Source organism: Camelus bactrianus, chromosome 10, assembly GCF_048773025.1.
Source record: "Camelus bactrianus isolate YW-2024 breed Bactrian camel chromosome 10, ASM4877302v1, whole genome shotgun sequence".
Lineage (NCBI taxonomy): Eukaryota > Metazoa > Chordata > Mammalia > Artiodactyla > Camelidae > Camelus > Camelus bactrianus.
In genome coordinates, this window is record NC_133548.1 from 4,498,046 (window position 1) to 4,619,941 (window position 121,896).

Here is a 121,896-nt window from a genome sequence, read left to right on the forward strand (position 1 = left end):
TGTTGAAATCTGTTGTTTGTCTGAAAATATCTTAAATTTTGCTTTCACTTTGGAGGATAATTTGCTAATTACGGAATTCTAGGCTGGCACGTTTTCCTTTTGGTGTATAAAATGTCATTCCATGTCTTCCGGCTTTCATCATTTCTACTGAAAATAGCATGTCTATGAAAGACATGCCTTTTTCTCAAGTGCTTTTAGATTTTCTCTTTCGTTCTGGTAGCCTTACTGTGACACTGCTAGCTGTGGTTCTTTTTGAGTTTATTCTCCTTGGGCATAAGCAGAATTTCTTCAATCTGTAATGTTTACTGGTTAGTTTTGGAAAATTCTTGGTGTCTCTTCAACCACATTTTCTCCTCACCTTTCCGGGACACCAAATACACGTGCTGTATTTTCACTGTAACCTATGAATCTTTCAGCTGCTGTTCTGTATTTTCCATCTGTTTCCTCTTCTATTTGTCTGAATGTTTTCTACAAACCTATCACAATAAGTTCACAATAATAAGTTCACAAATCTTATCTTCTGTTTTGTCCAATCTGCCTTAAAATTCATTTATTAGGGTCTTAATTCCAATTACTGTATATTTCAGTTTTAGAATTTTCATTTGAACTTTTTTTTTGTAATAGATTCCAGTTCTTTGGTAAAAATTCTCCAATTGTTCATCTATTGTCGAGTGTATTAATCCGATTTTAAAATCTAAAATCTCTAGTATCTGGATCAACTCATCAATTTCAGTTTTCAGTCAGTTGGCAGCTTTGTCTCCTGACACGTCTCAGAAATGTTCATTGAATGCCCACGCTGTATATGAAAAATAGAAGCAGCTTTGGGGGGCACAGTTTTCCTTGAGCGGGACCTGTTTCTTCCGGCGTGTAGGGCTGGTCTTTCTCTGATGTCTCACTCCTAGGGTGCGGGCCTTCAGTGGTTTTGACAGGGACCGGAGTCCCTTCTCCCTGGGAGTCCCTGAACGCCAACTTCTGCCTCCCCAAAACGAACATATCTAGACTCTCCTTGGCCTCTGCTGTTTCCTCCTTGGCTTTTTGGCATCTCTCTCTACACAGCTTAGGACTCATCAAAGGCCTTACTTAAGAGGACGAGCAGTGAACGCCAGGCTCACTTCTTTATAATCCGCTTTCCTCCAGGGTCTTGTCCCGTTAGCCTTGGTTACTCCCAAGTCTTCCCAGCCCTATAAGGTTGCTGAAAGCTCTGAGCCTCTGCTTTCTGCTGGGCCTCATCTTACTTAATTAGCAAAAAGCCACAAGGGGAAAGGTGGCATTGATTATCAGGTTTATTTCAATGCATTTCTCCTTTGAGTACTTACAGCCTTGCAAGCTCTCCAGCGCCTTCAAACAGTTGCTCTTAAAACTTGATGATGCTGTTGGCAGGATAATCTGATAAAACCACTCAGAGCTGGAAACATAAGTCCCTTTCCTTGCTTTTGTAATTATATTTGGCTGCTATAACTTTTAGTCTGATGCACAGTCTCTTAACCCTGCACAGTGTCTAACTGTAAATTCTGCTTTGTCTGATACTGTCATGCTTTCTTTTTGTTTGCTTTCTTATTTTTCTCTTCATTTATTTTCAGCCTTTCTCGTTTTTATGACTTTCTTACAAACAACAAATTGCTGGGTTTTATTTTGAACTCCAGTCTGACCACGCCTTTGAAAGAAAATCCAGATTTAGGGTAGCAACTTACATCCTTTCTTATTTCTTTGTCGGTGGGGGGTGCGGTGGGAGTGGATTAGGGCAATCAATAGCTCAAGTTCAGAAATAAATGAGAATTAACACTTGGGAGACATGTGGAGAAAACCTAGTTAGAAAGTCTAAGCTGAGATGTGTGGCCAAACGGGCTTGCTAACGCCTCACTCCTGATTTAGACGAGGGCATACCTAACCACCGGCAGAGCTGGACAACCGCGGGCCCCGTCCAGCGGGCCAGGCAGACTGCAGATAGGTACAGACCAGAACATACTCCTCGGTAGACCAGCAAATGCAAGAAAGAGTGCAGAAGGCATTGAACACAAACGCAGACCCTCTCCAAATTAATCAGATAAATCATTGTGACGTCGCCTACGAGTTGAGAGATGAGGTAGAGAGAGGCCAAGAGTGCTAACTCTTGCACTGAGATTCCACAGAAAAGCCTGAGGCCAACAATCACCCTTACTATTTTTTATCTGTTTGGGAGGAGGTAGAGGTAATTAGGTTTATTTAACAGAGGTGCTGGGGATCGACCCCAGGACCCCGTGCATGCCAAGTACACGCTCTACCCCCAAGCTCTACCCTCCTCCCCGCCAGTCACCCCTAATATTACTCAACGGTCCATCCTCTTAAACCACTGGACTTAACAGTGGGCGTGGCTGTGCCTGAGGGAGGCTGCGGCCTCCCTGGACAGTTCTGCTCCCACCTCAGGCCCTCCCTCAACCTGCCCCTTCATGCTTCTTCCTGGGAGGAGGCTGGCTGGAGTCTCCGAGAAGGCAATGTACAGGGCCCCCTCCTAACCTTCTAAAAGCACCTCTCTGGGAAATAAGACACAGCAAACAAATGGATTCAAAACACTAATTTTATTGGTGAACCATTTTTTTAGCTGGTTTTTAAATTTAACTCAAGTTGATCTACAATACTGTTTTAGTTTCAGGCAGACAGCTTCAGATTCTTTTTCATTACAGGTTATTGCAGGATACTGAATACAGTTCCCTGCACTACACAGTGAAGCCTTGTTGTTTACCTATTTTATATACAGTGGTGTGTGTCTGTTAATCCCATATTTCTGATTTATCCCTTCCTTTCCTCTTTCCCCTTTGGTAACCATCAGTTTGTTTTCTATGTCTGTGAGTCTGTTTATAAATAAGTCTGTTTTTTTTTTTTTAAAGATTCCACATATAAGTGATACATGTCTGTCTTTTGTCTGTCTGGCTTACTTCACTTGGTATGATCATCCCTTGGTCCATCCATGTTGCTACAAATGTCATTATTTCATTTTTTATGGCTGAATAATATTTCATAGTGTATACACATATATGTATGTTTATGTGTACATCCCCCCCCAACAGCTTCTTTATCCAGTCATCTGTCAAGGGACACTTAAGTTGCTTCCATGTCTTGGCTACTGTGAATAGTGCTGCTGTGAACATTGGGGTGCATGTGTCTTTTTGAATTAGAGTCTTTGTATTTTCTGGATATATGCCCAGGAGTGGGATTGCTGGATCATATGGTAACTCTAAGCAATTTTTAGTTTTTAAGTTTTAAGTTTTTTAAGGAAATTCTACACTGTTTTCTGTGGTGGCTGCACCAAATTACATTTCGTCCAACACTGTAGGAGGGTTCCCTTCTCTCCACACCCTCTCCTTTTTGTGGACTTTTTAATGATGGCCAGTGTGAGGTGATACCGAAGCTCTGATTTGCAGTTCTCTGATAATCAGTGATACTGAGCATCTTTTCACATGCCTGTTGGCCACCTGTGTGTAATGAACCTTTCCTGAAGGACACGGTTTGGATGTTTCCTAATACTTGACACCTGGTCACAGGGCGCACCAGACCTCTCCCCTCACAAGGACAAAAAGCCTGTTGTACGGAAAGGGCAATCCAAACGGATTACAGAAAACACGAAACCAGGCAAGCCCAAGGCCCTGCTCGCAGACCCATCAGCAGCGGGCCTCTCTTCTGCTGGGGAGAGCCTGACTACTGTGTGACACGGGCATGTGTTCTCCCCAGTGTGACTGTTCTTCTCCTTTATCTTAAAAAAAAAAAAAGTATAATAAAATGCATAGGTTTGAAGTGCAGAGTTCAGTGAGTTTTGACAAATATCCACACTTACGTAACCAAGATCATAGATCAGATGCAGATTTCCATTTTCCAACTAACCCTTCCTCTCCCCCTTCAGGAGCAACATCCTGATTTTCAGCCCCGTAAATCAGTCTGGCTAGTTGTAAAGTTTTGTGCAGACACACAGTACGTACTCTGCTGTGTCTTGCTCCTTTCGCTTAATGCGTTTTTGAGATTCACACAATACGTGGCATTTATGACAGCTCACGCCTGTCTTCAGCTGGGTGATACTCCAGGGCATTAGCATGCCACCATCTGCTCCCCCATTTTTCTGTTGGTGGACATGTTTTTGATCTTTTGTTTGTATGAACAGTGGCAATAAACACCCTGGTATGTGCTTTGTGGACTAGGTTGAGTTCTGGTGGCTCCACATTCTCAGCAGTATTTGACATATTGTTGGTCTTAATGGGAAATGGCAGCTTGTTGTCATTTGCATTCCCTAGTGACTAATGACTTTAAGCAGCTTCTCAGGTCTTACTGGCCACTCATGCACCTTCTCTCTGATGGTCTGTTCAAGCCTCTTGTCCTTTTGTTAAACTGGGCTTTTCATCTCTTCTCATTTGCATTTGTCCATCTTCTAGTTACGAGCCCTCTGTCAGGACACAGATTACTTATCTCCTGGCAGCCCATGGTCTACCTGTTCGTTCTGAAGAGGAGAAAAAATTTACTTTTGGTGGAAGCTTAATTTCTTTTCTCTTGTGATTTGTGCTTTGTATTCTAGGAAATCTTTGCCTGTTCCAAAGCTGATCAGACATTTTTGTTTTTTTTTCTAGAAGCTTGTCTCGATGTGCATGTTTAGACCTACCGTCTATTTTGGATTCACTTTCGTATATGGTGTTTCGTAGGAGTCAAGGCTTCTTTCTTTCCCAACAGATATCCAGTTACTGGTTGGAAAGACTCTCCTTTCCCATGTGACTGCTTAGTAATGTTGCTGAAAATCAACTGACTGTACCTGTGGGTCCACTTTTGGATTCTATTCCATTTCATCGATCTATTTCAGAGGTTGGCACTTTTTCTGTAAGGGCCAGAGAGTAAAGATTTTGGGGTTTGCAGGCCACATGGCCTCTGTTGCAATTACTCAACTCTGCCAACGTATCATGACAGCAGCCAGGGGGTCGGGTCCAGTATCAAGTAGGGGCGTCCCCACCAGTCACTCAGAAGTCCCCGCTCCTGTAAGCTTACCCGCTATAACTCTCATGTGTATCGGTCTGTTTTGACAGTTTTGTACACTCTCGGTCTTTGTCTACTGCTCTGCCCGTAACATTTTTATGGTCCTACTGGCTATCAAACACTGAGTCTCTACTCACTGTTCCACTTTAATATCAAGTTGTCAAACTCTTGAGGAAAAAAATACCAGATTTGATTGGGCATGCACCCTAATAGTAACAGCTAAGATTAATTGAGTATTTACATAGTCGAGCACTGTTCTGTTACATATTTAGATGTGTTACACTTAATCGTCACAGCTCCGTCACTTGCTGGCTGGGCATCCTCAGACGGAACGCCTTACTTCTGTGTCCCCCTTACGCACGTGTACAATGGGGATAGCCATCTGTCTCATAAACCTGCTGCGAAGAAAAGGTAGAACGGTGCCTGGCATGTAACAAGAACGCAGTTTCAGGTTACGAAGTAGAGGACTGTACAGGAGAAACAAAAATACCCAGCGCCTTAAGTAAGGCAGCATCAGACACTGTCAGCGGTGTGGCCCTTGCTTTTAAAGTATGCAGAACCTACTAAGGGTGACACACGCAAAGGCCACACTGACCACGCCGTCTGCGTGTCATGCCAGGAAGTAATGCTGACTGTGCAGACGGCAGGGCAAAGGAAGCCAGCACGCGCTGAACGCTGAGATCGGGCAGCTGTAAAGGCGTCAGCAAGGACAGGGACGGGACCCAGAGAGAAGAAACGAAATCAAAGGGAAGAATGAACAGCGGCCATGGAACAATCCAAACAATGCCACTCCTGGCCTCTGTCACCATGGTGTAAGAGCAGCAGACAATGTACAAACGGATGGACGTAGCTCTGTCCCCGTGAAGCCACCTGCAAACTCAGGTGGCAGGCCAGAGCTGGCACATGGGATGGAGTTGACCCCAAAGCAGAAACTGTTAAACCCCCATGGAGTGAAGGCGCTTGAGTTTCCAGTAGGTACAACTGTGAACACAACTGCAGCCTCGAAGCCAGGATTTAGAGACACCAGCAGGTGACACTGGGGGGCTGAGAAGGGAGTCAAGAGCTTCTACCTGCACTAAGTCCACGGACTTGCTGTCGTTCTCTCCACCTGATGGAGAAAGCAGCTGAGACAAAGGGGGAAGTCGCTGTCCTGCATGGGTGGGGTGGCCTGTGAGCCAGCACTGGCCCCAGGCCCCGGAGCCCACATCCCTGACCGCCATGCCCAGTGTCTAGAGGTGTATGCACAGATGAGCACGGAGGTGCTGGGATGACCACCGGGGACCCATTGTTTATGCAGACAGACAGGAGGATGGAGAACGAGCAGCTGTGACACAGCACCACGCTCTGGACATTTATGGACCGCCTGAGAAGGGTCACCACCAAAGGTATCGGCAGGGTTGGAAGCCAAAAAACCCGGGCTGGGGCGGTGTTACAGACGGGGAAGACAACACAGCCGAGGACAGATACACTACGGAGACATGGGCTCGCTGAGCCCCCCCCCCCCCTGCAGACGGCAGGCTGGACGCGGCGGCTCAGCCTTGATCGCGCGGGCCCGGACTCGGGCCCGGAGCAGGGGAGTGGGGAGAGCGGGGGTCGGGAAGCCTGAACCATGAAACACTCATTCCAGCCCCCACACCCTGGTCTGGTTACTAAAGCCCAATCAAGGTACAAGAGAAGATTTCTAGAAACAAAGAATCAGGCTTTATTTTTGCGGTTGTTATTTTTAATACAGGTGTTGTATTGTAGACATGTTAGTCTTGCAGTTCAGAATGGCCAACCCACAGAAATGAAAGTCGAAATTCAATGAGAGTGCGTTCGCTCCCGCTCCCTGGCCGGCACCCTCCACCCCCAACAGACTTTGTTCTGCCCACCCCGCGTCCTCTCCCCGCCCCGCAAGACAAGCAACGCAGAACACTACCCCAAAGGAAAGCCCCAAATGCCCTTCTGTCAGCAGTGGGTGGGATGAGACAAGACACTGGGTTTACCTTGGGTAGGATGGAGACGCAGCCGAATCCAAGCTGCCGGGGGCAGTGTGCGCGCCCCCGGAGCAAGCTGCTGGCCACCAGAGCCCTCAGCCCGGCGAGACGAGAGCGCACCAGCCATCAGCAGTCCCCGAGGTCCCGGGCCACATGCGGGCAGCACCCTTGAGACGAACGCAGGGAGCCCTGTCCTCCGGCAGCGTGAGGATCCGGGGAGAACGCTCGAAGACAGTCTCTTCTGAGAGGAGCTCACGACAGAAAGGGTTCCTGAGGAGGCGCGCGGAGGCCAAGGTCAGCGCCCCTGCCGTGTGTCCCAGGGCGCGCTGCCGGCTCCACGGTACTCGAGGGCTAGGTCTGCCTCGCTGAGAGCGTCTACGCCGCTTACAGTGGGGAAGTAAGTGAGAGATAAGGCATCAGACATTTGATTTTTTTATTTCCATATGCAATGTAATGTTTAGGCACGCTGCTTGGGATGCTATTTCTAAAAAAATTGTTGGCCATTTTTCAGAATATCCTTTTGGTTTTAAATACTGGTCAGGAAAAACAAATGATGTAAAAATACGTGAATAATTTTCTATTACAGAAATGAAAAACTGATTTGCATCTAAAAGTGCAAGAGGTGAAGTAATTTAACCCTTTCACCAGACAATATGGCAATATACAATATATTGCTTCAGCTGTTTGAGAAGGCTGTGATGTATTTTTATATTGACATAGAAAATTATAAATTACATTGAATTAGTATCCATAATCACTATATATGTACACAAACCAGCTCTAAAAAAAAATACACTGGTTTAGGATTTACGAGTGAAAACCTCACAAGGAACAGTAAAACAACGAACATGCTCAGGTGCCGGGGGCTGATTTCTAGTTTAGAAATACTAGCCTGTAGAATGGACGCACTCCAACTCCATTAGCAGCACGAGCATTTCTCAACTGCCTTGCCTAATATGATTTTAGGTGTGTTAAGTATGCAGATCGCTCTGAAATGTTCATTGGTGATGCCTGTTAACAAGGTAAATTTTGGTGAATGGGTTAAAAGGCAGATGGACAACCAAAACAAAACGAAAAACAAAAACAAAAAAAACAAAAAACCCAAACCACAAGCCATGTACACTCCAAATAGTCTAGTGTTTCACCTGTAGGAATAATCATTTCAAGCAAACAAGACTTCAACAGAACATATGGCTTTACAATAACATCAATTTATCAACTAAGTTGTAGCAATAAATACTTAATCTCTACCAATAGACTTACATTTTTTGATCCGTTTTAAACAATACAGAAAACAGTTACCAATCAAAAACTGGTTATAAAAAGAACACCAAATATTTCTTATTCAAAATCACTTTTGTAAGTTAGAACAACCAAAATAACACTTAGAGGGCATTTCAATCCTACAACTCCTCGCCAACCTGAAAGAAAAATGAATTCAGAATTTTGTACAAGGTGAAAAAATGTATGAAAACTGCCTAGTACTTTGGTCACACTAATAATTGTCAAATAGTTATGTTTCAAATACAATAGATCTGTGTATTCACTTTTATAAAACTATTCTTACAGCCATTTTAACTATAGTATTACTACTATTATTACATGGGTGGCAAGATCTTATTTCACAGGCTACCCATTATTTAGAACAATACAATATAAACATACGCAAAAACTCTTGGTATTCGTCAATGTGCAATATTTTTACACTTCTGAGTTTCTCTGTACAATGTCTTAGAATCTAGAATATAAAGGTTGCTGGTCCTGATCACTCGCAGAGTGAGCGCAGCGTGGCGGCCCGGCGGGCTGCAGACGAGGCCCCGGAGCCCCATTGGTGACAGCCTGCGGTCCTCGGTCAGCAGCAGCGGAGCTCACTCATCATACGGGGCCATTCACCGCCGCGTCGCCGGGCACGCTTGGCTGGTCAGTCCTGCGGAGCGAGAGACGGACACCTGAGGCACTTAGAGCAGAAACGCAGGGCAGAAAACAGAAGGCGGACACAGACAGCTTGGGTCACGGAGGCATTCGGCAAGGGCGGCCAAAGCCGGTGCTGCAGGGCCTCCCCGCCTCGGCCCTCGGAAGCACAGAACGGACTGGTCGGTGGTTTTACACGGCTGCTCCCCCAGCCTTCAGGAGCTACTCGCTCATCCCTCCTTCCAAGCAGCTTTTTATCTGTTCCACTGATTGGAATCCACATAAAATTTCACTTGAAAAATAGGATTCTGCTACTGAGGGAGGGAAAAAAAAGGAAACAAAAGAAAAGTTTGTAAAAAGGACCAACTTTGAGAACAAAGGCGTGCACATGAATAAATGTGCTCCCGGGAAGCAGACGTCAGGTGAACCTGGGAGCAGGAGGGGCAGGGACGCTATACGAACAAAGTGGTGACAGGATACCCAGGACCCTCCTGCCAAAACAGCCACCTAAACATACGATATTCTTGACGGTGTTACCAGAATGGTTATAAAGTAGACTTGGGGAAGGATGCTTAGAGCTGAAACTGGGAAGCACAAGCACTTCTCAATCAGCACTCAGAACTCACAAACCGGATACTTCTGGTACTGCTAACCTAACAGAACCACGAGGTCAGCTACACACACAACGAGCCCTACTCACACTCGATGGTGTCTCAATACACCAGGGACACCGGCCCTGGAGTTCTGGAACCAGACACAGCTGGGTACACATCCTGCCTTCACCATGGACAAGCTGTGTGACCGTAAGTAAAGTTCCTAACCTCTCTCAGTTGAGTTTTCTCCCCTGTGAAAGGGGGACAACACTCCTCCCCACCAGCATTAGTAAGCAATGATTATGTGCAAAGTGCCTCCTTAGCACACTGTGGGCACAGAGATTGGACCATACTTGATTAGCAGTGAAAAATAAAATTCTGTGGCAACAAAAATCTTTTAAGTGCAATAGTGCTCATCTGTCAAGCCGAAGGACCATGATACCTGGCTGCGGTGGGAACCGTGTGGCTAAGACTACATGCAGGAAGTCCCAGACAGCTACCTTAACCTTCAGCCTTGCTACAAACTACTCTTAGAAAGCAAACGTGACACACTGGAAACTCACCTTTATCCCCGCTGCCCCAACAGCGGCCCAAACGCCAGCCTGCTCAGAGGCCTTCCCCACTGCCCTGTCTGAGCCGGGACTCCGACTCCTTCACCCAGGCACGTTGATCCCTCCCGGCCCCATGCTGCCCGTGTGTCTCCTGTGCTACCGCTATCACCAGGCCCGAACCAGCGGCTGCCACATCCGAATGTGTGCTGCTGGAGGAAGGGCAGGTAGGCAAATGAGTGGTCACGAGGGTGCCCCTCTCCTTCCACTGACTGCCCCCAACTTGTCCCTCCAGATCCTAGTCCTACAGGTAGGGGGAGGCAGATGTTTCTGTGCAGGGAGAAGAGCGAGTGGGCTCCCCTGAGGCAGACAGTCCCGCATTCCAGACAGCCACGTAACTGCACCCACAGGCCTGTATCCCTTCTGTCACAGACACCCGGAACAGGCTCCCGAAGCAACTACTCCCAAGTGGGGGGACTGTCTTCCAGGCAGCTTTCGGTATAAAGGGCATTTACATACGAGGGAGACGGTGCAACTGATTAGGAATTAGACCTATAAAAGGTCTTTAAAAAAACACACACTGAAGACCTGAGGCAAAGAAAGCGACTTGTCCAAACCCTCAGAAGCCCTGCTGGGGCTGGACGCCCAACAATTGGAGTGTCACACCGTCTCTTCCTCCCCAAGCCTCCCCACGTACACCAAGTAGTTCTTATAATTAATTTGTTTTATATACACACACAATTTTTATTGGCAAAGGCAAACCCCTCGTTCTGGCTGTAATTTCCACGAAAAACAAAAGCAGGGTCTGCTCCTCCATGAACACAGAGGTTACTGACTGGTGGACAGACAGTGCCCCCTGCTGGCTCCACTGGCTTCAGTACCCCTAAAGGCCTAGATCTGGGGGGGTCTGGTGAGGGGGAAGTACAACTTCTCTGAAATGGTTTTGAAGGTTATTTTATTCCTTATAGAAGGAATGCACAAGCTTGGATATACTTAATCAAACTAGTTAATACTGGGTAGTGCGGAGCAAAGGTCCCTGTGGCCCAAGGGCAAATCCTCAAGGTCTGGAGCAACTGGGGGCTGAGGCTCTGGCTGGGCCTATCCCTTCAGACCACCAGCTCAGTCTCAGCAGGTGACTAGAGAGACACCACATTTCAAATATCTTGGCTCTGGTGGTGGGATTTCGACACTTCACCCAGACAAGACAACAGATACTTTTTGAACAAACCCAAAGGGGGAATCACCTGAGTTAAGAGCATTTTGCTACCTGTATGAAAAGGTCGTCAGGACAGTGCTCTCCCCGTGTCACATGGACACACCCGTGGGACAGTGGGCACCGGGACTTGCTTGTGCCTGGCAGCTGGGTGACTTCATGGGAACTCGATCGTGGAGGGGCTCAATGTCAGCCTCAACTAAGTGCCTCATCAAGTAGACAGGGGGACGGCTAAGGGGAGACATGCCAGCCAGAGAGCCCCTTCCATTCCCAATAATCTCTCAAAGAGTCGGCGACATTATCCAATCTCCAAAAACCAGCTTTCAGCTTCTGGAGTAGGAGACGAATTATGCTTAATTGCTCAGTTCAGTCACTCCGATTATCACAGGGAACTGAGAAAACACTCCTGTGCAGGAAAGTCACGAGCGCTTGAGAACAACTGTAATGACCCCCTCCTCCCTCCCAGCCCCCATCCAGGCCAACTTCCCTTCCAGCTCCCCAGAGACAAAAGCCAAAGCCAGAGCAGAGCCTAGACAGGATCTGAGAAGTGGGCAGTTACCTCTGCTCCGGACTACTGCTGGGGGGCCGAGGGACCGCAGACTTCGCCTCTGCCGTCTCAGGGCTCTCCTCCACATCTTTACAAGCAGCATCTTGAGAGGTAGACAGTTTTCCTTCCTCACTGCAGGAAAGAGGATGGCAGGCAGCATTAGACGCCCTAGGTAGCAGTGCCAGGGAGAGGATGAGGGCACATGCAGGTGGCTCTGGAAGTCATGGCGGCCATGGACCCAAGCCCTGGGGCCGAGCATGCTCAGGTGAGGGATCACAGGGACCACGGACACAACTGGGCGATCATGGAAGGGCAGGACCACACACAAGGGACGATGCAACGCGGCTGGTGTCTGGTAAAGAGCGGTCCACATCGCTGTACATACCGATAGGATTCCAATACTCTGAAGCCAAGTGTGCAAAACAGAAAAAGAAATGTACAAGAGTTTCAGAATACTCCTATAAATGGGGTATTTTGGGGAATAACATGTCCATGACTGCACATAAGCAAAACTGCAGACTCGGTGAAGGTGTCAAATGAACCTGTTTGAAGGAACGAGTCTTCAGTTAGAGCAACCTGCTTTCAGGGCCAAGCCCACCATCTGAAGTCAGCTGGACAGACCCGAGCAGCCTGCTGGCCGGCACCACCTGAGCAAGATGCCGCGCGGCCTGAGCCGGGATGAACTTCCCAAGTGGCCCCCCGACAACGCCATGAAGGAAAAGAGAGCCAACCACAGCGGCCAAAAGAGATAAAAACCAATCCTGAGGGGTCAAAGGCCAGGGAAATAAAACATGAAAGGATGCTTTTTCCCCTTAAGCGGGCTCTTGGGAGGAAAGACAAACAGCAAATGCTCTCAACTGTCTGTGGGCTGGAAACTTAAAAGATTTCTGCCTGTTCTGTCTGGATTTCCCATTCTGACACAATTCAAGATGGCATTAAATTGAGCTTAAGGGCAGCCAGAGATTCCCTTCTGGATGGTCCATCGTTCTTAGCGTTGGGTCCCAGATTTGCTTACAGAAAACCTCACTTCAAGATGACTTCTCGGCAGCTTTCAGATGGGTCTGGGCAATTTATAAGGAAGAAAAGGAACTGAAGTCTAGTTCATGACTTTATCCCCTTTCTCTGCTCCCTGCCGGCCAGAGCAACTATCCTGATGTGTCTGACATGTTATTACTTTCACTCTTGTGAAATGAACAGTCAATGCATATGTGTGTGTTTGGAGACACACAATGAGCCCTCGAATCACACACCTCACTGTACTTATCGCTGTGACAGCAGTTTGGAAGAGCAATTGTTCCTGCCAACCTGGCACACACCCTGTGCGGGTGCACCTCCCAACTCCAGCCTCCCACGGTGACCAGCACCAAACTGTCTCTCCCCCACACCTCTGGCACAACGCTGCAACCACCTCCCCTGCCCGCGGCCCCAGTGGGCCTGCCCGGGCACTTCCCAGGGCTCTGCACCTCAGAGTGGAAAATGCTGGTCATCTTTCCCTGTCATTCTCCAGAACAACTGCCCCGCTAGCAGGGCAACACGGTTCCTGTGGCCCCACCAACACTCAGCATCACCCACCTTTCCAGTTCTCACTAGTCTAGCAAGAGGTGCCTGATAACAAGTGAGTCCTGAGTATCTCTTCTTAGATTTCTGGGTTTGGGTTTTTTGTTTGTCTATTTTGTTTTGTTTTTGCCCTTTTGGGTTTCCTAGTCTGTAAACGGCTTGTTGATATTTTTTGCCCATTTTGTGATTTGGGTTTTCTATCTTTTCCTTATTGGTTTGACTATTAAATGCTAATTTTCTTTTTATTGATTTAGAACTATGAGCGTTCCCCCCCTCAATTTGCCATCTGCCTCTTAATTCTGTCTACAGTACTTTATCAACCAGAAATTCTTAACTTTGTCGTAATCCAATTCTGTTCTTTGCATGAGGTTTATGCTTTTGGAGGCTTGTTGTTGTTTTGTTTTTGTTTTGGAAAAAAGTCCTTCTTTACCCATGGGTCAGAAAGATACACTGCACTGTCTTCTATCTACCATGAGACTTTGGCCACATCACTTAACTCCAGTGCTTAATTTTCCTCTTCTGGAAAGTGGGATTATAACCGTGCTACTCATCCTATAGGATGCTTGAGAGAAAGACACGAGGGGACACATGTGAGACAAGTGGTACCGCAGCCGGCACACAGCAGGCACTGCACACGTGCTCTTGCCTTCACAGTCGGGCTCCAGTCCATCTGGATGGCTCGTCTCCTCTGTTCCCCTGGACAGGGCCAACCTCCTGCCCCAGCACCTGCTAAGCCACCGGTCTTGTGACCGAGCTCTTTCCCATCACACCAGCCCCTTTATCTGTGCTTTAATTATTCTGACGCTGTAGCCTGACCAGTACCTGCCAGGGCAGCCTGTTACTAATCTTCCTATGGTACTCTAGGCAATTGGGGAAACTTTTTATTCCACATGAACTTTAGAGCATGTTTATCAAACGTCTTTTAAAAGTCCTACTGAATGAACTTTAGGACACAATTTGCAAGGTGAAAAGCCTTTGTGATTCTGTTAGTTTGCTAGTGGATATTTCAGTCTTCGGATGAACAGTATCACCAATGAAAAGAGTACAGATCAGCTCTAGGCTTATGTGAAATAAATAAATACAGTAAAAATGCCCTGAAAAAAGAAATCCAACTGAAATTGTGACTGGGACTACATTAAACTTAAAGATTAACTTGGTGACGGCGACTGTCTCTGCAGCACTGAGCTGGCACGTCGCTCAGTGTGCTGGCCTGCCCTTGTGCACAGCTTCTTCTGTGGCTGCTGTAATTACCACTTCCAAGTTTTCTCTATAGATATCTGGGTTAAGATATTTCCTAAATAACTTACAATTTGAAATATTATGTGACTGGTACTTCTCCTTTTATTATATATACACCCTAGTTGTTTATTACTGAAGTAGAGAAAAGCTACTGATTTTTAAAACTGCTCTCTTACCTGGTAGCTTTGCTGAATTCTTATTAGTTACAAGTCTGCTTCTGACCTGGTTGCAGTTGATCATTATTAACTCCAAATCACTCCCCGTCTCATCATTACCTAAACCTCTTTTTCTTTCCTACTAACATTGCCCAGAACTGCCTGCAAGTGGCAATGACAATGGGCAGCCTTATTCGTTCCTTACATTAAAGTGAACGCATCTAAAATTTCTTCATCAGGTATAATTTTTGCTGTAGTATTCCAGTATTTAACTTTTACCAAGTTAAGTAAACTCACTTCTCTTCCTGCTTTGCTCAGAGTTTTAATCATATATAGGTATAAAAATTTTTCACAAGTTTCAAAAATATCAAATGATTTCCTTCATTCTATTAATATTTGGTGAATTATACTGATAGATTTTTCTGACTGAACCATCCTTGCAGTCCAGCGATAAACTCTAGCTGAACATTATGAATTATTTTTAGTAAGCCTTTGGGTTCATAGCAAATATTTTATACAGGATTTTTGCATTTAGTTTGCTTGTAAGTGACATGAGCTGATCATTTTCTGTAATTATACTTACCTGGTTTTGCAATTAAGATTTCACTGCCTCATAAAAAGATCCAGGCAGTTTTTGTACTTTTTCCATTTTCTGTAACAACCTAAGATAGGAGTTAGTAGATTACTGTGCACGGAATAGCACCGAATCATCACTGTCACTAACACACCAGCTGACTTGAGAGGCTGGCCTGCTCTGGAGCTAGCCTGCTCCTTACTTTCCTCCACAGACAGCAACTTGTTTGTGTCCTTTGTCCATTAAAAAAATTATTAAATTGTTGTCTCTTTCTTATTGGCATTAGGCTCTTCCTATGCTCTGCTACAGCGTGTTCCTTTGCTGGTTATGGCTCGTCTTTCCATCTCACAGCATCTTTTGGAACACTAGAAACTACATAAAGCCAAATTTACCAGTCTTTTCCTTAATGGTTTGGCTTTTTTATGGTTGAGAAATCCTTTACCACAACATTAAAGACCCTCTCTCATGCTGCCTTCTGAAAGCTGTAGCTTTGCCTTCCATACTTATGTTAAGACAGAGATTTAATTTTATTTTTCTCTAATATGGATAATCACTATTAGTCCAGTCTTCCCTCCTCAAATTATGTCATCCTAACATGTATCAAGCTCGTGTGACTGTAGGGGCCTGTGTGTATAACTCTGTGCCAAGGCCACACACATCACCTCAGTAATAAGCCTTGATACCTAATATGGTGAAGACCCCCTCACTTTCCTCTTTGAAGTGACCTAGGCTGTTCTTGGTTTTCCTTGATCTTCTCTGTGAGTATCAGAATCAACATCTCCCCTTCATAAAAAAAAAAAACAACAACAACTCCATCAGGATTTTGTGGAGAAGTATGTTCATTTTATAGGTTAATTTGTTAAGAAATGCCAAAGATATCATCCCATTAGCAAACATGGCATATCTCCCTATTTATTTAGGCCTTTGTTGTATCTTTCAGCCTGCGTTACAGACAAGGTTTTTAACATTTTAATTTTAAAAAGGGAGAGGCCTACCCTAGGACATCTTGTGTTGATTTATAAGACACAACTGTTTTGTGGTTGTATCCAGTAAACTTGCCAGACTTTTTTAGTAATTCTAATATTTGCCTATAGATTCAATTGGGAGTTTTTTATGTAGAAAATCATAATCTACAAACAATAACCATTTTATTTCTTTCAAATCTTTATACTTTAAATTTACTTTTATTTTCTGCTACATTTGCTAAATCTGGGTCATGTCTTTGAAGGGACTATTTCCAATGCTTCAGTGCTGAATAAAGTCTGCTGCAGATTTTTAGTAGACACTTCAGTTTCAGGTAGCTACTTTCTATTCTTGGGATGCTAAACAGTTATGAACAGCTTTATTTTTTTGTCAAATGCTTTCTGTCTGTCTACTGAAGGTCCAAATGGCTTTCATCCCTTTACCTATGAATTACTTTCAATAATCTTTACAATGTTACAACATCCCTACATTCATGTCAAACATCTTTGGTCATGACTTAAAAACACACTGCTGGATTTGGTTTGCTCACTTTTATCTTTAAAGTGTTCTGCATATACACCTATACATGAGATATTAACCTACAATTAATTTTTCTTTCATGCTTTGCTTGTTTTTGGTTCATAAGTTGGGAACCATTATTTCTCATGATCTGAAAGGGTCTAATATAAGATGGAGACCGAAGTTCAAAGCACTGATTTAGTTGCAGTCTGTAGGTTCTGATAGAATTTTTTCATTATTCCTTCAGTTTTAAGTTTTAAATTTTCATTATGATTCCTTTTTTGATACCCATGAACTTAGAAGTGAGGTTAATTTCCAAATACGTTTTTTAAGCTATCACTTTGCTACTGAATTCTACTGGTTGCATTATGCCTGGAGAAAATGATCTGTAAACACTGAACCTCTGGTTTAGATGCACCAGGCTATGTGGCCTGTATACAATGCAATTCCTATTATGGCTAGAGGCCTGTCAATTTTTTATACTTATGTATTTTGAATCTGTAAGATTAAACTACAGTCTTCTGAACATTATAAAAGAGGAGGAGCACGCAAACTTAGGGATCAAAATTCCATCTCTTCATTAAGATTTAATGAATTAATGAAGATATCAGAAAGATGTCAGGCTAATGTCTGAACCCACATTTGAAGCAAATTAAAGACGTTAGTATTTGCAGCCTCTCGCCCACCACCCTCCCAACAACCAGAAGCTCCAGGATGACTGAGCCCCTAGTTACCTTTTGAAGACCGCAGTTTCTGTCTTGGCATCCACAGTGAGGCTGAGCGTTTCCTTCATGCCGCCATTCATCACTGTCTCAGTTACCTTGTCCGTGCTTTCAGCATCCTCCTCTCCGTCAGAGCTGGCTTCCATGGCCACACTGCCTGGCGCTGAAAAGCACACACAGCTGATGGTCACGTATACCAAACCAAACAAGAACGGTTACCCCTGTCCTGTGCAGACCCATCCACCCAGCGTTACCTCCACTGCTTGAAGAAGAAAAGTGAGATGGCCCACCTATTGCTCCCGGGCTGACTGACGGGCACAGGGACCCAGGGCAGAGAAGCTGCCTGGGTGCCCCTGTCTCCCCAGCTGCCCACAAGCCCACCACCTTCCTCCCAGCCCACCTTCCTGTTCCTAATGCTCTCTGGCTCCAGCACGGGACAGAGGCGGCGGCTGCACATTGCAGCCTCCAGCCACCACAGTCCATGTACTGTTCATGGTTCATCCGTGTACTGTTCTCAGTCATCCTTTTCCTATCACTTGTGCCCCTTGGGTCCCATTCTTTTCTCTTTTTTCAAGTTACCTTTTCGTGGTTCCCTGTGGATTATGTCTTTGTTCTATAAGAGGGGTATACTGGTTATAAGCTTTGGCTCTGAAGTCAGATTCCCTAAATTCAAACCCAGCCTGACCACTTACTAGTCTCAGAGCCCTGGGACAAGGTGCCCCACTTGTGCCTGGGTTTTCTTTTCCACAAAATGGGGTGACTGAACCTATGGAGACCTGCTGAGGGACAGATCAGGTCATCCAGAGAGAATGTTTAGAAGAGTGACATACAAACTACTAGTTACTGGGTTCTTTTCTCTGCCCCTTGGTTCTTGTGCCCTCTAGCTGCATCATTTCTTCTTTTAAAGACTCGCTTCTTTGTTCCCTCCACACTACCAACACCCCCTTCTCCACTCCACTCACCTCCCGCAGCCCTAATCATCAGGTTGGAAAATGGTTCAGGGCCTATGCAAGGAACAATGTGCATATTTTAAGTAACAAGACAGCCACTGGGTACCCCTGCCCATTTCATCTGTTCATAAAGGAGAGAAGCACAGAAACAACCACACAGCCTGAAACGTGCCCAGATACACAGACGTGCTCCAACAAAGCAGACTCTGAGGGACAGAAGAGCTGGGTGCAGGCTGGGCTTGGCATGCACGTGGCTAATTCTGGTTTTATTCACCCTGGGGACTGCAAAGACCATCTTTCCTCTTCTGTACACTGAGAGGACTGAATGATAACTTTGATACCTAACCCCTTCTAGACTCAACATGGTGTAGTTCTGGACTAAATACACAATTCCTTTTCATCAGTTGCCTGTGGACATCAGACCCATCATCTTATTTTCCTGGGTCCTTTGAGCCTGAGAGTCAAGTCTAGTTTTACAAACCTGCTATGAGGCCAAAGACAACTTTTCAGATCTAGAAAACTAAGCAAAAGTTAAAGTCTGAACAACTACCAAATGACCGGTCCATAGGCCAGGCACCCTGGTGGTCTCTGCACCCACCTTCTGGCTGGACTGCCAGTGCAGCGACACTGGGAGTCAGAGGGTCCATCGGTTCAGTGCTGGTTTCCATCTCCACTGGAGAATTACTCCTTAAAGAATCTTTTGTACTTTTAGAAAAGAGAAAATTCAGATATTAGCAGTGGGAAATAGCCGTCGGTTACCATTAGTCACAAAAAACCTCTGAAAATGAGTTCCGATTCCACTGGGGAGACATCAGCAGTTGGTTAAATATCCAACGACACGCAGATCTAAGAACTGAGATCAGCCTGGCGCTGGTAATGAGTGTGGTAATCTCTAAATATTTTGCTAAACCAGCAGGGCAGTAACACAGAGACTTCCTAGAAATTTCTAGACAGTTTCAAATGCTCCCAGCCCCTCGAGCGCACCGTGACCGCCAGGCTCCTGGGGCTGGGACGGCAGTGCACCTACTGCACAGCATCAACCGTGTCTACTGTGCCATCTTCAACAAGAATCCTCAGTACCTCGAGCCAAACTGCCCACAGGGCCTGGCCCTCTTAATGCCACTTCATGAGAAAGCAGCCTGTGCACAGGGGTTTGTAAAGGGAAGGCAGCTGCTTCAACAACTCTCAGCCAGAGAGAGGTGGAAACGTGACTGTCCGCTCCCGGAGCAGAGGCAGTGAAATGATTCGTAGTGTTTTGGAGGCGCTTCCCACCAGTCTCACCTTCACCTCTGAGCGAGAGGTTACTGCCACTATTAGAGCTGCTACGAAGCAACATGGGTTTTAGCCGAGTATACTCTCTGGTTCATGTACAACGGTAACCATTAACGCGTAATAGTTTGTCTTTTTATCTTTTCCATCAACAGTGATTGTTTAAAAAGTCACTTGTTAGAACAAGAAAGCAACAAAATCTTTCAGATGGAGTGGTAGAGACTAATTTTTTCAGTAGACAAAATAAAGCAACGTTAAGCAAATCAAACTAAGCCTAACAAGACATGAAATCCATGGTTAATACTCAAATGCTAACAATGTTATTCTGGAAAATTATGAAATGACAGGTTGCTGTCACCGAGAATAACACAAGGATCAAGACTGACAGCCACAGCTGTCATAACCCTTAATTTACAGCACTAGACTAGCTACAAGCTTATATTATCTATTAAATTCAAGATGCATCCTGCATTTTTCTGTAATACTCCACACAGAGGTGCCTGTCAGGAATTACTTGGCTTCACCTCGTTCCCAATCCTGTCCTGACAGCTGGGTGAGACCAGACAAGCTCTGAAGACACCACCTTCATCAGCATTCTGCTGATCACCTTCCTGGGCTGTATCCTCCCAGCCTACTGTGTTAGCAGTCTCTCCCTTTCCTGGCTCACCCTGGATCAAAGGAAGGAGGAGGACAACTGCTCTTCTTGCAACTCCCAGCTGTGTTGGTATCTCTGCCATGTTGATTTTCAATCCTGTTCAATGCACTACATTCAACTTGGAAAAAACTCAAGGTGACAAGCGGTGTCAACAGTACACAGATATCCTCCCCAATTCTCGTGTGGAAAGGTTAGAAAGCTAGCATGTGTGCTCACCTCAGGGAAGATGTGAACTCTGAAAAGGAAGCCCAGCCTGTCTCCTTGGTTGGCATCGGCTCCTCTGTGCTCCAGACGTCGGACCCCACAGAGTCTAGGGGAGCACCGTGGGTTGTCTCCATGGGGACATCAAAGTTGGCTGACCAGTTGGGTGCTACAAAGAGGAGAGGAATTCCACTTTGAGAATACTTCGGTAGTTCAATGTCACACAAGCATTCTCACACACTGCTGGGAGGAATGGACGTGGCACCATCACTTGGAAGGCAATTCGATAGCATCTGTCCTATTATCTCCTGATCCTTTAGCAATTCCTTTTTTTATGATTTTTTTTTTAACAGAGGTATCACACAAGAATACAAAGCCACACATAATAGAACATGCTAATATTGACTTCTTAATTCTGACAAAGGTCCCAAGGTTGTATTAACACTGGGAGGAAGACGGAAGAAGGGTACACAGCCACTCCCTGTACAAGCTTTGCGACTTTCCTGTCAATCTAAAATTGTTCCAAAATAAAAGGTTTATTAATTTTTTAAAGTATGCTGGCTAGTCAACTGCAATAAACTGGAAACAACTTTGATGCCTCCCACTCCACATCTGCCCCATTTCCTATGCACATGCTCCCTGGCCTCCCGCAGCCTACTGCAGTTATTAGCACAAGCAGCAAGCTTCCTGCGACTAATAAGAAATACACATTTGGTCCCTGCTTCCCCCCTCAACTCCTTGGAATCTTTGAAGTGACAAGGTTTTTCATATGCTAATGAGATGATTGGTGGCTGGGGGCTCCTGGGCAGTCTCAGCATGGGGGTGGTGGGGGGCAGCAACCAAGTGACTAGAGGGTTGGAACTTTCCACCCCACCCTACCACCCCTCCCCCAAACCTTCTGGAAGGACAGAGGAGCTGGAAGTAGAGATGACTTCACCAACCCTGCCTGCTTAGTGAGGCCCCCATAAGATCCCAAACTGCAGAGCCGCAGAGCCTCGGGCCCGATGAACAGAATGCGGCACATCACAAACTTCACAGGGACAAAGCCCCTGTGCTCAGGACCCTTCTGGGCCATGTCCTATTTATCTCTTCATCTGGCTATTCATTTGTGTCCTTTAAAGTATTGTTTGTAATAAATTGGTAACAGTAAGTAAAATGCTTCTCTGAATTCTATGAGCAGTTCTAGCAGATAATCCAACCCAAAGAGGTCGTGGGAACTCCCAATTTGTAGCCAGCTGGTCAGAAGTACCAGAGGCCCCGGCCTGTGGCTGGCACCTGAAGGGGTCGCAGGGGCTGGGGAGGGGAATGGGAGTGCTGTTTAATGGTACAGCTTCAGCTTTGCAAGATAGAAAAAGTTGTAGAGGATCTACTGCACGTGAGTACAGCCACACCACTGAACTGTACGCGCGCACGCACACACACACACACACAGACCCCAGAATACTGCTCAGCCTGGAGAAAGAGTAACACCCTGTGGGTGCCACACCACAGAGATGCTCTAGCGGCAAAGGTACAACTTACGCTCATTCAAGTCCACCTCCATTTTATCCTCTGTGTTGGCACTGCTAGACTCGAACAAGTCTTGTTTTGCTCCATCTTCTTCTTCTGAGTCTGTACTTTCCTCACTGTCTGTACTCCCCGAGCTAAGAAGAAAAGGACCAAAATACTTGGTGCTGCATATCAGCCACCAGCTAAATCCAAAAAATTTTTGAGGTCATCTAACAACAAAAACATTACACTGGCCCACATCTGCCTGTCACTGTTAAGACTTCATGCTGCCTAATCCTACCTAAGGCATCAGCTGCTCTGCCGTGTGGGCTCTGCTGAAAGACGCAGATAGCAGTCTGAAAACCTGCCTCCCAGTGGGTGTGCGCAGGTATCCTATGGTGGTGTCACTGCATTTCCCTCTCGACCAAGGACACTGAGCTTCCTTTTAAGTGCTTTTTTGCCACCCACCTCTCTTCTTTTCTCAAGTGTCTTTCCATATCTTTAGCCTAGTTTAAAAACTGAGTTACCTTTTTTCTTATAACCACAGTTTTGAGAGTTCTCTATATACTCTACATAGAAGTCCTTTATCAGATACACGATTTGCAAAGTTTTCTTAGTGTGTGCCTGTCCTTTCATTCTCTTAATATTAAATGTCCTTTGAAGAACAGAAGTGTTTAATTTTGATCAAGTTTAACATATATAATTATATAATTTAATGTATAGTGCTTTCAGTGTTGTATCTTAGAAATCTTTGCCTAATTCAAGGTCACAGACTTTCTAGTACAAGTTTTCTAGTTTCATGTTTTACATTTAGGTCTAAGATCCATTTTGAGTTAATGTGTATACATGGCAAGAGGTATGGACTAAGTTCATTTTTACACATATAGGCGACCAACTATGCCAGCACTAATTTTTCAAAAGACTATACTTCCTCCAGTGAACTTCCTTTGCACCACCACCATAAATCAGATGTCTGTATGTGTGGGCCTGTTTCTGGGCTCTTTATTCTGTCCCCCTAATCTATTTCCTGTTGTAATTACTCTATCTTGAAATCAGGTAATGTTAATACTCTGATATTTTTCTTTAAGAAAGTAGTTTTGGGTATTCTAGGTCCTTTGCACTTTCATATGAATTTAAAAATCAACTTGTTAACAGCTATCAAAAAAACCTGCTATGATTTTGCTTGGGATTGCACTGAACCTAGATCAATGTGGGGAGGACTGGCATCTCAACAATACTGCCTTCCAGCTTACAAACATTTATTCAGACTTGACTTCTCTCGGCTGTTCTACAACTTTCACTCAGTAGGCCTTGCAATCTTTTGTTAGATTTATCCCTACATGTTTAATATTCTGATGCTACTATGAATAGTGCTGTTTAATAATATCAATACCACTGTCAGCTGCAGTATGTAGAAATGTGATACTGATCCATGACTGCCATCTTGCAAGCCCACTGAATTGTTCCAGCCATCTTTTTGTAGATTCCAACAGCTTTCTACATAGACAGTCATACTGTCTATGAAGAAAGTTAATACTACTTTTCGTTTCCAATCTAGATACCATTTATTTTTTTCTTCACTCCAGCACAATACTGAAAAGCAGTGGTGAGAGCAGATATCCTTGTTTTGTCTCTGATCTTAGAGGGAAATTATTCAGTCTTTTACCATTAAGTATGATGCTAACTGTAGGTTTACTGCAGCTTTAAGCTGGCTGAAGAAATATCTCCAGTTTGCCAGGCATTCTTATCAGGAATAGCTGTTGGACATGCTTACCGACTGATTTTCAAATGTTAAAACAACTCTGCACTGCTGGAATAAACCTTGCACGGTCACGATGCACTACTGTTGCATTTATCTGCTAAGTATTTTGACAGGCGCTTTTGCATCTATGTTCATGAGAATAATAGGTCACCTTTGTTATAATGTCACGTCATGTCATGCCAGTCCTTGACATCAGGTTACAATAAAGTGGCTTCATAGAATGAGATGGGCACTATTTCCTCTCTTCAGTTTTCTGAAAGCTTCTGTAATTTCTTCCTGAAATGTTTGGTAGAATTCATCAGAGAAGCCTTCTAGGCCTTGAGTTTTTGTGTGTGTGGAGAGGGGGGAGTTTTAAACCAAAAATTTAACTTCTTCAATAGATACAGTACTATTCAGGTTATCTTTTTTTGCTTGAGGTTTGGTAGTATGTATCTTTCAAAACTCATCTAAGTTGTCAGACTTATTGGCAGAGTCACTCCTAATATTTCTTATTACCCTTTTAGTCTCTGCAGAATCTGTAGTGACGTCGCCTCGTTCTTGGTCTTAGGCATTCGTATCTTCTCCTTTTCCCTCGATCATCCCATCTAGAGGTGTTCTGATCTTACTAATCCTCTCAGAGACCAATGTTTGATCACGACTCACTGATTACAATGATTTTCTGTACTGCTTTTTTTTTGTTTGTTTTTCATTCTAGTTTATTAAAGTGGTAGCTGAGGCCACTGATTTTTTTTTTTTAATGTAAGCAGTTAGTGCTAGAAATAATTCTTCAAGCACTGTTTCAGCTGCACCCTCCAAATTCTGATATACCGTGCTTTCATTTTCTTTCAATTCAAAATACTGTGTCATTTCTTCTTTGATTTCTTCTTTAACTCATTATCATTTAGCTCCACAGATTGAGAGTTTTTCTAGAGGTCTGTTATTGATTTCTCATTTAATTCCACCAGGATCAGAGAACATACTTTATATGACTTGAAATCTTTTTACTGAGACTTGCTTTATGGCCCCAACATGGTCTTTCTTGGTAAATATTTCACGTACACCTGAAAAGAACACGAACTCCGCCGTGAGGCTGGGTGGAGTGCTTTATAAACGCCCAGCAGGCTGACAGTATTTACATTTTCTGTATTTTTATTGCCTGTTGTTTTATCAATTATGGGACAGGAGTGTTAAAATACCTGATTATAATTATGAATTTGCCTACTTCTCTTCACAGTTCTAACGGTTTTGGCTCTGTGTATTTTGAAGCCCTATTATTAGGTAGGTAGGCATTTAGAATTGTTACTATGTCCTCCTAGTGATCCCTTTATGATCTTTTCTTTGGCCCTTTCTTTTGAAATTCATTTTAATATTAATATAGACCCCTCCAACTTTTCTTTTAACCTGTTTAAATCTTTTACACTTAGATTTTAAAATATTTAAAAAAATAAAATTTAAGTTTTTAAATAATTTAAATTATTTCCCACAGGCAGCATAAGTCACATCTTACTTTTATGCAATCTGACAAGCTCTGTATTTTAACTGGGGTTTTTGGATAGAGTGAATTTTAAAAATCAGGGGACAAAAAAACCCAAACAAATAATGGACTGATCCCAATGGGTATCAACTGCCATGACTCCATCTCCCCAAGTTAAATGAACTTTCAGAAACGACTTTTCCCCTCCCCAGGGAAACCTTCAGTCTTCTGTAAGACACAGTGCATAAACTCAGCTGCTGCTGTTATTACTGGTAAGGGGGCGTTTATTCCAAGCACTACACAACTACATTCCTCAGCATCACTTCCCATTCAGAAGAGGCTGTGTCACAGCGTTTCCTGAACTACGTCTCAACACGGACAGCATTTTCAAGCAGACTCCCGTGACTTGCTCATACTCCTGTCACACTGCAGACAAGAGCAGTTTCACCAACTCGTGTCAATTAACAAGGGCATTTCTGGTCATGACGAAAGCACTGATCTCCAGGCCACGTATCTGCGTCTGGAGAGGACACAGTGCATGCCTCCTAATGACCACGTGCTTCTGCAGTGGCTGGGTCACTGCCAGAACGAACTGCCTCTCACCTTGACCGTCTCTGGGATTCTGGTGTAAATGCAATGTGCTTTTCCTCCCAGATATCCTCCTCATCAGAGCCGCCATCATCAAACTGCTGTATTCTTTCTTTACAACATGCTTCAAACAAGGCAATATTTCCCTAAATAAAAACAAGAGAGAAAGAGCGAAACAAACTTAAAAATCAAGTCATTTTCTCTAAAAATTACCAATGTAAATTACATTATTCCATTTCCTCACTACGTATACCAAAATAAAATGTAAGCATCTAATGTCAACTTCTGTGTAAGTGACAACAAAAAGTTCCCTCCAAAAGACTGGCTTCAAAACTAGCATACAAGAAACTGCGACTGGCTATGTATAACTCGCCTTCATCTAGTGAAAGCACCATTTGAAATCTAGGAGCCTCCCTGCCCACCCACCTGAGATGCAGTCACAGATTTACCCCAACAGGAAAAGCAACCTGTGCCACTTCCTCTGCTTTCACAGTCCAGACCAGTCAGTTTATACCTTATCACAACAGCAAATCAACAGGTGGTCTCACATGCTAACTGACATAAAAATCAAGACTGTGCCCATTCCAATGACAGTATTCTCATGTCAATCTGCTGGTGTGGCTGACTTGGCATTTCACAACTGCCTGGTGATGAGAGGCTGGCCTTGATCTAGCCCAAGTTTCTCTCTTCAAAACTTTCAGATGTAAAAAGCAGCAGGCTGGAGTCAAACTGCAGCCTTTGAACTTACACTACAACCATGTCTACACTGGCAAGGGTCCCACTGAACACAGCACTCATATGCAGGCTCTAGCAGAACCCTGTTCCCACCTGTCCATCTCCCATATGCCTTATTGCTCATGAAAGGCATTAATACTTACACTTTCATTTGTGTTGAGAGTAAAATTGATGTCTGATACCCGATCAAAAGAAACACTGTAAACAAAACAGAAGTGTAGGACTAGTTAATTATCTACAGCCTCAGAAAAAGCATTCATGAAATTTTCCAAATTTAAATATTTACACTGTCATTAAAATCTCCGTAAGTGAAAACAAACAAACTGTGCTTGCATGAAATGATATCTCCTCCCTTGGTATTAAGGAATTTATATAAGATGGGAAGGCTGGAACAGAAGCCTTCTAAGACATATTAAACATACCCTGAAACCTTCCTACAAAAGATTTTTAACATCCATGGTAGCAACCTGGCTCCAGAGGCCACACTTACATAACCAAGAAAAAGGTTACTTGCAAAGAAGAAACAAGTTAAAACGTGAAAAGGGTCGTAGAAGCTGTCAGACCCTGAACTTTCTCAGGATATAGCCAAATGCATACATAAAATACACAGAGCCTCCTGAAATCTTATGTTATAATGTGGCATAATCAGGAAGAAAGTAGGGAACAAAAGAATCCATAGCCTATTGAACATAATCTTTGAGTGGGTGGGGCTGTCTTACAATTTCTACAAGACCTGTTCTAATCAATCATTATTCCAAGTACCCCATACAAATTCTAAAGACTGTGTGTGGATCCCTACCTAGCAACTGTTCAAATAACGAGTCTAGACAGGCAGGTGCTGACGTGCCACGTGGGGAGACCTGCAGGCTCTGGTGTGAGCGCTCTTGGGTGTAGACACACACCGAGTGGTGGGTCCTTGCTCCTTTTGGATTTAAATGAGCCGATTCTTAGGGCAGCTGAGGGCCTTCAACCCCTGCTCTGTTCAGTGGAGCCCCCGGCCCCTGCGCCAACACGGCATGCTGTGCGGCACAATCAGAATGCGCCACAAAAGTCTTCTAGCTTCTCGCCTGGTATAAACCACAACTTGCGACAAACAGCAGCCTCCACTGGCTGCAGTGCAACCAACTACTGAGCAGCCAGTGCTCAGGAACCAGAGCGACGCTGGGCATTCGCACCCATCACCGGGGAGTCCCCGGGGGGGATCCCTGTGCCCTGGGAGCCGTAACGCCCATCTTGTAAATACTTTGTTTATGAACACCTCTTGTTTCCCAAGGTCAGGTGCTTGACCAAATGGTCGTTTTCATGTCTGTGGTACACAGACCACACACCTTCTACTCATCAATTCTGCCCAGGACCAAAGACTCCCATTTGTGCACTCCTCTTACCCTGCCTGCCTGGCTCTTGCGGGAAAAAGACAAAAAACAACAACAAAAACCCAACTCTACCTTCCGGCTAGCTGCCTACAGGAGAACACTCGCACGTGAGGGGAACCGCTCCAGCCGTGAGCTAAAGCCCTCCTCACTGTGTGTTGCAGAGCCAGGCTTGCTCACGCCAGTAAACCAGCGCACGGCTCACCGCTTTGCATGCCGCTATCTAGCGCTGTAACCTACGAGTGGAACAATGATGTGAGTCCCTAAATCGAATAAAAATTAACCTCTGTGACCAACGTCCAGCCCAAAGGCAAGCCCTCTTTGTGGGAGTGACGTTCTATTCCTGCTTGTCCTCTGAGTGCTTTCAGGCTGGACTGGCTGGAACTAAAGGAGCACTTGGGAGGGCAGGCTCCTCCCAACTCACGAATGCAAGAGTTCTAAGAATCCAGGAGAACCACAAAATACCTCACAAAGAGCAGAGTGTACTAGACAGTTATGGAAACAGAAAAATATACTCACTTGCCAATGTCATCTTGATCTGCAAACTTCTCATCGTTGAAGCCAAACTGGTCAATAAAATTGGACGTCATTTGTTGCATCTGATAATCAGAAAAGGCCTGGCAACCCCAGGACCAGTGACAGTGATATAATGATTCTAATGACATTCTACATACTATTTGCCCATTTGTGTTCCAGAAACCATCTTATCTATATAGCCATATGGCTTAGAAAGTTGGTGTGTGTGTGTTTTTTTTTAAGTCAAATAATTTCAGACACAATTTACTCCCAAAAGGAAAAGTTTGGATTTCGATCCACAAGTTATTCTAATGCACATGTCATGTAAGAAATGTTAAGTGACCTCTATTCCCAATTATCTTTAGAGAAAGGTTTGGGTCTAGTTCAAAAAAGGTGATCAAGTGACATGTGCCAGTCTGAAATTATAAGGTGTTATCAGTCACCTCTGAACACAACCAACCTTAAGATCAAACACGTTGGTAACCACCCACCCTCCCTCTCTGCATCTCCCCACCCCCAATCCACTACAGCAACATGGCACCAGAGGAAAAATGACTACTCATCACTATTACAACCCTACAACACAACGTTCAGGGACATTTCATTTTCTTAAAAAAAGATTTAAGTCTTACAGGCCCGGAAGAGAAGAAAAGTAACTACTATCCTACCTTAGAGAGAGGACAGAAAGTTTTAGCACTGATCCAGAATCACTCTGAAAAGACTACGACACTGAGAGCTCCATGGAGGAGCCAGTTCCTACACCATTTCTGGAGCGCACCATGCTCACGTGGGTTTTCTTAGGTGAGAAATGGGCAAATGTTCAGATGTACTCCACAGAAATGTTACTATTCTAATTCAAAGCAATAAGCAGGCCCAGGGGAGCAAGTGAAATCGGTAAACATGTCCTCCGTTCTCGACCAGGAGTAAAGAACACATGAGGAGGAGTGCCCCTCCTCATTCTTCCCCAAGTGACAGGCTTGGAGACAAACAGCATGCGAGCTGCCACACAGATGGGGCTGCACATGACGCGACAGCTCTTTCCCCAGGTGAGCCTGCGCCAGGGGCGCAGGCAGCAGCCGGTGGCTGAACTAAAGGCATCACTCCTGAGGCCATGTATCAGGAGGCAGCTGTAACTGAGTTCCACCGATTTCTGAGCAGAGCCCACGGACCCCACCCTGCAGACACACTGCAGAAATGCCTCTGCCGATGACTCCTGATTACTCATTCTGGTGGCAGGGAATTATGGCATGGATAATCCAAATTGTGTAAAATTTTAAAAATAAACCTTATATTTGGCTTTGGAAGGCATCTTTTCCTTAGGTCTAGAAAATGCTGTATCGAGCTCACTGAGGACCTAAAACCTCACTTTTCTCTCACTCAAGGTACCCCACTGCCCCCTCTGTTCACCCTCACATTTCATGCTGCCCCCTTCTTGCCCAGAGACGATATCACATGGAGGCTTGGGGCCACCCTCACGGGCTGCATCTGGTAAGGGAACCAAGGCTGTGGGAGATGGGGTGAAAGTAGAAGGAAGGGGAGGGACCAATTCTGGGAGGCTGGGCTGAGTTCTGGACATATGAATGGAAAACAGAAGTAGAAAGAAACCAATTCCTCTGAATTGAAGCTTTATCTGTAAGGCAGAATGGACGGTTGGTAACTTTAAAGATGTGGTAAAGAATCACGAAGTCATTCTTCTGAGCGAGCAGCATAAACCAGGCTCTGAGTTTACTTACAGATTAGAAATTTGGTGGAACAAGTGCAAAAGGTCCTTTCCAACTGTTTTGATTTCCGTTTTTTTCTCTTTTAAATGTTTTGTACCTCTAGAGATCATATTATGAATCTTTTGGGTATAAAAGGGAAGAAATGTTTCCAAAAGTATTCCTTTAAATGCTTCATAATACTTTAACTGCTTCATAACAGAATGCAAATACTAAGCGTTTTATAAGTACATGTGTGAATGCATACATGTGTGTACATGCAGATGTGAAAACACACACATACATGCATATGCGCACACACATCTGCACCGTCTGCCTTCTAGGGAGACACGGGGCGGCTGACAGCCAGCCTCCACACAGCAATGCAGAGGAAAAAGAAAACCAACGAACTAGTAGTCCTTTCTGGTTCTGACTCCATTATAGCTTCTAGGAAGATACAGCCAGCAAGGAACTTAAGTTTCAAATCTGACTTTCACTAATAAAGCTATCGTGGCTTATTAAACCCACGTAAGTGAAGACTATTACTGTAGTCTATTTAAAGCTTTATAAAAAGTGCTTTGGACTCTGAGAAATCCAAATCTGGAAAGCACCATATGGCTGTGTAATTATTAAAAATTTTTAATTATAAAAAAAAAAAGGAAAAAAACTCCCTCACATTTTCCAGAGCCTGGGACTGTTCAACTCACTGAGAAGGGAGCCCACAGCTTCACTAGTGAGCCTCTGTGGGGTGCCGGCTGGGCAACAGCACCCTTGTCCGCTTCACCTGACCTGACCGCCTCCGAGCACGCCTGCTGGGCAGGGCGCAGCAGGGGCAGTGAGATGAGCGCTCCAGAGCCCACCCGCGGCAGCCAGCCCCGACTGTCCAGCCGCCGCACAAGGAGGACCTCCTCAGGAAGGCGGGAGAGCCCAGCACCGGAGGCGAGGAAATCAGAAGGGCACCAGCGCTGCAAGGTACTTGGAGCCAAGCCAGCCCCACAGGTTTGCTAAGCGGCCTGCCCTAAGCTCCCTACACTCGGGCTTTTACCAACATTCTGCTAACTTCAAAGGTGAACAGGAACTCGAAGTTGATATATATATAAAATATAAACTAACCTGATTATAATGGAGACCAGCATGAAATTCGTAAATTAAGGCAGACTTGTATTCTCGAATTTAAAGAAAAAAAATGCTTTGGAGCCTATTTCTTATTTTCAAAATGCTCCATGACTGATCTATAGTTTAACGTGCAAAGAAAAGTTTACTGGAAGCCTGTCAATCAGAAAACGGTAATTACCTTCCTACCTTTGGAGGGTTACAAAAGTGGGTAAGCCCACAGGAATAGGAGCGTGGTGTTAGTAAGGCAGTTTTGTGACTGCGATTGCTTCATATGTACATCAGCAGTCAGCCAAAGCAAAAAAAGACAGAAATTTCTCCCCAGAAAAGCTATGACCCTGGACCCAGATTTCATGAGAAGTGAGGAGGTCTGCTTTCCAGATACCGAAATGTCACCATCCTCAATTATCAGTGGCCCAGAAGTTCCAAGCTTATTAGTTAATTTACAAATAGATGTTTAGGGCATTCTTTTCCTTAAAGCTATTCACCAGATCAAAATCACCTTGAAAATGCACATTTTACATCATCAAGCGTCATTACAGGGGTGGAGCAATGTGTAGCACTGGGGCTCACACTAGGCTGAGTGGACTAATTCCATATTGTCCAGGTGCTTCAGCATAGAGGAAGGCTGCCGTCAAGGTGCTTCCTGGGGCGGCAGCAGAGCACTCCAGGGTTGGGAAAGCACTCGTAGGCCTGAGAGCTCAGGATGAGCCAGGGCCATCCCGGGTGCGAGGGTGGGAGAGGGTGTCGGTGAGGGGCTGTGAGGGAGGGGCTGCTGCACTCTCCAGGTCCCCAGGCTGCTCAGCAGCTCCCCTCATGGGCTGGCTGCTCCGTGCCCCTCACCTGGGAAAGCTGGTTTCCAAAGGGCAGCAGTGTCAAGAATCAAGAGAAGCCAGTTAGCTGCCAAAATGCTACTTTGGACCTATTCTGAAAACACGAATGTTAAATTGCCTTAGTATCAAAACCAAGCAGTTGCTTTGCTCAACCTACATTGGAGTATGTCAGTCTACTTAGATGCTACTGTAATCATCAGAAGCTTCGTCCTGGCCCTGGAGAAAGAGGCTTAAAGACTGAGAAAAAAGCAGCTAAGTAACATTCAGTGCTAGATGGAAGGTGGCTGTGTTAATTCCACTGCCACACAAAACAAACGACAGGCCACGGCGACCCGGTCCTGACTAAGGGCAGCTTTCCCTATGAGGAGCTGGTAACTTTCAAAGGGGCTTCCAAATTAGCACCCCAACCTGATATCCAGTCAAGACAGTAAAATCATCTGTCACCTCCCCAAGAAGCACCAATGGATGATAAATTAGTATCCTTATTTTTATATTCTGTTTTCTCCCTCACAAAGATAACAAGCAGCTGATAAATGGAGATCAATTTGGTTCAGGGATATTTGTGAAAGTTACTTTCACTGACATTAGAAGTCTTATTTTTATCCACAGATCTCTACTATAGGAATCTTTAAGCAACAACTCATCTATTGTAAAAGTCTGCATAATGAGCACATCTGAGATACTTACTTAGCTATTCAGAGTTCATTCAAACTCCTGAAAATTTACCCAACTCATCATTGTTACCAGATCTGAAACATTCCCTGGATAATTTATAAAATATCATGATTAAGATTTACATGATCAGCATAAACCTTCCTCTCACGTACCCAACAATTCAAAAAAAAAAAAAGTTTTTGCCTAACTAATAAGTAACCCCAAATCACACCCTAATGCACAGTCTGACTCCAAAGCTGATTCATAAATGGCAACTAAACTAAGCATTTAAAACAAAAACAAAAAGCAAAACTTTAGGCATGACTCACTTGCTGCAAAGAAGAATCCTGTGAGAAACCCGTTTCTTTAAAGTCAATTTCATCATCACTGGATGAATGAATATGGCAGGTTGTAACCTATATGCATAAAAATGTAAAAAACTATTTAACAGAGAGAAGTTTTGGACATTTGTATCAGCATTTTTATGGAAAAATCACATTTAGTTTTTCTCTCAATGTGTAACAATAGCAAGAACAAGAACAAGTAACAGCTAAGTTGTAAAATCCACCCAATAATTCAAGTGTACCCTTCACTCAACCAGAAGGCGTGGCTACCTGTCCTTCCGCCCCCGTGGTCATTTCACTCACTGGTAACATCACCAGAAAACACGTGAGAGATGAGGTACTCTGTTTAAGTGATTTTGGTCATTTTCTCCAATTAAATGTTTACAAAGGGAAGGGAGAAGTAATGGCTCAGATAAAATATAAAAATATTAAATATGCCAAGCCTGAAGGGTAAACTGCAATTCCTAAGGATCACTAATGAGCCAGTAGAAAGGTCGGGTTTAAATACAACCATTTCTCTTTAAATTCTTGCATTTCCTGAACATTCTGAGAAAATCACTGTTCATAGGCTCTCAATATGACTCGAGCGAATAGTCCCCTGCTCAAAAAAGACCCAAAATCTTCTGCTCCTTAAAACATAACCCCCTGCCCTCACAATTTAAAACCAACTCACATTAATTAAATAAGCAAAAACATAAACACAAACTGCTCACCAATTCACGGTAAGTGATTTCTGTTAATTCATGAGTGTATTAACCATTAGAAACGAGAACACACAAATGACTAAACACAGCACTAGCAGCAGTAACCGCGATGCAGTGAGCGGTCAACGTGAACCATCAGGAAACTCTAAAAACAAGCACTATGCTTCCGAGGGCGACTCGCACTGTGTTCTGAGTCGCTCATCCTGTACTCTCGGCAGAAGTGTCCTGGGCAGAGGGCGCTGTCATCAGAGGAAGACGTGAGTGGCTGCTGCCTGCTGACCCGTAAAGCGGTGCCTAACAGCACAGAGTTCCAGAAACTGGCCTGGTTTGCTTTCTGATGTTCCAACACTGATTCAAGAAGCCCAAAGTAGAATCCAAATGGGTCTATATGTGGTGTGACTTACGAAATTCTGAATAGACCACTGCCTAAATAAAATCAATCTCTTTTCCCTTTGTCTAGCCATCTCTGGTAAAGATACTAACTTCAAGTGAATCACCCAGTGCTTCCAGTTAATTCCCTCTCCATCCTCCCTAAGGTATTCTGAATCTGGCCTGATAGAATCAAAGGCAGAACCTGGTCGATGAAGGGAGACTGTCTGAGGGCCAGCCATGGCTTTAGCAAGTCAGTGGGGAAGATACGGGGATGGGCTGCTCCCGGAGAGCCCAGACAGAACGCAGAAGGGAGGTGGTGGAACACTGCTTGGTCATGGCAGCCGACATCTTACGGGGTGGCTGCAGTTGAGAGCCGCTCAAGTGGTTCTACTGCAGTGGATTTAGAGGAGCTTCGAGCTACCTGGCTGGCAGACTAATACAAGAATCATATTAAGCCCATGTGTGTTTTAGGGGTGCAACCCCATGTGGGGCACAAAAGTAGAAGACAACTGCAAGAGCAAGCCAGGTGAACTGCACAAGAGAGAACAAAAAAGAAGAGCTGGCTACTCCCAGCATGTCTTGTCTAAGCACACGTATCCTCATTCACACTTTTTGCTACAAAATAAGATTTTATCAGCTCATTAAGATAAGAAACTAGATTTTGTTGAGAAACTACTATGTGCCAGACACTGTGACCCCTTCACAGTCTCCTTAACTTGTATCTTCAAAGCAATTAAAACAATTCCTTTCTCCAAAAATAAGCTACTGCTTTAAGAGGTTATGATTAATAATGACAGAATGCACGCAAGCTTCAATTATGTTACCAAAGGATATGGGATTCGATTCTACCCATTCCATGCCGGGTCTGAACCCGTCATTAATAAAATGAGCTAAACGATGATGCGATTTACCTACAGGGGGGAAACCTGTTAATTGGAATCCCACTAGCTCATCACACAGGTGTATCCACCATGGAGTCCCTGATCCAAACTTCCAGAACACACCCCTCTGAGGCATCTCCATCTCAGCAGATGCCTCTGTCATTCATCTGCTTCCTTAGCTAAAATCTCAGGCCATCTTCTTGCTCCTGTCCCGCTCACACCTGTCCACGCTACTGTCAAATCCCATCACTTCTCATCAAGTCCGTTATCCCCTCCTGGTGCAAGCCTGTAACCACAGTTCTGGAAAGTTTCTCTTGTCCGGATTAACGTTGTATTAGGCAGCTAATCAGTCTCCCTGCTTCGATCTTTCACCCCAATATAGTCTGCTCTCAACCCAGCAACTCTGTAATGGTCTTATAAATTGTGCATCAAAGTATGTAGCTCTCAGTTCCAAACCTAACGGCTTTTCACCTCATTAAGATCACAATCCAAGGAGCATGCCGTCAGGCTCATGAGACCTGGCCTGCAGAGTCCCATAGACCTCACGTCCCTCCCTCCCCCTGCGCTCTGGTTCGGCCACACTGCCGACAAGCCAAACCCTGCACACACCAGGCACAACCCACTCCTGGGGCTCTGTGCTCGCTTGTCCTCTCTCACCTCCCTCAGCCTCTACACAACAGTGCTCAGTGACCTTTCCCTAGACCACCTAATTTTAAGGTGCACATCCACCCCAAACACACCTGCTCTTCCCCTAGTTGGTTCGTCCAGCTGTTCACCCACCTCCACTGAGGCAAGGATTTCTGCCAGTCTTGTTGAGTGCAATCTCCTCAGTGTCTGGCACACAGCAGCCACGCAAATACTTACTGAATTGATGAATAATCATAATAAATCCCTAAATGAGAATACAGAATGATAACCTTTTAAAAAGTAACAAATATATAAGAACATTCTTGCCAAGCAAGATGTAGTCTAAGTAAACTATACTCTTGATGCAGCAGTGGAAAAAAAAACTTTTGAGACGTACCTTTCTTTCACAATAAAATTTCAGTTTCATTAACTCTTGTTACAGGGAAAAGCAAACAAGAGTCTTCCTCCTTGTGGCTGATTAGGGGTGCTAGGAACACCGAAAGCATGACTTGACTGGTAAGCTCTGAGTGAGAGGCAGAAGCAGTGGCCCCACCATGGACTCCCAGCACCCACATGCCTGTGGCTGGTCAGACACGCACTCTCCGAGGTTCCACCCCGACCTGCTGGAGCATCTGTATCACTCTATACAACCTCCATAAACTAGCTCAAAAACTACCTTAACACTTAAAAAAATTCTCCCCCTTAAAGAGGAAGGCAGAGAATGAAACAATCCTCTTTTCCAAAGTCAGTTTAAAAACGTCTCCTGCATCATCTCTGTTTACTCTAAATCCTCACCAGTTTTTATAGTTTGGGGGCTTAGTCAAAACAGCGCGGTCTCTGGATGTAATTAAAAGACCAAACTTTATTCATAATAAACTCCCAACATAAAAATATAAGGAGTATATGGATCTCTTGGGCATATACTTTGGCATGATGGGGTCAAAAGATTAAAGCACTTCAAAGATCTCAGCGAGAAGGTAATCAGCATGTTGCCCTGGAAGTGACCAGAGCCTGAAGAAAGATGCTGCCCGAGAAGACACGGGCGCTTGGGGCAGCACAGCTCAGCCTGCACACACGAGCAGTCCCCAGGCCTGCAGCCAGCACAACAGTGGCTGTCTGCTGCGTAAATGACAAATCCTTGCTGTGACCAGACAACGAAGAACAGACCAGGGCAACCTAACAATGTACTAACTCAAGCATTTGGTGCTAACTACAGGCTGACTCAAGTCTCATGAATATACCTGAGATAATTCCCAGAAAGGTATCTGAGCCATCATCCAAAAACCAACTAAGTCAAAGCAGTGTATCTAATCTACCTAATTGGGGAGGGAGGTGGGGGATAAGCAATCTATTACTTAACTGCCGATTTCAGTGATGAGTGAATGTACCTGAAACAATCAGAAGGGAAATGCTCTATCTGGACTTTCCACTACATTATGAGGTGGGCACGCTTTCTGCATGACATTTCTACAAGGGCAAGACCCACTGCGTTTACCAAGTTGTATTTATACCACTATTCACAACAGTGCATTTTCCCTGGAACGTGGTACCCAATCCTGCTGAGATAAAGCCTGGAACATTCTGGGTAGAAAAATGGAGATCCTGGAGGCTGTAGCTCAAGTCTCCTTGGTGGTCTACGATTAATTAAAAACTTGGAACACTTATATCCCTAAAAATGCTACAAAGCAAAACTCTCTATTGTAAGACCTAACACTAACTGGAGGCAGTGTTTTAGTACTAGGTATGTGAGACCAAGGAAGTGAAGAGGGATCCTGAGAGATGAATACGAACGTCTCAAGAACAACAAAATGACAGAGTGGGGCTAAGTCAACACAGGACATGAGCACTGTTAGCAGGTCTCTGTTTACCTGACCACTTTGACTACATAAGCCAACTTCTTTCGTTTTACCGTGGATTATTAATGTGGTCCAAGTAATATGGTGGAACACGCAACAGGCAAAGGAGAACTGAGCTTCAATTAGATTGAGGGGCGGAGCCCAGGGTGACCGCGCCCCTTCAACACAGGTGCGAATATGCCTGGGTGAGTCTGACCCAAAAGGGCCGTGCCTTCATCTTGCACTGCACGCCCACACTCCTCCCAGTGGACGTACATACCATTTACACAGCCACAGACCAGATCGCTGACAGCATCATGCAAAGTAGAGTGTCACCTGAACTGCAATGAAGTCCTTCTTTATATGTAACTACTCGCAAGAGAAAGCTGCTTAAATTACCAGAGAGAAAGGTCTTTTAAAATCCTGATAACAACAAGTTTAACTGGACGTTTTTCACTTCTACCTTCGAAGTCAAACAAAGGACAATTTTAAAAGAAGTTTCCCAAGTAAGATCAGAATTTAAATTCTTAACTATTCCTTTATAAATAATAAAACAAGACAAAAATCCCCTTCAAGGAGAAGACATGGCCTACATTCTTAACAAGGAATCAATATGGGAGCCTCTAAAATTAAATGGTTCAATTTAACAGTATGGGAGAACAATTCCCCCCATAATAAAACCTTGATTATCCAGAACTCTAACCAATTTGATTGGAGGAAAAAAACCAATGTACACTGGGTAATACATTCATTAAAAATTACTCAACCCTTCCTTGACGACCCATGGCTGTCAAAGTGAATGTCATTTTCTCCACTGGGCTAGGATACACTGAGACACTAAGGACCATTAAACCTATTTTAATTAAATGGCCCCACACAGCTCCCTTTTAACAGTTGTCTCTTAACTTCAAAATTCTTCCAACTCCTAATACCTAGTAATTCTATCAGTATATCCACCAAGCCACTAATCTGCCAAGAGTCTGGAAAAAGATAACCAAACCTGTTAGACAATCACATGGCAGGGGGCAACAGGCCCGCTGGGGTGTGACTAGGATGACCCAGTGATTGCTCTGTAGCTGCCAGAGCCTTTCTGCTGCCCTCATTTCTAAATTCTGTCCTCAGCAGATCCGGATGCTTTACTGTCCAAGAATCGGGCGGTGACTGTGTATTAGAATTTCAAGATTGTAGCTGCTAAATTTCAAATATGGAATCCAATGCCTGACACATCCATTTCCATGGAGAGTCAAGACCACCATCTCTATTATCAGCTGGCATGTGCTTACAAAAGGAAATGCTTCTCCTCATCTTTAAAAGCAAAAGTAATACTTACCTTAAAACTTACTGCATTAAAAAAAACACAAAGACTACATTCCAAAGTCCAATATAATTTTTTAAAATATTATCAATGCCATTATTCCCTGGCTCAAAGTACCAATCTGTTAAACTTTCAAGCTGGGGTTTCAAAGTCATCTACAAAATTTTCCCCCACTGGGAATGGTCTGAAATGAGGGTGAACTCAACTCAGTAACGTTAGCAAGTATACAAAGGAGTATTTAGGTTTTCTAACCACCTGGGATGACCTGAGGCACAAGGCAACAAAGCCAACAGAGTGAAAAGAGGCCGGAGGCTGCCTGCCGAGGTGCTGAGGGAGCAGGGCACTGAGGGAGGTGGAGACAAGTCTGGTGTGAGGTGGACACCAGTAGCTTCTCTGTACCCTTATGTCCTCCCAGGCAGGAATTAGGAGTTGACTAGACAAATTAGCAAGAATATTGTGAACACTGACCTCTTTTTCTGGTAAAGAAACATGAACTTATCCTTGGCCCACAATTAACAGGACAAACGGAAGGTATTTCAGATCTTCCTGGATAAGTGGGCAAAGACCAAGGGCAATGAAATCACAGAAATGTAACCTTGCAGAACCTACTAGATCTACCGTGTTCCTCTTGTTAGTCTCCCCTAAGGAGCTTGTGCAGAACATCTCCCATCGCTCCCGGACTTCGTCTGGAAGATCTTCAGGGGGAGAAAAGGAAAGAGCGTCATCACCACAGTGACTTACACACAGACAAGTAAAACAAACAGGGAACACGGGCGCGCACCACCCGTGTGCTTTGTCAAAGGGGAGCAAGCTGAGCACCCGGCTCCCAGAGGAACGAGGTCTACAGCCTTGCTCAGTCTGAACCCTGAGAACTTTCAGGAACCACATTCCCCACAGTGGTCTACGTTTGACGCCAAGAGCCCTAAACAGCTCTATGAATTTAACAAGGTTTTAAAGAACTTTTCGTCAAAATGTAACCTGGAAAACGTGAATGATTCCAATAAACTCCCCAGGAAAGGTAACAGCCTACAAGGTGGGGTAAGAGCAGCCGTGTTCCATGGTCATGTAAGTTTAGAAAAAGCTGCAAATGTCACCTCCTATACATCTTCTTGATAAACTCTGAATGGCACCAGGCTAATGAATGTTCCATGGAACCAAATCCAGTCTGGCTTCTCGAAACGCTCAAAGATAACGTTTTCTAAAAGTCTGTGTCATAGGTCAACATATGGATACATATGCAACAGTGAGTTCTACCTCCTAGAGAAATTCTGAAGCAAAGGATATACAAATACTTTGCTGAGAAAATGAAATTCTAGCTGTAATCCTGGAGACCTTACTAGATTCAAGGTGTCATTTAACAATTTAATCACACACATGCGTACACCCTCACACATCCACACACACACACGCCACCTAGCAAACAACTTCATAAAACGAAGACTAATCTAAAAACAAGCATTCACATGGCCAGTTCTCCTTGGTAAGGACATAAAGTGTGATGAACTGGCTTGTATCTCTCTCAAGAAGCAAAATTACAGGCAAGCAAGTCCCAACATCTCCACCACTGGGCACACCTATGCTTTCAGTGCACATTTAACAGGTAACAACAGCCTTTTGAACACACACACATTCTTAAGACTGAAACAGAAGAACAGACTGGGAAATGATTTTCAGCAAGTTAACTCTGAACGAATGCTGTACCACAGAAGTTAAGGATTTTTCACCTTCAGAGTAAGTCACAGGACTAGTTAGTTACCCCACAGGCATCAAACCTAGGGCACACAGAGGTCACACCTGGGAGGACATGGACTCATGGCCGGGGTGCCAACGTAAATAGCATTCACACAAGTTCTTCCAGTTAACCTTGGGCAGGTAACATTCAAACGCTAGTACAGGAGTCCTCCAGGACACTGGCTAATACCTTCACTTTAGCAATAGAGAGATGAAGAAGTGCTGATAAATGCATTAATACTCCAGCTAAAGGAACTAAATCCACAGGCTACATGGAGGCCTTCAGAAGAAAACAGAAAGCGAGAGTAATTGCAGCTCAAGTGGCTCAACTGTCAGCCTACGAGCACTTCAAGCTCACAGGAACAATTCACTGAGCAGTGAATGCTCTCAGCATGGAAGGGCGTGGCCCCAGTGACCGGCCGAGCCTGCCAATGCTTACTAAAGGACTGCGGCAGGAAGAACAGAGATACAGTAGAGAGCTAGTGTTGAAAGACAGTCTCCACAACCTCATTCACATCTCCAGATAATTGGGGAATATAAGGAAACTCCTCAGATAGCTATTAGAAATGTTATGAAATGCATTCAATCCTTTCTCCAACCCAACAACAACATGTCATTACAAGTCCATAAGCAATTACCTTTGATCAGCTGCTGTACTAATGCGCTGTTGGGGCCCTTCTCTGTGCTGTGCACGATGCAGTTGGCTATCCTCGTCAGGTGTCCCATGTAGCCGTGCCGTCTTCCTCCCTCGGCCCTAACAAGGGGTAACAAATAAATATTCAGACTCCTGAGAGGACAGAGCGATGAAAGAGCTTGATAACTACAGTGGATTTAAGCATATATTCTAAAACTGAGGCACTAAAGACAAGAACAAACAGAAAAGAAGGGTGCCAGAACACCACCCGGTCAGGGTCGGGCAGGGTGGAGCGTGGCAGTAACTGTCTGCTCCAAGAGTCTACTGCAGCCTCACTCAACAGAACAAATTTTACCCACATATACAAGCCAACCATTAACCTTCAATAACATTATCTTTAAAAACAAAAAAGCAAACATTCACTGATGTCTAATGTTCCTGTGACTTTCCTTTGTATCTTTTTATGAAACTGCTTCTCAGATTTTAAACAGATTGTATGGGACTGAGGTGAGAATTCTGCTGGTTCACCTTGCTTAAAGACATCACATTTTAATCATATCAATCAATCATCATAGATAATTATCTACCAATTACATTTCTCAAGTTAAAATACTGGCTGATTTGAGGAGCTGGCAGAGATGAGAGGCGGTCAGCTGGTATTTGCCCACACACTGCTGGGGACACAGACAGACAAACCGCGCCTCATCCCTCTCCCTGACTGGAGGGTCTGATCTTCACAACTACGACCCTGCCTCACATTCACACAAGACTTCTCACATCTCTGTGATTTCTCTGCCCGAGTATTTACTACGTGTCAAGATTTTAAATTCTATGCAACAAAACACTTTTGGTTGCAGACAGAAGGGAACACACCGAACAGAACTTTGCTTAAAGGGAGACTCAGGAGTCACTTAAAAAACCATACAATGCTTATAGGCTTGCCTGGAAAATAAAATATCTGCTAATAATCTCAGAAGGGCTGAGTACCTAAGGGGCAGAGGGCAGAGGGCTGATCTCAGCGCAGCTGCTAGGAGCCTCTTCCAGTCTCACAAGACCCCAGACCCCAGTGTCCCTTCTGGGCAACGTCCTAGTCAGAAGCTTTGCTGTGCTCCCCCAGTGCCACCCTCCCCCGCCCCCTGGGTGAAAACACACACCCGTCTCCACGTTTTCTGGCCCAAGCCCCTGATGCTTTTTAGGTCTCTTGTACGAGGAAACCTTGCAAAGCTCTTTCAGGACTCCTTAAAAAAATGAGATTATTAGCGAGGCCTCCAGAGGATACAGCTTGTGGGGAGCAGAGCGCAAGGGACGCCTCAGCACTGGTGACACGAGGCAGAGATAGGAAGGGAGGTCAAGGTCAGACACATAACAAGAGGTGTCAGTCTGGCCACAGACAGCCCCCTGAAAGGGGCGCCATTTGGAAGGACGTATCTGAGGTCCAGCAAGACTAATCCCTTGCCACACTCCAACTAAATGCCACCTTTCCTCACACAAACTCAAGGCAAAGCCCTATCAATACTTAGTAAGCAATTTAAAAAAAAACCAAACCTCAGAAACATAAAGCTGACACCTCCCCTGAGTTACCTCGTTCTCCCGGGCGCTGCAAGTTAAGTCTGAAAAGAGACAGAGTAGGGAGGCTCCTGAGAAAGGTTAGACTGTAAGGAGGTGTGACAGCTTCGGGGGATGAGGGAAATGCTCCCCATCCTGACTGTGGTGGTTACACGACTGCAGGCATCTGTCAGAACTCCGAGAAACGTCTACCAAAAACCGTGCACTTTAATAAACCTGACTTAAACACAAACACAAGAAGTATGCCTTGACACTGTTTCCAAGCATCCCCACCTGCTTCAGAATCTGCAGGATGGCATAAAAGCTCCAGGGTACTAGAGAGGAACGCTTGTTCCAGACACCACCACAAGGAAAAAGTCTACATAACAAAGCTACTTACATGTATTGGCTAGTATTTCAAGTAATCTTGCCAATTGGCTAACAGAAATTTCCTAAAAAAAGAAACACTAGGCAATTTTACCCCCTTCTAGTTCCATGCACAGAGCGACTCTTCTCTACAATGAGAAGCTGGGGTAACAAGGACAAACGTGCTGATAATCAAGGAGGACTTGACTTCATAATTCTTTCCTCTCACCACCCCATTGCTCAGACAAACTGCCATTCACAGAGGACTGGAAGCTCCAAAGACAGAAAGAGGTGGGGAGTTCTCCCAACCCCTGGATTCCCATCAAGATAGGCTGAAAGACAGGGAAGTCTAAAAGTAAATTATTACAAAGCTATCTGTCACAATTAAATGATCCGGAAGTCCTCAGAGAAGCATGTGTGCCTGTGAAGTGGCCTGTGCCGCGCAGTTATGTTCACTGTTCTCTGTAGAGGGCAAGGGCGGCTATTTTCTTCCAAGGAAAAACATCACACTGAACCCCTATCAGAAAACAATTTACTTACTGTTTCTTCTCGTTCATTTCCCAGGCATCAAGTATTCGCTCTATCAACTGGCATTTTTGAAAGAGCTGAATAAAAAAGAATGCTCTGGTTAACATTCACATAAATGTCAAAAGCGTCAAAATTTCAAAGTGAAATACAACTCTAATAAACAGACAAGTGATATGTAAAACCCAGCAAGCTAAATACAGCTGTGAATTACTGGCTAAATCAGATGTAATGTGATAATAAATGTACTCAAGACCCTCAGAACACTGTGGGGACTCAAGACAGGCTCTGGGTCTTCAGCTGCGCCTCTACCGGGAAATAGTTATTTCAAGTCCCACCACCAGTGAGCAATGACCTAAAGAAAAGTCGGGTTTGATAAGCCACAAAAACTGGGCCCAGAAATACAGAGCCCAACCAAAATGACAATGGAGTAAAGAAAATTATGCCCTGGCAAAAATTCAACTCACAATCCACAGCAATACTTGTACTTTTTAAAAATGTGAGCAACGCTTACTTGTAGATGAACTAACATTACTGCATTCATATTAAAAATAGTTGTGGCTTGCCAAAATTCTGCAGGCAGGTGCTGTGGGCTGCATTATCAGTACGCGCAAGGCCAGTTTTAATCAAATGTCATCTGTCTTCCCCGTCTACTTGGTTATTCCAGGTAGCCTCTCCCATCTTCACGGTTTGGAAGTAACCCAGTGTGAGCTAGACAACGTCATACAATCACAGAACTTCAGAGCAGGAAGAAACCTCATGACTGATTTAGTAAAATCACCTCATATTCAATAAAAGAAAAGAGAGCCCAAGAAGAGACTTGCTCAGCACCACACAGAACTCACTTCTCCCAACTTTCCAGAAGTCATGTTTTCAGCACCAGAAATTAAAACTCTAGCAAGCCAAATAATTATGCAAATGTTTTCTGCAGTATTTAAATTTCTATTGTTCTTTCAATCTCCAAAAGATTTTTAAATCTTCCAATCTATTAATTCTACCAAATAAGCAAGTCATTTAACCTTTTTAAAAAAATTCACCTACTGGTTACTTGTCCAGGATATGTCTCATAGAATCACTGGCTAAAAGTACAATGAAGAAAAGACAGTTAAATATTTAGACTCTGAAACTTCACCTCACACCCTTAAACTTCAATTCACTTTACACCTTTAGTGGAAAAGCGTTATAACCAGGAGTGGCAGAAAAAAAGACACCAAGTCAGCTCACATGTTTCAGTAACAAATTGTCACCAGTGGAGTCTTGATCAGTAATTGTGCTGTCTTCTGTGTTTTCAAAAGGACTCGCAAGAATCAGTGCAACACAAATTTCCACTTGCGTATGTAAAAAGTTATTCCATGTGTATTTGAAGAACATGTCCTACAAAAAAGAAAAGCAATGCTTTGTTTTACTCAGCCACCTCAAGGTTTAAGCCGCTGCTTTAACACATTTACCAGTGAATTAATAAAGTAAAAATGGTATGTTCCTAGTCCAAAAGGACTAATTAAAAGGAGCACATTTTATTTAAGGCAGTTTGAAATTCCTTCATAGGCTGAACATAGGCTAAATACATGCTCATTCAACATGCTAGAATTTGCTTGGAATCCAGAGACTAACAATAAACACACAAAGAAAAGAAAACAGTAAATTTCTCAAAGAGAAAGGGAATATCTTTTTATATTTTCAAAGCAACTAATACAGATACTAAGTTCAATAAATTTCCAATAATTTTCAAAGAAATTTGAGGATTTCATTTTGATTCAATATTTACTGATGGCTTTTGAGCAGGGCACAGTTCCAGGTGCAATATGGGAGACAGAGACAGACAAAAATAAAGGTTCCAATTTCAAGGTGCTTACACCTTAAGAAAGAATAACCAGTCAGGCATTCAAAACTCAGAACTACCAGCGAACGGAGCAAAGCAGGAAAGGTGTGAGAGGCAGTGACGGATGGAACGCCTGGAAGTTTGCAAGAGTTTTCCTGATTACCTGAAAAGGTTAACAGTATCACCAAAAAAAGGGAAGAAAATTCCTAAAAGCATAAAATGCACAGCTGAAGTATGTATTCAGGATATTGTTGAGTCTGGTTATCTAATCTCAAAATGAAAAAGTAATGATTAATGATCCATTTAGGCGTTTTATCAGATTTGTCAGCCCTCAAAAGTAGCTCCAAGAGTAACAATAGAATGAATTAACAATAGCGGTATACTTATTGGTAGCAAGATTAAAGACTGTAACTGATGACTTCAAGGAGAATCCCAGAGACAGGAGTAGAAAGACACAATCCTGGAGTTTTATACCCAGTCAGAGGGTAGAGCGAAAACTATGCTCCCAGAGGGCAACGGCTCCGCTACCAAAGCAGCTGTCACCTTTCTCCAAAAATGCTCCTGCTCTCGACGCCCTCTACCAACATGTCATTTAACCCAAGCGGAAATGTAACTACGAATATCTCAATGACACTAGAAAACACAGCGTGGCTGACAGAGCACGCATGAGTTTGAAACAGGATGTGAATTCAGATCTTGGCTCCACCACTTACTAGCCATGGAATGTATCCCCTCTCTGGGCATGATCTGAAAAACCAGGTACTTTCTCACACAGGGTTCTGCACTCAGTATCACATGAGCAATGTAGATGAGGTGCAGGATCAAGGTCTTTCATGTAAAGAGCAAATACCAGACCCTCCTTGGAAGCACACACCAACTTCCCCAATGTGTGCAGTATGACCAGACGTCCTGGGTAACCTGCTTAGAGGCAACCCCTGAGCCGTCTGCTCTGTGCAGAGCAGGACCCAGCAAGCACAGGCACCAGAGCCAGGCCCGAGGGTTCTTAGCACAGACCTTGGAGCTGGGGAGCTCTGGGGTCAGGGGAGCCCCAGCTAATTCTGGGCTCTTCCTTCTTCCTTCCATTTCCTCTGCTTCCACTGTAACAGACTAACAACTGTTTCAAGGAACAATTTCAAAAGACAGTCTCAGATGTCTCCTACTGATCTACCTCAGTGGAAAGAAGATAAAGACTGAACCCTCTGCTAATTATGAAGAGAAAACAATATTGTAAGCAGCAGGTGCTTACAGCTAAGACAGTCCCCTGGAGAGGTGACCACACTCACTCCATTGTCTCCCTGAGACTGAGCTTCTTGAGGGAAACGTCTGTCTTAAATCATCTTTGAAATTCTCGAGTATAGTCCTTTACACACAGCAACAGTAAATTATTACTGAAAAATTAAAAGCATTCAAAATTAATGATAAACTCAAGTGGAAAACTATATAAGAGACTGCTGATGCTCAGACCAAGAAAAGTCACTGACATATACTGTTAAATTTGTGAGGTTCTAAGCTTCAGTTATGTATCCGTAAAACAGCAAGGACAAATAAAAACGTCTTTCAGAGAGTATCTTACCAATATGACCCCAATGCTATTCAGCTCCATGAGGTCCCCATTGATACTGCTGGTATTTGTCTGAAGGAGGCTGGATATCAATCTGATCACATTCAACCGAGTATTCCCCACGGGAGGGTCCAGCACACCCCATGTAGTCTTCATCACACTTTTCTGAGGAAGAAAAGGCTTTCCAATTAAACTCAGTTAACTACACAAATAAAGGGTAGAGGAGTACATACTAACATATAACACCAGGTAAACGAATGCTGCAAACATTGTGGCTTAAATTCTATACACAAATGAAAATACAAAACTCCTACTGATCTCTTTAAGGTATGATGAAATAAACATGAGGGAAAAAATTAAACAATTTCCTTGGACTATAAATTTTATAAGAAATCAAGTATCCCCATCTTCAACATTACAAACACCAGAGGAAAAAAGCAGACAGCCACAGAAGTCCATGAAAAAAGAACTACAATGTTCTAAACCTGACCAGAAACTAAGAAAAGTTACAAGCGGTGTTAGAACGCAGTCCTCAATCTGCCAAATATGCAATAAAAATGCAAACTCAGAAGTTGCCTCTGGATCATGACCTTGAAACAGGGCCAACCTCAAACCTGTTCTTTTCCATAAAAGGGAGTTTCTATACTTTGGAATCACAAAAGACAGACACTGAACATTTCAGGAGTTTGGCAGGAAAGGATGATGACCGGTAATGCAGTGATGGGGGTGCCCTTTCCCAACGCCCCGCCCATGCAGCGAGTGGCCATGCTCCCTCCTGCTCTCCCCCAGGCCTAATGGAGCCGCCAGGCTCAGTTTTACTCCATGTAGGACAGCTCTAATTAGCAGACAGCTTAAAAAGCTTCCCGGAGCTTCTCACACACATCGTACAGTAAAACCAGTTACTAACTGAACTCACTCACTCCTAGCAGTAAAAACAGGACACTGCCTTACTTCTTAGTCAGGTCTAAGAATACCAGTGTGAGAGCCCACACCAGATGCTTCTTTTTTGTCCACCTAGAAAGCAGATGGTGGCGTCTAAGACAGGTCAGGGCTCCTCACCACCACCCTCTCCTCTCGCAGGCCCTTCCTCCTCCAACTTCCCCACTTGCCATGTCCTCTCTGTTTCTCCCAAACGATGCTTTTCTTTTCTTACTCTCTTTTTCTTCTTCCTATGTCTGGCATGAAGGATGCCACTGCTGAACACCACAAGAGGCCCTTTCCAAGGCGGGAAACGCCGAACACTCTGGTCTGTATCCCACACGGGCTGAATGCAGGGGAGACAGCAGGGCAGAGGTGGGAGCACCTGTCGTCTGAAGGGACAATCTGGAAGCTGCACTGGACTCCCCAAGTAACGGACATAAATTATTCTGTGCTCCCCTCCTCCACAAAATGATTAAATTAACAGAAGACATCTAATTTAGAAGGGAGAAGCTAGCATACTAAACTCTCACAGAGATGTGCACTACGGTGTCCAGGGTGCTAGCCTCAGTGACACAGGGCAGAGGGGAAAAAGAAAGTGTAAGAGCTGGTGCTGGCGGGAGAACTCTCAGAACTGAGCCTCCCACCCGCAAGATTCCAGAAGGAAGAGCCTCTTCCCCTAACCTAAATCTGCACCCACCCGAGGGTCACGGGGGTCACGGAAGGACACCACCACGGACAGCAGACACCCCTCTTCTGTAGGTCTTTGCCATCTGCTGTTTGTGCTTTCAGTGGCTGTCTGAGTAAACAGTAGTTTTTAGGTTAGCGCACGGGTGCTCCTAACAGAAAAACTAACACTCCAAGTCATATTCAACTGACTACTTAAACAAGGTATCTGTCCATCAGGCAGTTACAATGGTCCAACTCAATTTCAAATATTAATTCCTAAAAGATTAACTTTTATCCCAAAGATGTGAAAATACCGTGCTGTGAGAAGCAAGCTGTTTACTTTAGTAGCATGTAAGTACCCAGAATTTACAGGAGGAACAAAAAGCTAAAGTTTGCTAAGCAGATAATCAATATTTTACTTAATTTTAATTCTAGCCCATCCATCAATTTAGATACCATATATAGATAAAAGCTGATTAAAAACTAGCTCAAAAGCAATAAAAACAGTCAGTGTATACCTTGTAACATGCTTTGTACACATTGGTCACAGCCAGTTCTACGACTCACAAGGCTCACACACTTTCCAACAACGGCTTAAATCAAACTACCGTGCTGGCCAGCTACGCTTGAGGCAGCTGCCCTACCTTGGGTGGCTCAAGCAGGAGTTCATGAAAAGATCCAAGTCTTCCTCGGATGGCTTCTAGAACACTCTTGTTGACCAAACAAGCTGAATGACTCATGCCTGGTGGGCAGATCTCTATATGACCTTCAAATCTTGAAACAAAGCAAGTCAATTTTATTTATTATTTCACAACCATTCAAGATGCTCCGTATCAGTCCATAGGTATATATGTAACAGCTACAGACTATATAATAATTATACAGAAGACTCTGGAGGGAAAGGAAGAGGGTGTAGTAATACCTTGACGGGGATCAGCCAACACGACCTGAAATCCAAAGGCCTGCTGTGTCAGGTGAGAAATTACACGCCCTTTCTTCCCAGTTTCCTAAACCTTCTAATTCCTTACACCTACTGCACTAACACCAGAAAATTTAGAAAACCACAGATCTGCTCCCTGAACTACAGGGCGTAGCATACTGCCTGCCACTGGAGGGCTGTTAATGACAAACAGGCATGTGCTTATTCTATATATTTTTCCTTGAAGATCAATGCGGCCTCCTATTTAAAAGGCTTAAAACACTCTTCCATATTAAGCTCCATCTCCACTCACTAAAACCCCTCTTCACAGGAAAACAATGACAAGCGGAAGGAGACTCCCAAACCCCAATCAGTGCCAGTAATAAGCACAAGGGCCCAGTGGTTCTCAAGGCTGGGGAAGAAGGGCATAGGAAGGAGGGGTCTAAAAACGTGGGTATACAGCTCAAATGACAAGGTGTACCTGAGAGTGGTGTGGCAGCTGGACATCAGTGCCAACTCGTGCTCAATAATGTAGCTGCTCGAGCGAGACTGCCTGAGCCCAAGCCCCGGCTCTTCACTCCCCAGTTAGTTACTGCTTCTAACATGGACAATGGGAGCCACCCTAGAACGCATCTCCCAGGACTGCCGTGAGGGTCAGGCTGACGCAGCCGAGGACTGAGCGCACGTCCCGGCAGACTGCTGGCCCCCAGAGGCCTGCTGTTACGCCTGTTCCTAGAAGACATTTCTCTCACACGTCTAAGTGATCTCTAAGAGCTGCGTGGAACAGCATTCAGAAACTCGATTACCAGAAGGGGGGTAGGTAAAGGAAATGCCTTTTGCTTTTATTATAGTGCTTTTTAATGTGTAGGGGTTTTAATAATTTATATGGCCAAATATAGCCTTCTCCATTGTACTTTCTGTACAGGAAGCCATGCTTAAAGGTTCTTAACAATGCCACGGCTCTGAACATTTGCATACTTTCCCTCTGATATTTTTTATTTAATCCATCTTGAATTTATTCTTACTCATAACAGGGATACACATATTCTTTCCCCAAGTGGCGACTCACTAAGCCACACTTACAGAATAATCTGCTTTCCCCCCACTTACGTGAAAAGCCATGCAAAAGCATATACTAAAGCTCCTTAGTCATTCATACAAATTCTATTTGTACATCTAATAAATACTTAGCATCAATTTATGTACTAGCTTTGGTTTATGTACTGTTGTCAATATCCACTGTGTTTCTCATAGTTTTAGTCTTTCAAATACATGTAAAAATCTGCCAAATCCAAAACAAAAACCATGTTGATATTCCAAGTACAGCTATGTTAAATTCAGAACTCAGATTTGGAAAGGCACAAGACGTGATGATGGTTTTAGGTGTCAGCAGTCCGTTCCTTCCCACTGCTGAATAGCAATCTACTGTACAAATGGACCACAGCCTCTTTATCCACTCATCAGTTAAGGACACTCTCTGGCTGTTTGCAGCTTGGGGTGATTATGAATAAAGCATACACATTCACTTAGAAGTTTCTGTGTGACACCACTTTCATTTCCTTGGATAAACATCTAAGAGAGTGCTGGGTAATACAATAAAGATCTGTTTAATTTTATTTAAAAACTGCCAAGTGCTTTCAGAAAGCGGCCACGTGACTTTACATCTCAAATAGCATGTGCGGCTTCCAGGTGCTTCCCACTGTCACTAGCACTGGGTATTCGTCTATGGTGTTTGTCTGGTTTAGCTACGCTTAGTGGGATGAACGGTGGCCCCTAGAACTTATGTTCACATCCTGCTCCCCAATCTGGATGCCTCTTTCTTTCCTGTCTCGCTGTGCTGCTAGGACCTCTAGCATGAGGCCGAACAGGATTGGTGATAGGGAGTATCCTTGACAAGTCCCTTGATTTCAGGAGCTGATTTCACGCTATGACCATTAAGAACAATGGTGGCCATCATGGGTTATTTCTTTTTGTTTTTTAGAGGGTTTTATCAGTCTCCAAGTTCCTTTCTATTCCTAATTTGCTGAGACATTTTATAAAAAAGAATTTAATGAAGTGATCACATGTTTTTACTTCTTTAGTCTATTGATAAGAGTTATATTGATTGATTTTTATTAAAACTATTTTTATAGAGCAATTTTTCAAGTTCACAGCAAAATGGAGGGGGAAGGTATAGACTGCCCATATACTGTCTGCTCCCACAGGTGCACAGCCTACCCCATTACCAACATCCTCTACCACAGTGGTGCATTTATGACAATCCATGAACCTCCACGGACACGTCATAACCACCCAGAGTCCAGTTTACATTGTAGTTTATTCTTGGTGTTGTACATTCTAGGAGTCTGAACAAATGTATAATGACAAGTATCTGTCGCTCCAATATTACACAGAGCATTTTCACTGCCCTAAAATTCCTCTGTGCTCTGCCTATTAATTTTGCCCCCACCGCCAACCTCTGGCAACTACTGATTTTTTCACTGTCTCCACAGTAAAATATGACATTTTCCAGTGTGTCATATAGTTGGAATCATACAGTATGTAGCCTGTTCAGACTGGCTTCTTTCATTTCCTTCTTTTCACTTGCATTTAAGGTTCCTCCATGTCTTTTCACGGCATGAGGGCTCATTCTTTAGTGCTGAATAGTATTCCACTGTCTGAACTACAGTTTATTTATCCACTCACCTTGGTTGCCTCCAAGTTTTGGCAACTATGGATAAAGCTGCTAAACGATTATTTGCAGGTTTTTGTGTGAATATAAGTTTTCAACTCCTTTGGGTAAATATACCAAGGAGCACAACTGCCGGATCGTATGGTAAGAGTTTGTTTAGTTTTAGTAAAAACTGCCAAACTGTCTTCCAAATTAGGTGTATCATTCTGTGTTTCACCAACAATGAATGAGTTCCTGTTGCTTGGCAGTCTGGCCAGCATTTGGTGTTGTCAATCACGTCTTGTGGATTTGCTAGTGTTGTTCTTACTGATTTTCTGCCTACGTGTTATGCCAATTTCTATTACAACAGCCTTAGATTTATAGAAAAATGGCAAAAATAGTACAGAGTCCCCATATGACCCATACCCAGTTTCCCCCATTATCATCTTACATTTGTTACAATTAATGAACCGATACTCATACATGAAATCCACACTTCACTCAGACTTTCTTAGTTTTCACTTAAAGCTGTTTGTCTGTTCCAGAATCCATCCCGGACTTCACATTATATTGAGCTGTCGTGTTTCCTTGGCCTCCTCTTGGCTGTGATAGTTACTCTACTGGTCAGGTATTTTGCAGGCTGTCTCTCCACTGGGATTTGGTCTTGTTTTTCTCATGATCATGGGTCTCTGAGAGGAAGACCACACAGGGAGAATGCCATTTTCATTATATCGTATCAAGGGCACAGACCATCCACGTAACTTATCACTGGCTGTTGACTCTGACTGTCTGGCTGAGTGTCTGTCAGGTTTCTCCACCACGACTGACGAGGACCTGCCAGGTTCTCGTTCCTCTGCTCCTGTGCTGCGCTCTTCAGGAGGAAGTCACGGCCGCAGTCAGCACGTAAAGAGTGGAGGGTTTAGTTCTTGCTCCTGAGAAGGGGTTATGAACTGTCTGAACTCTCCTCCATGGGAGACTTGTCTCTCTTCCCTCACTTATTTATTCATCATTTATTTACAGCAGTATGGACTTTCGGACATTTTACAATTTACGTTATGATAAGATACTACTTTATTTTATTGTGCAAGCAATTCCAGCTTGGCCAATGGGAGCTCTTGCAGAGGGCTCCCTGCCCTTCCCAAGGCCCTCTTCCCGCGGGGTTTCTGAGCGTGCCCTTACTTTCCTCACTACCTGACCCTCCACACTCATCTTAGCCCAGTATCTCGTACCCCAGTCGCAGAACCAGCCACTTCTCCACGGAGCACTGGGTCCTTTTGCTGAAGAAGAGTATTAGAAATTGCGGCCTGGGCACAGCGCCCCTGTTCCTCGTGGCAGGTCACTACTGCAGGTCCTCACAGCTCACAGAGCGACTCTCCCTGTGCTTTAACTCTCCGTATTTCAGGACAGGCGATGTCTAACATCCTACACTGATTCTCTTCCCGCATATGTCAAAGTTTACCAATGAGCCCAAAGGCATTCTTCACTTCTGTTGTATTTTTTCACTTCTAGCATTTCCATCTGATCTTCCATATCTCTGTTAAAATTCTCCATCCGTTTTACACATATTGTCCACTTTTTCCACAAGCCTTTAACATGTTAATCATAGTTATTTAAAATTCTGGACAGATAGTTTCAACATTTTTTAATCTAGTTCCATTAATTGCCTTTTCTCCTTAGACCTCTGTTAGGGTTCTTTTATCTTGTTTCTTTGTCTTGCAATTTTTGGTTGAAACGTGGATATCTTATGTAAGATCACAGAAACTGATGTGAATAGTATTTGCTGTGAACGACAAAGGTCCTTTTCCCCCCAGGTCTTTAGTATGGGGTTTTTAGACCAACTTGTAGTCAGCAGCTGAGCGAGGCTGGATTTTGTTGTTGCTATGGTTGGTTTCTCTCAGTGCACTAAAGACTTCGCATTTGTCTCAAGTTACTTTGTGTTTATAGTCAGGGCTCTGTTGCCAAGTTTTTCTCAATGTCTGCTCCCTCCTTAGCTAAAGTCCTTCCCTTTAAGCTTGCTCCTGCGCCTTGAGGGTCTGCTTCCACACTCAAGCCTTTCCCTTGTCGGCAGACTGCTGTGGCAGCAGGGTGGGGGGAGAAATGCTCTGTTGTTCTAGGTCAGCCTCAGTCTCAGGCAGCCAGTGTCCCTGGGTCTCAGGGGTGGGGCTCCTCAGAGATCCTGCCCTGACTTCAGGGGTAGGGGAACCCTAATAGTCTGGGCCCTGAACATGTCCTTGCTCGTCCAGTGGGAAAGAGGTTCCCTGGTTCCTTGCTCTCACTTGCAAATGGTCTTCACCTGGGTCTTTAGGATAATAGGGTTTGCTACCCATTCCCTGGTGGCTTAAGGGTTTTATTCAATAGGGACAAAAACAGAGAAGGATCCTAATGGGGAATCATGTATCTCCCCAAAGGCTGCTGCTGCATTTCCTCAGGCCTATTCTGCAAGCAAAGCTTTCTCCAGTCTCTCACCAGTCGCCTGTACCTCTTGAGAAGGGCTTACAGGTACGTGCCAACTACCCTTGTGTCTACAGTTCTTGGGGTATCTTTGCTCTCCTTGCCCTTAAAATGCTTTGGGAGTTACACAACCTACCATCATTCTACATTCATAAAAAACATACTTGAATTACAAGATTTTTCAGGATGAAAAATGAAACTGCACATGAAAGCACCCCAGCCCCTCAGCAGAAGACAGGAACTCTAGTGTGCACTAACCCACCCTCTTCTCCTCACTTCTTGAGTTTTATTAAAATAATCTGGAATTTACTGCATTTTTTCAACATTTGGCTTATTCAGTTATTCACTCTTAATAGTCACATTAATTTTCACATTCCTATCTGTTTCATTTATCATTACTTTCACCAAAATATTTCCTTAAGTTCTTTATTCTAACTTATTTTTCTGTTTGGCTTTGGTAAAGTCCATCTTCAAGTAATTCACCCCAGGAACAGAAGACAGATGGAACACTGAGGTCTCACACTTGAAAATGTCTCTTGCCTTTACACATCAAGAAAAGTATTTCAGGGTCACAATCCTGCCCTGTTTTTCAGTGTTTATTAAGCTTTACAAATGAGATGTCTGGCAGTGTGATTTGTTCTGGAGTACACCCATTTCTTCTTGTCCAAATATTTTTAAGATTTACCTTTCATCCTAGAGATTCAGAAATCTCATAAGGATAAGACTAAGATATTAGTCGTCACCCTCCCCTCTCCCTCAATTTAATCCTGCTTAGTATCTGATAAACCTTTATGGTCTGGGGATACGTTCCCTCTGATCAAAAACTTCCCCCTATTATTTCTTTTATTGTTGTATTGTCTCCATTTGCTCTAAGTTGTGCGATTATGTGGGGTTTTTCCTCTTCCATGTGCATCCTTTTTCTCAGATTTATTCCTTTCTCAAGCCAGAGCAGTCAATATAAATCTCACAGCACCAGCTCACGTGCGTTTAAACCATTTTAAGAGATGATGCAATTGCCATGCAGTGTGAGTAGAAGGTAACAGTCCGGTACCACCTGATTAATACCTTAAGTCATTGGTTACATTATTTAAAATATGACTTACCAAGGAAGACATGGACAAAGTCAAAAACTGCAGATACAATCCCCAAATTATGACAAACTTGGACACTGCCCTTCCATGATCACTAAGCAAAGGTTAAAAGACCAGGAACAGAGAGCAGGACTGCGGAAAGTAGGGTTTGCTAAGGCTGTGTTTACTATTTTGCTAGAAACAAAAATGATGTTACTAAAAGTAAATCCAGAAACCCCGGAGGGCTAAACCTGTCACCTGCTGACAGCAGACCTGTCCTTCTTCTTCATGCCCTCTGGTTCACTGGTTGGATCCAAAAGTGAGTAAGAAAATACAAATTCTAGAATATAAACCACACATTCCTAGGACACTTGCATATACATACCTCTTCAAATTCTCATGCTCTAGGTAACAATTAGAAAACTCTGACAATTAATAAGCAAATTAGCTTTGGGTATAAAACTGTAAAAAAATAATATGACAAAACATTAAATGGCTGTCCAGAGGCACAAAAGTAGACTATATTTCTGATTCCGAAACACATAGTACAAGTTTTTCTTTAGTGCCTCAAGCCACCTGCCTACCCATTTTTAAGCAGCCTGATGAACCGTGGTGCCTCACACTGAAACTCCCCAGAAAACGTGAAGTCTCAAGTCAGCAAGCACTGGAAAGAACCACAAGATGGAAAGTCGCTTGGAGGAGAGCTGCAAACTAACCAGGAACGGCTATTTTCAATTTTCATAAGCAAAAAATAAGCTTCCTTTGTGTTTGAGTGATTTTACATGGTTTTGGCTTACTACAGTAGCATTTTGGTAACTACTTCATAAACCCAAATGACTAGAATCCAAATACTGCCAACAGTGTTCACCAATCCGTATTTTTCAACTACATCTATGTATCACGTTCATATAAAACTTATAGCTTGTATAGTAAAAAAAGATTCAGCACCTAAAAATGAAGGGTGTGATACTGCAGCTATCAACTAACAACTTAACTCTTAGTTTTTAAAAATTCTAAAAGCAAAACCAAAGGGCTTATTTTGTAGGATAAAAGAAAAACTTACGTTGGTCGCCGTGTCTCAAGTAAAGTCAGCAATATCTGAATAGCACTGACTATGGCTGATTCATTTTTCTCCTTGTGGAAAATATTTGACAGAAGCTGCTCTATAATTTCTTGCCTAGGGAAAAAAACCAACAGTCAAGTGCTAACTGCTGCACCATTTAACACCAGCAACTTCACAGAAAAAGATCATGGTATCAATAAAGCAAGCAGTACAAGTAAATATGCTCACTTGGGCATATTTGTTTTACTTAACAGTATTTCACTTCTAGTACATTTATTAAAGTAGGCATACGTATATATTCCTATCCCCTGCCTTTAGCAAAATCATTGGGGCCTGCCTGCCTTTGCCAATCTTGTGGAGAGCCAGAAAATACCCTGGACTAGATGTCAGACGGGGGTATTAGAGAACAAGACTTAGAACCCTTTACCCCTTTACCCCTACAAAAGAAAGGGAAGTTTTCAAAAAGGCTCTAATTAGAAACTATAAATGTTTTTCCACAAAGGCACGAGTGTATAATTAATAAACACCTAAAACAGGTAAAAGAAAACATCAATTGCTGCATTTTGCTCTACAGTTAAAATCTGGTAAATCCTAACAATGTGGCAGCAATGAAATGGATGTGACTGAACCACTGCCCCAGAAGTATTCGCTACAGGCCCTTCCCGTTACACCTCGCCCACACGTGAACAAAGTCACAATTAATGTAAGATACAAGGGTGACCTGTTAGGTAAATTTATGTGCATGTTCTCAAGGGAAACCTCGGTTTCTTAGGGTCTCAGTCACTTTCAGGATCCATGTGGATTAAGAAATGGAGCCTCCCTTACAACATGGCGTGCAGCTGGGCTGTCCCTGCTGCTCCCCTGGCAGACACGCCAGCCGTCCCACGGTGCAGCTGTGCTCACTGGGTATAGCAACAGCTCCTTTGCCAGGTTAGGGCAGCAAGTAGGAGAGAATCTCTTTCTATTTGGGGGAAGCAAATAAAACTGGTACCTCACCTAACTTCAGAGGAGCCCTTTGCAGGAAGCAGCTTTCAAGTACTCCCAGACCAGCCCTAAACTTGTAAGACCTCTACCCAAAAGAGCACTGTAGAAGTCACTCAACACACAGCAGTCAATAGAATAAATATTAAATTTGGGATTGAGCTCTGGAAAACAGACTGCTTTTTTTACAGTCAATATGCATATTCTTCAAATAGCAGCCCGGCTCCAGGAAGAGGGGACGGATGGACACAAGGCCGACTGCAGACACCCACCGCGTCCATCAGCTGCCGCACTCCGGCTCCCCAGAGCGCAGGCCCACGCTTCCGTGAGGACGGGAGGGAGCGGCCAACAAAGAGGCTCTCTTTCATGGCTGCATCCAGTCGGAAATCTACTGTATCCGTGAAAGCATTCTACTCGTGGGCAAAAATGATACAATAACCAGCAAAATTTGACAATCAAGATGCAACACAGTATCTGAGCCATATTCTGAGCCCTGTGTAAACATGTAAGGATGACCAAATACACAGGACATCATAAACTGAAGGACTGAGCTTGCTGAACAGGATACAAGAAATAAATGCCTTCATACTCTTTAAATAATTAGGCATTTATTTACAAGTGAGAAAATATATTCACTTTCATTTTTTTAAAATGGAGTTCTTGGAGGGGAGGGTATAATACGCTCAGTGGTAGAGTTCATGCTTAGTGTACACGAGGTCCTGGTTTCAATCCCCAGTACCTCCATTAAATAAATAAATAAACCTAATTACCTCGCCCCTCAAAAACAAAAAAAAAAATGAGTTTTTGGATGAGCATCGATAAAATTCATGATACGAACTGTTTTACGCAAGAAGCCATCCAGGGTCTCTCTCCAAGTCTTTTGAGATAGGCTCGCTTTTGTTTTGTTTTTGTTTTTTTATATGGGCAGCTAAGAGTAAAGACTCCCTTCTATAAAATTAACGGGCTCAACTGAGATCCAACTCCAACTCATTCTAAGCTCATTAGTATCAAGAATTGAGAGCTGCACAGTCCAACCCTAATGTAACCATGTTTAACAAAGACATTAAAAAGAACAAGAACAGTGGCAGCAAACGGAAGCAAGACTACCACTCGTACGTAACAATGCTAACTGTTCACACTCTTTCCAATTATCCACTCAACGTGGGGAAATGTCTTATTTTTGTTTATTAAAATAACTTTCAGTTGTATGGATGCAGGCCAAATGTATGCCCATACTTCACGGTAGATATTACTTCTGAAAATGTGTGAACTTAGAAAAACCAGTATGTGAAAGTTGGCCATTCACAGACTTCAAAATAGCACACCATCCCCAGGCTGTCTTCCACCTAAACGTGAGATATCTGTTCACTAGGAATTGTCTGAAAGTAAGAAATACAAAGAAATAAAACATACAAGATGTGCAACTCTTCAAATCAATCTGGTCAGGTGACCTCTAGTCAGCTGCTACAGTAAAGTAAATCCTAAGAAGAACTTCCAATAAAAATCATTGACTAAAATGGGTCAAATTAGTTCATACGTAAGACTATTTCCCCCCCTGAAGACCACGGAGGCAGTGACTGCAGTAATGATGTGACTGCCCCATCTTAAGACAGCTTTATAGAATTTAGTTTATAACTATTGGAAACGTTCAAAGTCTGCATGTAAATATCATTTATTTACATTCTTACCCTGTTAGTCTCTGCTGAACATCAGGAGTGGCTGAGATCAGATAAACAGATTTTCCTGCCTTCTTACCTACCCAAGAGTATTTTGCAGAGACCAGATTCCCACATAAGGAAACTTACCAACCACTTACAACAGTAACATAACATAGAGCAGCAATACAAAAGAACAAGAAGGGAGTTTCAAACATACTTTTCTAGGGTGGCAAGCAGGGGATCTGGTTCTGTACTGTTCTGAATTTGTAACATCTGGTCTCTGCTCAGGCGAACAATTTCACAAAGTGACTGTGATGCATTTGAATGTCGCTAAAGGAAAGAAGTACAATTTTAACTACAAAAACACATCAGAAGTCAAACTTTTAATAAACAGTTAGGCAAAATTGTTTAATAACACAAATTAATACTGACCGTAAGCTACAGTTAAAAGAAAAAAAAGCCAAGGTCAAAAGAAATAGCATATGTAAAGCACGAATATTTTATCGTGCCAGGCTGAAGAGTTTTACTTAACAAGAGCGCAAACATAGTACATGTTACTTTGCGTACAGAGATCTGATTAAAGTTCTGGCAAGGAAAAATTTCTACAATTAAATACTTGAAGAAAAATACATCCTCAAAATATACACTTTTATCAGCACAGAAAGATGCATACACTTCTTCGGTTTAAAAACAAAAATCCAGCTTCCTGGAATACAGTAATGGATAAGAAATAGTGCGTCTTCTCCCAGCGTACAGGAAAGCTTGAAAACCCTGGCGCCAAACACTGCGTGTCCCGTGGCACGCGCACTGAGCACTCCCTGCAGACTGAGCAGCGTGCTCAGTGCAAGGAGAAGGAGGAGATTCCTGCACAGACGACAGTGCACACCCGGATATCAAAACCCACAATTTGGAACCAAGAGTCTAACATTTCCTTAATAAATACAAATTAGTCAGTATAATTTTAATATGCAATTCATCATTTAATACAAAACAGAAGTACCAACAGGACTGCCCAAAAGACAAAATTAACTTCTTGCAAGTACAGCAGAGATGGTGCTAATGCCCCAAATGCTTTGTTCTTTGCAAAGAACTTGCTGGAGAGTTGGGTTTCTCCTCTGTCAATTCCTCCTGGACCCTCCAGACAGGGAGGGTATCCTGCTGAACAATCATGTTCTTCTGCTCGAGAACGTGAACTTAGAGACGAACAAGCCTCGTCCAAGGATGTGATGTGCCCTCCCTCCCTGAGAGCAGGCAGCCCACACTCCTGTCTTCACTCACCACCACCTACACCAGCCACACTGCCACTGCATTGGAAGTGTGCCCTTAGATCCACCCAGCTCCCCCAGCCCCAGCAGGAGGGCTCATTACCCTAGCAGGCCAAAGGCTCCTTCGAAGCAGGGGCTCTCACACTCCAGCACCCGACACGGGTACGTACTGGAATGTCCCAAGTGTCAGAGGTAACAATACTGCAGGGGAGTGGGAGGGATCAACAGCCCCCTTAACGGTTAGTTTGGTTTTTTTCCGTTGTTGTTTTGGTTTGTTCTTTTAAAAGGGGTAGCGGGATAGGGAGCTCACTTTAGATAAACTCCAGGTACCAGAAGATTTTTAACAGACCAGAGTAGAAGGGGCTAGATCTGCCTTCACGAGAGAGAACCCCTCAGGCTGCACGCTCCTTCCTTTGCCCTGCTCCTCTGTAGTGCTCACTCTCCAACTAAGCCACCGCCTATAGGCATACAAGGAGGTCCCCGTAATCCATGACATACCCTGCATGCTGTCTGAGCCAACTCCTCTGTAGACACTAGACTGAGCCATACAGAACTGTCATTTCTGCAGAAGCTGGCAATTCCACGTGGCCCAGTCTGCTACTGAAGGCAGCAACAGGAGTAGCAGGAGAGAAGCACACCCGCTGTCCTGGTGACCCGCCTCCCGACAGGCCTCCCCCAGGACACGGCTCAATCTGTAAACTACAAGCGGCTTCAATTCTACTGCCAAGTCCATCTGTAGCACCAGGACAAAGGCCAAACCTGTCAGAGCACAAAAGCCCAAGCCAGGAATGAGCCTGACAGTGAGGGATTCACTGGTGACCAAGGTCCTGCTGTGCTGCCTGGAAAGCTTTAGCCAGAATGGAAAAAATAAATGCAGACAGATGCAACCACATCATTTGGGCTGAAGATGGGTATAAAAGAAAAAACAAGTATGGATGAAGGTTTGTAACAAAGGTGAACAGATGGAGCACAGAGTCCCAGCTCTAAAGAGACGACGGTGCCAGACCCAGGGCTCACTGTTTCACGTTTCTGGAAATTTTCTGGGTATCAGTAAAATGCAGTATTTTAAAAAGCCTTTAGTGTCCAGGAAACTGCCAACTTGAAGAATGCCAGTTCATCGCTGTCCTACCTACCCTCTGCCTTCATCCACACCTGGCACAATTATGCTCTGGGCCCAAATAAACATGGTTCTTTTTTTAAAAAATCAAGTTTATAGTCACAAAAGAGAACTTACATCTTCTTCTTGCGATGGATGAACTATTTCCACAAGCCTCTGGATAATTTTCTCCTCATTTAACCACTGTAAAACACATTGTAGAAGGAATCATAGCAATGAGTAGCTCTGGTTCAAGCCCCAATGAAGATTAACATATTCGGAAATATCCATCACATTTTAAGTAGAATGTTACAGGTTTCTCTGGACTTTGAACACTACAGGAAATTAAAAGTCCCCCAAGGAAAATACCAGTGAATATGTTACTTTAACAGTAGCTGCAGTACCAACTCCTCCCCAAATCACAACACCCATATACGAAAATTCTACACATCAGTTTCTCAGCCGTGGGGTAACTCTCAGACACTGGGCACTGAAAGGGTCTGTGCTTTGGTTATTAAGGGCAAGAGGGGAATGGAATTTATACAACTTCTGTCCTAAGAGAGCATTCGCTTTAGAAAAGCAGTATTTAGTATCAAGCCTCTGGCTTAAAACATGATGAACTTTTAGATTCCAAAACCAAAACCACCACAGGAAATGTGGCGGCTGGGGGCACCACAGAAACAGAGTGTATCTGCCCTGTCACACATTAGCAAAGAGCTATTATCATGACGAGGACACTCTTCCTCATCTACACACGTACTACTGCCATGAATGAAATATGAAGGGCATGAGAATAAGAATGAATGAAAAATCAGCTGGTACAATCAATATTAACTCTGCAAGGAACACAAACACTATAACAAACAAGGTGTTTACAACCTAGAGAGGACGGACGGGGACATACACACACACACACACACACACACACACACACACACTCCAAAGGTTAAAGGAGATGGGGGATGGCAGTAAGGGCTGGGTGGCGAGAAATCAAACACAATTTGCTAAAGGCGCAAAGAGAAAAATCTTAGGTATGTCTCCCCTCCTTAAGGAAGAACACATCAAAGAAAAATGCAAACAAAAGTCATTAGGAAACTACCACAAAGGCAGAGGCCCAACTTTACATTTTAAGATCAGTTTTTAAATGTGAACACGAATTACCTGACCCCCCAAGGGTTTTGTTCAAATGCAGACTCTGATTCAGTGGGGCAGGGGTGAGACCTGAGCTTTGGGATTTCTGACAGGCTCCCAGGTGATGTTTGGGACCACACTTTGAGTAGCAAAGTCCTGAAACAGGATGCAAACACCTCTACAGAGGGAGTGGGGCCTGAACACCTTGGGAAAATGTAGGAAACTTTGTGGGCAGTGAACTAGTCAGCCCTCCACCCGCTCACTGCCTCCACAGCTATTAACAAGCACCTACAGTCCAAGCCCATGTTGGGCTCCCAAATCAGTGTAAGACATTTAGGAGTTTCTAACCACCCTTCCCCTGACCTGTGCTTTTATTAACCACCTACCACTACATTCCCCCTCAAAAGCACGTCTATTCCTTTGGAAGTGGGCCCTACAATTCCTTTGGAAGTGACCAAGGGAATTCTAAGAAACCATACTGAATAACTTACCCCTATAATAATCTAAATATAAAGATGACCCTCCTCCTTATCCTCCACGGCTTCCCTGGAATCCCTGACCTCTACTGGGAAAGACTCACATATACAAAAACACACCTAAAGGGGACCAGCGCCCCAGTCTGGGGCCTCTTCCCGTGGGTAGCTCCCAGGATGTTCACCTGGTTCTGAGCCAGTTTCCTCACAATGACCACAGTTCTCAGTAGACCTCTGCCCGGTTCTACTGCTCCGGCCCTGACCCCATCCCTCAATGCTCCCAGTCACAAGAACACAGGACTGCCTGCCCACCTCGGCAGAACACGTCCTTTCCTGGGGAACCTCCTGACAGGCCCTTCTGTCTCTCCTCCTGATCCTTCCCGTCTTTAATTAACGTTTTCAATAAAACTCAGTTCCAGGGAAAAATTCTAAGGTGTGAGAGGTTGAGTATCAAAGATAGAATGGACTGGGAATGGCTCTGGGAGGAGGATGTGAAGGGAATGAGAGGGGAAGAGACAGACAAGAAGGGGAAGCCAAGGAGAGCGCCCGTGAGAAAGCGCGTCTTCGAGTCACTCACACTCCTCGGCCCGCCCAGATGCCACCCAGGACAGCTCCTCAAGAGCACATATCCTGAAATGACCATCTCCCCAGATTTTAAAATATGTACCCTTTTGGACATAAACTCCATTCTCCTTACCCCCTGCTCCGAGGTATCCACAAGGAGAATGTTACTTCTGCAGCCTGACTCCCTACAAATACTAACGCCTCTGCTTTTTGACTCTCAGAGGTAACCCTGCAGCGTGACCACCTTCTCAAGGAGAAGGCCTCATAGGATACTCAGGTGAGACGCGCAGCTCTCAGCCGTCTTACTTCTGCTCTTACCACCAGACCAGCTTTAGGACAAAGCCTCCGTCCATTCTCCCTTCCTACTCCCGCTGAAGAACAAACCAGCAAAGGGAAAAGAACCCCACAAGGAAACAGCCCATGTCCCTAGAGTGCACACCTGGGATCCTAATCCTGCAAAGTCTAAGTTTCCTCCTATCTTGGAAATCCACCCCCTCCACCCCCAGTTTCCCAGTCACCTTTCCACCAACCCCTTGAATCCCGCCCAAACTGAGCAGCCCCGCGGCTCAGGCACCACCCCATCCCAGTGACACTGGCCACAATCTACTCACATTCAGCACATCTTGCCTGGGCTGCGGAGGCTCGATGCACGTCAGGAGCCGGAGCAACAAGTCCATGATAGCCGACGTCCCTATGTGCTTGATGATAAGGTCCACAAAGTCACGTTTCTTCTTTAGAAAGTCCACAATCTAGAGGAGAACAGGCCACAACTGAAAGACATGTTAACTTAACAAAATGTAACTTTAGGATGCTTTCAGTCCTGACCTATCCAGCTGCCCCCTCCAAAATCCCATCACCACTTCAAGGTGAGGAAAGGCAAATGCTGAATTAGTCGTAAGATACCAAACTGGAAAGCCGTCTGTTACAATACTCAAAAAACTCTTGGAAAAAACTCCTAAGTTACCACATGTTCCCTAATACAAACAAACCATAACAGAATCTTTTATTTCTGTTGACTTTCAGTATTAACTCTCAAAGAATGAGGATCAAATTTAATGCCTTATACATATAAAGAGCAAGAGAATATACCACTTATCAGTTCATGGACATAAAGCAAGTCTACTGGGCTTTGCATTATAATGCAGATTAATATTCAAAATCCTAATTATACTCATGCAAGTTAAGAAAAAAATTCAAACATGAAGATTTCTACATCAAAGTGACTAACTCACCCACTACAGAATAATCACATTTGGATTTTATTTCAGCAATTCACCTGATCAGATTAATACAAGGAGGGTGAGTGTGGACAAGGTTGATAGTCACCCTGAGGGGACATGAGAACAGTAATGAAGTCATGGCTGCCACCTGGGTCTCCACTGTGCAGGGGAAGAATGTGACTGTCCTGTCCTAAACACCCATGCACACCTCCTCATTTCTGTCCGTGTGCACGAACCATCTGTTCAAAAGTCCCAGAAGCAGCATGGCCCTGACAAAGTCTCACTGAAGAGTCTCAAAGCCTGTCAACTGGGGTTGCTTAACTCGATGCTATAGATGAGGAAACTGAGGCTCAGATCGGTTAAGTATCTCACTAGAAGCTAAAAAGTGACTGCCCTGAGATGTAAACCTAGATTTCTATGTCCCCAAAGCCACAATTCTGCCATTAACCCACATGAAGAAGTCTAACAGCAAGAGGTGACAACTAAAACTGCTTCACACAAGCAGGTGTAAACACGGGATTAACCGTCACCCGTTGCTTCTCTAGACTGTGAGGGTAAACACTGTAACATAAACCCTCAAGAAGGTATACATAATTAATCCACTCACAACTGAGTCACACAGTAGTTTTTAAAAGCAGTGGAGGAGAGAGGAAGAAAAAGTCACAACTGACCAAAATACTGCGTTACTTAATGGCAAAAGCCCTGGATCTGGAGCCAGAGGCACAAGTCACAGCCAGTTCCATGGACAGCACAGCAAGGACAGCAAGGTTTCCTGTATCGAGGACGACCCAGGTCACTGAGGCGCTGCCCATCCAACACTGACGGTGCCCCACGAGCTAGCAGAGGTCTGCACTGGGTCAGCCAGACTGCACTGAAGGGGCCCCACGCAGCACTGGGTCAACCAGACTGAGTCTGGGTTTTTTCGTTACTTGCAGTTACATATATTCTTACTAATTTATCATGTGATGGGAAGCCTTTATTTACACTCATAATTCTCAAAAGGATAGAAAGGTGCCAGTCTGACTTTTCCTGTAGCTAAGAGAGCAGGGTTATTGAATCCTCTCGTTACTAAGGGCTGAACCAAGAAGCACAACAAGCAACAGAGTGAAGGGCCTTTGCTCAGGGTTCACCTGGCATGTGCCATCGTCCTCACACGCTAAGTTCTGACCTTAAAGATCAATACAAATACTGTCCATCACTCTGTACTAAAGGTGCACTGAAACCAGGACCCACAAATCTGGGTTTCCCTAGCACAGAGTGAGAAGAAATAGCACGAAGAAGGTGAAGACCAGTCTCGATCAAGGCTACAAGCATCTGGAACTGACTGGTAACTTACACTGCTTACACTGACGGGATGACCTGCACTTTCCCCTGTCAGTCAGCAGTGCTGTCACTTCTCATCAAAAGACAGGAGGAGGAAAGACAATCTATCAGAGTGATTGTGATTCAGGGACTACTATCTAAGAAAAAAGAATCTCAATTCCAATACATTTAGGAAGGTAATCCTTCTCAATTAAGAACATGAAAGAACGACCTCGTCTTCCTAAAATACAACATGTACCCACATGGCACAGGATGGACGGACTGGGCCTAAAATAGTTCCAGTCCCTGCAGTCTGCTGACAGCAAGGACGGGTCACGGAGCCTGTTCTCCACACGAAGGATGCCAGGCCCGACTGGTTTGACCGCCTGCACCCCTGTCATCACACCCTCACTGGCTGCACTCTGGCAGAACTACCAGTCTGTCCTCGGGCACCTGAGGCTCTTGTTGCTCCCTGGGCGCCTGTTTCCATAAGTGGATCACAACCTCCTTGTAAGCAGATCCTTTTCCTCACCAATACCCACTAGAGCGGTGATTCTCACACTCTGGCCAGCGTCAGAGTCATCTGGAAGGCTTGTTAAAACCCCAGATGCTGGGCTCCAGCCCGAGTGTCCGATTCAGTCAGTCTGGAATGGGGCTCAAGATCCTGCTTTTCAAACAAATTCTCATGTGGCCCTCATTCAAGAACCACTACACATACAACAGACACTTAAGAAAACAACTTCCCAACTACATATAGAATTAAGAACAAAACAAAGCATAGGGGGCAGGGTGGGACGTGGGGACATGCCAGATAACACCACGGAGGAGGAGGAGAGGGGGAGGAGGTTCCTGCCGTAACAGTCAGGTATGAACTTCTGTCACGTACTACTGGAAAGAACAGAAGAGCTACACATGTATGTTTATGACAGTCAATACCCAGATGTCTCGAGTTTTTGAGTGGAATCAAAATAGAAGTAATTGCCATCTGTGTGAACTACCATCAATTACATTTCTGGGAAAGCTTTATAAGTTTCATTTGTGGTCATCATTAGGGGAAACAAACAAACAAAAAAAGTCACTTTATCACAGAGTCACTAAGAAGCCACTCACACACTCAAGGCACTCAGTGTGCACCGTCATGCTGTCTTCACAAACGGACACCCAACATTCTCATGCTTCTGACTACTTGTCAAAAGAAGAAATGGAAGTATATTAAAAAACTGAGATGTGAGGCACTCAGAAAGAAGAGGTCAAGTTAAGCATATTCATTAATGTGTAAGTCAGTGTTAAGTCAGCAAGCACTTGAATGCTTAATGTTTAAAATATATTCTCTTATAGAGCCTGGACTTAAGGCACAACTCAGAACACTGAAGGAACAAAATTACCGGGGGATCATCTCAGGAGGATGATCAGCCCTAATACTTACCTTTTGGAAAACAATATTTACCTGTTCTGGTTTTCTGCTGATAAGAATACTTAGCACCTTGCTGAAGAAACTGGCAAGTAGTGGGTTCAAAGGGGAATCGTTTAGGAGGAAGCTATACAATTTCATTAGCAAGGATTCATCTTCTCCCAGTCTATCATTCATTTGGGAGACATCAGAAGTGAGCAACTCACAAGATATATTTGGATACCTAGAAGAACAGGATACTTACATCATCATCTATATTAACAGTTTAATTACATAAAGTAAAACACAAATCAGAAAAACTTCCTAAAACTTGCGAAAAATTAAAAAACCATCTTCTGGGGATGAGAAAATAATTCCAATCTATTCTGTCCAATCTCTACATTAAAGTGAATTTTATTGTGTGTCTAAAAAAATGGTTTCTAAACCCACTTTTAATAGGAATACATTTCCCCAAAGAAAACCAGAGCACACCGAGGACTCAGAGTCCAGGGAGTCGTGTTGCAGGGCGCGGCCTCCTCAGCTGGGGGGGATGCCGCAGTCAGAGCCCGGAGCCACAGCCCGCGGCGGCCTCCTCTGGCGGGGAAAGCGGCACAGTCTGCGGGCCGCCACCACAGCGGCCGCGGGCTTCCAGCAACCCGCACCACACACAGCGCCCTGCAGCCGCTCAGGACACACCCAAGTCCCTGGACTGGCTGCTACAGTCCCAGAGGGGTTGTAAACGGTACCAGAAAGTTCTTCTGGGGGGCTTATCAAGTGTTCAGTCTACATTACATCTTAAAAGATTCTACACATTCCAGTATACTGAAGTGGAGAACAGGACAGCAGCCTGAGTCACCCAGTGGGAAAGCTGTGTATAAAACATGCGCTTTCCACACCAGCCTTCCAGGCTCTTCCGGGGATCCGTCCATCATCAGATCTCCCTGCTGTGGGACAGTCCTCTTCTACAAACCCCACAGCCCTAGAAATACCTGCACCCCGAAAGCACATTTACCTCTGAGCACCAGGGCGCTCGCTCTCTCTGAAAAAGAGGCAGTAGACCCATTTTCTCCACTCACTTCTTTTACCACAAATGACTTTTCATCTGTTTCCAACAACAACAACGGGCCCCCCCCAAGGATGTCCAGACTACACTCTCCCCGACCCACAGTTCACTTCTCTGCTCTCTATTCCTCCCTTTCGAGCAGCCAGGATCCAGAACCAACTAGTCATCAGGGTGGCAAGCTCAAATGCTAACAGGGAGGTGACAAAACAGCCCCGAGGGGCTATACAACGCAGGAGACTGTGGGCTAGAACCCAGGCAACAGCCCTCCAGGCGTCCCAGATAAGCAAGTGGCTGCCTGTTTGGAGATCCCTGGCTTGAGAAGCAACTGGCAACAGAGCACAAAGCTGCAGAACCTAGAGGACCTGCTGTTTGGTCGGAAGACTGAACAGTATGAGAACATCCCCAAATGAACCTTTGTAGGGAGGAAAAAACTGAAAAGACAGGCAACAGAACTGGCAGTTGTGAGGGCATGAAGATCACATTATCAAATAGTTGTCTTCTAGAGGCTTCTGGCTCAGCCAAATTAAAGTCTCCCTCGCTATATAGAACATATGGGCTCAAAGATGCCATAACATAAAGTCACCATTATGCCAGGGGCAGGATTATGCAGTGGTTACAGGTGTGGCTTCTGGAGTCACACCATCCAGCTTTCTAGAACCTACCTCCACCACTTATAAGCTCTGTGACCTTAGGCAAGTTACTTAACTTCTCTGGGCCTCAGTTTCCAAGAACGCAGTATTAAGACAATAGTCCTTACCTCACAGGGGAGGAGAATACACACAAAATACTGAGGGAAAAAAAGGCCTGAAATAAATACATGCTAGCTGTTTTAATTCTGCTTTATTTTGTACTTCATAAAACTGCAGAAATACTGCTATGCTGGGGGGAGGGTATTGTCTGAACTGCCCCAATTTCAAAGTTGCTGGCAAAGGATTGGTAAAAGGTAGGAGACCTCAACCCTGACTGTAAACCCAGTGTATAGAGAGTATTCTCAAAATTCTGACGCAAGGTCCAGTGGAGGGCACAGGTATCTTTTTAAATTTTCATGAATTTTTCACCGTTTTCCATGGATGACTTGGAGGCAGGATCTAGCTGAAGAAGAAGGCATATCCAGCCCAGGCACTGATACAAAAGGCTCCAAGTTCTGGTTGAGAACAGGCTGGACTACTCTCGCTCTCCCTCCCTACTCCTTAAGATTAAACCAGCTTCTCAAACACCCAGAGACTTCCTCTACTCCACCTCTCAGCAAGGCCATCCCCACCCCCAACTCTTTGACCTTGACTGTCCTGTCCTAGAACACAGAACTAATCAGAAGAGAGCCCAGTGCAACTGCATCCCTGACCTGCATCTGGGCCCCTTCCTCCTGCTGCACAGGAGCCATCCTTGCTCCTAAAGCCACCGCAGCTTGATGGCTGGCACTCCCTTCACCGACTCAAGCACAGCATGTCACCAAATCACCGAATCTCCCGCTCACAGCACATAAACCCCCAATGCTTCCTCTATCTAGGAAAAAACCAAACAGCACTCCTCTGCTGACTCTGCACCTGCCTGTAGCTCCCACTTTCTCTCTCTGCTCCTTTTCTAGGAAACTACTTGCAAGAGCTCCCTGCTCTGTCTCTAATTCTTCCTCAAAAGCATTTCAGCCGGCTTCCGGGTCTACTACTCCAAGGAACCTGCACTGACAGGGCCCATGTGCTCCAAGTGGCAAATGCTGGCATTCACTTGGCCTGCCAGCAGCAGCCCCTGACCCCTGTCCCGTCCCTCCCCCTGAAGCCTGTCTTCCCTTGATGTTCAGGGTGGCAGCCCTTCAGCAGGAACCATGACCCAACCAACAGCATCTCTGACTTCGAATTTACAATACTACTTAAGGACCTATTTTCAAAGTCCTGTTAGTTCAAATTTCTGTCAAATTATTTAAAACTGAGGTATCTGTTATTAAAAGGCTACCGTAAAACGACAGACCGTTACTACTTGTATGTGATCACTGATTTAAGTTAAAACAGTGATGAGATCAATCACAAGTGTGACTAACAGTTACGAAGTTCACAAAGTGCAGCAGTCACTCCATAAACTACAAACACTAGCCTAAATTTCCTTAGATGCCTAGAGTCAACTCTAACCCTAAAAGCTTTTCAGATCCCATATGAAAAATCCCTCTCTGCGAGTCCAGCCAGAAGTGCAGCAAAGAACTGCTCTGCTCAGCTCAAGTCATGCTCCCTCAAAATGGTGCCAACCAGAAGGCTGTACGTCCAGGGAAACACACCTGCTCTCATAACCTCAAAGGTAGCGCACACACACAAAAACCGCTGGCATGGCACTACAACAAACGCCACAGCTACTTTCTGGTAGAATCTGCACTTTCCATAAGGTGTGACTGCTCTTCCCAGTTAAAGAAGTAATAGCTTCATTCAGTATGTGAGAACACAGACCCAAGAAGGCTAAGTCTCTTGCTCAAGTTCTCAGAGCCTCTACGAAGAGAGGGCTGCACCCGCCCAGGTGGGTCTGATGCAAAGCCCACACCATAGTGCCTCCTGCCCAGATAAGCCCCACAGCAAGCAGCACCCGCACATGCGGGTCCACTGGGAAGGGAATTCCAAAACAGCAAAGCAGCTGTCTTTTGGAGGATGAGAGTACACTAGTATTTCTGCTGCCAAATTTCTTTCCTCTCCTTTCGTAAGGCTCTGATCTCTAAGTGGAGACTTGCTGAATACTAGTTGTCAACCGTAATGGCTGGATAAGAACAGGGCTTCCTTGAGGATCCAAGCCACCAACAACTTGAAAGCATTCACAAGTATTATTTCTCTGACAGCAAAATTCTCCCCACAAAGAAATGAAAAGATACCTGAAAGGAGGGACAGACTAGGGGAGAAAAGGCAAAGGAGAATCTACTAAAAGCCATAATTCTTCCTAGTCCATTAAGCTTATTTAACACATAATCAATCACTTTCTGTTCCTGAATTGGTTCTATTTTCAGGTGGGGAGGGGAGCCAAATATTTCAATAGAGTTGAAGATCGAAAAATAATTAACTGAAACCCCAATACTTTAAATACATAAGAGTATTTATTCACAAAGAATTTCCAGGGGTCTGAATGCAAAGTGTTAGAAGCTGATGAAACTAGTGATGGAGACAGAGCCACTGTAGGTACCCAAGGTGTTCGCTGCTCAAATTTAGCTATGCTGATGTTCACCAAAATCCATACCCTTATTTTCAGTTAGCAAAAGGTCAGAATTTATTCTATCAGCAAAGCCATTCATAAAGCAAGCTCTGGCTTAGATGTGCCATGTGATCTTGGGTAGTCACATAATCACTCTCTTCCTATTTGTAAAGAAGAGAAAATACTTACTTGGATCGTCCTCCTATTTTAAGACACTTCATCACTGTTTATAATGCAATTCACCCTTAGACAAAACACTCTGGTGAAATTTAGAACACTCATTTCTCAAATCCTGTGACTTCACTGGACTTAGTTCTAGAATAGGTTGTTTGCTCCCTGAGCCTCGCGCCCCTAAGCACGTTAACGTTCTGCAACTGTCTAGGGCAGCCCTGCAGAGCTGCTGGCCAACAAGAATGACCAGGTTCTACCCCCACTTTGCTTTAGTCCCACCCTAAACAGAAGACTGAATTTTCTTACTTGTATCTGATCTTTTCATCCATGTCTTGAGGTGGTTCTTCTATAATGAATGAGACTAAATCTTCCAGACATTCTGCTTTTAACAGAAACTCTATAAGTTTGCGGTTCTGAGCTTTACATTCCTGTAGGACGTCTTCCTCATCCATTAACTCCTTCAGGGTTACATCTTCTCTTTCTAGAAGTGTGTCTATGTGGGATGATGAGTGAAGATCAAATTTCCAAAACATGCTGGTCTAAACAAAATGCAAAGAGTATTTCAAATAAAATTTCAACATCACATATTAATTTTTCAAATTTCCATTTAGTTTTAGTCTGAAATGCAAACTTGGGTCACATAAGAAAAACAAGTTTCATACTGAATCTATAAAACACTTTCTAAATAAGTAAAATTGGCAAGATTTTTCCCTTCTTAGAAAAGAAAATATTTTTATTGATAACAAAAAATTTTACTTGAAAATGCTGAAAGAAGAAAGCTAAAACTGGGGATGATTTTAGCCTATAAAATTAATCCATCCATATGTAGCTAAGAATTTAATGCTGGGAAAAAGGAAGAAAATAAACCCTTTCTTGAGGGTGAAAAACACATTCTTACATAAAACTAATATCTGCAGCAATAAATGACAAGCACTGAGATATTCTTTAGAATGCTAAAAAGTTAAATAAATAACCACCACGAACCAGCACTTTTAGCCACTGAGTACTTTCACAGCTGAAAATCTGAAAGCCATAAAATGGTAAAAAACCTATGCCATTCTTAACAAAGAAAACTAAAGACTGAAATAGCAAAATCACTTTAAAGAACAATTATTCACCTTGTCTTCAGTCTTCTACCTTGTCTTCAAACTTGATCATGGAAAATTCAATACTAGGATGACTACAGACTGACAATATAGTTCACTTATCTTAAATACTTCTGCAAAGTCACTGACTGAAAAGCTACTAGGGGTATTCAAATACCTTCCCACACACCCCAGCTTTATCAGATCAGTATGCACTTATTTTGATCTGTAACACAAATTTCTGATAATCTAATAGTCTCTCCACCTGAAGTCAGAAAACTGGACATAGTTAATAATTTAGCCATAAGTCTTTTTAAATTAGGTCTCATCTAAAGTGGCATGGTCTATTTTTTTTTTTTTTTGGTAATCCTACATATAAAGGCAAGGTATACTTAATAATACTAATAAATCACAAAAGCAAATTTGATATTGAGCCCTTACTATTGATTAATTATAAATAAGATAAACACTTATACCCATCAAGTGAAAACTATGAATGTCTACTTCTAAAATATGGATTGAGATATAATCATTCATATCTGTCTCAAATAAAAACAGACTTCCAAAATGTTAGCCTTATAAAGGTAACTTATTACATACTGGATATACAGGAAAAAATTGATAATTAGTAGTCATGAAATAACAGCAGGCGCTGGCAAACTATGGCCCACCGACCAAATCAAGCCCACAGCCTGCAAGCTAAGAATGGTTTTGATGGCTTTTAAAGGGCTATTTAAGGAAAAGAGAAGAATATGCAACAGTGACCATATGTGGCCTGCACATTTACTATCTGGTCCTTTACAGAAAAAGTTTAGCGTCCCTTGCTCAAGAGGAAAGAGTACCCACTAACACTAACATTCCTTTCTGCTATCTCTGCACCCACACAGGCACCTACCCCCCAGCCCTCACCGCCTGCCTGGAGGGATGCAGCCACGTGGTGCCAGGCGGGACTGTCTACCAGACCCATTCTCCCTCATGCACTCACCTAGACCACGTACCTAACTTCTTGGGCAGGTAAGTATGACCACGTGACAAAGTTTTTTCCAATAGGCTGTGAGCCATAAAAACTTTCATGAGCTCTCCCCTGCATGTGGCTGGATGCTGATGACAAAAAGGGCCCTAAGGGACAGAAGAGCTGAAAAATGGAAGGTGCCTCCATCCCCAGGTCACCATGTGTAAGAAAGCTGCCTGCTGACCTGAGAGGCTGCCCTGGGCTGTGTTACGATGAGCCGTCCCAACCTGGACCGGGTGCTCCAGCAGGATGGCCTACCTGACCAACCAGCTCCTCTGATCTCCCGAGCCCACAACTTCTTGTTTTATTATACTTTTTTAAACACAAGAAAAGGAATTCTTGAGCAACTATCTTTTAAAATGCCAAACTCCTTTTACTTTCCACTATCCTAAATCAGAATAGCACCTTTTTAAATCAGAACACTTTGAAATATACATTTCCACAGTACATTTTCTTTAAATTGGGTAGGTGTACTACAAACTTAAAAATAAAATATAACCACAGTAGACTCCGTAAGCAAACATTATGTATTTTATCTTTTAGCCAAACAGCAAACTGGACTGAAAACGAACAGCACTAGTAAATTAGTTACCTCTGGCCTGGCCCTAACTTGTGCCCTCTGAAGTAGAATCAAGCTAGGTATGAACTAACAGTTTCAAAGTTCAACTGCCCAGGGCCAGGAGGTAGAATGGAGTTCTTTTAATACTGTAACTACTCTAAGATACTCAGAAAAACTGAAAAAAGTCAGAACGTCAACAGCTCATTTTTAGTAAACACAAATACACTTTAAAACTGCTACCCTAGCTGCACTCAGAAGGATTTAGAGATAAGAGGAAATACAATTTTTTACAAACCAAATTATAGCCTTTTAAATCAATATTGACAAAGGGGGAAAACGATAAAACCAGAACTATCCTCCACCTTTCTGCAAAATCCTAGAGTTATTTTGCAAATTGGATTAGGCAGCCTGAAAATAGGGTTTTCTCCAAAAGAGCTGAAGAAGACGTGGGAGGAGTTAACCGTTACTTGGTACCACGGAGGTGACAACCTCTGCTATGCTCTGCCTTCCCCACAAGTGTAAATTACCACCATATATGCACAAGATAGAATCAAAGGATCCACAAATTTACTCATCTTAGATCAACTGTTTTAATTAAAGGTCCTCCGAAATTAACTAAAATACCTTCCTTCTTGGAAGCAAAATCTGGGCCACAGTACTTTTATTTCAAAAGCAGTCAAGCAGAGTCACTTTGTTTCTGAAAGAAAAGGTGCTACCTTGTCTCTCTGACACAGGAACTGGTATGGGGATGTGGTTAAATCATTTGCAGCAGGTATGAGAAGGCCTGTCCCTCCGTGGAATATGCCCTCTGTAGATTACGCCAAGGCCCTGCTGGTAGAGCATATCCCACAAGGCCCAACTGTGGTTTATGTAAACCACCTACAACCAATAAACATCATTTTCTCCTCAACTCTTGGTAGGACTATTACGCATCTAAACAGACCTGAATTCCAATGCCAGCTCCTCTACTGGCTGGTCCTGCATCCTCAGGAAAACTACCTCCCCTCTCTAGCCTCAATACTCTCACCAAGTAAATGGGCTGTGAGTAGCTGATGAGAAAGGCCCGGTCTCGTAGCTGGAACGCACAGGCACTCGGCAACTGGAACCTCCTGTGCAATAAACACATCGGAGTCGGCAAGCTGTAAACCACGCCTCCCCACACTTTTCATGGGCATGGAAACACCTAGGGGTCTGATTAAAACACAGTCTCACGCTCTGATTCAGGAAAGCAGGGATCAGGCCCAGACTGTGCATCTCTAGCAAGTTCCCAGATGCTGTTGTCCTGGGCTTAAACCACTGCTGATCATTTGTAATAAACTGCAGTAAGTATATTCAAAATAATTACATAACCATGAGAAATAGAGGAAAAGCATACCATGCAAACACATGACTGTGTTATTTATTTCAGAAGCTCCCTGTGGATAAACTGACATTAGTGGGTTTTCTTTCAATGTGACAGAAGCAGAGCAGAACATATCACTTTCCAACAGGAGCCCAGAAGAAATGACACCATGAACACACTGAAAAACAAACCACTGGAACTCTGGAGAGAGAAACCGCTGATGGTCATACCAAAAATGAGCAGGAAACTGGAAATGACAAGGAAGAACTTCGATGAATTTAAAATTCAAAATCCCCTACTCCTAACTCTGCCTAAATTTGGCAATTTTCTATCCAAGTAGGATAAACGGTGTTCTGCAAAACCCCAAGTCTACACACTGCTATCCCAACTGTGATATCCAGGACTGGCTGGGCCCAGGGCAAAAGATTCAAAGATTCAAAAAAAGATTCAAAGATTATGAAGAATCTCAGGACAGCAATGTTAAGCATTCAAGCCAATGTGTCTGGGCGTGGGGACCCCACAAGACGGCATGGCCGCGCGCGCACCCAGGAAGCCAGCTGAATGTATCCATACCATTCTATAACCTGCCCCACTGGAATCCCCAGACCCCATGTCCTACGTGAATACTTCCTCTCATGCTCCAGTCTTGCAGTAACCTGTGTAACATGCTTCCAGTTTAAACAGCTGCAGTTACCTAAAGTAAGGAGCACAAACTACAGAAACAAGAAGCCACTGCTTCCACCTAAGAGAACACGTGGGAAACACTTTAAGACAACAAAATGTATTATAAATTTTTAATACTATTTCTTTAAAATGTGCCATGAAGGGAATATCTGTAATAAAGATTTTTTCATGACCTTATACAAAAGCATGCAAACACACTGCCCGAGTTCAAATTCCTACACACCTCAAGTCCGCCTGCAGCACTGCCTCGAGGCCTCCTCTCACCACTGTTGGAACCGCACTGGCTCCACCCATCGCCCAAGCTGGCGCTGACAGAAATCACACTCGAGGCACCATGTGAGCCACATGTAAGTTTAAATTTTCTAGTAGCCACACCAAAAAGTAAAAAGGAAACTAGCGAAATTAATTTTAAGTGTGTATTTAACCTCATACATCTAAACATCATTACTTCAACATGTAATTCTTTAGATACTAGTCTTCAAAATCTGGGTGCTCTGACATTTTATAGCACGTGGCAATTTGCGCCAGCCACTTTTCAAGTGCTCAAGAGTCACATGTGGCCATGACAGCTCTAATTATATGATTGCTACAATTATGATGCCAAGTTTCTCTCCTGGTACTAAAATAGCCTCCCCATCTCCTTCCACAGCCAAAGTCAGGAGTTAATCATCATCTTTCCCACACAAGAGTCGACACGGAGTGAGTGGGGAGAGGTTACGGGCCATGTTTCCTTCCTTCTAAAATATAAACATACATGAGAAACATGTTTATTCTTGTGTATATGTTGGACATTCGTCAGTTTAAAAAAATAGGTCACAAAAATACTAGAACTGGTTTTTAGCCTCTAATATCTAGGAATATATATAGAAATAGAAGATAAGTTTTCAAATTCTTCACTTTGTGATAACGGAGAAGGCTACATCTTAAAATCAGGAGGGCCACAAGTGGCTCACTACTGGTATAGACATACTTGGCCAAATTTTGAAACAGGTGCATGTCTCTGGGAATTTATTTCATTTTCTAAGTTACTGCAAAACTATTATGAAGAAGAAAAAAAATGCCTAGGTCACTTAAGCATGTTGGGAAACAGTGATGTTTGATTAATGTAAAAACAAACAAACAAAAAAACTAAACTCCCCCCTTCTTCTGGAGAACACTGAGTCCTCACAGTCTCCATTTAGATTCAAAACCACCTGCTTATTCCACGAGCAGCAGACATGTTTACCCCAAACCTCTGGCTGAGTTTATGAGCAGCCTGAGAACAAGATGTATTGAGCAAACTGAGCTGCTGAAAGGCTGTTCTTACTGGCTCACCTACTCCTGCCAGTGTCCAGACACCTGGAGTCTCAGGACCCCTGGGCTTGGATTCAGGTATGCAGGGAACTTAGCTGGGCAGCATCTGACAAGACCCAAATGGGGAACTGTTGAGCCCAAGAGGGGTTGGTGGTTGCTCACTCACTGAAAGCAGTACACCACTAGGAAGGGGACAGAGAGGAAAGAATCTATAAATAGTAAAAGGCAGAGCCACTCTAAAGGGAGATCACCTCTGTGCTATAAGTTAACGATAAACTATTCCCCCTAACAGCAAAGCTCAAAGCCTAGGAGAACATTATAATTTTCACACGAAGAGGCAGAACATGGAACACAGAGAAGAAATAACTGCTGGCCTTTGCAGGCAGTTCTCTTTAAGTACTATGGAAAATGATCACAAAGGCCCGGGAAGCCTACCCGGTATCTGCTTCTCCATTCTTAGTAAAGGTATCCATTTCACTCAGTCACCCCCTCACCCCCACCCAAAGGCTGGACTAATCAAATCAAGTATCAGAGTGTCTATTATAGATAACAAATTTCTTTAGAGTAAAGGGCAGTACAAACCCAGAGACAGTGTCATTGTATTTGCTCTGCAATTGCTTCTTCCGAAGAACATGTTAAAAGCAATCAACTTTCTACCACCCAGACATTACAGACTCTTTCCCAGTTTTAATATGAAACTTATTTGCTATTTCAGTTTTTCTTGAGAATAGTAAATAAGAGTCAAATCCATTTACTGTGCACTATATTAACCAACAGGTACTTTCAAAGCACTAATACACACTGTATCGACGAACGCAGAAGTAATACGATAAATGGTGCCTGCCCCCAAAGAACACAGTAACACTAAGAGAAAACACAGAAAACGAAAGGCAAACTCCAAGCTTGTTCTGTAGAAAGGGAGCTCAATGGAGGGGAGACTGGCCAGAAAACACTTCATTACACACAAGGCCTGAGCTAGGCCTTGAAAAATAGGTAAGGTTCATTAGGTGATTTGGAAGCAAGCAGTATTCTGGGCCAGAAGTAAGCCTGCAAGCACAGGCGACAGGTAGACCCAGTAGCTTCAGGAAATTCACAGCAGGGAGACGGTCCTGATGACAAGAAGAAAGAGCCTTTGGGAGGGCACTAGGAAACGGTCAGGCAACACAAGGCCACATCTCAAACAGCCATGCGTGAGTGCACAGTGGAGCAGCGCAGGCTTGCTGCAGGAGCAAAGAGGACCCAGTGAGTTCTAACTGCAACAGACGTACATTCAAATAGCTATAGCAAAGACGAAACAAAGTATACAGAAAGAAATGATTCTGAATAGAAGTAGGAGGGAACAACATTGAGGAGATGAAATTTAAGCTGTGGCAAGCCCATTTTCAATGGACATACTCCCACAGAGGCCAAGAGAGGGAAGAGGTCTAACTAAACCTGTTCTAGGAATGGCCACATATTTGAACAGGACTGAAATGCAGGATAGGGAAGGGAGTGCTGGGGACAAGAGCACCAGGGAGGGACACTGCAGGTACCACACGCCAGACTAAGACATGAACAGTGGAGTCAGGTAAGGCAAGACAAACAGCAACAAGATCAGACCTACGGTCTGCATACTGTCAGAAACGTGAACGAGGGGCTGGAGAGGGATGGGCCACAGAAAGAGATCCAGAGACCATTTTAAGGACTCACAGAAGACGGTGAGACCCTGCAACAGCCTCTATTTTGAAAATTATTATTCCCTGACAGATTTCACATTGAATTACTATCCCCCCTCCAATTTCAAACAAAATTCCTCAGAGTCTTCATGTTTTCTTCATTCCTACCTGTATTTCGGTATCAGATGATACAAATCTCTGCCTTGCCTCTAGAATTCTGAGCTACCTGGGAAATACAGGCCCTCAAAAAGCAAATGCCTACCCATGCCCTGGGGCTTACTCCAAATGCACTTCTAAGATGCTATGTACAGGGAGAGATGAGATCTTAAATCGCCCACTTCGCTTTTACATTTAAAAAGCCGCCTGCCAATCAAGAGAAAGCCAGCCTCACTTTTGTCCCGGAGTCCACACTAAAGCAAGTACATAAAGTGTTCCTCTACAAATTCTCATTATGAAAACGCAAATGTACATGAATTTGTGTGAATAATTTCCACAACTTCAAAAACGTCAATACAAGTATATGCAAAGTATGACTTATTTATACTGAGAATGAAGTTTTGTTTTTGTGCTTGTTTTTTTAAAGTGAGACTAAGGAGTTGGAAAGAAAAAGGACAAGTAATGAGGATAACACAACGGTAATCAGGTTTTCGCCAGGAGCCTTATTAGAGATCAAAGCAGTAACACAAGGAAAACCCAGCTAGATCTAAGTGTCTACTCTGTGCACGTGTGTACGCGCGCACATGCTGAAAGGGATGGCATGGGTAAGAGAGCTTGATGAAAGTCCAATCAGAAAATTCTTATGAGCTGTCAACAAATCTGACTCAAACATCACAAAGAAGTGACATGTAACTGGAGAGCAAGAGGAAACGTGATGTGATTAGAACGGCTGTTATCTGAAACACTCCAAAACAGTTTCTAATCTAAAACTACAGGGAGGTCCTATCTAGGCCAAGAATGAGGTGAAAACCGCACAGCTAGAAGAGAATTCTATACTAACACAAGGTAGGGGAAAGACTTGGAAAATCCAACTCACCCACATTTTCACAAAGTAAAAGCAAGTCATACACAGTTTTTGAGTCAACCAACTTGAAACAAGTGACAGTGGCCACTTGTGTATTCATACACCTGTTACAGACAAGATGCCCAAAGAGAACAGCCTTTCCAAATCAGATACAAACTAGACATACTGAGATCCTCTGAAAAAAGGCCAGTAAGAAACAGGCTTCAGATTAAGAATGACCTAACTATCCTGGTTAATTTGGAGTTATAACCAATTCTTTAGTAGAACACAGAAGTGGCAGGTTGTTCACAAAAATCTTTTAAAAGCACCTCCCCCAACTTCTTTTTAACCTTCAATCTTCCTTGTCCAACAAACTTCAATCCGAACATGTATGATCATAAAGCACTCAGGGCTACCTCGACAGTCCCTAGACCAGCAGTAATAAACTGGTAACCTCCAGGAAGTGCTCTCCTTCATAAATGTTTCACCAGTATGTGCAAGAAAAGGAAAAGCAGGTTCATGAACTGTTGAGCTTCTACTCAGGAACAAAAGTGCAGTGCAGCACATGAGAAGTGAGCAGTGCTCAAGGTCTCTACAGCTCCTTATGAAAAAGTCTTCAGTCTCTTCTAGCTGTTCCACAGTAACAGTAACTGTTGATACAGCAACTTTCTATTAAAGGCAGAAAAATGACTAACAGCAGCTCACAATTATTAAGTGCCTATCATATGCCAGACCCTGGGCCTGATGCTTTTAGATACATTATCTGTACCTCAAAACAACCCTTCAAGGTTTTGCTCTCATTTGCAGATGAAAAAACTAAGACTCTGAAAGGTCAGATGACCTACCAAAGACCACAGCTAGTAAATATCCTAGCCAGCTGGGACCCAAACTCAGATCTGTTGAGCTCCGAAGTCTGCACTCTTCCCATTACAGTGCATGCCACAGGACTGGTGCAGGGACAGTGGCTGAGCAAATGTCACAGCAGCAGTAATCAAGAGCACAAGCCGGTCCTAGGCCAGCCTGCAGAAGGGAAACCACAGCAGCCTAATGTAATCTTGGGACACACTCACGAATGGGAACCCCCGGTCTTCGTGTGCAGGGCAAAGAGTCACCTGACAGACAAGCCGGCTGGGCAGCTCAGCCTGAGAATGGTTGGGGACAAGGGAGCAGCTTCGCTCTGAGGGCCAGTGGCTATCAGCTGATTGGCCAGGATGCCACAGGTTTGTCAAAATGCACAGAAAACAAGAGCGAATCAGCATTCAAAAAACTGTTTGATATGATGAAACCAAGAGAAATTTACTTAACATGGATAATTGCAAAGTCCTTTTAAAATAAAGGACTGAAGTAAAATAAAAACTGAAAAATATATTGAGGGGTTGAGGGGGGGCACTAGGCCAGGCATAATAAACTGTTAAAGTGAAGAAAGAAACAAGTTCAAAGATTTTAGTTAATTATAAGCTCAACATAAAGTTATATTATGCTGTGACTAATAAGCAAGTTATCTCAGACCGCAGCCACAGATTAATCGTGTCTAGGACCACGGGAGATACTAACTCTGCTGCAGCCTTCTTCCCTGCGCAGGTCACCTCACGCCAGGCAGCTTCATACCCTGTTCTGGTGAGGATGGAGGGACTGCCCACCGCACAGCGCCCAAAGAGGACCAGGGTGGCAGAAGGACTCGCCACTTGGAGGAAAAGATAACTAGCTCTGAATATCTTAAAGCTCTTTTATACTACCATGTATAGCTCCCAAGAATAAAGAGCCAAAGAGTGAAAAGTACAGATCATTTGTGAGCAGCAGAAGCAGAAACCTGACAAAGGTGAGGAACACATCAAGGCCCTGAGGCTGGAGGCGCTCTGGCAGAGCCTGGATGATTCTCTACAAGGACAAGGGCAGAGAACTCTCCATCCTGGAGAAGAAGGCTATCCTAAGTGATCACCATGTTGTTTTATGAATTTCTTCAAAGTCTATTTGATATAAAAGGCATGGTGACATGTGGGCTGACATGGAGTCTCAACAAGAAAACAGAAAAAGGATTATGCAAACTTCCAGATGTTTAGTGAGCTGAAACCCACACAACTCCCCACTTCTCCAGAAGCTCTACTAAAACAACAACAGAGGACAAAGAAAAGGAACAGTCAATGAGAAGGCCAAAAATTTTATGAAAAGATAGAAAATGGAGAAACAATTCAGGAAGTCCAACATCTAAGTAACAGAAATTTTAGAACATATCATAATCTACCACCATCCTCTCTTATCATAAAAATGTTTTTTTCTCAGAGCATAAAGATGCGACTAACTCTTAGGACCTGCACAGGCCATCACACTGAGGGGTAAAAGATCCTTTAAGACAGTGTGAAAGTCCATGGTATCAGAGATAAAGAAGAGTATTTAAACTTTTCTAGTGAGAAAAAAAATACTTATGAAAGGACTGGAAATCAAAATGACATCAGTTTCCTCAATACTCTAGAAAAGAACATTTTCAGACATGGAAGGTCTGAAAGATTTATTTCTTCAGGAAGCTGCTGGAGAATAGGCTTCACCAAAGCACGGCAATAAGCCGTGAGGGAAGACCCAGAAAACATGAGACCAGGGCTAAGACACACCCAGAAACACAGCCGACTCCCAGAAGGGGGACACCTGCAGCTACAGAGAAAGTCAAGAGGAACCAGTCCGGAGTAACCCATGAGGCAGAGGGCTCTGGAAAGGACATGTTCAAGGAAGTGTATTGCCAGAGGTATGTTACCATGTTGAGAAGAATTTTTTAAAAATTTGGTCAGAGATTTAGGGACTAATTAACCAAAATATACAAATTTTTATTACCGATCTTAACCAAAGCTGTGCTTTAACTATGTTAGGAGATGAGAGAGGGAAAGAGCTATGCACATAAGAGCTAAACCTTCACCTTCATGGTTAGAAGTAAGACAGATTAGAAACTGCTACCTATACATATTATATGATTTAGAAATGCGGAAATAAATAAATATGAGAAACAGCTAAAAGATGAAGGTAGCAGCTCCTAGAGAGTAGATAAGGAGGGGGCAGGATAGGAAAGATGAAGGAGATGGTTGTCATTTTCTGTTATAAATCTTGTGATACCATTTGACTATTTAAACTATGCACCTATGCAGACTATGTACTGATGTATTATAAAATAAAAAAGTATGAAAAGAAAGAAAATATAACAGCACTTAGTACAATTCCTGGCACTTAGTAAGGGCTCTATAAATGCAAGCACAATCTGAAATCAAGATACCATAAAAGATTACCTAACTGGCTAAGTCATACAGAAAAATTATGAGGTGACTGCATACACTTAAGATTCCTATATACAAAAAATCAGCAAACAAAGAAATAGAAAAATCCAACCAACCAAACCAAACAACAGCAACAAAAGAGGCCCTACCCAAGGGGTTAGAGCATACCCCATGGTGGAGAAAAAGAAGAACTGGGCTCCATTAGCCAAAAAACAAACAAACAAACAAACAAAAAAAACCTACATGCGACAAGGTGCCAAGAGGTGAATGACCACTGAAAGGGAATTCTCCTTGTCAGGATTTATACAGAATAACATGGAGATAAAAGCTTGACAAGTCAGAAGATTTAGATGAGAACCTCTATATTAAGAGCTGGCACTTGACTGTGTAAGCAGAAGGGGGTGTTGAGGAGAGTCATTCACAAAGGGGTGGAGGTGGAAGAGACCACATACAAAGTGGTATACCGCCTAGGAAAGATGCTGGCCAGGGGATTACAAACTGAGAGCTGTTACAACAGAACAGCTATAGTATCTCCTGAGATAACGAAGCCTGAAAGGCAGATGATTAAATGGTGTACGCCCACCTCCTCCTAGAGATACTGTGGAGCAAATGAAACTGGATTAAGAATGTGTGCGTGTTACCAAAAAGGTCCTACTGGGCCACTATCTATTAAATGCCAACCAACCCAAAAGTCAAATATGCAAAGTAAACCTCTGGTCTTTAATAAAAAAACTTCAGTGGGGGAGGGTATAGCTCAGTGGTAGAGGGCACGCTTAGCATTCACGAGGTCCTGGGTTCAACCTCCAGTACCTCCATTAAAATAAATAAATAAATAAACCTAATTACTGCCCCCCCACACACAAACAAGCAAACAAACAAAAAATTTCAGTGAAGAGTTCCAAACTGATAGCAATTAAAACTCAAGAGTCAGGTGGCTGGCCAGAAGCCAGATGCCCTTTGGCTAGTGTAAAACAAAAACCTCTCTCTCACACACTCACACACACACAGAGAGAGAGAGACAGTGAGAGCGAGAGAGAGCGAGAGAGAGCGAGAGAGAGCGAGAGAGAGAGAGCGAGAGAGAGCGAGCGAGCTAGCGAGCGAGCCAGATGACCTAGAAGCAGCGCTGGGTCTCTGCTAGCAGTCTTTCTCTGGCATGCTACTTTAGCTTGCAAGGCCTGTCTGGTCCTTAAGGCCCAGTCCACCCCCTAAACCCCCCACCCCATGGAAAACTGGGAATCCCATGGGTGCTACAGATTCCAAGACACACCTGAGCAAACTACAGAGGCTGCCGTTTAACTTCCTAAAAATACCACAGTGCCACAGAACCATGTGGTATCTGGCTCAGAGATGAGCTAGATCTGGTCCACCTAGACTCCCTAGTCTCATGACAGAAAACTGCTTTCCTTGATGTAACTCATGGAAGAAAACTTCATAACCTTGATGACCTTACCTTTCAAACCAAGTTTAAAAATTAAAAGAAATGTTTTCTTCTCTGTGGCTCCTTGCCCATTACAGGTTATCCTGGCAACAGTTGTCTTCCAATTTATTGCATTAGCACATTAGCAGGAATAAAGTGGGGTGGTGGGCATGCAACAGAAGCTCTCCTATGAAGAAAAAAAAGAGCATATCACAACATGTTCTCTTTTGGTCTGATGAGCGCTGGTCCACACAGAACTGTACCTCAGAGGACTGAAAAGTTCTAGTTAATTGAATTTTTTTCTATGTGACAAGAGGAAAAAGGCACTGTCATCCCTCTACCTAAAGCTTTTATCCTACACTTACTAAAATAACCCAGAAACAGAGTCGTCATAAGAGTGCTATCAGTGAATAAATAAGAAAAAATACATACACTTATCTTTTATCTTATGAAAACATCAATGATATTCTCATCCAACATAGAGTTAACTGCAAGGCTACCATACTTTAAAATACTAAAACAAATTTTAAAGGTATCTCCCTCTAAATGCACCCAAGTAGCCTCATGTAATACCTTTAAACAATCATAACTTACTAGGAATTTTGAGCAGAACGTTAAGTTCACTGAAGTCCTAGCTGTAGCCAAATCTTGTCTCTAATGTGAATTAACCAAATGCTACACGTGAAAAGACTATAAACTTAAACGGTTTTTGAGGGCACTTCATTCATAACTAAATACTGTGGAAAAAGACTCCAACACACATGGACAATATACTAATCAGAAGTCCTAGGAGGATGCAGTCTACAAGGCATCTCAAAATAAATGCTGCTCATTTAATGCTTTTGTTCCATAAAATTCTACCAAATATAAACAATACTAACCGTTTGTTGAAACAAAAATCAACAAGAAGAGTCACAAACCTAGCTTAAAATAAAGAGAATATTTGATTCTAAAAACATTTCACCATTTAAATGTTTTTTGAACAAAAACTTGAAAAAAGTGTAATCGATCACCTAAATTTTTCCTTTAAATTCTAAGAACAGATTATGTGACACCACAGTCCTTAGACATGACCAACTTAAAAGGTTAGTGTAAAAAGTGCATTTCTAAATGTCATAGGTAATTCTAGTCCCAACACAACCATTCTGTGTTAGGCGTTCCAGCTCCCTTTTAAAATCTGATGAAGTTACATAACACACACACACACACACCCCACTTAAATTGGAATAGCTGTAGGGCCTGCAACAGATTTGCAATCCTTTCTCCCCTCAGCCAAGACCACCCACTTCACCCACTTACAGACCCTCGGAGGCTCCCAGCAGAGTTGTACCAACTTGCCTGCCTCACCACGCCGCACACTCCCATCCAAGGAAGCCAAAAGACAAAACAGCTATCAAACATGCTCACAGCATTACAAATCCAGGTGCTTATTAAGCTCTAACAACTATGCTGAGACATTATCCACTTTTCTGGAAAAAGGTCTTTGTTTAATTGCTCAGTCTTTTCACTTAGACTAGTTAGGGGGAAAAGTGGGTCTAACACTATTGCAAATAAGAAATGTGGTTATTCTAAAGTGTGAGAATGTGAGAAACAAGACCAAAAGGTAGACACAAAACAAAATGAAGTGCAGTACTCCTGGGTTAAAGAGTGCATATTAAACACACTGAAATGCCTCTAAAACTACAGTAAAAGGACTGTTTGGGTTGTTCTGTCTTGCTTTTTAAAGGCACAACCCCAAGGACCAACAAAGTTAGAGGAGTGCCAGAAGGGAGCAAAAGGAATACTGATAGAAAAAGTTATTTAATGAACCCTTAGATCCCTCAATCTCCTTGCCTTCTCCTGTCCCTCCCAAAACTGGCAGTTGACAGGAGGAAGCCAAAAAGGAAGATGACGCCAGCAAAGCTGAAGATGGGCTTGCCACACTAAAAACAGAGGGACCGTGTGATCTGCAGAAAGGGCACAGAGACATGGGCACACCCAAATGCCCACCCACCCTCAGCCAGATTTGCCCACTGAACTCTGACGTTCCAGGCTGAAGACTCAAAGTGTCTTCTAATCACTGACTTCAAGAAAAAGTGACAGGAAAATCCTGACACTGGGGACTTCCCAACCAAAGGAGCTCAACTAGTCACTCTGCTGAAAAGCTCACACTCATCAGCCTCCAACCAACCACTCTTACTCCAATCTTTAAAAAAACAAAACAAAACAAAACAAAACAAAACTTTTCATTGTAAACTTGCAGAACAATTCAAGAAACTCCCACAGAGCCTTCACCCAGATTCACAACTAATCACTATCTCTGCTGCTGTACGACCCCTCTCTCCTTCTACACACCCCTCAAACGTTTTGAGTTTCTGCAGCGATCATGTCCTTAACCCCTGAAATAGTTCACTTTGTATTTCTTCAGAACAAGGATATTCTCTTACCACAACCACAGTACTCATGTCAAAGTCACAAAGTTAACATATTAACGGTCCCATACAGACCATATAGTTCACACTCCACTTCTGCCAATTCATGTATCTATAACATCCCTTACGGCAATGCCACTTCACCTCAATCCCGGATCATGTATCACACCGAATGTCATTATCTCTTCAAGCAATTCTTTGTCTTTCATTTCACTGGCATTTTCAAAGAATACAAGGTATGAATTTCTAGCAGTAATACCACATAAAGGAGATCTGTTTTTCCTACAGTACCACATAAGTAGGCAAGATGATGTCAGTTTGTCCCATTGTTGGTGATAATTCTGATCACTTGGTTAAGATGATATTTGCAATATTTCTCCACTGTAAAATAACCATTTTTCCTTCAGTAATTAACTAGTAAATAATCTGTAGGAAGATATTTTGAGATTGTGTTCTTAAAATATTCACCCAACAGTTTTAGTATCCTTTGGTAATATCTGAATCAATTGTTACTGACAGTTATAAAATGATCTTTATTTTGTAAATCTACTGTTCCTTCTGCACTAATCAGTTGACACTGTAAATTTAGTAAAGATATGTCTGCTTCTCCCCAATTACCTTTAATTTATTAACAGTATGGACTCAGATTCTTATTTTATTAATTAATATCACTATTCATTCTGATGCTCCAGTTATCTCAAATTTGGCCAGTGGTAACCCCTTCAAGCAGATGCCTACATGCTTTTCATATTTTCTGAGCATTTTCTTATTTCCTTGCATAACATGTTCCAGATTCATCTTGTACATTCTCTGTCCCAGTTCTAAAATCACTCATTTCTCCAAGAAACCTTGGTTCCTTTTTAGTGAGGGTGTTACACAGAAATGAATATCTGAAAACTAAGCATGTTCACAGTGAACAAAGCTGGGAAAGAATGGCAATTTCCTATGATTCAACTCTATGTGCCAAGTGTGTGCATATCCCAACTTTTAAACAGGAACAAAAACCAAGGGTTACCAGACATCTCAGGAAAGCCTCTATCATGAAAGGTAGAGAACAAAACAAACAGAAAAATGCAGGTTGGAGGAAAGACTGTACAAGAAAAAGAGTACATTTGAAAAATTGATTAACATCCTCAGAAATAAGAGAAGATAAAGTATCCATTAAATAAAAATGTGATACTATTTTTAAAAGGCATCAAGAATCATTAGCACACTAATACAGAAGAAAAATAATTTCCAACCCAGAATTTTATACCCAGCCAAACTATCAATCAATAGTGCCCAGAAAGAAGCACAGAAAAGTCTTAAGAAAAGCTCAAGAAAACTTAAAAGATTTACCTCCCACACACCTTTCTCACAGAAGACTACTAGAGGCTGCTCCACTAAACAAGAGGGAGAACAACAGAGAAAGAGGAATATGAAATTCAATGTAGGAGGGAGGCAAAAAGAACCCCCAGGCTTTGGGCAGAGGGCCAGCAGTCCAAGCTGGAGCAGGTAAAAACTTCAAAAAGATAAAGCTAGCGAAATACCTGAACATGTAACTGGCTAAAAGTCTGAGCCCAAATTAGTGATTACTACATTAAAAAAAAAAAAGATACATTTCCAAGGAAAGCCGAAAGTTGTTCCTAAAAAGTATTTGCAATTTACCACTTGACACCATAAATAGCATCCAGAGTCATAATGGATAAAGATAAGTATTGATTAAACCAAAACTGCTATAAACCTATTTTGGAAAGATGGGGAACACAGGATGTGGGGAGGAGGGTGCAGTGAGGGGTGAAGAGAAAGCTAATCCTTATCTTCCACATAGGAGGAAATCAACAGATGTGCTGAAAATTAAGAAAAATCAGCAAACATGCACACAAGTATGAACTCTTCCAAAATGCTCTTCAGATAGATGGAGGTAAATATGTGTTTTTTAACTGGCTAAAAGAGTTCTAAGTATTACTGTTACCTTCAGGAAGCAGGGAAAGACGGTAGGGTGGCTAAGAAATGCTGTTCGTCTTACATAACATCCTAAAACTAGCTCACTCTTAACTGCAGATGTAAAACTTACCCCAAAAAATTTTTAAGTAAATTTTTAAGAAGGATGTTAGACCGGAAGTATTGAGACCAAAGAACTATAACATCAGCTACTCACTAGCTGTGCAACCTAAGACAAGTCATTTGACTTAAGTACCCATTTCTTCATCTACAAAATAAAAGAGCTGAACTAAATAAACTCTCAAATTTCAATAAATTTATGAGTCTAATATAAAAATAATCAAAGCTTTAAATACGGTGCCAGTGGCTACCGATTACGGCAAGTTAAATTACAGAAAGAATTAAGCAGGAATTGGTGAAATAATAAATGGAGATAAAAGTAAAATGGAAAAAAAAATATTCTGCTGTAAGCCTGTGTGTACTGAGATGATGTTGACGCTGCAGAAGAAATTAGAAAAGCAGTGTTTAAGAAATGAAAACAAAGAGTTCTTGATCCTAGCCCAGAAAGAATTTAACTGACAGTATCCAGACAAAGTATGACATAAGACCACTGGAAAAAAACCTAAGGTAGAAAGAGATGTTTGTTTTAAAAGTTAAAATATACAGATGATGGTGGAATCCATGAGGATGACGAAAGTTTCTTCCCAAAGAATACAGAAGCTGAAAAAGGAGGAACTCCCCAAGTATTTAACTTCCAGGAAACTGTTAAGTTTTACACCGTAATTAAAGGACAAACATGAGAAAGGGGCATGGCCAGAGCGCAGACTACTGAAAGACAGTGGCAGCAAAAGCACAGCGTCGTGCAAGCTAAAGGAGGAGAAATATAGATATGCTAATAAAGAATATATATTATGTGGTTTACTAGGTGATGTCTTAGCCCATTCACGCTGTTGTAACAGAGTATCACAGACTGGATGACTTATAAACAACAAGAATTTATTGCTCACAGTTCTACAGACTAGAAGTCCAAGGTCACAGCATCTGCAGATTCAGCGTCTGGTGAACACCCCATTCCTGGTCCATAAATGGCTGCCTGTTCTCTGTGTCCTCACATGGCAGGAAGGGGCAAGGGAACTCACTGGGATCACTAATCGCATCCATTAGGGCTAAACTCTCATGACCTAATCACTTCCCAATACCATCACACTGAGGATTAGGCTTCCACATATGAATCTGGCAGGGGAGGCAGTGGCGGGGGGAGAGGGGGGGACGGGACAGACCACAAATATTCAGTCTGCAGTAGTGTTATCAATAGATTATTCTCTCAGAGGAAATGGATCCAAAGGGACCCCCTCAAAATAGGAAATCAGTATTTTTTTAAAAGAAGATAATATACTTCTACTTTTGTATTTATTATTGCCAATCATTCCTTAAAGGAGCCACATTTTCCTCAACAGCCATACAACATTAACCCTATCACATAGGGTCTCCTCTTTCCCAATACTACTGACTTTGATTAAGGCCAATAAAGAGAATGTAAGAGCATAATTACAAAAATCAGTCAAGAATGAGGCTGTTTTAACCTAAAACAGCCAAGGAACATATTATCAACTAAATGGTATCTAAACATGCACTTGCTTAGTCACAAAACTCAAGAATAGCAAGAACGACCATCTACCCACAAAAACCCTTTGTGCTCGTATTATACAGGTGCCTATCAATCCTCTTGGGTATTATTCCTATTTTATAGTTGAGACTAGTAAGAAAGGATTTACTCCAAATAATCCTTTCAAGAACACTGAATTTATTTTTTCTAAAAACTCACTTTTGGGGAAAAGAGAAAAAATAACCTGACCCCTATGCTCTAGTATGAATTTTTAATATAAATTATATGATACTGTTTACTGATGCAAATTCAAGAGGAAGCTACAGCTATTACATTGCATGCAAGAAAATATTTTCCTCTTACACCACGTGTCAGACACAAACAACTAAAAACAACCTCTCTGTTACTGACAGGTGATACACCCTAGAGCCTGGACACACAAAAGCAAGTAGCTCTACTTGTTACTAACATGAGTCCTAAGGTAGACCAGCTCAGTCAGAGCATTATCTTAATGGGGATCTCAATGATCCTATTTCTGCAAGTGTGTTCACACACCTTCAAAGACCTAAGACCAAAGAGATGGAAGATAATCCTTCTCTAGGAGGTCTTGTTCACCATTTTATCCTCAGTGCCTAGCACACTGTAAATTAAAAAATTAAAAAATAAATCCACAAAATGCTGAATACAAAAATCACCAGAAATGAGTGCATGAACACTCATAATTGGGAGAAACAACCTAAATAAGTAACATCATTTGGATGATTTCAGAGGTATCTCTCTCTCTCTCTATATATATATATATATAAATATATATACACATATACACACATGTAATTTCAGAAACACCAATCAATTTAACACAAACGGTAGCAAGAATACCCAGGCTTCTAAAGAATTAATCAAAAATTACTCTGCCAAGAATGCAAAAAGACAACTCTTTAAAGTACAGAATACCCAAGGTAAATCCATACTACCACGTTTTTAAAGTAAAATCATGTATGTAAAGTACTTTAAGTAAAAAACTTTGGCACCTGATTGGATTACATCATCGTCTGGCTATGCACCCTAATGGACACTCAAATCCACTGCCATCATGCATCAAGCCAACCCAATCTAAATTGCTATTAAAATGGAGCCAAATCATAAATTAGTCAATTAGCATCCAAAGTAAAGCCTAGAGAACCAATCTGTCTGTTACAACAACACTGTACAAAGATGCATAGCAATGGTACCAAAGACTAAACAATTCCAATCGCAAAAGCTATATCTAGCTAGCTCAGCCATGCATGGTATACACCAGAATGAATTTGATGTAAAAGCTGAAACTTCCAAAATCTAGAATACAACAGCAAGAAAGACATCCAACTTTTTGTAGGGCATCTGGGTAACCAAGTGATTAATATGTGAAATAAAAGTACAGAGACTGAAAAACATGCTGAGTACCATGAAGGTGAATAAATGTATTCATTGAAAACTTAACCCAAGGATGAGGTTTTCAACAAGCAAAACAAGACACCTCCAAGTCAGGAAACAAAAAGCCCTTCATATAGGTTCTTGGTTACTGTCCTAAAGAATGGATGAAATGTGAACCGAGAAAAGGCCCACGTCACAACCAGCTGTATGTAGCACTGTCATAAGCTCCAAGAGCAATTTTTTCTCCTACTTTTGAACACAGACCTGATTTCCAGTAGGCAATTCGAATTATACTCGTAAGCCTTGGTGTCCCCCACTAACACTTGTAAAGTTCTCAAAAAAAAATTTTTAAGGTAAATGCTCTAGACCTACACTGTCCAACACAGTAGTTACCTGCCACACACAGCCACTGAGTACCTCCAACGCAGCTAGTAAGACTAAGAAACTGAATTTTCAAATTTCTTTTCATTTTAATAGCCACAGTGAGCACAGATAAATCATTATATTGAACAGCACCTCTCTGACCCACATTTAAAACTAAGCACAGAATAAACATTTCTGGTCTATAATCATTGATGAATTAAGCTCACATCTCTAGGCTTCAACTTTCTCAACCAAAAAGTGTAAAAACAGTTCTATTAGATTGTCTCCATGACTAAAAATAAAGCAGTGCAGCACATAACCTAAAAGTCTTCACCAGAACTGCTGTAATGTAAATTAAATCCACTCTCACCCCGAAGTTATGGCAGGTCACCTCAACCTGATGATGCAGGGTATCATACAACCCGCACTTCACCAGATGTAAAGAGGAAGACGAAGAGAACACTGATTCAGTTCAGTCAGCCTTTGGGCAAGTAACCTCATCTCTCTGAGCTTGTTTTCATGTTTGTAAAATGAGAGGATTAGACTAAATGATCACTTAAGATGCTTCAAATCCTCAACTACTTCTTTCCTGGGGCTCTACGAAGAAATATAAAATAGAAGTGAAACCAGGGTACTCTAAGAAAGAAAGAAAAAGGAATCAATGAATAACCACAATCTCGAGCTCTTAAATGAAATTAATTAAATTTAAACAAGATCTTCGAGTAGAGAGTGCCAACGACAAAGAATTTAAAGTTACACATTGTCACTGTACTCTGCTCAGACTGATTTGGTCTATGTGGGTGTGCCAAGTTTTTCATTTTTGCTGTAAGTCCACAACTGAATATGCTACTTTCTCCGAAGAAGGCCAAACTATGGAAAGGTCAATAAAACCAGGTTAATATAGGTGACAGGAGAACATACAGCTTACAAAGGCTTGTCCTGTCCCTTTCCCTCACAGAAAGTTGACCACGAAAGTCTTCCTCTGACGTCAGACAGCTACAGTTTAACCACCATTGCTCCATTTAGGGCCCTCAAACAACATACGCTTGCTTGCCTTGTCAGTGACCCAAACCAAGTAAAAGCTCTCGTGATAGGAGCTCTAGTTACTTTTAGGTGCAATAAGGTAAACTGGGGTGTGAATTCATCCACGAAGCTTGTAAGACATGCTATACCCATCTTTCCTGTGGTGTATAACCCAAAACATATAAAAGAGGACAGAGTCCTTTAAAAAGAATCCTAACATGTATCTGGACAAGGGAATATAGACTAGTAACTTACGTAAAGTGTGTTAAAAGGCAGAAAGTCAAGACAGAATGACAGGCTTAACATCGCTCTTCAAAAGCGTATTTCCAAATACCTTCTGTGACCTATACCAGACCCACTGATATTTTTCTCAATCTTTAAGAAGGGAGAAAAAAAAATCACTCTTCAAAGAGCTTGGTTTATAGCACGGTAGAAAAAACAAAAACAAATTCTACTTTTTGGAGAATAAAACATTTTAGTTGATACTGACTTTACAGTACAGTTCATTTAACCAGGCCATCACTGATGATCATCTAGTTTTCAATTTTTACTATCACCAAAAATGCCAGGGTTCCAGGAGTAGAACTGCTGGAGTGAACAACATGCATTTCTAACTAGATGCATACAGCCAGATGGCTCTACACGAGGGCCACGCCTACCCGTATTCCCACCGGCACAGGAGGTATGTATGCCTGTTTCCTCACACCCTGGCCAACAACATCTTTTTCTCCTAGGAGCACTGTTCATAGGTCTAAGAGCTATTTATACTTCACTTATCTGCCAACTCTCTGTTGATATCCTTGGTCCATTTTTCTACTGGGCTTGTCTTCTCAATGATTTGTAGTAGTTATTTAAAAGTAAGAAAAGGAGCCCTTTGTCTCAAACCATTCCCTCTTCAACTCATTCTAATCCGGTGTCTATCTGTACCACTCAACTGAAACTACCTTTCAAGTCACCAGTGACCTCCAGATGGGGCTAAATCCAAATGAAACTCTTCTATCCTCGTTTTAAACTCGCTCTCCGGAGCATTCAGTACAGCAGACCATGGCACCGTCCTCCTCATTGGTACATTCTCCTTACTTGGCTTCTTTAAGCTCATCTCTCCTTGTTTCCTCACTGCCCCCACTCTCTGTCTCTTCTCCACAACTGCTAAGGTAGAAGTTCCCACAGGGTCCAGACTGTGGACACTATTTAGGTATACTCTCAAGTTCACGACATTGGCTGAAGTGTCAATTTACACTTGTTCAATTCATGCTGTGGCTGCAGCAACTAAAACAAGACCCAACAAGACTTTAAAAAAAAAAAGGGGGTTGTTGAATAAATGAAGCCATTTCCATGGGTTTTTTAAAATACCTCCATAATCACATTTAAGATTCAAATTCATTAAGCCAGTTAAGGCCACCTCTTCACTTCAAACACAGGTATCCTACTATTAGCAGACATTTCCCTTTGGATGTCTCACAAGCACATTAAAGCTAGTATCCCCCAAACAGAGCTTCTGCTCTCTACCATATACCAGCCACGAACCAAACCTTTTCCTCACCAAGTCTTCCCCATCCCAGAAAAGGCACACCCAGCTGTGAAAGACAGAGCCTGGTTCCTCTTTTCCCTCCCCATCAAATTCATCAAAATGTTGCCAACTCCACCTCTTGAGTATCTCTCATTTTCCATCTTCTTCTGCCGCCACCTGGAGGACAGAAACAGCTTCCTAATTCATCTCCCTGCATCTCCTCTGGTCCTTCTAGCCACTGTTTACTTAGGTTCCTAGTCAGCGTCCCCTGCCACTCCATGTGAGCAATGATAACAATGATGATAACCATGACCTATGTGGTCCACTACAGTAGCCACATAAGGTTTCTGAGCATATAAAATGTAGCCAGTTCAAACTGAGAAGTATGTATGTATAAAATACATACTTGACTTCAAAGATTTAGTTCCCCAAAAAGTGAAAATATCTCATTGATAATTTTTATGTTGAAATGACAATATTTTGGAATACTGGGTTAAATAAAATACATTAAAATTAATTTTACCTGTTTCTTTTTCATGAGGCCACTAGAAAATTTGAGATTACACATGTAGCTTGCATTGTATCTCTACTGAGACACTGTTGTGATTCACTGAAGTCACCAGTACCATGGCCATCTTTTTAACCATTTATGACCAAAGCCTAGAAGCACCAGCCTGGTACTGGGCAGGCACCCAGATATTTGCTGAATGAATTATGAATCAGTATCCTTTATGTATACTCACTTAAAAATAAAACACTGAAAAAAAATTTTTTTTGAAAATTTACTTCTTACTTGAAGTTGAACCACACTTTTTGAATACAATTGGTATTAAGAAAATGACCTTTTAAATTTATACATATATGAATTTTAAGAAATGATTTGTTTAATTCTCTAACATTCATTCTAATCATGTCATCATTAATTTTTCTAATTCTTTATTGTTAAAATTTCTATTAGAAGGGAAAAACAGAAACTGAGGAAGACTGGAAACTCAAGGTAGCCTAAAAAGATTTTGAGTCATCAACCCTTAAAACACTGGTCATCACAACTCAAAAAATCAGTCAGCTAGTGGACAACACAAGGAGAAAAAAAAAAAAGTAGATGGTTAACATGGTTATTAATAAGAGGTGGGTGGCGATCATTTTGTCATGCATTTAAATGTCCAATCGCTATGTTGTACACCTGAATTAACATAACATTGTACATATATAACCATACATCAAGTAAAAAAAAACTGGGGAGAGGGATTTGGACCCCCCCAAAAGGTGTCAGACCACCTTATGTTATGCCCTGCAACATTTAAACTACCAGAGGGGGTGTGGTTTCCTCAAGAGGAAAGGCTTTCAGTCAATGTGTGATCTACAGAAAACAGAAAATATACTCTCAGATGGCCCCAAACACACAGAGAGTACATTTCAAAGCAAACATTATTATATTTTAAGTACAGAACTATGATCTGAATGAATTTCTACCTGATTTAGGTTGGAAGCCCTTTAAAAATTTCAATTTGGGTCCACATTCAACCTTTAGAGACAGATCACAACCGAAAAATAAACACCAGTGAGACTGCAACAAAGTTTACGGCCCAGAGAGAAAAATCCATGGCTACCTACTTAACACAGAGCACTGTGAGGACACTGCAGAACAAGATATCCAGGTCTTTCACACACAGATGGCAAGGCGGGTGGGAGGAAGAGTGACAACTGGGGAATCTGCAGATAGTATTAATTGGTAGACCTTATTTGGATCTTGATCTGACAAAATTAAAAAACTCTACTAAAAATTTATCATATTTGAGACAACTAGAAATTTCAACACTGACTAGATATTGGATAATATTAAGCAACTACTGTGTGGGAGTTTGTTTTAGATGTTACAGTTTTGTGGTTATGTTATGGTTAAAACAAAAAGTTTATCTTTGAAAGATCTATACTGACACGTTTATAGAAGAAACAATAAGCATTTGGGAATTTTCTTCAAAGGAATATGGAAAGGGCTAACCAATAAATGAAAAATTAATCAACTGAATTACATTAATATTAACTCCTCTTCCTCACACAATGACAACCCACAGAGTAGACAAAGATAGTCACCATGCCTATATCTCCTGAAAGATTCACCTCCAACACAAAAGAAATCCTACCAAAAGTTGTGTTTGAAAATAAGCCCACAAATTTTTTTGACACTTCTTTCAAAAAGTGGAACATAACTCCCCAAGCTGGGATGATTTAAGTGACTCTCTTCTAACAAACAGAACACAGCAAAATTAAATGCCATGTGACTTCTGAGGCTGTGTCAGAAAAACGATAGCTTCCCCCTGGCGCTCCTTCTCTCAAATCACTCTCTCAGGGGGGGAGTCAGTCACCATGTCCTGAGGACAGGACACTTAGGCATCCCTGACAAAAGCCTACATGAAAAGGAACCGTGGCCTTCCACCAAGAGCCAGGACTAACTTGCCAGGCATGTGAATGAGCCACCTCGGGAAGGGCCCTCCAACTCCAGTCAAGACTTCAGAAGGCTGATGACATCCAAGCTGGAATAGCCCAGCCAAGCTGTTCCCAAGTTCCTAACCCACAAAAATTGTGAGATAATAAATGTTTATTGTTGTTATAAGCCACTAAGTTTGGGGACAACTGTTATGTAGCAACAGAGAGCTAATACAGTAAGAAAAAGAGAATGCAACAGAAAAAAGAACAGGAGACTTAAATATTACCCTTCATTTAAAAAGGATAACTAAATGACCAATAAAAGCACGAAAAGGTGCTTGACTTCACTAGTGCAAATTAAAACTATCATAAGTTATCACTACACAGCTAGGAGTGTAGTTAAAATGAAAAGGATGTAAAATGCAAGCTACTAAAGAGGATATGGTAGTGGAAGTATAATTTGGTACAATCACTTTAGTAGATGCAGCCAAAATCAAATATATGCATACCTCTATGACCTAGAAATTTCACTTCTGGGTATATCCCCCCAAAGGAATGCATGCATACGTTCACCAAAAGACACAAACTTTGAATGCTCAGAGCAGCACTATTTGTAGTAGCCCCAGAGCGGCAACTATCCAAATGTTCATCAACAACAAAATAATTTCATACAATAAAATTTCACATAAAACAAGAACAAATAGTCAACAACTGCCTGCAAGCACACGGACAATCTCACAAGCAATGCCAAGAGAAAAACTCAGACACAAGAACATACCATAAGATTCTATTTACTTAAGGAAAAAAACTAGGCAGAACTAATCAATGCAGTTACATATCAGGATACTGGTTGCCCTGGCAGAGAGGGCATGACTGAAAGGGGACAAAGGCATATCTGGGACACTAATTACCCAGAGGGGTTTCAGATTGTGAAAATTCACTTATGATGGGTGTAGTTCTCTGTATTTCTATTACAATTCAATGGAGTTTTAAAATAGTAACAATATAAGGGAGAAGTGGGGCTTGAAGTAGCACAGGATTGGTCTTGGGTATTTGGGATTTGGAGCTGAGTACCTGAGGGTTATTATATTAGTCTACGCTTGTCTATGTTAAAAGTTTTCCCCTAATAAGAAAGATTTTAAATATATATCAATATAAAACTTGCTGGAACTGCTGGGAAAAGTATAAAGTGGGGTAATTTTTCTGGCCTCAGATATCACAGGGTGTTAAGATCTGTAAGTCCTTTGTCCCAATTACTCTACTTTTATGAGTTCATCCTAAGGTGTTTATTCTGAGTAAAAAGTCTTATATATAAAAATGTCCAAAGAGTTTATACCAGAAAAAAGAGAAATATCTAAATATAGAGGTCACAAGACACTGTGGGGACCACCATAGGACAAAAATCCAGGTCATCCACAAATACATGGAACCTAAATAGCAATGATTTCGTCTATATCAAGGTTCTTTTATCTATCCAATGAAATAGTCATTAAAAATGATATGATCATATGAAAAATGCTCCACATCATTACGTCATCAGAAACATTCAAATTAAAACAATGTGATGCCATTACAGATCAATCAGAACGGCCAAAGTCCAAAACACAACACCAAATGCTGAGGAGGAAGTGGAGCAATAGGAACTCTTATTCATTGCTGCTGGGAACACAAAATGGTACAAGCATTGTGAAGAGAGTTTAGCAGTTTCATACAGAACTAAATACGCTCCTACCATACAATACAGCAATCCCACTCCTTGGTATTTACCCAAAGGAGCTGAAAACTTACATTCACACAAAAACCTGCATACAGATGCTTAAAGTAGCTTTATCCATACTGGCCAATACCTGGAAGCAACCAAAATGTCCTTCAGTAGGTGAGTAGATAGACTTTTCCCTTCCCCTCTTGTTTCTGGGAGGGAAAAAGGAACATATTTTGAAATACACCAGAACATTCTGTTCTTAACAAAGCCTGCCTTCAAGAAAAACTCTTTTACCAGAGCCTAACCCACTGGGGTTTTACCGGAACCTAACCTACCTGGAGGAAGGGAAAAATCCAACTCCAGCCCCCTCTAACCTTCTGCATGAGGAAAGGCAAGTACACAACTCCAGGCCACTCTAGCCATCCTGTCCCACCTAAGAAAAGGAAAAAAGCAGAGAAGCACTGGTGAAGTTCATGTTCAGGGGCAAAGGCTCATCAAAAGACTCAATCATAGGACTATGGAACACTTCCCCTCCCTGGACAATTGACCACTACATCTCTAAAGGCCTGTTCTTCACAGTACCTTTTACCTGTGTATCATGTCTGTCTTTTAAAAAAAAATTACAAAGCACAGCAAAAGGCAAAACACAGTTCAAAGAGACTGAAAAAGCATCAGAATCAGTCATATATGTCAGAGATGCTGGAATTACCAGATCAGAAATTTTTTTTAAACCTATGATGAATGTGCTAAGAGGTTTAATGGAAAAGGCAGACAATATGCAATTACAGGTGAGTAACATAAACAGAGAGAAAAATTCTAAGAAAGAACCAAAAAGAAATGCCAGAGACCAAAAACACTGTAACAGAAATGAAAAATGCTTTTGATAGGCTCATTAGTAGACTGGACACAGCAGCAGAAAGAAACTCTGAGCTTGAAGATATGACATTAGAACTTCCAAAATGGAAAATCAAACGAAAAAAACTGGGGAGTTGGGGGAGGCACAGCAGAATATTCAAAAACTGTGGGACAACTACAAAAGGTGTAACATACACATAATGGCAATACCAGAAGGAAAGATAAAGGGAACAGAAACAGTATTTAATGACTCAGAATTTCCCCAAATTAATGTCAGACACCAAATCACAGATCAGGAATCTCAGAGAACACGAAGCAAAAAAAAAAAAAAAAAAAAAAACCCAAAAACCTACACCTAGGCATATCATATGTTGTCTTACAAGAAACCCACTTTATTTATTTTTTCAATTGAAATACAGTTGATTTACAATGTTGTGTTAGTTTCTGGTGTACAGCACAGTGATTCAGTTATACATATATATTCTTTTTCATTGCAGGTTATTATAAGGTATTGAATATAGTTCCCTGTGCTATACAGTAGTACCCTGTTGTTCATCTCTTTTATATATAGTAGTTTTTATCTGCTAATCCCAAACTCCTAATTTATCCCTCTCCCCTCTTCCCCTTTGGGGAATAAACCATAAGTTTATTTTCTATGTCTCTGAGTCTCTTTCTGTTTTATAAACAAGTTGATCTGTATTATTTTTTAGATTCCACACAAGTGATATCATATAATATTTGTCTTTCTCTATTTGACTTACTTCACTTAGTATGATAATCTCCAGGACCATCCATGCTACTACAAATGGTATTATTTCATTCTTCTTTAAGGCTGAGTAGTATTCTATTATTTAAATATACCACATCTTCTTTATCCAATCATCTGCCAATGGACATTTAGGTTGCTTCTATGTCTTGGCTATTGTGAATAGTGCTGCTATGAACACTGGGGTACATATATCTTTTCAAATTAGAGTTTTCTCCAGGTATATGCCCAGGAGTGGGATTGCTGGATCATCTGGTAAGTCTATTTCTAGTTTTTTAAGGAATCAACATACTGTTTTCCATAGTGGCAACACCAAATTACATTCCTACCAACAGTGTAAGAGGGTTCCCTTTTCTCCATACCCTCTCCAGCATTTATCATTTGTGGACTTTTTAATAATGGCCATTCTGACCAGTATGAGGTGATACCTCATTGTAGTTTTGATTTGCATTTCTCTGATAATTGGCAATGTTGAGCATCTTTTCATGTGCCTATTAGCCATCTATATGTCTTCTTTGAAGAAATGTCTATTTAGATCTGCCCATTTTTGATTGGGTTTTAGAAACCCACCTTAAGTACAGAGATGCATATGGGTTAAAAGTAAAGGGATGGACTCCCCCCTCAGCATTTTATTTCCTGAAGTTCTCTTAATGAAGATGAAACATTCTCAATTGATGGCATTAACGTTGAAAGTTAAAAATAAACTGATACTGTTTAAAAAAAAAAAAGTAAAGGGATGGAGCTATACCGTACTAACACTAATTAAAACAAAGGAGTAGTTATATTAATTTCAGACAGAGACTTCAGAGAAAGGAATGTTGTCAATGAAAAAGAGTTATTACAACATAAAAAAGGGTCAATACTTCAAGGAGACATAACAATCCTAACAACAGCATCAAAATACATGAGTCAAAAATGGATAAAACTGCAAGGAGAAATAGATTAAGTCACTATGATAATTGGAGACTTCAACACTCCTCTATCAGAAATAGACAAATCCACTAGGCAGAATATCAGTAAAGAGAATTGAACTCGACGGCACATCATCAACCAACTGTATATAATTGACATGTATAGACTACTTTATCCAACAACAGCAAATCACACATTCTTCTCAAATGCACGTGGATTATGCACCAAGATAGAATGCAGTCTATGAAACACACCTTAACAAATTTAAAGGAACAGAAAACATACAATGTCTGTACTCAGAAAACAATACAATTAAATTAGAAATCAGTAACAGAAAGATACCTGGAAAAATCCAAAGTACGTAAAAGTTAAATATCACATCTCTAAATAACACATGATGGATAACTAACTCCTTGACAGATACAATCTGTCACAACTCAGATTAAGAATAGACAATCTGAATAGGTCCATATCTTTTAAAGAAATTGGATTAACTATTACTAATCTTTTAAAACAAAAAGCACCATGTCCAAATGGGTTTACTGTTGAAGTCTACTAAACATTTAAAGAAAAAATTATACAAATTCTCTGCAATCTCTTCCAGAAGGTAGGAACAGGACTACTTCCTAACTCATTCTATGAGACCAAGAACTACAAGAAAAGAAAAACAGGTATCTCCCATAAATACAGATGTAAAAATCCTCAACAACATGTTAGCAAATAAAATCCAAAATGCTATAAAAAGAATTATACATCAAGTGGAATCTATCCCAGATATGCAAGGCTGTTTGACACTTAAAAAAATCAATAAATATAATTCATCACATCAATAGGCTAAAGAAAAATAATATGATCATATCAATAGAGGCGGGAAAAGCATTTGACAAAATCCAGCACCCATTCATGATAAAAACTCTTCAGCAAACTTGAAACAGGGGGGGATTTCTTCAATTTAATAAAGAACACTTACAAAAATCCTACAGCAAACATCATATTCAATGGTGAGAAAGTTTTCCCACTAAGATCATGAACAATTCTAATCAAACAAAACCCAATCAAAACACTAGCAAGTTATTTTGCAGGTACTGATAACCTAATTCTAATGTTTGTAAAAAAATAAGTAAGTAAGTAAATAAATAAATAGTTTGTAAAGTATATGGAGAGACAAAAGACCCAAAATAGCCAATTCACTACTGAAGGAAAAACAAAGTCAGAAGACCAATACTACTCAACTTCAAGACTTACTAGAAAGCTACCGTAATCAAGACTATGAAACTGATGAAATAGACAAATAGATCAACGAAAGAGAACAGAAAATCCAGACACAGACCCACACAAACACAGTTAGCTGATCTTTGACAAAGAAGCAAAGGCAATATATTGGAACAGCCGTTTCAACAAATGGTGCTGGAGCAACTGGACATCACATGCAAAAAACTGCATCTAGACACAGACCTTACATTTTTCACAAAAATTAACTCAAAATGGATCACAGACTTAGAAAGTAAAATGCAAAACTATAAACCTCCTAGAAGATAACACAGGAGAAAACCTAGATGACCTTGTGCAACGGACCTTTTGTCCCCTTAAAATTCTTATGTGGAAATCTTAACCTTCAAGGTGATAGTACTAGGAAGTAGGGCCTTCGGGAGATAATCAGGTCATGAGAGTGGAGCCCTCATAAATGGGGTCAGTGCCATTACAAAAGGGACCCCAGAGAGCTCTTACCCTCTCTCTGCCATGTGAGGATGCAATGAGAAAATGGCTGTTTGAAACTCTGAAGGTCTTCACTAGAACCTGACCATGCTGGCACCCTGATTGAGATCTGTGAGAAATAAATTCCTGTTGTTTATAAGCCACCCTGTCTATGGTACTGTGTTATAGCAACCTAAACTAACTTGGGTGTGGCAATGACTTTTTAGATACAATACCAAAGGCATGATTCCTGAAAGAAATAATTGATAAGTTAGACTTCATTAAAATTAAAACCTGCTTTGCAAAAGAAAATGTCAAAAGAATAGGAAGACAAGCCACAGAGTGGGAGAAAATATCTGCAAAAGATACATCTGATAAAGCACTGTTACTGAAAATATACAAAGAACTCTTAAAACTCAACAATAAGAAAATAAACCTGATTTAAAAATGGGCCAAAAACCTAAGAAGACACTTCACCAAAGAAGATATACACATAGCTTTTGAACAGATATTCAATGTTATATATCATCAGAGAATTGCAAATTAAAACAGTGAGATACCACTATACCTGCTGGATGGCCAAAATCCAAAATACCGATACACCAAGTGCTGATGAGCTTGTGGAGCAACAAGAGCTCTCATTCACTGCTGGCAGGAATGCAAAATGATATGGCCACTTTGGAAGACAGTTTGGCAGTTTCTTATAAAACAAAACATACTCTTATATACAATCCAGCAATCATGCCCCTTGGTATTTACTCAAATGAAAACTTACGTTCATATACAAACCTGCAGACAGACACTTACAGCAGCTTTTTCTTAACTGCCAAAACTTGAAGGCAACAAAGATGTCCTTCAGTAGGCAAGTGAATAAATACACTGTGCTACATCCAGACAATGGAATATCATTCAGCACTAACAAGAAATGAGCTCTCAAGCCATGAAAAGACATGGAGAAACCTTAAATGTATATTACTAAGTGAAACAAGCCAGTATGAAAAGACCATAATATTGCATGATTTCTACTATATTTCATTTTGCTGTGAACTTAAAACTGCTCTATAAAATAAAGCTCATTAATTTTAAAAAATGGTTAAAATGTAAATTCTGTTATGCGTATTTTATAATAAAACAGTAAAGATTTCTTAAATCATTGTTCATTTATAGTAGAGCTTAAAAACAATGTCACCATTTGAAAAGGAGAAAAACAGCAACGACTTCAAAAAAAAAAAAGTTTCATTTCACTGCTTACAGGTGTACTTTAAATGCAAAGACTCCAGCTTTATATTTAGTATTTTACCTACCTCTGTACCAAACACTATACTTCTAACAGCTTCTAGGAACAAAGTGCTTTATTATACCAAACTGAAAGCAAGCTGAGTTGTTTGTGATTTAAAAAAAAAAATCTAAAGCTCACTCTTACGGGAAATGGCTACCAAGTACACCTTCAGTATACAGCAATTAAAAGGGCAGATGTCTGTGTACTGCAGGGGACTCCATGAAAAGTGATGAATGATTTTTTACTAAGTGTTTATTTCCAACACTATATAGTTTTTATAAACACATATGTAAGTATACAAACACAGAGAAAAAAAATCAAGAAAATAGAGACAAAACTATTAACAGCATAAGGTGGAAATGGACTGGGGGAATGTGATCAGAAGAGATTTTAGTCTTATCAACTTTACTGTTTTTTCAAAGCAAATACAATCACATATTGACTAATTTTTTTAAACTAAGACTTCTAAACAGAAAAATGGCAATCGAGTAAAAAAGAAAATTTCACAATATTCTACCATCAGTCAAGATTTCAAAACCAAACCCAGTAAAAGTTAATAAAATAAGATATTAATCATTAATAAAGTCAGCTTAGTCTTAATCACTTTTTCTGTGAAAGTTTGTGACTTCTACATTAATACACTTGCAAGAAAAAAAACCCTTACAAATTCAAATTACCCAGTTATTTTCTATGGAAAAGAGAGGAGAACTTTAACATTATTTCCATTTTGTGTACGAAGAAACTGGGGCTCAGAAAGTGAAACATTTTGCCCAAAATCACTTCAGTGGTCAAACCAAAATTCCAATTCAGTTCTCATCAACTTAATGACCCTTTCTCGAAATCATTCTGGCTAGACGTCTCCCTCCTTCACTTCCTCCCAGTGGCTCCTTCTTCATATAAAATATGAAGAGCCTTCTTGGGGTAAAAACAGTTAAAATAATCTAAGTAATGAATCAAGCCCAAGTAACAACTGTAATAACAGGACTGGGCAAGCAAAATAGGAAGAGACACAATTACATCTTCCCAGTGTAAGGCAGGTAGGTGAGCACAGGCAGGCTGCTGAAGGTTCACACTAATCAAGAGGCAATTCAATACTAACTGAGCTGAAGGGGAGTACAGCTCAAGTGGTAGAGCACACGCTTAGCATGCACCGAGGTCTGGGGTTCAATTCCCACTACTCCCTCTAAACATAAATAAATAAACCTAATTACCCCCCTCCAAAAATAATAACAACAATAAAGTTTGTTTTAAAAAAAAAGTAACTCATTCCAAGAACCAGAAAACTTTACAATACAGTTAATGGCAGGAATGGACTCTACTTTTTTCTGGGGGTTTATAAACACAAACATGTCCAGGAATGTTTAGTCTTCACAACAATTATGCTAAACCAGCTCTCTCTCTACCCTGTGCCCCTACAATCCTTTTTCATTCTTTCCTCATTGCCCCAGAAGATTATCAAGCTTTATTTTTTGAATACAATAGTTACAATGCCTATACATTTCCAAACTCCTTCGCCTCATTGAAAATTCCTGGGACAAAACTAAAAGTAGTTATTAACTCTTTGCTCCTGGGATCAGCAGCGCTGGCACCAAACCCCCTAACCCTCCTCAACTGATATGGTCTGCTAACTACAGTGTCACAAAGGGAGTTCCAACCTAGCCCAGCCTACAGGCCATTATTATGTCCCTCCATGCCTCTTTTGTTTCTGATTGCCTCTTTTCACTTATTAGTCAGAGTAAGAAAAGACTTTAAATATTAAAAAGTTATAAAACCATTCCTCCTCTCCCTCAGGATAGGCCACATATTATAAATGCTGAATTCCACTCTCTTTCTTTCCCAAAGACAAATTTGGTTCATAATCTGTTTTGATCCACATCCTTTTTCCAGATTGCTTTTGGTCTTCTATACGTGGCTGGAGTCACATTTAAGGTTCAGATAAACGTTTTCTAGTAATCAAATGATACCATTTTAAAAAAGTACTTTTCCTTGAAATCTTTCCCATTTCTGGATATAAAAATGAACTAAGTAATCTGAAGGAGAAGAAAATCTCTAAGAAATCCCTTATTAACACAGAAACACTCCACATTAAAGGAGGGAAAAAAACATATTTGCCAGCTCTTAACAAAATGAACATCTTCTATTACTTGTAATTTTTAAAGTTTTTTAAAATATCCAAAACAATACCTGGTACTTGATTATTCAGAAGTAGCAAGACACCAAAGAGCAATCCAAAATAAGACCAGCAACCTAAAAATTAAAGAGTAAACATTATCTGCTAGACTGGCCAACATGAATAGTGCTTTAGGTACAGAATATCTCAGATTCGTGGATAAGGAACAACTGACAGCTAACCTCTAATTAATCTCAGTGGCAACAATGGAAAAAGAAAATATTGTTAAATCAACCTAGAATCAGGTATTAGGCAAAACTGTCTCTCAAGAATGACAGTATAAAAAAATGACCTATTTATGGGATTTTAAGGGCAGCAAAATAAAAATGAGACAATAGTTGCATAAAAATTAGGAAGAGTCTAAGACTAAAAGCAATCAAAGATTCTTATGAGAGTGCAAGATATCAAATAGCTCTAGGCCCTAAATTAAATATGAAATATATAAGATTACCAAGAAAAGAAGTGTCTAATCTCTTACGAGGTGTAGGTAAAAACAGCAAACAGGAATGAAGGGAAAAAAATCTCACAATACACAGGCAAGAAAAGAAAAAGAACAGGAGAAAAGACCAGTTAGAAAGCACAAAATAACATAGGAGAAATAAACCAAATATTTTGATCACAATTAACATAAACAGACTCACTCATCAGCTTACAGTCAAATTATAAAAATGCAATCCAGCTATGTGTTGCTTTCAAAGGCACACCTAAAACATTAAGGGAACCGAAAACTTGATAGTTAAAGGGTAGAAAAATACATATCAGGCAAACATTAACTAAAAGTCACTGGGTACAGTTATGCCATTATCTGACAAAATATACTTTAATGGAAAAAATATTCCTAAAAACGAAGATTCATTACAGAAATGACAAACTTTGCAAGTCACTGGGAATTTAATAATTCTAACTTACAGGCAAAAAGCAAAAATATTGAGATAACTACAGGAATCTGACAAATATTCCATCATAATGGGATTTTTAACAACACCCCTCTCTGAAATTGACAGAACAAGCAGACAATATTAGTTAAGGATTAGTTTGAATGTTAATTCAATTAATGTGTTTCATCTAATAGACATGGGAAAACTTTATCTTAAAATTGGAAACATACATTATCTTTAAACACACACAGAATACTGATAAAAATCTGCCACAAAATAGACACTATAAAAACAGCGTCAACAAATTTCAAAAATTAAAATCACACTGGAGCACATTTTATTAGCACAATGTATGTTAGCAATCAATAACAAAGATAAAGGTTAAAAGATACAGAAAGCAAGGTTTTTCAATATACTAAGTCAAAGAAGAAATCAAAATGAAAATGTGAATATATTCAGAACTGAAAGAAAAATTTTACATAGAACTTCTGAGATGTAGCTAAAGTGGTAATTAAAGGGTAATTACTACTTTATTTACATATATGTGTACAAATTATGTACATAAAAAAAGCTGAAAATTAACGATCTAAGCATCCTTTTCAGAAGATAAACATCAGTAATTAATTACAAATCAGGTAGATTCAAAAGATAAGAAATTAGAATTTTCTGCCAATATATTTGAAAATGCAGACAAAATAAAATCTAGAAAAATGGAAATTACCAAATGTGACTCAAGAAAAAATAAAGACTCTAATTATCCTATAAATATTAAAGCAACCAAATCAATAATTTTAAAATCTCAGGCAGAAAACACCAGGCCCTGATGGTTTTACAGGCAAGTTTAAACAAACACTGAAGGAACAGACAATTCCAGTTTTACACATAAATTCTCTATGAGAATAAAAAGGAGGAAATACTACAGCTCATTTTATTAGACTAGAATAACATTTTATTAGACCTGAAAGCAGAATTCATCAAGGTTGATACAAAAAAAGGGAAATTAGAGACCAATCTTACCAATGAGCATAGATACTTACATCCTAAGATATTAGCAAGTAAAATAAACACCAAAAATACATGACAAAAAGAAAACAAGACAAAAGTTTTTTGTTTTTTTTAAAGAGTATGTCATGATCAAGCTGGATTTATCCCAGGAGTATAAAGTTAATTCCAATGTTAACTGCTCCTTTGGGAGCAATTTTTCACGCCACCAGATTAAAGGAGAAAACTGTATTAGCATCATGGCGATAAATGTAGAAAATGCATTCAATTAAGTTCAATACCTGCTTGTGACTTTTAAAAAATTCTCCATAAACGAAGATTGAAGGAATCTTCGTCAACTTGTTAAGAAAATAAAAAAGTATCCACACATTTAATGATGCAAAATAAAAGCATTTTCCTTTTAAACCAGGAACATGACAAGGAGGCCTGCCATTACCATTCACACTGCCCACTGGTGATGGCTGCCCGGAAGCAGCACAGTAAGATGAAAGTAAGACATAAAAAGTAAAAGGACTGGAAAGAAATGACCTGTCATTATTCAAAGGTGAGACGATTATCTACACAAAAGAAGTCCATGAGAAAATTACTAAGTTAGAGAAGTTATTGAATATAAGAGCCACATATAAAGTCATCTGCATTTCCATTTACCAGCAAATTGAAAATTTAACCTAAAAACATCATTTACAACAGCAACAAAAACTATGAAGTAACCAAAAAATAAATCTAACAAAAAATTTTTTTAATTTTTAAAAGATAACTATCTGTAAGCCAAAAATCTATTTCCTCTTCCACCTGGGTAGTATAAGGACTAGAAAAAAGATTAGAAGATATTAAGACCCTTTTTTGCTCTTTTATTCCATGCTTTCAATGAAACACTTTTTAAAAAATCCCATAAACACAGCGAAAGACAGGTCACAAACGGAGAAAAGATACCTGTCACACAGATAAGCAATAAAACCCAGAATATGAAAGAATTCCTACAAATAAGAAAACCCAAACAACTGAATAGAAAAAAATAAGACACAGGTATTTCACAAAAGTAGAAATCCAAACAGACAAAAAGATGCTCAACTTCATTAAGAAATCAGAAAAAAAAGAACACTGAAACCATGAAGAAATAAATGAATTAATAAAAATGGGCATAGAATTATTTCAATAGACTTTCTCCTAAAGAAGACATACAAAGAGCGAATAGCACACGAATACACTTAGCAGCATTAGTCATTCAGGAAAGGCAAAGCAAAACCACGGCGAGATACCACACTTCGCAACCACTAGGATGGCTGCAATTTTTTTTAATGGAAGATAATAAATGTTGGTAAGTAAATGGAGAGATTAGAACCCTGATATAGTGTTGGTGGGACTGTAATATGGTACAGCTACTTTGGAAAATAGTTTGGTAGTTCTTCAAAATGTTAAAAGCGGAGTTACACTACCAAACAATTCCACTCCTCTAAGTATACACCAAGAGAAATACATATGTCCATCCAAAGACCAGTACACAAATGCTCACAGCAGTATTAGTCATAACAGTCCAAAAGTGGAAACAAGTCAAATGTCCATCACTGCTGAATGGATAAATAACATGTGGTATGTCCATACAATGGAATGCTATTCAGCAATCAAATTCAAAGAAGTACTGATACTGATACATGGTACAACACAGATAAACCTTAAAAATACACTAAGTGAAAGAAGCTAGTCACAAAAGACCATATTCTGGATGATTCCACCTATATGAGATGTCCAGAATAGGCAAACCCATAGAAAGTCCATTAGTGGTTGCCTAGGGGTTAAATGGAAATGGAGAGTGACTTCTCATGGGTACAAGGTTTCTTTTTAGGATGATGAAATGTTCTAAAATTAGACTGTGGTAATCATTACACAATTTTGTAAATATACTGAAACCTATTAATGTTATGCTTTAAATGAGTAAATTGTAGTGATATGTGAATTATATCTCAATAAAGCTATTAATTTAAAAATGAGATGGAAGTTGACACCCACTAAATTGGCAAATATAATAGTCTGACAATACCAGGAGTTGATAAGGATGCAGAACAACAATGCCTGTAGGAGGGTAAACTGGTCCAACTATTTTGGAATAGAGTTTGCACCATCACTGAAGTGAAAGCTATACAGGTCCTGCTACCCTGCAATTCCGATCCTCTCCAGGCTCTATTCCCTCGAGAGCTGTTTTTGCACTCGTTCAAAGCCTCTCTGCCTGTTTAGTGGAAACCATCCTATCCTCCAATGCTAGGACAAAGATTAAAATGAGATATTCAGCCTGAAGTAGAACACAGACATGAAAATGAATAAACTACAGCCACACACATCAATGTGGACAAAACTCAATATCAGCATGGCCTCACTTCCCTCCCTTCCCAGCTTCCATTCTGCGCCTCACCACTGTAATCGCCCCATTGACCCTCTCCTGCTTTGCCACTTTTCTTTCAAGAAAACCACAACTCCCACACAACTGCAACACTGCCTACTCTGCTTCCAGTAAAAAGAACACAACTGCTCTTTTCACTTTAAACCCAGGATGGCTCCCCTCAGGAGGCCACTCCGTGCTGCTCATCCGTTCACACGCTTACTTTCCCATAGGACACTCCAGACCTTCTTGTCTCCTCACACCCCACCTGCCCCTACTCACCCTCACTTTCACTGACTGGTGGCTTCTCCCTATTTCACTGAGAGGGAAAGAAGAAAACGTTGCTGCTCCCACTCTCCCAGCTCCCCAACTCTGCTCTCCCTCCTCTCACCAAGGAAGAGCCTATGGACTTATCACTTGGGCCCACGCCTTCCCAAAGACATGGTCCCAGCAAGAGCCCCCTTCTCCCACCTCCTCAAGCTGTTCACTCTGTACAGAACCATTTCCCACCAGTGTTACAAAATGCTGTAATTTCTGCCACTCAACAAAACCTTCCCCGGGTCCCAAATCTCCCTGCAGCATCATGACAAGTGCCCACGAAAGGGCTTTCTCTGTTTGCCGTCCTCTCCTCTCTACCCCAGTGACCCTTCCTTTCAGGCTTTTACTGCCCCACGTACAGGGACCGCTCTTGTCAAGATCATCAACAACTTGTGTGCTGCCAAAGCCACAGGACAAGCCCGGGCCCACACTGCACTTGACTGTGCAGCGAGCCCTGGCGCAGTCCTCCCTCCCCACTCCCTCCCATGACAACACTGCCCTTGTCTTCAAAGATGCAAGGCTCACCTGGCTCTCCTCTACCTCAGAGCTGCCCCTCCTCACCTTCCTTGCCAACACAGCCCTCGTTCCTCACTGCCCTCTCAACATTAGGACTTTTAAGTATCATCAAGACACTGAAGACTCTCACATTTTTATCGCCAACCCAGACCTCTCCCCTCAACTTCAAACACCTTAATCCTACATGCCTCCAGTCCGCTCTCTAAAATCTTCACGAACATAACAGGTCCAAATCCCAATTGGTGATCTTTCTTTTTACAGCCCGTGCCTCCCGCCACCTTCCACAGCAAGCAAAAATCCCTGGTCACCCTTCACTCAGCTCTCACAGCCGTGTTCCATATTTGTCAACAAATCTTGTCGGCTCTACCTTCAAGATGCACCCAGCAACCAACCACTTCTCACTTTCGTCTGAGCTGCCGTTACTGTTCTGCTGGATCCTGGGCAGCCCTGGGCAGCTATTAACAGTTTCAGAGGGACCTTTAAAAAACATAAATCAGATCTCATGCCACATCTCTGCTCAAAACACTACAATGACTTCCCATCTCATTCAGAAAAAAAAGACAAAATCCCAACAATGGCCTGTGTGACTGGCTCCCACCCCATCGCTACCCTCTGTGACCTGCCTCCTGCCACTCTCCCTCTGGCTCTCCCTCCAGCCAGGCTGGTCTCTCCTGTCCCTCCAACACAACAGGTACCATTCTTCTGAGCACCTCACATACACTGGACTCTATCAGACCCCCCTGCCGCACCCCGACCTGTACCACATGGCTCGGCTCCGTCCCTCACCTCCTGTGTTCAACGGGCCCCTCTCAGGAAGGTCCAATCTGACCACCTCATTTCAACCTGCAAACAGCCGCCATCCACCCACTTCCCAGCCTGACTCTGCTCCCAGCTGTTTCACCACAGGACTGCTGTATCTTTGACCTGTTAACTGTCTTTCCTCAGTAACACGTAAGTTCCAGAGGGCAGGGACAATGTCTTCTGTGCTCACTGCTAATACACCCAGCATTGGAACATATGTGTTAGTGCCCAGAACATAAGAACTCAAAACATCTGAATAACTTAATCTCAAAAACAATATGAGGGGAGTGGGTGAGTTACAGAACAAAATGATTGCATTTATATAAAGGCATGCAAAAATTAAGTTACATTATATATGGATACATTCACAGATGGCAACACCATAAAGTAAAACAAAAATGATACGTGCAGGGTAGTGCTTGCCTTGGGGAAGTCAGAGAAGGGAGGAGTGGTCAGGGGAGGACACACAGGGAGCCAAAAGCAGTGACTACATTCTGTTTAATGCGCTGGTTAATGCGCACACGATTGTTGGTTTTAACATTAAACATCTCTACACATGCTGGTATATACTCTTTGAATATATAATCTCACTAAGAATTAAAATAAAAAATAGTTTCCAGCAGGACAGGCCAAACCCAGCAGAATCACCTGTTTTTGTAAATAAGACTGCATTAGAGGACAGACACCTTTATTTGTTTACATGTTGCCCACTGCGGCTTTCACACTACAGCAGCAGAACAGTCAGTAGAGAGACCACACAGCCTGCAAAGCCTAACATATTTACCAACTAGACCTTTACAGAAAAACATCTGGTTATAATGCGAAATATGTAAAGAAAGTAAGAGCAAAATTTAAAAGACCTAATCATCTCCTAAAATACACGGATCCTGCAAGGCATGTGTGATTATCTCCAAAAGCACAGTACATTGAAAAATGATGGTTCTATGTAACATGAGGGACTCCAAAGCAGAGTTTTGATACTGTCGTAAGCTCTGGAAAGAGACTTTAAAGATGAATGTTTTAGAAAGCAAAGTGCAAACAAAATTTACGATCTCTTCTCTCACCACACTAAGAAAATATTATCACACTTATACAGGTAAAATCTATGTAACATAATCTAAATGTGGGGGGAAAACCTAACCCCATAACCTCCCCTGACCCACGTCACCATCACCCTATACTTCCCCAAAGCAGGCAGTTAGACCTCTCAGGTCCTCTATGATACCATGGTATTCCATTTCACTTCTTTAGGGTATTCCACTACAACTTATATTAGAGTCATTTCTGAACATACTTCTATTGTTATTAGGAAGACTGATAACAGTAACAATATTAAAATACTACTGCATGCTAGGCATTGTGCTATTTAATTTAAATTTAATATTCATTTCATAGATAAGGAAACTAAAAAACAGATGTCATCTAATATTATAATTACACAGTTGGAAGACTGGGAGCCAGAACTCAAAGTCAGCTATTTTAGATCCTGTGCCCTCTTAACCTCCACAAGGCACTCCAAATTGAGAACAGAGAACAGGTATTAATCTGTGAAAACTCCCTTAGCTTAAAAGACTATGCCAATAATAGGTGCCAAATGCATAGCTGTTGTATCCATCTAGGAGTATAATAAATCGAGGACAAGAGGTCCATAGTTGGCGGAGAGGAGTGGGGGTCGTTCAAAGGATGTTGTTTAAACAGAAAGGTACAGGGTCTCACTCACAGGCAACAGAGGCAAGTGAGACCTGCCCACAGTTCAGAGGCAACAGAAACCCTGTGTATCTCTACACCAACAAAGAGAACCAGGAGACACTACGCCTTCATCTGCTACAATGGCAAAAACTGACATGTACTATACCACAAAAAAAAAGTTCACCATTTACTCTTAACTCTCAGTGAGCTTCAGCTGTGATGTCACTACTGAAACAAATGACACGTGGAATTATGGTCTGGTGGGGCCACCAAAACCCTAAGGAACCACCCAGGGACTGAGATTTCCCTGTTGCCTACAGGTCCATTCTCTAGCACGACCTAAATTTTTCTCTAATAATCAATGACCTCTAAGTTCTGTTCCAGCTCCAAAACCACTGATTCTCATGAAAGGAAGCCCCAAACAACCAATCAAGTCAATCTGTCAGTGTTCCTCCCATCACTGCCTCATCTGGGAACTGAAGGCCCAGATTTCATCAAGGTCCACCAATGTCTACTGACTACGCAAAGCCATCCCGGAATGTGCTTCAGTGGCTAATGTACCTGCTGCCTTACGTGCCTTGATCAGGGTCTCAGGGGACACACATTCTCCGGCAAGCTCCCCTTTCTCTTCTTGTCAGTGTCTCTGTTACCAGCATTACAGTTCGGATTTACAACCAGGTACATAGAACTCAAGGCTCCGACTAGCAATCCACACAGCTTTCTCTCCAAGTCTGACTCAACATTCAGTCATACTTTTGTTTCTGCAGCCTTTTTATTTTTATTTTTCTGCAGCCTTTTTAGTTCTGCTTCCTAACATTTCAAAAAAACCAAAAAACTTTCCTTCATCTTTTCTTTGGGCCACCAGATTTCATGGTAGTCAGCCTCTGGGGCACATAAAACATTCTAAGTCAATACATATTCCCACAGTAAGAATTTTAGAGCTAATAATACCCTAGTTTTCTCCAGAGTTGCTGAGAAGTACAAAATCAGAGCCTCCTTATATCAGTAAAAAGATGTTCAGAAAGTATCAAACTTTATTTGCATAAAATCAGTCAACCATGTAGTCTTCACTAATACTTAATAAAACAGGTCAACACTAGTCAACTAGAAGTGAGAAGTAGTAAACCTCCTCTGCTCAGAGCAAACCCAGATCTTTGCCAAGTCTGTAACAAAAAAGTGTCCTAGTTAAGGTAAGAAGCCTTTCAAGTACTGCCAAGATTCCCTTTTGCTTGCTTCTTTACCATCTAGCCAATCTGCCTGGTATCCAGATGTCAGTTCATAATCATTCAAAACCTGAAACAAACTGGGCATTGATCCGACTAGTAACTCTCTCTTCTCTCCGGGTAAAGAAAAATAAAGGGGGAGGGAAAGGGAAAGAAAGAGGTTTCCAAGGCAACTAAATCTAAGCCAAAGTCAAAAGGCCACAAAAACAAATCTCCAGTCAACCTAGACCCAGACTGCAGCAGAGGAAACCCATTCCCACAGGAAGCACCATCGATTTCAAGGGTGCTCACTATGTCTAGGTTCACTGCACCAGTCAACAGTGCAAGTTAGATCCAGTGACTGACGAACATACAAGAAGCAAAGACAATAGAGGTAGATTCTGTCTGTCATTACTAACCAGCTTCACCAGCTGGGGAAGAATAGCATTACTTTTTAAGACACACCAAACCAAGGAGGCAAGTGAAAGTAACTAATACATAGGAAAAACAAAAGTGTAACAATTTTATTCCGCGGCAAGAAACTTCTGGCAATCTTAACCACCCAACCAACAAACATAAGCTCTTTCCTCTGAAGCCTCTAGGGCCTCTCACAAAGTCACAAACTTATTTAAATCATGTACAAGTCTAACAATCTGTGTTGTCTGGTCTCACAGCCAATAGGACATCATCTTGCTTGTCAAAGCTGCCTTTCCCTACAGACTGCAAGTCCTTAAGTGCCTGTTCGTGAGTGAATCCCTAACACAGTTTCTGACAGAGTAAGGACTCAATATAGCTGCTGATCAAATAAATGAAGATTAGAAGATTGGAGTGGTCACTTGTCATTTCCAACATGGCCATAGGCTGAATTTAAGGACAAAGGATTAGAAAGTGCCTTCCTGCTCTTCTCCCCTTCATATGTCCAGATTTTAACATTCAGTTGCTGAAAATGTGTATAGTTTTTATACTAACATTCTTCCATTCAATAAACTAGATCATCTAAATTCTAAGTATGTATGAGAAAAGGACCTCTGCTCTTCTCTCTTCTACTGCGCCTCACCTCTCCAGGAGGAAAAACACTTGACTAATTGGGTCAGGGTCCGGGGCACAGAGGAGCCCCCTTTACTAGCCAGAAAGAGTCACTGTGTTAAAAGGTTAAGCACAGAGCTTGCCTCTCTCTTGTCTTCAAAGGGCAGAATTGGCAAACTGATTCAGGGCTCTGTGGAAACAGGCCTTCAAGATGATGATGAAGCTGGCATCTAAAATCAGAACTGACAGCTGACTGACTGGAAGAGGGCAAAAGATACAAAACTCAAAAGTCACAGCAGGATGAGGTTATTTAGCACAGACAACCTAAATACCTGAGAGTGCTAAGTTTCAGCACAATATGGGATGTAGTCTCATAAAGCAACAGAAAAATAAGTTTCTCAATTACTTTATAGAACAAATTCATTTAAAAATTCTTTTAAAGTTCAGTCTTAGGGCATCTGAAAATAATAATACACATATCTTTCCCTACTAAGTAATCTCCAAGGTAGGATCTAGGTATAGACAGAGTTCACAGACAACACAAAGGATTCCTTGACCCAGCAGTAGTCCCCAAAATCTGTGGTCTAGAACAGTGGTTCCAAAACTTAGCTGCACTTCAGTATCACTTGGGGAGGTTTTAAAACTCTCATCACAAATTTCTAGAGGTGGGGTCCATCACCCACAGTCTTAAACAGTATCCCAAATGACTATAATGTAGGCCAGTGTAGCATTTATCCAGGGTTTCTCACCCTCGGCACTACTGATAGTTGGGGTTGAGAATTCATCTGTCGGGGGGTGTGAGGTGCCTTCCTGTGCACCATAGGATGTTTAGCAGCATCCCTGGTCTCTACCCTCTAGAAGCCAACAGTACAGTGACCAACTCCACAAGTGTGACAAGCAAGTGTCTTCAGACATTGCCGAATGTTTCTTTGGGGCAAAATCATCCCCCAGCTGAGAACCACTGATCTAGAGTAAATCAAAAACCAATCATTTGAGGTTCCCTTAAGAAAGGAAAGAAATAAGAAAAGTGCTTAAAACCAAAAGGCCAGGTCTGTATTTTCTGTCCATCTCACCTAAGAAAAAGTAGCGAACACTACTCAGCCCACACCAGGGCTCAGATCTTGACTTCTGAGGAAGACCAACCACAGCTTCCTGTGCTTTTTATGAAATAAACAATGCCGTTTCAGCTGAGCAGATGATTAGAAGAACTTCACTGTCACTATCATTATTCTTAAGAGTAATAAAATACTGTAAAATTTTAGACCAATGTATACTCACAGGCTCTCTCAAATATCTAAAATATAAAATGGAAAGATACAAGTTTATCATAGAAATAAACTAAATACCAATCCTACAAACAGTATTTTTAAAAAGATGTTTTTATCTGTAATAAGCACATTAACTCTGAACCAAACTGATGCAAAACTGTATCTTAAAGAGGCTAAGCCAACCTCATTCTGTTAAAGCCTTAATTTTATCCCTGTTTGTCTTCTGTTGTGGTCTGATTCTCAAATTCCCAAGTAGTTAACTGAAACTAGCAAGTTTTTGTTTTGCTATACCTTACACAAGAGCTAGTTTTCTAATCTAAAACAATCTTCTTTCTGTTCTTGAGTAAGTTACACCAGCAAGATGCTCATCTCTACTTAAGATTGAGTCTATCAAAATAACACTTCCCCAGTGCAACAGAGCAGGCCAGGTCCCAAACAAGTAATACAGGGGAAGAGCAAGGATGGTTTCAAGTACAGGGGGAAGAGCTCAGGGCAGGAACTAAAAGATGGTGAGCATGTGTGTGACTGAGTGGATGGCATTTTGTTAGATATTCTAGACTCCCTGATCACACATACTGAAATGCAAAACAGTTTCCAAAGTGTCCATCCAGGAAAGAGTTACTCCCCAAACTATCTTCACTGAAGTGTATCTCAATCCACAGTAACCCTTCAAATCTCACTAAGAACCTAGGAGTACACGGAGAAACTCTGGAGTCGTTGATTTGGGAGCCAATCACACTGATTAAGTAAGATCCAAAAGTACAGCGGGAACAGAATTCGACTGGGGTCCTGATGGGCTTTTCATTATTTAACTATCTCTTAAAATTCTGAGGCACCACCACTAAATACTCCAGAAAACGTTTGTAATTAAATGACTCTTCAACCACCCCTCTCCTGAAAAAAATTAGTTAAAGTCCCAGTTCATTTTCTCAGCCCAAATGACTCCTAAATACAGAACTTTCTAAAGACAGTCACCCAAAGCCAGGACTTAAATACTCACCTGACTTCCTAATAATATTTAAACATTTAAGAAGCAAATTTAAACTAACAGCAGCCGCTAATTACTAAGCTGATTCTTCGTGCCAGGCACCGTTTCTAGCTGCTTTGCACGTACTAACGCATTTACTTCCGACTAACTTATGATTATTCCCACATTACAGAAGCAGCAGTGAGACTGAGTAACTTGCCCAAGGTCACAGAGCTAGAAGTGGTGAAACCGAGATCTGAATCCAGGCTATCTAACTCGAGAGCCAAGACAGCGCAACCACCACCACCACCACTTAGGAGACTTCCCTGTGGCTGGAAATCTGGAGTCCCTTTCCCACTTGCTGCCTACCTGCAACATGACCTTGAGGACAAAATCAAAGTAAACTTCACATTAACAAACTAGGACAATGGCCACGTTAACAAGTGCTGTGAGGATGAAAGGAAACAACTACCAAGTGCTCCTCCCATAAAAGCAAAACATAAACAAAGCTCCAGCCTACCCACAGAGAAATTGTTAAGTACCGAGAAAATTACACGAAGCTCTGAGGTTGAAACGTCAGGACACACAGGTACATCCACGGACTCATTCTGTCCACCTACAACCAAGTTTCCGTTGTGATCACAGCGAGCAGGAGCTAGGAGACCCCCTCCGAGTTAACAGCGAGAGGGCTTCTTTAAGAGGGAGGTCCTTGCAGCCGAAAGAAGGACCACCCCCCTCGCTCATATTCGCCAGGGAGGCATTCGTGACCAGGTCTACGTTGGAGTCGCAACACCGGAGTCAAAAAATCGCTCGGAAGGAGATTTAAATACTCCGAGCTGGTTTTGGCGTATTCCGATGACTGCGGCGAATGAACAGAAACCCACAGAACTTGTTTTCCGGAGAACGGAGTCCAACAATGGGCTTCGCGAGTCTCCGGCGAGCTGCCGCCTCAACTTGACACGCTCCAGGGCCCGCGCCGAGAGAAGTTCTCCAGGGCCCGGGCGGCGCTCGGGGCGGACAGGCCGGCGCGGAGCGGAGCCGAGAGGGGCCCGGCCCGGTTAGGGGCGCGCCCCGGACGCCCGCCCGCCGCGCAAGGCCGCGGACCTCAACGAGAGCGCAAAGTTCGCCGCCGGCCCACGTCCCGCCCTAGCGCCCGGCCCGGCGGGGCCCCCGCGGCCCGTGGCGGGCGAGCCGGCGGCTGACAGGCGCGGGCGGGGACGGGCCGAGGAGCCTCGGCGCAGCGCCTCCCCGGCCGCCGAACGGCGAATTCCGGGGGGGAGGGGAGGGGGCCGGGACGCTCCCTCCCCGCGCCGCCGAGGCCCGGCAGAGGGGCCCCGCCGCCGCCGCCCGCGCGCCGTGCACCCCGCGCACCTCGCGCCGCAGCCCGCTCCGCCGCCCCCTCCCCCATTACCTGGAGGTGCCCGCGACTCGCCGCTAGTTGCGCTCAGGCGGGAAACGCGCTCACCGACACCATCAGCGAAGCGCCCAAAATGGCGGACGTATCAAGCAGGCCTTGAGTTCCCCCCGCCCTCCCTCCGGCCGCCTCGTAGCCAATCACGGCCCTGCCCCCGCCCCCAGATCCGCGCTCATTGGCCTTCCTCTCCCGCCCCCTGCAACCTATTGGCTCACCCTGCGGTCCCCATTGCACCCACTGTGATTGGATCAGAGACCCCGTCAGTCAAGTGCATTCTTTTCCCATGGACTTGACGGATCCGGAACCTCTAGGACCCCGGAGTCTGGAGAAACAAATCAGAAACCGAGAGAAACCTGGCCGGGTCCCCCTACGCCGTAGCAACAGCCGGGCCTCCGCTTGACGGACGCTTCGGACGACCAATCCAATAGCCAGTGCTTTTCAAAACTAAATTGAGCCAAACCAGTCATGGCCGTAGAGCTAGGAGCTGCAAGGGAACCAATGGGGAAGCGAGAGCGGCGGGCAGGCTGGTCGGAGGGCCTGGAGGAAGCCGGTGATGATGTGAGCCACAATATTTTCCGGCGGCGGAAGTCGTCGGGAGCTGGGGAATTAGCTCAAATGGTAGAGCGCTCGCTTAGCATGTGAGAGGTAGCGGGATCGATGCCCGCATTCTCCACGGCAGAATTTTAGAAGGTGCGGCGAAGGGGGTTACCCGTCATGGTCACTTAATCCCTGAGAGAGTGGTTGTGCCAGGAGAGACGGTGAAGGTGAAGACCGGCACCCCTAATTGTGCACCTGCCACTGCTAGGGAGGGGAAATGCGGGGGCAG

At 42.4% G+C, this 121,896-nt stretch overlaps 1 protein-coding gene across 14 annotated transcripts; it reads right to left on the bottom strand.

The window, feature by feature from the left end:
• Positions 1-7,381: 7,381 nt before the first annotated feature.
• On the bottom strand, positions 7,382-121,180 carry PPP6R3 (protein phosphatase 6 regulatory subunit 3). 14 transcript variants are annotated; one of them, XM_074371589.1, is made up of 25 exons: positions 121,068-121,148; positions 107,630-107,692; positions 100,274-100,371; positions 72,563-72,795; positions 67,924-68,110; positions 64,566-64,703; positions 61,925-61,990; positions 59,643-59,755; positions 56,787-56,900; positions 49,278-49,407; positions 47,059-47,211; positions 44,891-45,040; positions 43,682-43,746; positions 41,235-41,350; positions 39,475-39,560; positions 33,117-33,203; positions 28,494-28,591; positions 26,748-26,802; positions 25,885-26,015; positions 22,100-22,221; positions 20,594-20,747; positions 19,052-19,158; positions 17,516-17,666; positions 11,787-11,906; positions 7,382-8,889 (listed from the first exon to the last, which is right to left on the bottom strand). In XM_074371589.1, exons 3-25 carry the CDS (start codon positions 100,319-100,321, stop codon positions 8,838-8,840), a joined length of 2,676 nt encoding a protein of 891 aa, XP_074227690.1. In that variant the 5' UTR covers positions 100,322-100,371; positions 107,630-107,692; positions 121,068-121,148; the 3' UTR covers positions 7,382-8,837. The 14 variants fall into 14 exon arrangements, with proteins under 14 accessions (XP_074227690.1, XP_074227696.1, XP_074227695.1 ...); XM_074371595.1 differs by lacking the exon at positions 100,274-100,371 and adding an exon at positions 85,594-85,747 and having other exon boundaries at positions 121,068-121,141; XM_074371594.1 differs by lacking the exon at positions 107,630-107,692 and adding an exon at positions 85,594-85,747 and having other exon boundaries at positions 121,068-121,097.
• Between the last annotated feature and the right edge of the window lie 716 nt (positions 121,181-121,896).

Coding starts and splice junctions, on each gene's coding strand:
- PPP6R3 (XM_074371588.1), bottom strand. CDS start 100,321: ATGCAGAAGGTTAGAGGGGGCTGGAGTTGGATTTTTCCCTTCCTCCAG. Junction 56,901..59,642: donor CTGCTTGCCACCCTAGAAAA/GTATGTTTGAAA, acceptor TTTTTTCCCTAG/GCAAGAAATTATAGAGCAGC. Junction 26,803..28,493: donor GATCAAGATGACATTGGCAA/GTGAGTATATTT, acceptor TTTTGTTTACAG/TGTTTCTTTTGATCGGGTAT.